The 141,942-nt window shown below is 52.1% G+C and overlaps 2 protein-coding genes, 1 long non-coding RNA gene and 1 pseudogene across 6 annotated transcripts in view; 1 reads left to right on the top strand and 3 right to left on the bottom strand.

The window, feature by feature from the left end:
- Positions 1-6,912: 6,912 nt before the first annotated feature.
- On the bottom strand, positions 6,913-19,997 carry FOXL3 (forkhead box L3). Of its 2 annotated transcripts, XM_019747509.3 has the most exons (4): positions 12,082-19,997; positions 8,756-11,280; positions 8,188-8,356; positions 6,913-7,941 (listed from the first exon to the last, which is right to left on the bottom strand). In XM_019747509.3, exons 2-4 carry the CDS (start codon positions 8,857-8,859, stop codon positions 7,552-7,554), a joined length of 663 nt encoding a protein of 220 aa, XP_019603068.2. In that variant the 5' UTR covers positions 8,860-11,280; positions 12,082-19,997; the 3' UTR covers positions 6,913-7,551. The 2 variants fall into 2 exon arrangements, with proteins under 2 accessions (XP_019603068.2, XP_074170182.1); XM_074314081.2 differs by having other exon boundaries at positions 8,756-19,997.
- Positions 19,998-20,383: 386 nt separating this feature from the next.
- On the bottom strand, positions 20,384-55,430 carry FAM20C (FAM20C golgi associated secretory pathway kinase). Of its 2 annotated transcripts, none has more exons than XM_019747478.3 (10): positions 54,826-55,430; positions 52,939-53,117; positions 43,213-43,291; positions 27,659-27,751; positions 26,667-26,782; positions 23,880-24,060; positions 23,201-23,310; positions 22,926-23,007; positions 21,978-22,037; positions 20,384-21,314 (listed from the first exon to the last, which is right to left on the bottom strand). In XM_019747478.3, the coding sequence occupies exons 1-10, from the start codon at positions 55,428-55,430 to the stop codon at positions 21,065-21,067; spliced, it is 1,755 nt and encodes a 584-aa protein (XP_019603037.3). In that variant the 3' UTR covers positions 20,384-21,064. The 2 variants fall into 2 exon arrangements, with proteins under 2 accessions (XP_019603037.3, XP_019603036.3); XM_019747477.3 differs by having other exon boundaries at positions 21,978-22,040.
- A 29,232-nt stretch (positions 55,431-84,662) lies between these two features.
- Positions 84,663-119,174, top strand: LOC141573118 (mitotic spindle assembly checkpoint protein MAD2A-like; annotated as a pseudogene).
- Positions 119,175-122,413: 3,239 nt separating this feature from the next.
- The window catches only part of LOC148758311 (uncharacterized), a 22,027-nt gene continuing 2,498 nt past the window's right edge, over positions 122,414-141,942 (bottom strand). The window contains exons 1-2 of one of the 2 annotated variants that reach the window (XR_016021421.1): positions 141,700-141,921; positions 122,414-122,495 (exon numbers count right to left, since the gene is read on the bottom strand). This is a non-coding gene — a long non-coding RNA (uncharacterized LOC148758311). Of the gene's footprint in view, positions 122,496-141,699; positions 141,922-141,942 lie in introns of those variants that run through there. The other variant, XR_016021420.1, reaches the window with a different exon arrangement.

The raw sequence follows: 141,942 nt of genomic DNA on the forward strand, positions 1-141,942 counted from the left end.
CTTTGATTTATGTGCCAGCCTTCCCACCAGGGCACAGTGGCTGCTCTGAGAACCATTCTAGCCATGTCGCCCCTGAGCCTCTCCTTGAGGCGGGGCTCACGGAGGAGACTCCCAGCCCCCCACCTGCCACTTGCCCGGGGAGATGGCTCACAAGTCCTGGGAGCTCATCAGTGCCACTGCATCGCACATACATTTCTTGGCACAGAAACGACTGGAAATGAAATTTGCGCTGAGGTGCTGTGGGGACAGAGCCAGGAGAGCAGTTTCCAGGCTCTCTGCCTCACGAGGAAAGGTACTGGCTCAGATAGTAGATGGCCATCAGCTGTGACTAGTTGGCCATCAGCTGTTACCGGTCAGCCATTAGCCACTGATATAACTGCCGTGGCTAAGCTGGCAACAGCAGAGTGTAGTTAGCAAGTGGGATCTGTTGGCAGAGAAACAGACAGTGGATTGCAGATCGTGTGGCTCCTGCTTCCTGTGTCTCCAGCCCAGCCGCCAGCGAGAATATAGAGGTATGACTCTCGTATCTATGGCTCCGTGGGTGTTCCTTTTTGGCCTCACCATGTCCTGCGTTCTTATGTGGGGAGCGGGAGCCGAGACCCCGCATGACAGGTACCGTGACACACCCCTGTGATTGCACAGCTGAAAGTGGGGGGCATACAGTCCCACAGACCCCGCACTCATGCGGCTGATCTGCCCTCCCACAGACACCTGTCATGTAGAGGGCGGGACACACGCTCACCTGCACAGGAACACAGCCCTAGAACCCACGCTCTGCACACCATGTGAGCACACGTACATGGGCACACACTCACACGTGTGTCTCCTTCCTCACATGCCCACTCACCCAGTGCTCAGAGAAGCACACATCCAACACACACGGCCCTGATCCCGGGGTCCAGGCAGGGCAGACAGGCCTTTGAATCGCACGGGTCGGGGCTGGTCCCCCCAGGGCCAGGGTCAAGGCAGAGTCAGTGCAGCAGTTGTTCAGGATGTGATCCCAGGGAGGGTGCTCTGTGCCCTGGGGCCCCTGAGAGCCTGGGTCACTCAGCTCAGAGGTGTGGCTGGAGGGGCAGGAGGCTCCCGCCCTGACTGGTGGAGAGAGGCCCTGCGTGGGGCCAGCACGGAGCCAGCAGCCAGGCACGTCCTCCCCAGTGTCTACAGGGACACCCAGGATGGCAGGGCTCAGTGCCTGGCCACTGCTGTGCCCAGACCAGCTCACCTCTGCCTGCAGGGGCTGAACTGCTTGTGGTTTGGGGTTTATTCGGTTGCTCTTGGATCATGTGATCCCCCCTGCACCAATTGCTGTGGCTAAGTGGGAGGGGTAATCTGACTGGGGAGATGAGGGTGTGTCAGGTGGCCAAGGTGGGAGGGGCTGTCTCCAAAAAACAGGGAGTGGGCAGACAAAGCCCACTGACCTCTTGGGTAGAACCAACACTTCTGAGGGTGCCTCACAGTAGCCTGTTACAAGTTTGGGGGCCTCCCCATGCTGCCTCCAGCATGGCCCCCTTCTTTCCTCCCTCCCCACCAGTGACGCCCTGCTTTCCATGCCATGACCAGGCAGGACCCCAGTCCTGGGGCCCTCAGTCAGCTTTTCCTGCTGAAGCGCACAGTTGTGGGTGGACAGCTCTAGGGGCCAGAAGAACGAGACCCCATGGCTGACCTTGGCTGACCTTGGAGAGCAGGCATAGGAACTGCAAGGTCCTGACCCAAGATAACCCAGAAGCATTGCCTGGGCCCAGAGGCATTGTAGCTGTCCCTGTCCTACAGACTGACATGAGGCCCATGGCCTCCGGGGCCATTCCTAACCCCAGGGGACGTGTGGCTGCTGATGGCAGTCAAGGAGCCTGAGAGGCTCTGGGTGCATTTCACAAACCCATCTCCTGTCTTGGCCTTGGTTTTCTCATCTGTAGAATGGGGCAAGCCCACCGGCCTTTTTCACGGAGCCAGTGTGAGGGCTGAGTATTCTTCCACAGTGATGTGGACAGTGTCTGTGGGGATTCCCCAGAGTGTTGGAGCTGATGGGGGCGGCTAGAGGCAGAGGGCAGGTCTCCCCAGGGCAGCCCTGCCAGGACAGGCTCTCAGGCAGGAAGACCACGTGTCCACGCTCAGCTGGGAGATAATTTCAGAGGTGCTGGGCTCCTTGGGCCTGGCCTGGCCCAGCCCAACCCTATGGAGAGGCGAGGCCAGATGCACACGGGATGCTCGAGGGCCTGCGCTGCCTGTCTGCTTCCTTCGTGCTGACAGGACACTCATCAGACAGGCTCCTGGCTGACATCTGGCCCAGTCAGTTAATCTAAACAGAAAACAGTGGGAAAAATTGTTCCCATCTTTTCAGAAACTGCAGGCACATGTGGACCCTCGTCATTGTGTCTGGAACGTCCTGCTCTGTGCATCCTAGGTTTCAAGGGAGGCAGGGTGTATCCAAGACACACCTACTGTACCCCTACTGTGTGCAGCGTCAGCTGCAGGCATGGATGTGGGGATGCCCCCAGGCCCTGGGGGGTTGGGGACAGCCTGGAGAGCTCCTGCCCACCCTGCATAGGTGTGTCCTGCCTCCTGGGACCCCAGGAGCCAGCGTGACATGTTCAAATGCTGACCCCACTGCAGCCACGTGGCCCTGGGCAATTCTCTGGGCTCAGCTTCCGCCTCTGTGTCATGAGAGATGACTGTCCCCATTAAAGGTTGGTGCTCTGTCACTGCCATTTCCAGGAGCGTGTACCCAGAGCTCCATGCTACCCACAGGCGCTGGGCGGCCTGGACACAGGAGGGTGTTTTGCTTGGAAGGCGGTGGGGGCGCATAGAGGGGTGTGGGGGTGTAGGGGTCACGGAAGGCGCTGGAGGCCCCCTGGGGCCCATGGGTGAGCATGCTGATCTGTGTGCACACAAACAGCTGACAGGTGACACGCTGTGGCTGTGGCATGGTGAGGGCCCAGTGACCCTCCCGGGGAAGGCGCAGGAGGGTCGCCATCTCATGGGCAGCCTCCTCGTGGTGCTGTCATCAGCTGGTGCCGGCATTCAACATGGACTGCAGAGGGAAGTTGCATAAAGTTCAAATGTTCCCACCCAATTTCCTTTTCTTTCTAAAAACGGCATAGCCGCGTGGCCTCTGTTTATTATGAATCTCATACCGCAAGTCTCAGTTGAGTGAACTCACATTTTATCTGGACGCTGGGCCTGAAGTCGCCTAGAGCTGGCAGAAATGTAATTGCACAAAAGCACACGAGGGCGGTTAATTTGTAAGGACAGCAGCGTGGCCTGGCAAGCTATGCCTTTGGTTCCAGTTCTGAGAAGCTGGTTTTTCCAGAACAGCAAAGCGGTGGACAAGGCCCATTTACCTAAGACACAGTTGGTATTTTTAACGGGGTGAAAATGTAATTTTTCAAATGTTTATGGATTGTTAATTTGGCAGAACACAAAATCAAATTACAGGTAACAGACTGCATTTGCACTTTCCATTTCCTGGTTCCTCATGAAGGAAGGAATTACTGTGAAGGCCATGAAGCCCTGATCCCCATGGGGGACGGGCAGCTGGCGGGGTCCTTGATGCTCAGGCATGGAATGGTGGCCATAGCTCGTGGGCAGAGGGGCCTTGGGGTCTGATTACCTCCAGGCTAGCAAGGCCCCTGGACTGGGGCAGACCTGCCTGCTCGGACAGCTCTGTGAGGCCTCTCTAAGCCCCCGTGTCCCCATCTGTGAAATGGAGCCATGTGGCTGCCCAGTCCCTGCTCACAGGGCTAGGGACCTGGCAGGAGACAGGGAGTGATACTGGAAAAACAGCCATGTTCCGATGTTGTGGTGGGGTGGGAGGCCTTGGGAGGAGAGCTGCAGCTCTGGGGAGATGACAGTGAGCAGCTCCGCAGCCCCACACTGCCCTCAGCACCTGTATGTGTGTCCTGGGTCCCTGAACTCAGTTTCACGAGCACAGGATGGGACAGGCCAGGGAGAAAGGCTTGGGGACAAGAGCAGGAGTGTGTAGTGTGTGTGCTCAAGTAAGTCAGCTGGTATGGAGGTCATATTAATCAAGGTAAAGTGCCCAGAACATGGGAGGTGATTGTTCTGCAAGAGTTCCACATATCAAGAAAGAAAGAAGAAAGAAAAGAAAGAAAGACACAAACGCAGGAGATGCATTTCAAAGGCTCAAGAGATGGGATGTCTGGGCCTGGACTTGGGGGCTGGGAGAGCAGCCTGGGGTCTTCTTGTGCCTTTCTCCCTTCCTGCACCTCCCCCTCCAGCCACGTCGGGCTTCCGGTCTATTCTGCAAACCCCCACCCAACTCCTTTCCACCACGGGGTTTCCACTTGCTGCCCCCACCACCTAAATGCCCTTTCCTTTGGCACAACTGCCCTTGCCCACCCTGGGAGGGCCCTGCCCTCACACACTTAGTTGTTGCCCCCACCCTGTTACCCCCAACTCAACACCCTGTGCAGGGCTGGCCTCCCAGCTGCATGGGGTGTGAAACTGCGTGTACTGAGTCACTGGGACACAGTCGGTGGCTCTGGTTCCTTATTGCGCCACAGCACAAAGGATGGGGCTCACGAATGTTTGTTGATTGAATGAACAAACAGCCCCCAGATCTGCTCAATACAGGGAGGAAGGAATTTGAAGAGAAATGAGGCCTTTTTATTTGCTGCCCTGGGTGGGGTGGGGGACGACCAGGGGCCAAGGACAGCAGCTTGGTGTAAAGGGAAGGGTCCATCTATGGGCACTGTCAGCCTCCCTGGGGAGACCCGCAGTCCAGGCAGGAGGGTGTCATCTGAGGCCGGTTTGCACTCCGAGCCTCCCAGGCTGCCATCCTGCGGCCCTCTCCCTGGCCTGTGGGGAGGCTGACTGTGGTGGGTGCCCCACCTCTCAAGGAGACTCAGGGTGGGTCCCTCGCTCCTGCAGCCTCCAGCTCTAGAAGACCCCTGATGCCGACAGCTCTGTAAGGAGGGGCCCCGCACAGTCTCAGGGTGGCTTGGGAGGAGGGTCCCCAGCCTGGACGCCGTCAAGCTGGGGAACTTTGCATGGTAGCAATTTGCACAAACTCCCCTAACTCCCGCCTCCAACTTTGTTAATGGAAACCTGGTGATCCATAACCGTGTGTGGCAGACATCTGCTCGGGGTAATGTGCTAATGTGCATATCGGTGATCAATCAGCAGATTTGCAAGGGAGGCATAAAGTATTTAATTATAATTACGCAGGGTGAGTCTGCGTGTGGTGGCGACATTTGAATAGGTCAGAGCCAGCTCTCACCCCGCTGTGTTGTTTGGTATTAAATGCCACTCACTCTGAGGGCTGGGAGCCCTTCTGAAGTCGCAGGATATCACACACAGGCAAATTGAAAATGTCCCTTCGCTTTTAAAAACATGATTGATATCCTTTGCAAAACAAATGTTACACCTTGTAGTGCACAGATCTCACCGCTGGTGCCACCCCTCTGTTCGCCGCAGCCCAGGGGGCGTCTGTGCAGGAGGACGTGCCAGTCAAAGCCTGGCTCCTGCCAAGGCCGCCCCCCTTGCCAAGACTGGGGCCCTTAGAGATTGTCTCTTTCGGGCAGAGGGTTTTTCTGCTCTCACTCAGGCTTCACTCACCAGAGTTAAATGCAGGAAAAGAGCAAGAACCCGAAAGACAAAATGAAAAATTTTATTTGCTCAGTTGGTAGCAGAAAAATATACCTTCAGAGACTCTGGGTGCCGTGTAGTTACATACAGTAGCACCTGCATCGTCTCTCCATCTAAAGTACATCTGGTATAGTTGAAAACACTGCTTCTAGCACAATCAACACAGGGATATAAATAGGAGGAATGCAGACAGATACTACATATGCCTACTGCGCGCACACACGTGCATCCTCCATTCTGAGCTGGGACAAACCACAGCACAAAGGAAGTGTTAGGAGCCCATCCCCTGAGCCACACGCCTGTACCCTGAGCCTGGGCCCGCTGTGCTGCAGAGCCCCATCTGCAGAATGGGGATGAGAGCCACACCAGCTACCAGGGCTGCTTTGCAGACAGCTAGCGTCCGGGCTCAGCACCAGGCCTGGTGGGCAGTGACCTTGGCAGAGGTCTGGCAGCTAGCTTTTGCAAAGGAGAGGTGTTCTCTGAGTTACCGGCATTTGTGCCGCTTTCAGGAGGGCCATTTGAGACACCGCTCCTCTCCTCCTGTGAGGTTGGCAAGGCCTGGCCAGGCTGCTGGCGCCGGCGGGCGGGGACTGGGCCCATCACCAACATTCTAAGGACCAGCCTTCTCCCTCTGCTCAAACAACTAAAGGAGCACGTGGAGTCTATTTACAGGTGAAGGAATGAAATGCCAAGCCTTCCGAATCAGTAGTGAAGCTCACTAAGCCAGCCTTTTGCATGATGGGTCTGGCACAGCGGCCTGCCTGCATTTTCTCCCAGCCCATCTTGCAGAGTTTCCAGGAAGCAAGACAGTCCCAGGCCAGACAGCAGCCTCCCTGAGTGCATTTTTGCTGTTTACAAAATTAGCCAATCATTGTCACCTAGTGAATCAGATTAGGTATAATCCATACTAATGTTCAAATTAAGTCATGGAAAGCAATTAACTCTGCCAAAATGGGCTGGTGAAAAATGATAAGATTGGTCAAATAGTTTCACTGTGCATAATTGTGTTTTTAAAATGCTGGTCTCTACACAGTAATTAAATAATTTACATTTCAAATGGACTGTACCACCTCCATTGTGCACTTCCTAATTGCACATCTCAGCAGAATGGCGTTTCTCTACCACCTGCTATGCAACGTCTGCTTTCTGGGGACACCAGCTGGCTGTGACCTGCCAGGACAGGGGCTTACCTCTCTCACAAGAATCAAGAAAAGTGAGCTTTGCCTCCAAGTTGTCCCAAATGTGGACCCCTCTTTCTCTCTCCGTCTTGCCCTCCCCTCCTCCTGCCCTTTCTTCTTTCCTCCCTCCTCTTTCTTTCCTTCTTTCCTTCCTTCCTTCATAAAAAAGTGCATGGGATTTCTTAAACGATCAATGTTCTGCCCACAATACAAGATGCATTTGTCACTTCCAATCACATCACCAACACAGAGACACAGTCAAAAATCTTGGGGCAACATTCAGGGGTCAGTTAGGCTGTGACTTCAGTGTTTGTACTTTCTTATTACTTTTATCTCTAAGGAGACGCTCACCAATGCCACACTGTCTGTCGTTCACCGTCAGCTTCCAGGATATGGCAGTCCGTGAAGCAAATTCTCAGAGACCGGTAAAGCAGTGTTACCTTGATTCTGAGTGAACGTGACACTGAAGCCGTGTTCGTATTCCTCGCGCAGGATTTCTAGAGCAAACCTTAAGTCAAACAGGAACCCAGTGAGTTTTCCTGCAAGGAAACATTTTTTTCTGAAAGGATGAAGCTCCAGCCCGACCACCAGCAGCCAGCGCGAGCTCAGCTCCTTTCCCTCCAGCCCAGGCTGTTCCCACATGGAGCGGGAGTCTGCACACGTTCAGAAGATGTGGGCAAAACCTCACTTCCTGGTTTGGCTGAAGTCACCCAGAAGACCCAGGCTGCTTGGGTGCCAGCCACCAGGGAGCTGACAGCCTCAGCCCCCCTCACATTGTCCAAAAGTGGAGATTCATTTGTTGGGCCTCCTGCGGGGGGTGGGGCGACCTGAGCTCAGGAAAGGGGTGGGGGCAGGAGAGGATGTAGTCTATGCTGAACTTGACCCCCTTGTGTGGCCCTTTCCCCGGGGCAGCGGGGCTGTGGGCAGGTGGCTGGCAGCGAAGCGCCGGGGACCCCTGGGCGTTGGCGGGCTCTGGCGGCCCCTGGGTCCCCTCGGCGCCGCTCTCACACGCCCCTCTCGGCCCTTCGCGCCTCGGGCCGCGCCGCCGGCGCCGGCGCCGGTAGTTGCCATTCTCGAAGAGGTCGAGCAGGGACTCGCAGCCGCAGGCGAACGTCCAGTAGCTGCCCTTGCCTTTCTCGTGGCCCTCGGTCCGAGGCACCTGTGCGAGCGACAGGGGCTCAGCGGGGCTGGCTGCCGGTGCGCCCGGCAGCATCTGGGCTCGCGTAGGACGTTGGGGGTGGCGTTGCTCACGCAGCAAGTGGAGGAAACCCAGTCTGAGAACCAACTTTCCAGCAGCTGCCGCCGTAAATCCCGCCCCCCCTCCGCCCAAATCAGGAATGACATGGCCCCGGTGTCACCAAGGCTGGGACACTCGGGCCGCTGGGGTGGGGGAGGGGTGCCTCACCTTGACGAAGCAGCTGTTGAGGGACAGGTTGTGGCGGATGGAGTTCTGCCAGGCGCGCTGGTTGGCGCGGTAATAGGGGAACTTGCCCATGATGAAGTCGTAGATGCCCGACAGGGTCACCCTGCCTGCGGGGCTCTGCTGAATGGCCATTGCGATCAGCGCGATGTAGCTGCAAACAGGGCGCGTCAGGCCACGCTGGGGGTGGGGGGGTGCCCACAGACAGGTGCAGTGACCCCCCCGGCCAGCCCTTCGCGAGCACAGGTTCCCTCCGGAGGTGCCTGGGGGTGTTGGACGTGGTGCGCGCAGGGGGAGTGACCCGCCGGAGTCCTCCCTCCCCACTGCATTCCAGATCCCAGAAGCTCGCCGTCAGCCGTGGAGTCCCCTCAGGGACGTTGAGAGGACCTTCTCTGGCTACCTCTAAACGCGTGGAGGACAGGGTCCCTTCTCTGAGCCCCAACCGAGAGAAGAAAGCCCTCCCTCTGCCCCAGGCAGGTCCTGGCTGCCCGAACTCCCTGCGGAGGAAGGTCGCTGTCCCCCGCGGCCCCCCGCCACCGATCCCCGAGGTCACCTGTACGCGGGCCGCGTGAGCCGCTTTTCCTCGTCGGAGCTGCCCGCCGGGTAGTCCGCGTCATAATTGAAGCAATTGTAAGGATACTGCGAGCTGTCAAACATCGTGGCACGCCCAGCGCCTGCGGGGACCTCTGCTGAGCTGCCACCTCCTCCGCGCCGCCCGCCGGCTCTGCAGGTCTGTACGGAGCTCCTCGCCCGCAGAGACCGGCAGCGTCTGTACTACGGGATACTCTACGCCCAAACTGGGAACCTGGGCTTCTGGGGTCCCTTCACCCGCCCCCACCCAGTTCTCTTGTATCCAATCCCTGCGCGGGGGAGGCCCCAGCCACCGTTAAAGCGGAGGAGGGGAGTGGCGCAGGGCTCTCGGTGACCCTCCGACAGGACGCAGGAGGCGGGAGGAGGCAGCTGCACGCTGGGTGGTCTAACGGGCGGGGACAGCCACCCGCTGCCTCCCCTCCCCGCTCCGTGCGCCTTGCTGCTGCGCGGGCCCCAGAGTACAGGGCAGAGCTCGCTGGGTCCCCGGAGCCAGGGCTAGAGGTCCTCGCCGGCTCCCTGAACTGGCAGACTTCTCCTGGGGGCTCCCAGGTCCGTGCTCCCTGGGCCCACCCGGAGATACTTAGATTCTTCCCATGCACGTAGGTCCCTGGAGTGGACGCAGGCTGCCAGAACCCAGCTGGAGCCAGGCCACAGATAGGACCCGGGCTTTCACCCCTCCGCTGCCAGGCTCAGCCCAGCCTCCTTCCGTCCCTGAGCAGGGGGGTCCAGGCAGGATGGGTGGGCCCAGCGGGTGTGGCCCGCCTGGGGCAGGGCTCCTCCAGAGACATAGGCCAACACTTCCTGCAGCGTCCTGTGTCCCCGCAGTGCTGTGTGTCACAACCCAGAAGTGTGCCTCCTCCAGGGGCCCCCAGGCCAGGCTCTGAGCCCAGAGGTGAGGCGTACTCTCTAACCAAGCTTGCACTGGCCTGGGCAGCCAAGCCACTGCTTCCCTGGGCCTCCTGGTGCCAAAGCTCCCATTCCTTGTATGGGGCAGTGTGTGTGTGTGGGGGGGAGGCGTGGCATGCAGAAGAGAAGGGACATTGGGAAATTTTAGGAAAAAGAAGGGTAAGTCCTTGGGTGGGGGGTGTTTCACAGTGGATGTGCCACCAAAACGTATTTCCATAAATAACCTGCAGAATTCTGATGGTATGCCATGTTTGTGAGTCTGTGTAAGGCCAGGAAGCCTGAATAGTCTTCTCCAGAAAATTCTCCCTTTACCTCTGAAATGACCTGTGCTCAGTCTAGCCAGTGGGTCCCAGGAGGGCCAGATGCCCACTGTCCTTGGTGAAGAATGGCACCAGGTCCCTCGGAAACAGCAGGTCAGCCGTGCAATCACCGCTCTGCCCTGGGGCTGGGGCTGTCCGGCTTCTGTTTGCCGCCTGAGGCCCACTCGAGTGCAAACATATCTGGAGGCTCCCTGTCATCCCCTCTGTCAGACGGCAAAATTAACAACACTGCAACGTAGGGACAAAATGATATGGCCCCTCTCACAGTTTTCTTAAAAAATAAACATACAACTACCAAAGCACCTGGCAATAGTACTCCTGGGAATTTATCCCAGGGAAGGTCACACACATACTCCTAGCAGCTTTGTTTGTCATCTCCCCAAGCTGGGGTCAGTCCAGATGTCCACCAGCAGAGAAATGGCTGAACAAGCTGTGCCCACCCACACCACGGGACACTACCCAGCAACTCAAAGGAACCAGCTGCAACTCAGTGACACAAGGTGAATCTCAGGCTGAGTGAAAAGAATCCAGTCTCCAAAGGTTACACACATAGGGTGCCATGTATACGCCACTCTTGGAATGACAAACTGACAAAGTGGAGAACAGGTCCACAGTTGTCAGGGGCTGGGAGGAGGGGGACAGGAGGGAAGTGGTCGTGGCTGTGAAAGGTGACACGAGAGGCCCTGAAACGCTCTGCGTCCACACAGCATGAGTGTCGACATCCTGGTCCTAGTGTCACACTAGGGTTTGGCCAGATGTTGTCATTGGGGAAACGGGGGAGAAGGTGCATGGGGTTTGCTTTATTTCTTACAGCTGCGTGGAACCTACACTTATCTTAAAAGTAAGTTTAATTAAAAAATCCTGTAGTGGTTTTGGAGCCCCTCCTTCCCTACCTCTTCATATTGTGGTTATGGAAGCTGAACCCCAAAATGCCAAAGCAGTGAGAATGAACTTCCGAGATGAGCAATAGGGGTGCAGAGTGAGGATTTGTGCCAAAGGAGAGAGTGCCGTCACCTCCCCATGGCTTGGGGTTTTGTTTGCAGAATTGCAATGCCCACACCCACTTACCTGCCAGCCCCTACTCTTCTCTCCTCTCCTCTCCTCTCTCTACTTCCTTCCATCAAGCTTCAGGTGAACTTTCCGAGAGCCTAGGTTCCGGGAGCCCCAGGGTCAGGCAGAAGCAGAAGAAGATGTGGCAGGACCTGGAGGAGCCCCAGGCCCAGCCCTGTCCCAGCCTGCACCAGTGAGCGCGTGCACTTGGCTTAAAGTAAGGACACGGAACCCTTGTCAGATATAAAGTGACAGCTGCTACTTCACTCCAGCCTTCCCAATCTGGGGGAATGCCTCCTGGGGCCAACCCAAACCCAACTTTGTGGGGAGGGGAATTTCAAGTTGGCATCGCCTGGAACCCCCATGTTCTCCATCTGACCTCTCCAGGTAAAGCCATCTCCCTGAGGCACAGGCTGTGCCTGGCACATTCTGCACTTTACACATCCCATTCACGCCAATCCAGTCTCTGAAGATGGTCCCTTCCCTTGTAAAGGCTGCACATGAGACCCTTAGGGGAACAGACGACACTCATGCCAGGCCCTACTCCACAGATGGTGGAGATCACAGCCCGACTTTGCAAGCAGTTCTAACTTAAGCTCTTTCATTACCAAAAGGCAGGGGCTAATGGAAAACACTGAAGTTAAAATAGAATGACACAGAAGCCATGCCTCCCTTCCTGGCTGCAGCCTGGGCTCCTTTGTTTGGGATGGGCATTGGCCCCTAATCCCATGATGCACTTTATAAGTCCCCCGCCTGGAGGAATCCTGCCACTTGTGCAAAGTTGGTAGACACATTCAATGGGATGGTAGTTCTGCTGGACTGTTTGTTGGGTGCAGGCCAGGGTGCCCTTCAGACAATGCCAGTGGGCCTGGTCCTTCACACCTGGGAGGCTTGGGGTCACCTGCCTGCTGCTTTCACACCCACCAATATGGAAGAGCAGTTTACTTGAGCTCAACAAAGACAGACGCCACCACAGAGGACACAAGGTCTCCAGAGCGACCTTTGCACTCACCTTCAGTTGGCCACTCATGAGCAGGAGACCAAACATCACCCAGTGTCTTGTTTGTGTCCACACGATGTCATGCACCACTGGGCTTCTGTCATGTGTGAACTCACGCAGCCCATCGCCCGCTGCAGCAAAGCCAGGTCCTCAGAGGCCCACAGCCGTGACTGGCAAAGCCGGCGTGTCAGGCAGGCCTTTCGCCTCTCTCAAAAAAGGGTCTGGAGGAAGTCGCCCTAAATCAGAGACAGTGATGACGTCTGAGGAGAGAAGCAGCCATAGAGGTTAGATTCTTATAAGGACAATGTGTTTCTTGTGTAATAAAAATGACTTATGAATTCACATTGATTTCTGTAATATTTCCTATTGCTGTGTGACCAACTGCCAGACTTAGTGGCTTAACCTACCGCCCACTTATTAGCTCACAGCTCTGTGGTCAGAAGGAGGAGGCACAGGACAGGGCACTCCCACCACCCTCACAGCAGAAAAAGTGGAAATCTGCACAATTACCACTTCTCTTGAGTCGGTCAGAGCTAAGGTTGCAGGGCAGGCACCTCCCAGGACAGTTGGTCAGAGGCTCGCCCCCACAGCCAGAGACTGGCACCACCTGGGCTCGCGAGCATACAGACCAGGAGGCGGGAGCAGGGGCTTTGCACAGCAGGCAGTTCCCAGACACCTCCCTGGACGTGCGGGAGAAAGCGGGGAGCAGGCGGTGGTCTGGGAGCCTGCCCACATGTCCGGCCTGGGGGCATTGCAGCAGCTGCAAATAAGCCACCCCCCTCCACTGTATGCAGAGGGTGTGGTAGGGGCTTCTGAAGCATTAAAGGAGAGAACCTTAAAAATGGACGGTGGAGAAAACAGCACAAGTTCTCCACTTATTTAATTGAATAGAAAACGAATGTCGGTTAGTTACAAAATCTTTCTAATGAATTTTGGTTTCTTGGATGTCTGAACCATTTACTTGACTACTTCTAAAAATAACTTATTGGGTCAATTCTCAGAGAAACCCAAAAAGGCAGAGTAAATACTGGGCCTGCGTCCTTCCATGAACACATTCAAATTACAACTAAATTATAGAACAACCAACCTTGAGAACCATCTGAAGCCAAACAGAAGTCCTATATCTAAAAATATAAAGATGCCACGTTGAGACTGGCAGGGGGGTGGAGACATGAAACGGGCCCACACCTGTGTGTGGTGGTTGAGAATCAGGAAAGATATCTCAGCCGCAGAGGTTCCCCCCTAGAAGAATGAGGGATCCCAGCCCCACACCGGCCTCCCCAGCTCAGAGCACTGGCGCCGGGAAGAGGAGCCCCCACAACATCTGACTGAAAAACAGTGGAGATTCGGGTGGGACGGAAGGCGGTGGGAAATCCAGCTGTCCTCTTAAAGGCCTGCCCGCGCACAGACTCAGTTGCTCGCACGCACTCACCTTGGGCTCCAGAGGAGGGATGGTGACCCGGGGGCTGTCAGAGACACATGGGAGCAGACTCAGGTGTGTGGCTGCGGGGTCAGGACTGGAGGACGGTCAGCATTTTCCCTTCTCCAGGGCAGCCCGCAGGCAGGCACCATTTTCTGTGTCGAGCCCGCCCCCTACGCTTACGGCCAAATTGGAATCTGATTGGCCTGGTGAGCTCTGGGGCTCTGCCCTGCTGACTCACTGGGACCCCATCCCACCCAATTCCCCCAGTGCCAGGGAGCAGCCAGCCCTGCCCACACTGCACTCTTTATGAAAACTATTGAAGTCTATGGGACCCAGGCAGGCAGCAACTGACCTCGGTGTGCTCTGAGCCTTTTGCTGAGTAGCTCCAAGCTCAGCACTGGCACCAAACCAGAATTTACATTACCTGGTGACCAAAGCTCTTCCTACTCTAGTGTCTCCCTGAGACCCTGCTTCACCTAACTCGCATACTGCACAAGGCTTTATCAGTCACTGAACCTTATGGGAGTGTCCTGGCTTTTTGTGGAGCTGCCCCAGGCTTGGTTCTGGTGGCAGACGTCCTCAGTGTGGCCTCTCCCACGCACCTCCACATTTGGCACAGGCGGTGAACAACTGCAGATCATTTTGTAGCTCCTACCAGATAGTCCCCAGCTAGTCACAGGCAGTGGGTGACCTGGGCCTGCACCAGAGCCCCTCCCAAGAGGCCCCAGAACAAGCATACCTGGAGGTTGGCTTCAGACCACGTCAGAGCACCACCTAATTAGCCCCACAAGCAGCACACACAAACGGTGGTCTCAACAGGCACCAGAGTCCATTGGGGCAAATCCCACTCAGTGGAGTAAATCCCCCCGCACAGCCGCCCATAAGCTGTGTACCTGGCCAAACCCCACAGCCAATCAGTCTGAGGGTCAATCTCATCCACTGATGTGCCAATAGCAACCAACGCTCAAGTATAACAGGAGGGACCACACAACCCGCTCAAGGGACACTCCTGGGGCACCTGGAGCAGGTGACCAGGGAGATTGTGCCAGGGCCCCATAGGGCACCTACTACATGAGGCCACCTGGCCAAGACTGAGAGACATAGCAGATCTACCTCATACATAGAAACAAACACAGAGAGGCAGCCAAAATGAGGAAACAAAGAAATATGTCCGAAATAAAAGAATAGAAAAAAACTCCAGAAAAAGCACTAAATGAAATAGAGGCAAGCAACCTACCAGAGGCAGAGTTCAAAACACTGGTTATAAGGATGCTCAAGGAACTTAGTGAGAACTTCAACAGAGAGATAGCAGCATAAAAATGGAGATAGAGACCATAAAAAAAAAAAAAAAAAAAAAAACTAGACAGAAGTGAAGAAAACAATAACTGAAATGAAGAATGCACTAGAAGGAACCATCCAGAGACTAGATGAAGCAGAGGATCGAATCAGCAACTTGGAAGACAAGGTAGCAGAAAACACCCAATCAGAACAACAAAAAGAAAAAAGAATCCAAAAAACTGAGGCTAGTTGAAGAGGCCTCTGGGACAACATGAAGCGTAATAACATTTGCATCTCAGGGTATCAGAAGGAGAAGAGAGAGAGCAAGGGATTGAGAATCTATTTGAAGAAATAATGACTGAAAACTTCCCTAACCTGGTGAAGGAAATAGATATTGAAGCCCAGGAAGCACAGAGAGTCCCAAACAGCATGAACCCAAACGGGCCGACACCAAGACACATTATAATTACAATGGCAAAGGCTAAAGACAAAGAGAATCCTAAAAGCAGCAAGAGAAAGGCAACTAGTAACTTATAAGGGAGCCCCCATAAGACTGTCAGCTGATTTCTCAACAGAAACTTTGCAGGCTGGAAGGGATTGGCAAGAAATAGTCAAAGTGATGCAAAGTAAGGACTTACAACCAAGACTACTTTACCTAGCAAAGCTATCATTTAGAACCAAGGGACAGATAAAGAGTGTCCCAAATAAGAAACAGCTAACAGAGTTAGAGGGACTTCTTTAAGATGGGGAAAAAACATCAAAATTATGAATAATAAAATGGCAATAGCTACATCTCTATCAACAGTTGCTTTCAATGTAAATGGATTAAATGCTCCACTCCAAAGACAATGAGAGAGCTGAATGGATAAGAAAACAGACCCTTACATATGCTGCCTACAAGAGACTCACTTCAGATTGAAAGGCACAAAGAGATGGAAAGTAAAGGGATACAAAAAGATATTAAATGAAAACGGAAATGAAAGAATAGAAAGATCTGGGATAGCAATACGTATACCAGATAAAATAGACTGTAAAACAAAGGCTATAACAAGAGGCAAAGAAGGACCCAGCAATCCCACTTCTCAGAAACCCAAAACGCTACTTCGAGGGGACATGTAAATGTATATGTTCATTGTAGCATTATTTACAATGGCCAAGATGTGGAGGCAGGCTGGGTGTCTGTTGATGGAAGAATGAAGAAAGAGGAGGTGGGACATATGTACAATGGAATATTGCTCGGCCATGGGAGGGAATGGGCTCTTGCCATCTGCAGCGGCACAGGTGGACCTGGAGGGTACTGTGCTGAGTGGAGTATGTCAGACAGAGAAAGACAGATGCAATGTGATTTCACTTTTATGTGGAATCTAAAGAACAAAATAAACAAAACAGAAACATAGTAATAGATACAGAGAACAATTTGATGGTTGCCAGATGGGAGGGAGGTTGAGGTGGGTGGAAAAAGAGGAAGGGATTAAGAAGTACAAATTGGTTGTTACACAGTAGTCATGGGGACGTAGGGTACAGCAAAAGGAATGTAGTTAATAATATTGTAATAACCATGTGTGGTGGCAGAGGGGTACTAGATTTATTGGGGTGATAGATGGGAGAGGACAGGGTGAAAAAGGTGAAGGCATTAAGAAGTATAAATTGGTAGTTACTATATAGTCATGGGGATATAAAGTAAAGCATAAGGGAATATAGTCAATAATATGGTGATAACTATGTATAGAGCCAGGTGGGTACTAGACTAGTCAGGGGGATCACATCTTAAATTACATGAATGTCTAACCACTATGCTGTGCACTGAAATTAATCTAAAATATTGTCAACTGTAACTGAAAAATTAAAAAGGAGGGGGTAAAGGTGAAGGGGACTAAGAGGTCCAAATTTCCAGGTATAGAACAAGTAAGTCATGGGGATGTGATGTACAGCATAGGGAAATATAGTCAATAATATTGCGATAGCATGGGACAGTGTCAGATGGTTGCTGGACTTATGGTGACCACTTCTGCAGGTATATAAATGTTGAATAACTATCGTGTACCCCTGAAACATAATATTGTATGTTAGCTATACAGTGGTAGCTTGGTTTTCAAATGTTCAGGAAGACCATTCAAGTTCTGAAACGTTTGAAAACTGAGGCACAGTTTCCCCATAGAAAGTAATGCAAAATGGATTAATCCATTCCAGACATTTAAAACCAATCCCTAAAACTGCAAATTTAGCATGAATTTTACTACCTAATGATACCATAGATCCATAAAATTTATGGCGTTAATAAACCGAAATGTTCGTCAACAGAGATATTCGAAAACCGAGGTACCACTGTATTTTAATAAAAATCTTTAAAAATAATAAATAAATAAAACATTAATTTTGGGCCTGGCAGTGAAAAGGAAGGCTCCTCTGATCTTTATCCAAAAATGTCCTTAAAAGACTACTAATACTGATAGCATCGGCAGCCAGCGGAGACAGCGGTGTTCTAAGATATTTTCACAGATACTGACTTCTGTACTTCTCAGCTCTGGTCGCCTCTGCCCTGGGGAGGCGGGTCTCGCTTTTCTCAGGCTCTCCTCTAGGTGGTGCATGGCGACCAGTCATGGGCAGTGTCCCCTGGTGCCGACGTCCCCAGAGCCCTCCCCAGGATAGCAGGGACTGCAGGCCCCTGTCTCAGTGTAGTTGGGGAACCTGCAAGCTGCAGTCCTGGGACATACAGGGGCTTAGGGTAGGGCTGGCTGACTGGAGCTCCCACAGCGACCTACGCGGGCTGCCCTTGACCGAGGTTGAGGCACTGCTGTGCGCCACACCACCACCCCCATTCCAGCAGCTGGCCCCCAGGGCCCCTCCCCTGCGCCTCTCCCCACGTGTCCCATTAAAGTCATGAGGCCAGGAGCTAGCCCCGTCCCTCTGAGATGGGATGGGCTCAGCTCCCAGTCCCCAGAAGGCACGGCTGCCAGGCTGGCAGTTCCACCAGCCCCCAAATGCCTTCCTTCCAAATGCCAGCTCTGAGACTAAGAAAGCCCCCTTTGTGCAAATGGGGACCCACTTCTCGTCCCCCTCCCCATACACAGCGGCTTTGGAACCCTGCTCTCCTGACAAAAGTCTCTTCCTTGTCCCCTAACCAGGCCGCCCTCCACCCCGCGCCACGTACCTTCTCTGCTTACCTGCTTCTGGTAAGGCCCCTTTTGGGTGGACAGTGATTTATGGAGGGGAGTTTTCCGTGGTGACTGCTGTGGGAGGGACAGGCTGAGTGTGAGTCTGCGCTGGGTGGCCGTTGGGGGCCACTTAGCTAAGGCATCACCCCCAGGAGGGTGGCCTGGGCTCCCCTACTTCTGGACCACCTGGGAGCCTGACAAGGGCGCCGAGGCCCCTCCACCTACATGGGCCTAGGTTTTGGGCAACTGGCTCCCAGGTGACTGAGAGGCAGGTACATTTGGGGAGCCACCAGAGAGGGCCAGGCAGCCCCACTGTCCACAAAGTGGTCTTTGCCACTCTTCTCTTCAGGACACAAGTGCGTGTCCTTTGTCCATCTCAGATTTCAGGATGGAGGCCGGGAAATGGGGGTGTGCCCACCCACCTGCATTCCCACAGCCCCTTCACACAGTTTGTCCCCTGGGGCCCACGGGGCAGGGATCACGCATGAGTCCCCACTTAGGAATTGACTTACCTGTTCATTAACTTACGTTATTCAGGAAGTGGCCTCTGTCCTCAGAGCCTCCCTGAGCTCCCGCCAGGGGCCACCCCCTCCTGCTTGCCTCTTGAGTCTTGCAGGCCAGATGATGGAGGGGTTCTGTTTTCATCTCTTCCTCAGCTGTGTTTGTAAAGCATGTTTGAAGTCTTACCCACACACGCTCTCCTAGGCCCCTCTGGCAAAATGTTGTCCTACTTGACAACTCTCATGGGAAATCACACTTTCCCCAGGAGGAATTTAATTGAAAACCCTTTTTCTTCATGTCGTTCCAGATCCGTTGGCCCAGTCTCATCCCCTCCCCACGCCCCTCTATGTCACGCGGTTTTACTGGAGCCCTGGGTGGGAAGGCTGGTCTGGGCTTGCTGGGTTTATGTTCGTGGCAACTGCAGTGTGGAGTGTGTCTCTTGACTTTGAAGATGGAAATATTTGATTGGATTCTGAAGACAGAAAGTGTGTGGGGGGGTCTGGTGTGACAGGACTCATCCAGAGGTTAGGCAAATAGGGGTCTCAAATGTTACTCACTCCGGGTTGAATTTAGGAAAGTCATTTCCCCAGTCCGGGCCTCGGTTTAGACAGCTGTAAAGTGGGCGCAATGTGATCGTGATTCCTACCCACACAGCAGTTGAGAGGAACAAAGAGCGCATGGCAGCCATGGGCCTTGAAAGCCGTGGGTGTGTGGTGGTACTGATCATGGCGTGGGGGCCTGGCTGGTCTCCACCTTGTCCGTCTCCCAGCTCACACGCTGACTGACTCCATCCCCCCCATCCAGACGCTTTAACTGCATTTTGAATTTGTATCAATTTGATACAAATGAACACAGTGTAAAAAGTCTTAAATAACACTACCCATAACATCATGAAAAAGGGTAGAACTTTGCTCCTTCCCACCGTGTCCCATTTCTGTAGCAAAAACCCAGGGAGGGGCTGGTGACTGAGGCCAGAGGGGAGCTGATGCGAGGTGTGCTGGTGGGTTAGTAACAAGCAAGCAGGTGACTCAGCTGGGCTGAGCCAGCACATGAGCGTCAGGCAGGAAGACGGGGTGGGGACAGGCTTTTGGGGGCCAGTGTGTCCCATCACCCCATTTACTTCCTTTGGAGACTCTCTGCAGCATGACGCGCATGACAGCTTGGCCGTGCTGGTCAGCCTGCCTTCCCTGAGCTCAGCCCGGGCGGCCTCGGGATCCAGGTGAGGGTTCAAACACAGGCTGTGCTGTTCCAGGAACCTAAACTTATTTGTGGGCAGAATGACTTACCTCCCGAGCCTCCATTTCCCTGTCTGTAACATGAGAGGACCGTGGAGCTGACCCAGCAGTTCAGCTCTAGACCAGAAATACTGCACAGGGACTGCTTTGCATGGAGAACGGGTGGGTGAGGACAGCCGAACAAGAGGTAGGGGCTGTGACTTCTGGAGCTCTCTGCCCCGGGGATGCTCATGCTTTGAGAACACTGGGGGACGGCCCATCACGGTGCCCTGCACCCAAACGCAGGAGATACTCTCGGTGACTGTGGGAATGAGCCTCCCAGGCTCTCTGAGGCAGGATTTTGGGCCTGGGGCCAGCGGGGGGGGGGGGGGGGGGGCACTTGGGAGCTCCTGGGCCAGCCTCGGCTCAGAGCAGCGCCTGTGCCTGCCCTTCCTGCAGCCACTGCTGTCTCGGCTCCAGCTTGGTAAACACGCGTGCCCACCTGATGCCACCCTCTGGAGCCGGCCTGTGGTTTGGGGATGTCACGCACTCCCAGAGTTGGCCACATCAGGAGCAGAAAGGCAGCAGGCCCCTCACCTTTGCAGAGAGCCCAGGCCTTACTGCAAGGCCCTCCTCTCAGCCCAGGTGCCCCCCCACCCTGGCACCTTGAAGGCTGGGGCCTCCACCATGCCCAGTGCCTGATTTTCTGAGGGTAGGCGGGCAGGCAGCTGAAGCCCCCAACACATGTTTGCTGTATCTTTATTGCACTTTATCACATTGCAAACTGTTCCACAAAAACGCAGCAAGGTTGAGCCTGCTGCCACAGCCGCACAGGACCCGCGTGAGGCATTTGCACCAGGTGTGCAGAGCGCAGGTTCAGCTACGGCCTCCGCCAACACCGGAAAGTCCCGGCGCTGCAGGGCGGGGTGCAGAGGCCGGAGAACCGGGGGCACAAGTGTCCGCCTGTGGGTGTGCGTGTCCATGAAGTGACTACCACCAGGGGCCTCCTGCAGCCTCTGCCGGGACGCTCGGGCCTGCGAGTGTGGCCCACGGAAGGGAGAAGAGTTTTTATTTGAAGTCAGGTCCAGAGCATGAGGACCTTCACGGCGACTTGCCGAGGGGCAGTGGCCTCCTTGTGTGAACTTGGTGGGTGGTCTGGGCTCTCTGCTTATATCGTCAAATCCGTGTGTAAATACAAAATCTAAGTAAAGGCTTCCCTTCCACACAAAAGGGTGGATCGCCTGCCGCCAGACTGCCTCTGTCCTGAGCACAGAGCGCCCCCTCCCCAGCCTCTTCTGGTCTTGAAAACGCGGCAGATGTGTCCTGTGGGACCCACCGCCAATGGGCCGCGTGTTCCCGAGGTCCCCAGCTCACAGCGCAGGCGCACGTGCCCCTCCGCAGCGCAGGCCAGCGGCTCGCGGTCACTACCTCTGGGTGGAGCCTCTGTGCTCAGCGTCCAGGTCGTCGTGCACGACGCTGTGCAGCCCGTCCTTCTCCACGCAGCCCCCCACGGCGCGCAGCACCACGCGCAGCCGCCGGTCCAGGGCGTCCAGGTGCGGCCGGTACAGCACGGGGGCCACCCGGTCCTTCCACAGGGACTCCGCCATCAGCAGGCTCAGCTTGTACTCCTCCCGGGCCAGGAGCTGCAGCCGCAGGTAGGTGGACTTCCTGACCCTGCGGGGTCACAGAGGGCAGGACATGCGGGAGGGGGAAGGGGCTCAGCTGCTGCAACCCAGGTGCGCGTGTGCAGGGATCAAGTGCCTCACTGGCTCTAAGCGAGGTGGTCCTGCTCCGGCCCCTGCCGCTCCAGGCACAGCACGGAGGGCAGCACCTTGCAGGACGGGTGGCCCTGTGAGACCCAGCGAGGCGCTCACCTGGGAGACAGACCTGAGCTGGGCTGTCTGAGCGGGGTGGACACTGAGATACCCACCTTGGGAAGCACAGGTGGTTTTGCCCCACAGCCTGTGCCTCCAGCTAAAAGGAGGAAAGGGTTTGGGAGCCCTGTGGAGGGTAGCAGAGTGGCACAGGGAGCAGAACTGTTGTCTGGGCCTTGCGTCTTCCACCTGTAGATGGGCTGTTAGGGTGACAAGGAGCTGAGTCCCTGGACGGGCTGTGGACTCCTGGAGCTGGAGCCTCAGGGAGCTGGCTGGGGTGTGACCCCTGAGCCGCTGTGAGCAGGGGCGGGGCTGTGGGTCCCACTGGGGCTTGGACGCCCTCCTATGGCTGAGGTGGGCACGGGAAGTTCTGCCTGACCTATGGCTGTGGCAGTTTCTCACATTTGGCAGGTGACAGGACCAGGGGCTCCTTGGAGGGTGGAGGAGGGGAGGGGGGACGTACCTGCAGCACTGCTGTAAAGGCACAAGAATGGAAAGCTCATCGTGCGAATATTTTCCAAACCTGCTGGAAGAAGAGCAGAACTGTCGAGCATGCGACACACAGGAGGACGGCCGAACACACAGGCCATGGCCCGGACGCTATGGGGGCAGCAGCACCGCGTGAACAGCACCTGTGGGGGTCCGGCTGGGCTGCGAGGGCTCTGGGGCTGGCAGTGTGGCCTAGCCCCTGCTCCCTAGCCCCAGAGGCAGGGCCTGGGATGAAGTGAGTGCCTGACAGCAGCCTGGTGTTCTGGCCACTGGACTGAACAGAAGCTCACAAATGCAGGGTGCTGGGCAGGCTGGGGGAGGACCCAGCCTGCAGGGGAGAGGGGTCAGCTGGGGTCAGCTGGGGTCAGCCGGCAGCAGCTTCTACAGCTGGAGTGCGTGACCTACACACTAAACCGTCCAGGTGCCCAGAGCTGATTTCTCTGAGGCCGCAGGGACTTGCAGCTTGAACCTTCTGGAATGGGGTACCCTACACGCATACACCCTACGCTATGCATTGGGCAGGTCAGGGCTGGCTGGTGGCCCCGGGCTCTCCTGGTGGGGCAGCATGGACCATTTGTCCCAGCGAGCTGGTCGCAGACGCCAGCGTGCGGGCAGAATGCCCCTGCCTGCTCCTTGCAGCCCTGCTCTCCTAGGCCAGCATCTTCTCCGGGCCTCAATTTCCCCAGGGCAACATGAGGATACAACAGGACCCAGGTTACTGTGAGAATCAGGTGGAATGATGTCACAGAGGCTTCCTGCCTCAGGAGCTCCATTTACCAGAACCCTGCAGCACACAGGACCTCTGAGGACGGCCACGTCCCTCCCCACAGAGAGCCTGCTCCTCCTGGTCTAGGCTGCACCACCGGAAGGCGGCACACGGCCAGCTTTTCGCTGTGTCTGGAAGGACAAGAGCAGGGCTTACCCTCTTCCGTTGTCTAAGTGGATAATAAACGTCTCGTTCCCAAACTTCTCAAAAGTCTCATAGTGATGGCGGTCCATGTTTCCTGTGGAGAGAAGCAAACCCGGCCGCAGCTGAATGTCTGTGTGGGGCTTGGAGGTGGTGTCCCTCCCAGCAGAGTCTGACCTTGAGCTGCAGTAACGGAGTAAAGGCAGGGACCTGGCCCTCCACACGTGGCCTGATGCCCAGAGCTCTGGGCAGATACCCCCCGTGCAGGCCCGGTAGCCCGCCAGACATACCCATGAGGAAATCGAAGATGGTCATGTCCATGATGTCCAGGATGCGTCGGCCACTGTCGTAGGGGGGCGTCTGCTTCACCTCCTCGCAGTAGTCAGGGTCCACCTCCCACCTGCAGGGAAGCGGTGTAAGAGGGCCCAATCCTTCTGGGGCTGCCCAGCTCTGTGCAGCGAGATTTGTGCACAGTAAGAAGGGCTGGGGAAAAGCTATCTCTATAGAACAAAGTGTCTGCAGATGGATGTGCACCAGCGGTGGGCCAAGGCTGCATTAACAGGAGTATGGGGTGGGGAGGTGAGACTGTCTGTGCCTTGTGGTGCCACCAGCCTGGATGCCAGGTGTTTAGAGGGTCACTGTTAAGAAACTGGGCGTGGACACGACACTCACAAGGTCTCAGTGTCTAGAAGAGTGGGATGTCTTTTGCACAAGGAACAAGGAGGGCTGGAGGGAGCAAACGCCCTGTACAAACTCTGAGGGGCTGTGTGCAGAGTCCAGCAGGCAGGGCAGCAGCACTGAGGCCACCCTCCCTAGTCATCTAATCATGGTGGAGTGGCCGCCTCACATGCCCGGGAAGGCAGGGCTGGGCTCGCCTCCCTTCTCTGCCACTGCTCACAGCTGTGGCCTGACAAGACCCCACGGAAGTCAGCATGAGGGAGAGGCCCTGGCCACCCGGCCCACGCTCACTCTGCCTTCTTGCGCTTGTGGTACGAGCGTCGCCAGGGGTTCCGCCACGTCTTCCTCTTGGCCAGCGACAGGTCTGGCAGGAAGGCCGCCAGCGAGCCCTCTATCTGGTCCGGCTTCCCACACAGGGCGTGCTCTGTGGAGCAGTAGTAGGAACACTCCCCGTAGAAGCAGACGTTGTTGGCTGAGGGCAGAGGGACACAGCTGCTTAGGGGGCCTCCCTGGCCGCCCCGTCCTGCCTCTGACAGGGCTCAGTGCACTGTCACACTCATCTCGGCAGACCACTCTGACCCCAAGGGACAGAAAGCAGAGGCCCAGAGAGGGGAGCGGACCTGCCCCAGGCCACACAGCTGTGCTGTTACAGTTGGATCTGAACCCACATTCTTTCTGCTCAAAATGAAGGGACAGGGGGTCTATGGACACTGCAGAGCCAGTGTCCAAAGGTTCCAAAAGGCATCTGTACTCTTTAAGAAAGGGAAGAGACAACCCACAGAGTGGGGCGATGTTTGCAAATCTTACATCTGATAAGGGTCTTGTGTTTATCACAAAGAACTCTTACGACTCCCGCAGCTGTGGCTCAGACGGGTGCCACAGTCCAGGAGGTTCAGTCACCCCACCCATCCTCCTGCCAGCTGCTGGCCCGGGCATGCCCCCCCATCCCCAGCTGGCACCCTGCTCTCCCACTAGCCGATTAGACTTTTCCCTTTTTTGATTGAGCCCAGCCACTCAGAGCCTGGAGGCAGAGGGGTGTGAGCTGTAGACTACAGTCTGCTGCTCCCCAGCAGAGCTCAGCCCCCATGGCAGTTTGGGCATCGATGGGCCTAGAAGTGCCAGCTATGCAGAAATGGTGCAAATGAGTCCAAACCTGCCGTTTTCCACACTGATAGCAAGCTGGCTCCCGCCACCCAGGGCTCGGAGAAAACCAGACGCTTCTGAGCCTCTCAGAAGGGCCTGGCTGGGGCGCAGGTTGTGGGAGCCAGCAGAGTTGGGTGGAGGCGGTGTGAGGCAGGAGCTGCCCAAGCTGAGCCCCAGCCCGGCCGCTCTGTGGACGCTGTCCAGCAGTGGGCCTTGGGTGCCAGCCGAGATCTCGGGGTTCCCAGAGCCGCACTGATAAAACTACACTCAGGCTGTGAAAGTAGACAGAAGCAGCAAGCAGGAGTGGACATCCAGCTGCCAGGACTGACGGGACTTCTCACAATGACGGCTCTACTTGGGCGTGAGAGATTTCGATGACACCCCAAATGCCGGCACGAGCACCACCGCTGTAGGACACGGGACATTGGGGGCCTGACAGTCCCCATGCTAAGGACAGAGACAGGTCTTGATTCATCTGCTTAGACTGATCACTGACTCCATCTTTTGTTTGTAAAAAGGCACCCACAGTCCTTTGCACCTCTGCAGTGCGGGGTTCTGGACACCAGTGGCTCTGCCCTGAGCCCATGTGGAGGCTGCCATCCACCCCAGGAGTCACACATGACTCTGGGGGAGGCCCCTCTGTGCCACAGAAAGCAAAACACAATGCTGCAATTTCCGATGGTTCCCCTTTCTTGAGATTTCACCCTGCGGTTCCCGCTCTTCATTTTGGCCGAGTTACCTAATAGCTCCCACACAGGTGAACAGAGGACAAAACACTCATCCGTCCATGGGACAGAAATGAGAAGAAAGACACTGTGGGTGCCGCCACAACATGGGTGGATCTCAAACTGATGCTGTCGAGTGAAGGAGACACACAGAAAAAGGACCCAGGAGACACGAGACAGGAGCAGCTCAGGGGTTGAGGGAACCCATGGGGATGGGGCTCACAGCCCCCGGCAGCTCTGCCTCCAGAAAACCCTTCAGACATGGGGATGAGGAAACCGGATGCCCCCAGGCCACCCCAGAATTACATGAGGAAGTAAGAGCCAGTGCGTGGCCCCCCCCAGAACGCTACGGGGCTATCACCACAGGTAAAAGGCACAGCACCCCTGGTCCCCACATGGCCGGACTTCCCTACAGGCATGTCCCACCCCATTCTGGCCCTGATGGCAGGAGCAGCAGTCTAGCCGAGGGGGTCTGAGACCTGCTGGCTCACATGGGGACCGAGTTCATTTGGGGTGAGGTGACATTGTGCAGCCAGAGTGGCCACAACCACGGTGTGTTCTCAGCAGTAACAGAGGCTTTCTGATCCCTCTCTGTCCGACCTGAGACAGAGAACCTTCCAGGCAGTTCTGAGGTGAGAGCCCCGGAAGTGAGGCCTGGACAGCAATATGGGGACTTGTGTGTGACGCAGAAGGACCATGTCAACGGCTAAACTGGGTGGGGGGCATATAGGATGAGGCGTTGTTTTCTTAGTGATCGAACCTTTGAAAATAAATCACTAGAAATGTTGCAATACAAATTGCAGAAAGAAATGAATAAGGGGGAGGCACACAGCCTGGGGGTGGCCCAGCCTGCACGCTGAGGGGCCAGCAGGGGACAGACGCCTCATCTGGCTGGACCGCCCAGAGAGGATTCCCGGAGAGCCTGGGAGGTTCCCAAAGTGATGCATTTTGCCTTTGAAAATCAACATGGCAGAAACAGCCTCTGTGCACACCCCAGGGACCAACTACGACGATGGCACGACTACTGGGGGCAGCCTCATAAAGTCAGGATGCGATGGACAGATGCCCCTCGACAGGGACAGGCACCTGGCATGTGGTCCAGAGGAAGCAGCGGGCTGAAGAGCAGTGCTGCCCACATCAGCTGTCTGAGGGACGGTGAGTACGCAGCTGTGTGCGGCCACAGCTGAGGGTGGCTTCCCGGCCCAGCTACCTGGAGAGATGAAGAAAGTCCGCCATAGCTTCTTGTCTCGGGTGACGTCCCGGATTTCCTTGGTCATGTTGATCATCCTGCCAGCCACGGGAGGGACCCGGCGGAAGTCCAGGATCCTGGTGGGAAGGGACGGGGGAGGGGTCTTCATCTCGTGCCCCTCGGGCTGGCTCCAGGGGGGCCGAGGGGACTTGCCTCTCTCGGCCTCCTGGGACCTGTGGCTCTGCCTGGTCTGTGGGACCAGGGTGCAGCCTGGACTCTGCATTCTAACCAGGCTCGGTGACACCGACGCTGTGTGCCCTGGGCCACATCGTGAGCTTGAGGCTCAGACCAAGGTCAGGCCAGGGGTCCGCAGTGCAGATGGGAAGGTTCCAGAGGGCCGAGGCGGAGTCTCCCCATCCTCTGGCCCCTTGGGGCTGACCCCAGTCAGGCCTTGAGCTGCCCATGGAGGGGGAGGGGTGTGAGGGGGCCTGGGGACACTGGCCGCCCACCCCACATGGCCACACGCTGGCCGTCTGTCCACCCCGAGCAGTGAGGGGCCATGCAGAGCCCTAAGAGCTTCTGGGTAGAGTTGCCCCAGACACAGGTGACCACGGTGGGGGGACAGTTTGTGAGACTCATGTCCCTCGGTCCCATTATGGCCTCAGAGAAATTTACACCTGCCATTACACCTGCAAAATTCACAGCCCTCAATACACAGCCCCTCTTTTCTTCCTCTTTTCTTCCCAAAGGTCCCCTGCCTCCCCTGGTCACCAGTCACTCAGCCATGTCCTGCCAGGTGCTCTCCTTGGTCCAGGCACACAGCAGGGCACGTCCGTCCGGGCTGTAACACCCAGGGCACGACCACCTCTTTCATGAGCATGGGCTGTGGCAAATCAGTGCTTACAGTGCTTCCGCTCCCATAGGCAGGGAGCAGTGAGGCTGAAGGGACGAGCTCGGTGCTCAGACCCAAGCAGCCCAGCCCCTGAGGGGAGCTACAGGTGGGACGGGCTCACCTGTCCAGGTGGAAGGCTGCAATCTCCGCATTGTGCCTCTCGTAGTCAGAGAAATAGAAGAAGTCAGGGGGTGTCTCCTGCTCTCTCGTTTGCCTAGAGAAAAAGGAACAAAACAGAGAGGGTTTATCACTGAGAAAACCTTCCAGTGGGAGGGCACCTGTGGATTGCACCAGCTCACCAGAGACCAAGCATTAAATTTCCAAGAATTTTGACAGCCGGTCATTAAAAATAGTTATCATTAAACATTATGTGAGCTTACACTAAAATAAGTTATATCTGAAAGTAGTAACTATGTAGATCTCATCACTTCCCAGGTACTTTACAACATGTCACTGTCTCTGCTCCAGCCTGCTGGCCTCCCTGGTGCCTGCAGGTGGTGGGGAACGCATCTCTCCCAACTCCATTTTCAGTGACCTCGTGGTGGGAGCTTGAAATCAGCCATGGAGGAGTTTTTGCAGCACAGAAATTGGAAACTACATAACAGACTTTTCCCCCACGACAGAGCCCGTTATTGAATACTAGTCAGCCCACCACCAGATCCAAGCCACCAGCCAAACAGACTGTGTGGAAAGGCTGATGGCAAAAGGCAGCCCCTTGCCTCTGAGCCCAGAGATTGGCAGCCTGTGGGCAGGGAACGCATCGATGAAGAAGACACGGAGCAGCGAGCTGGGGGCCAGGGTCACGGTAGACAAACTGTCCCTCAGCCAGCTCTCAGCCACCCATCAGCTCCCCGGACAGAGAGCATCCCCCTGGGGGCACGTGAGGGAGTGTGGAGGCTTTCCTGGGGCCATCTGTGTGCCACCAGGATATGCTGGTGTCCGGGACCACACACCCTGCCTCCTCCCTTCCCCGTGTCACTCACTCATGCTCACGAGCCAACACCCCCAGAGCAGGACTGTCAGAAGGGACCTGAGAGACGGGGAGGAGGCCTGGACCCATCACCTCTTCTCTGGCACAACCATGCAGAGGGGCCGGGAAAGAGCACTCAGTAGCCATGAAAAGGTAGGAGGAAGGAGTCTGGAAACTCAAGGAGAGACGAGTAACTTGCATGCATTGGTCACAAAGCACCTCCTGCCACCCAGCTGTGTCCTGCTCGCAGCCCAGCAGCAGGTGGGCAGCCAGGGTGTGGTCTCAGCTGGGGTCTGGAGGCAGGCCTCGGGCCCTGTGGCCTCCAGCCCAGACTTCTGCCTGGTTTGCACACTGAGGGCAGAGAGCCCAGTGGGCGGGGGCCCCAGGCAGGCAGGGAGGCAGAGGGAGCAGCTCTGAGGGTGGGTGAGCAAGGGGCTGACAACATGGCCACCCTCTAAAGCCACAGGGCGCTGGCCAGTCTCGGCCTCCCCACAGCCCTCCTCCATTTCCTTGGCCTCCTCTCCCAACCCGGAACTAGTGCAATCAGAAACCTCCGGCCGCCTCGCCAGCCCTACCCTCCTCACCTCACCTCTGCTGCTCAAGCATCACTGCAGCTCTCAGCAGCCCCAGCCCAGGCCCCTCCCGTCTCTGACGTGTCCCTGCTCCACACCACCCCCAAGAGCTGTCTCGGCCCCCAGGGTCCTTCCTGGCAGCTTGAGATGAAGGCTTCTCCCTTGAGGAGCCTGATACCTCAACACTGATCACTGTTTGCAGGGCCAGGGTGGGATCGCTGAGCCCAGCACCTGCTTTCGATCAGGTGTTTAATAAACACAAGAGGAATTGAGGAAGACGCACAGGGAAGGGGTATAAATCTATCTGTATCCTCCAGCTCTTTCCACTGTCATTTCTTCAATTTCCACCACCATCACCACCATCACCATCACCATCACCATCACCATCACCATCACCACCATCACCACCATCACCACCACCACCACCACCACCACCACCATCACCATCACCATCACCATCACCATCACCATCACCACCATCACCACCACCACCACCACCACCACCACCACCACCACCATCACCATCACCACCACCACCACCACCACCACCACCATCACCACCACCACCACCACCACCACCACCACCACCATCACCACCACCACCACCACCACCACCACCACCACCATCACCATCACCACCACCACCACCACCATCACCATCACCATCACCATCACCACCTCCACAGCCATTGTCTCTAATGCATATTAGCCTCTCATTGCCGTCCCCACCCGACGGCATGAGCTATGATGCTAAAAAGTGAGCATTTCTACCTGCCAGTGCTTTGGCCTTCGTTCCCTCTCCCTCGCCTCCGAGTAGGGCACATGCTTGGAATGCAGGTGGCTCCGAGCCTGTTGCTGTGCGGAGAGCTCAGCCACTTCCTGGAGGCGCTGTGGCCAGGTTCCAGAGCAGCTCCTGGTTCCCTCACATCTCCCGCCTCGGGGCCTTCCTCCACCCCGGGCTGTGCACAGAAAGAGGAAGCTCTGTCCCCAGCCCTGAGGCCCTGCAGGCTGTTTTGGCTTCCAGATGCCCCTTGCCCAGAATGGCCCCGGAAGTCCAGAGAAGTGGGGATGAAATGCGCTTTTGTCTGTGTCCCAGTGACTCTTCCTTCCTGAGGGCTTGACTTGCTCCGGGGGCTGCTGTGCTCCTCGGTCACGCCCCAGCTGTGCGGGTACTTGGGAGGTTTTAAGGCTCTTTAGCCTGGGAGCAATTGGGCACGGGCCCAGCTTAGCCTGTGCTGATGAGGTCCACTGGACTGAGCCGGGCACTCAGGAAACACCCCAAGGGGAGGTTGGAAGGTGGCCCCGGTGTGGGCCTGCCCAGCCCCACCCTCTACCATCTGGTTTGGACAGAATGTCATGAGTGGGAGCAGGGGTACGGGGCCCGTGGTGGGCAGACCTTGACCCTCGGTTTCCCCAGCTGTAACATGGGGATAATTTCTCAACATATCCATCCTCACAAGCTAATCAAACAGGGCTTTGGGGTGTACGGCTGACCCTGGCCCCTCCTGCCCTCTGAGCGGGTCCGTGCTCACACATGCGAGGGGAAAGGCCCAGGGCCAATGAGGGAGGCCCCTGAAGGAGGGCACACTGGCTCCCCACGGGTCTCCCATAAGGCTGGTGCAGAGTAAGTGCAAGCAGTGAAAACCTGCTGGCCCTGCAGCGCCAGGATGGAAGGAAAGGCCCAGGGCCCTGGCCCATCACCCCCCGCACGATCTGCTGAAGTGACAGCACCATGAACAGTCCCTACAAGCCAGGCCACGCCCCAGGAAAATTCAGGGGTCTTTGAGCTGCGTGTGTCCGCTGCAGGGGGCACGCCAGCTCTTCCCAGGGCCATGCTGCTAAGTAGGGGACAGCGTGGGGACGTGTGGCGTGCCAGGGGCCGCAGAGCTGGCTGGCACAGGGGACTTCTTTCCTCCCCCCAGGCCTGGAGGAGACGGGACATGCTCCCCTCCGAGGGCAGTCTCCCACCTTCCTGCTACTTCCAGTCACACTGCAGAACAGAAGGTGCTGTCGCAGACTCAGCCATTTGGGGAAAACACTTTGGAAAAATACTGAGCCCACTGGCCCAGGCAGGAGACTGGACTTGGCTGTACCTACTCACTTGGCAGCCTCTCTTTCCTCCAGGTGTCCTGGCTGAAGGTGTGCCCAGGTGTGGGAGGGCAGGGGAAGGGTGCAGCCCATCCCAGGCCGCGGCCTCTTCCTGAGGTGGGGCAGGGACGTTGGGAAGGAGTCGCTATGGGACCCTGGCGGAGCACCCAGAGCTTGTGCCGCCCTAACAAAATGGGGACGCTGTGGCCCAGGACCGCATTTCCCAGGACAGCATCCAGAAGCCAGGGTCGGGTCTAGATGACTGAGAGAGAGGGGCCAGGCGGCAGCCCCTCCCCTGGGACAAGCCAGACCCCTCCTCTCCAGCCAGGGGACCAGTGATGGGAGAAGCCTCCTGGTCTGGCCACGTCCTCTCGGATGATGGATGGATGGACACTGCCCCCACACTGGGGTTTGGGAACAAGGTCAGTGCCTGGAGCTTGGCCAGGTCAGAAGAAGCCCCACCTGGCACAGCAGGAAGCAGAGAAGGTGTAAGGGGGGGCTTTCCCTGTGAAACAGCAGCTGAGGAACTGGCCACAACCATGGTCAGTGACCCAGTGACCGGCTCAGTGAGAGATGGAGGGGATTAAAGAGGAAAGAAAAGGTGAAATTCAGAAGGGGAATCCTGAGGAAGGTTCCCACAGGAAGGCCCCAAAACTTCACACCTCTGCCTGGCTTACAGGGTCACCCTGAGCCCCACAGGCCACTCGAAAGCAGGACCTGGGTGGGGGGACCCAGGAGATGCCCAGCACCTGACACCCTGCTGAACCCTGGCAAGGGGCCATTCAGGACTGGTGCTCGCTCCCACTCCCTCCTGCCCAGTGACCACCCCAAACCCCGCCCTTCACAGGCACTGCCCTCCGTGACCCAGGAAACTCCGCTGCTGGTGGCTGCTCACCAGCGTGACAGTGACCACCAGGCTGGCCTCTCCCAGGGACTCTGAGCCACAGCCCCAGGGCCTGTGATACAGCTACATAAGTGGCAAGAGAAACTCTGCAGAAATGATTAGGTTGGGATCTTGAGAAGGGGAGGTTTTCCTGGCTTGTCTGGTGGCCCAGTGTCATCACGAGGGTCCAGAGGAGGCCACACTGAGTCCAGCTGCCTGGGCTGCAGCTTGTGTCCGTCGCTCCATCCCAGAGCCGCTGGGAGGGACACGGCCTGCAGCCACAACAGGGGTTGGATCTGCACAACTGTAAGAATATGTTTCTGTCCTTTAGCATGGAACTCGGGGTGATGTGTGCCGGCGGCAGCAGGGAGCTGGCAGAGTGTTTGGCAGCAATGCCGCACCAAGCACACGGGCAGTGAGCGGCCCTGGAAGGGTGTGCGTTGTGGTCTAGCTCCTCCAGAGCTGGCTGCACCAGGCCTGCAGAGCTTATTACACTCAGAAATGATGCAGAACATTTGGAGAGAAGGCACCTGTTTCCAAAGGAGCTGAAGAGAAGGCAGAGCCTCATGAGCCGGAGGCACCCTGGGCCGCACAGTTAACCCTTGGGAAGCCCCAAAGCTCAGACCCTGCTCCCATTTAGTGACAAGGAAGTCTGAGGTCGGCCGGCCGGGAGGAAGACGCATTTGCAGAAGCAGGAAAGGACAGATCCTGGGTTAGGGCTGTCTGTCTGACCCAAATCTGTGCTCCTCCCAGAGGGCCCATGGAAGGCAGATGCACCCCCTGGGGAGTCCCACAGCCTGTGTTTCCTCTGGAGCAGGTGCCCTCTGGGCACCGGAGCTGGACCCACGGAGCCGGAAGATTTGGCTACCAGCTCAGGTGTCTGGGCTCACGTGGGGACATGGGAAGGGCCAGAGGTCTGGCTGCAGGGACAATTGCTGCGTGTCCCCGAGGCGGGCCTGGCTCCTGCTGCAGGACCCTAACTTGAGACTGTCACTTCAACGGCAGGAAAGTCCCCACAGTGTCATTCCTGCAAGACGTGCACCCCGGCCCTCCCAAGTAGTGGTACCTTGGTTTTCAAATGTAATCCGTACCGGAAAACAATCTGAGTTCTGAAACGTTCGAAAACCGAGGCATGGTTCCCCCATAGAAAGGAATGCAAAATGGATTAATCCATTCTAGACTTTTGAAATCAACCCCTAAAACTGCAAATTTGGCATGAATTTTACCATCCAATGATACCATAGACCCATAAAATTTACAGCGTTCGTCAACCGAAATGTTCGTCAATGGAGACGTTCGAAAACTGAGGTACCACTGAACTTCGCTGTTACCAGACCTTCCCTCACCCCCATAACAACTGTCAGGACCACTCATCTCCTGCCTTTAGAAGCACAGCGCCTTCACAGCTCCCACTGTTACTATTAACACTCAACATTCTTTAATTTGTGGGAAAGCAGAAAACTTCTGCTTGAAAATAGAGGAAACTTCCTGCGTTAAAAACCAACATTTCCACGGCTCCTACTGTGAGTGAGAGCCCGCTAAGCAGTTTATGTGAATTCACTCCTGGATCCTCATGACACCCTGGGAAGTGTCCCCACGACGGACAGGGATATGGCTAGTCAGGGGTCTCAGCCTACTAACAGAGGGGCCCCGATTCAGGGCCATGTGCTCGGGTCTGAGGCTCTGCTTCAATGCATGGTGCCCCTGGGGGGCTGGCCATGTCCTCTCCACTGGACACCTAGGGAACCAGCTGGTGGAGAGGGGCCGACACTGATCCCACCCCCTCCAGGCTGACAGGGCACAGATCCACCTTCCGCTCCCTTTGAGAAGAGTGGCAGGTGGGCTGCCCAAGGTGACACCTCCAGGAGGAACAAATACCCTCTGACCAGCACCCGCATCCACTGCCCCACCAGGCCTGTGTGGACAGCACAGGGCTAAGCGTCCTCACACGGGCAAGCCATGTGTCTGCCTGGTTAGCGGGTCGCACGGCAGGACGGCCGAGCTGACACCAGTTGAATGTGGACGCAGGAGCCAGGGAGCAAAGCAGCAGCACACTGTCAGGTCAAAGTCAGCAGAAAGGGCAGCTGGCAATTCTCGGGGTGCAGGCTGTTTTGGGGTGTCCTCGTCACAGCTCAGCCCCCGAGAGCCCTGAGCACAGAAGGGAAATGGAGGCCCAGAGAGTGGTGGGCCTCACACAGCCCTTTGTGCGAGCAGACCGCCACCCCACACCCTGTGAGCCAGAGGCCACTCACGAGGAGCTGCCGGGAGGCAGCTGCAGGCAGCAGGGCACACACCCTTGCAGCCGGACGCACACGGCTGCGGTGCCCGCACACAGGCTGCAGGGCTCCCTCTCACTCTCTTCATCAGGTGGGTGAACTAAGCATGTCAGGGTTCTCCATGAGGCCCCCACCACCGACGACACAGTGTGGCCACCTGGTGACCTATTCTGGGAGCTTCTGCCTATGGGACCCCGTCCACCATGTCTCCAGCCCGACTGCCCAGCGTTCCACATATCACGGCTTCCTGCTGACCCGCCAGGGCACTGGCCCTGCCGTCCAGCGGGTTCCGGCCCCACAGCGGCCCTGCCCTGCCCTGTGCCTCATCTCGTCTCCTGCCATCTGCCTTATACTGTCACAGGCCCTTTGGATTTGCTGTCCCCTGGTCCAGAAACTCTGGCCCTGATCCTTCCATGTCACCGTCCTTGACCAGCTTTTCTAACAAGCTGATGTCGCAACTCACAGGTGGCGGCCAGGAACCCAGTGCACAAACCCAGCCATCGCCTGACTTGTAAGTCACGCTTTATTGGCTGGTGTCTGTGTGTCGCCTGTGGCTGCTCGCATGCTGATGGCAGAGTCGAGTAGTGACAGGGGATGTCTGGCCTGCACAGGTGAAACCGTCACCCATCTGGCCCTTCACAGAAGCTTGCTGACCCCTGTCTCAGCCATCACCTGCTTTCGTGCTCTTGGTGCTTCCCACTGTGAAGTGACGTATTGCTGGTCTCCGGCTCACGAGCTGTCTGCTGCTGCCTGAAGCAGGGCCTGGCACACAGCGGGTGCACAGTAAACACGTGAGGATGAAAGAAATCGATTTGCGCTTGCTGAGATCACCTGCCCCCACTGTTCTAGCAAAGGGCTCGGGGACCCCCAGGGTCCAGCAAAGAGCCCAGCTCTCTTGGAAGAGTCGCTCATTTTGTTAGCTGGGTGGGAAAACTAACTCAGAAGAGACTCTTAAACCACTTACGTTCAATGTAAAGAAAACCGATTTTCAAATGATTGAAACAAAACTAACTGTAAAGAAAGTCTGAGGTCTTTTCCATTTAAAAATAATTGCGATGATTTCGAGTTGATTTCAAAAGCAAAGGGGGAGAACTACTTCGAGCTTTAAGATCTGCTGTTTCCAACACCCTCCTGTCAGCTCCGCCAATTTCCACGGGTGTGACAAAGCAGTGGCATTAAAGAGAAAAAGTGCGGCTTCCCCAGAGCCCAAAGAAGACAGGGGCGTGTCTCCCTTCTGTATCTAAGCCCCCCTGGGTTTGTCATTTTATTTAGATGTAATAAAAAGATGAGGGTGTTACTGAGCTCCTAACCTGTAAACCATGGGTCAGACATTTAGCAGCAAGACCACTGCTGTGATGTTGTTTTTCCAGAAGGAAAAATAAACCAGACGCAGGGGCTAGGGCTCTCATCCCGCCCCTTCTCTCGGCTTGTATAAGGACGTCTTATGTCTGCAGAACTTCCTTCTGGGGCATAACAAACCACCAGACCTGGTCACACTGCTCTTGAAAGTTGATCACACAGACTTTCATTTTCCTCCCAGCACAAGGAAATTGAAGACCACATTTTCTTTCCCCGCCTTTTAACCTTCCCTCCCTTTCATGACAATTAGAATGACGGCCACACACTAGCAGGCAACCTAGAGACTGTAATAACCAGACAAAAGCACAGAAAGACTTTCTCGATACTGCTGTTTAGGAGAATGTTTTCGGAAAAAGTGACTTGCTTGCTTTGATTTTAAACAACGGGGATAATCTTTTCCAGAAGCCCCCAGGGAAACGTTTGCCACAGTCAGGGAGGGCGGCTGGGTGACAGGTCAGGGTGGGGGGAGGCCTGGGCCCTGCCCTAGCGAGTCCAGCAGGTGTGGGGCCCAAGACGCTAAGCGCTCCCTGTGTGGCCTCTGCAACGATCACAGAATTGCCAATAGTTTCCTTCCCTTTTATTGTTATGTGAAGGCATTTCCAGCTGCCAAAGAGGCACAGGGGAGACAGACGTACCTTCTGTGTCTGCCTGGTTAGTGCCCTTCTGGCTGCAGGTAAATCCACAGGGTGGGGAACTGGCAGAGGTGGCCTGGTGGACTCGGGCCGACGGGTGCAGGGCCAGCATGGCCGCCCGTGCTGCTCGCTGACGCCACGCAGCTCGGCACCTCTGTGCGTGGGTGGTGATTCCGGCCCTGAGCCTCTGGCCCCGTCTGTGAGTGGGCAGGTGCTAGGCAGACTGCCGTGCGTGTCAAGAACCCTCAGGATGTGTTCCCTGAGCCTGAGGGTGACGTTGCCACTGCAGTCCCTGCCGCTCAGGCCCTCTCAGGTGGGACGCACAGGATTCTCTGGGTGGGCAGTGCCAAGCCAGCCTTTTCTGCAGCTTTGGAGAGCCCAGCTGACGGAGGCAGAGCAAGCCACCGTGTATTCCACACTTGGACGTGGCGACACTTGGGTCCCAGGGAAAAGGTTTGCAGTGGGCCCTGGGGAGCGCAGTGGGATCGGTGCGGGAGAAAACCCTTCTCCAGGGATCCTTCTGGAAGGCCCACCCATGTTGTGCTTCAGGCAGCAGCCCCCTCTGCCCCAGATGCTTCTCCTGCCGTTGTCTCATCGAGCTCGTTAAAATCCAGCTGGTTCCTGGCGATGGTGGTACACGCAGTGGACAGTGGTCTTCTGACGCTGCCTCCAGGCAGGGAGCCAGGGGCCGCTCTGGGGTTCCCGCCGCCCGGCCTCAGATCCGCCCCTGGGCCACGGGCATCGTCCTGCTGCCGAGACACCGTGGGAGGCTCAGGAGACTCTCAAAAGCCTGTTATGGGTTTTGGTGCTTATTTGTTTTCGATTAATAAAGTCTATTTTTTTCTGACTATGAAACTAATCCATGAAATTGGAGGCAACCTGTGTCTTGCACTGGGAGCTTGTAAGGTAAACAGCCTCTAAGTGGTATCTGTTCAGACCCCGAGCCAGCCTCTCTCTCACAGGCAGGTCCCAGTTCTCCTTCCGTTCCCGCCCATCGCCACACCAGCCTGGGGAGCCTCCCCAGAAAACATTGGATCTCTGCACAGCCCCTGAAGTTGCCACACGGCCCCCAGGCACTGCACGGCCGTACCTCACGCATCCCCCACACCCGGGTACCAGCCCCCCGGGATGGCCCCGCCACGTGCTCCTCACCCACTGAGGCCCAGACGCAAAGATCCGGCCCCCACCCAGCCCACAACCAAGGCCGCCCCTTCTTCCCTCGCACCCCTGGTGTGACACTCGTTGTGCACTCAGGGAGCCCCTGAGAAAATGAGCCGACTGCTATTAAGCCTCGTGTATCAAAGGGCCCCTGAGGGTCACCTGTCAGGGGAGCCCAGTCACCCTGCCTCCGTAGGCCTGGCCCCCCGCTCTCCCTGAGCCCCTGATCTCAGACTTGGGCCCTGCAGGTAGACCTTGCTGGAATGTTTTCTTGACCTTCCCACCTGGGTTTCCCCGTCCGGGCCTCAGCATAAATGCTGCCCTCTGCACACGTGGTCCAGAGCGGGCTCTGCAGGTGGTGTCTGGGGGAGGGACCCAGGAACGCCCTGGTTCACGGATAGGCCCTGCCTGTCCCTAGGCCATCTCTGCCATGTCGCTCAGCTTGAGTCCTCTCCATGATTTACCCTCGGAAATGTCCGTGCTTACCTGTTTACCAGGTGGCACCTTCTGCGTCCTGTTCACTGCTCAATTCACCGCAGTCGACACTGGTGACTGAGCCAGGTGGGGGGGGGGACACAGCCGAGGGAGGGGCCTGACCACTAAGATCTCCAAGGGGACGGCTTTTCAGGGAGGCCCCGTCTCAGCCTGGGGCTGGTAGCTCTGAGCCCACATGGGCCCCTGGCTTTGGTGGAGCAGGTTAGGATCTGACTAAGGATCCTGGCCCGGTGGCCCCATGGGGGAGGGGGCGGAAGTGCCTGAAAGTCAGAGTGAGACCAGGAGTGGGCTTGGAGGCCAGCCCAAGCTGAGCGTGGCCACAAAAGGGCCCTTGTCCCCTTCTGGCCAGGCCCGGGCCTCTGCTGGCCCTACCCAGTGACTGGCTATTGGGCCATCTGTTTATCTTTGGGGCTGAGTGAGGGCACCAGTGGGGACAAAACATGAATTATTTATCGGAAGAACTCAAATACTTGGAGACTCCTAACCGCTTGGTCCCTGGTTCTCAAAACCCGTTCATTTGCCCAAGCCTCAGCGTGTGGGACATGAGCTAGAAGTGTTCCCGCCCCCAGGGAGAGCCCTCCTCCTTCTGCAGAGCCCAACTCCAGGTCTTCTCCCAAGGTCATCCACCCGGCCGACCTGAGCTGTCACCTGAGGGGCTGTGTCAGCTCCGCTGCCAGCACCCAGCACGGCGAACACAGACAGACAGGGCTCCAGCTCTCCAGCCTGTGCTGAAGGTCAGACCTGGCAGGTCACACTCAGTCGGGGGGCAGGGGGCTTGGGCTTCTGCACTGAGAAACGCTGTCCCCAAAAGCTTTCTGTAGCCACCTCTGTTTATGCATCTCAGCTGTGAGGAATTCCTGGGCCTCAAACAGCTGTTCACAGGTAGTTTCTGTAGGAGACACACACACACACACACACACAGAGCAGATGGCAGAGGACAGGCCCTGGGCATCATAGGACACAGAGCTGAGTTTCAGCCTCAGCTACTGGGCCAAGTCCTGGCCTGGCAGAGAGCAGGTAAACGAAGGCAGATGGGACCCGCTTGGCTGGGCCTTGCCCCATGCATTGTGAACACAGCTGAGCAGCAAACAGAAGACACATCCAAGTTTAAGGCCTTGTTACTACACACAGTGCTCAGAGCCGGCTGGGAAAAGGGGCTGGGACCGACTTCTCAGTGACGACGGCGACCACCTGGCCCAGCCTCACACCCGAGACTCTGGACTCAGCCCTGGCCTGCGGCCCACGCCCTGTTCACACTGCTCCTGATTTCCTCCTCCTCGAGACACAGTTGAGACCAACGGCCACATAACTGACTGTGCAAAGGGCCTGCCAGCTGCCCTGTGACCCTGTCCCTCCAGAGACTGTCAGGCCCTAATCAGCACGTGGAGGTGAGGAAGCAGTTTTCTTAGGGGTGACACACAACCCAGCACGGTGGCCTCAGAGACCTGAAGGAAAGGAGGGACAGAGAAGGGAGGTGCGGGGGGTGGCCCTCCCATGCCGACAGCAGCCAACACGTGTCAGCTGAGGCTGCAGACACAGCTGCCCCCCCCTCGGCCACGCCTGGTTCTTCCGGACCAAGGAGCCAAGAGCAGGACAGCAGGGGAGACTGCTGCCCACTGCGCAAGGGCACTGAGCACTTGCCTCCTGGGACTTCTCCAGGCCGTGTGTGCACAGCCCGGACACCACCTGTGAGCCAGGCCCTGTGCTCCCAGGGCTGCAGTGGTGCAGACACACTGCCGTCTGCCTGCCCTGGGCAACAGCAGAGCTGGGTCTGTCCCAGGGCTTGGTCAGTGTTGCTGGGGGGTGGCTAAACAAGTATTTCTGCTGGGAGGTGGCCACAGCCAGGGTTGTGGGCATGCCTGCAAGGGTCCTTTCCAAGAAGCAGATTGAAATTTGTTGGAAAGAGCCTCTACTCTCTGGTGTGTCCCACCGTCCAGTGTCCCGCGAGTGACCTAGTACCCTATCTGCTAAACCAATCCAATGGGGTTTAGACCTCAAGACCTCTTCCTACACTGCCCTTGCTGACAGATGGGTAAACTGAGTCCCAGCGAGGGGAAGGAGGTCTCACGAGAACGGCTCTGCCAGGCCTGCTGGCTCTGCAGACACACCGGTCCTTCCAAACTTCAGCCACACACATCATCTACACGCCATTTTCATTGAATACACACTTTTCAGTATTAAAACTAAATACCACACCAGAAGCACAAGCAGTAACAACAAATCAGACAAATTAACATCCTCAAAATTAAAAACTTGTGCCTCAAAGGACACGACACATGTGATAAGGGTCTTGTACCCGAAACATGTAAGAAACTCTTACAACCTATGGACCAAAAGACAACCCAGCTAAAAACGGCAAAAGACCTGAATAGACATTTCTCTGAAGAAGATACACGAATGGCCAACAGGGACATGAAAAGATGCCCCAGATAAATGCCAGTCAGGTCACAAGGAGACACCACCTCACACCCACAAATGGCTGTGATCAGAGGGGGCATCGTGAGAAGGGCTGGTGGAGATGGCCGGTGGGGTCCCAGAGTGGTGCCAGCACCGCGGAAACAGGCTGGCAGCCCCTCGAGCGGTCAGTTTAGTTACCAGATAACGTGCAGCTCCACTCTTAGGAACCCACCCCAGAGAAATGAAAACACACATTCACTCAAAAACTGGCCCATGAGTGTCCACAGCAGCAGGATGATACAGCCCACGTGGGACGAAGCCAGAGGCCCACTAAGTGAAAGGTATATGAGTAAGGGGGCCCGTCTCACACTGGGCTGCCATTCGGCCTTTAAGAAAAAGGAGTGCGGCTCCGACACCCGCGACTACATGGACGAGGACGTGATGCTGAGTGACAGAGGCTGGTTACATGGGACACGTGTTCTATGATCCTCTTGTTAGGAATTCCAGAAGACGTAAATCCATGGACAGGAAGTGCGTGAGCAGTTGTCGAGGCACAGAGGACGGCCAGAAGGAACTGGGGGCAGGGGTGGCAGCTGGTCAGCTGGCCCTCTAGTAACGCTGACAAGCTGCCCTAGGAACGTAACTCTCATTTCTGTCACTTAGCCTGTGGTGATCCTAGTTTCATTACACATCGTGTCACTTCAAGCTGTAGAATCTGTGGATGACGGTAAGTGAGGCCCTTCTGTGCAGAGCTTCAGGCAGAAGCGTCTACACTGACTGTGGTGATGGAAGCCCCTGAACTGCAAGCCCATGTGCACGACCTGTGTGACATGTGAGTTATGTCTTGATAAAGCTGTTGAAAAACCTTATCACTTTAACGCTGAAACAAAAACGTCCAGGGACTTACAGGCTACTGTGCTGTTATAGGTTTTCCAACCCCTATTAAAAATACGTAACCACCACACTGCAAACACTCACCCGCACACCACACAAAGGACCCCACGGGCCCTCTTCCAGACCCTCCCGGCTTTTCCTTTAAGATCTCGGAGGAAAAATACTACCATCAACTAACTCATGATATTCTACCAACAATTTACAAAGGTTATCAGTTCACAGAAGCGTGTTTTCTTAGAGAACTATTAATTGTGGATTTCAACTTTTTAATGCAACGGTTATAAACCACAGCTTTTTTCATATTCAAACCCCGGCTGTTGGGGGACAGGGAACAGGTCCTGGCCCCGGCCACTGGCCATCATCAGGAGAGCAGTGGCTGCTGCCCACGGGAACACGTCAACACCAGACTCAGAGTTTGGTCAGCAGGTGAGGAGCTGGGCGTCAGGAAATGCCTGGGCCCCACCCCAAGGAGCAGTGGGCGGACCAGGCCAGGAAGGGCAGGGACCCTGGCACCTGCCCTGCCCGGCTGGAGCCCCCTGCCCAGGAGTGCACTGTGTGCAGGGGCCACAGCCTCCGCTGACCTCCAGACGCCCACCACCTGGCTGACTCTGGCCATCTAGCTGGTAGGCCATGAACACGCCCTTTTCCTTTCCAGACCTCAGTTTCCCCAACTGCCTTGGGATTCTCAACCGTTTTATGGCTTCAACCTGGGCCTCAAACCTCCCCACTCAACCCAGTGTTCACACGGGCCTTTGCTGAGGGCAGGCACAAGCCCCGCCCCAGACTGTCCATCTGTGGCCTTGGTCTTCAGCTGCTGGTGAGGCAGGGCTGACATCCTGTCCGCTGAGAGGTCAGGGCAGAAGGGGGCCAATGTGAGCTGCCTGAGCTTCTCCCTGGAGTTCTGGAGCTTGGCTGTCAGGACCTGCCAGGCCACGGACAGGGCGCCTGTGTGCTCAGCTCCTCCTGGGACCGTGGAGGAGCTGGTGCCCATGCGGGGAGGGCGGCACCCTGACTTAGGGACTCCAGGCTTGGGTTCGACCTTGGGTGCTCTATACTACGACGCCAAGCCCCGGTTCTGCCTTCTTCACACGGCAGGATCAGCCAGTTCCTCTAACTGGTGGAGGCATTGAAGGACTAACAGGGCGTGTGACCCATCAGCACAGAGCCCAGCCAAGGCCATCGCAGCTCAGCACTGCTGCTGCCCACAGCTGGATGTCCTGACTCCTCAAGGTGACACGTGATCTCAGAAATTCACGCAGGGACCCTTCAGAGGAACAGGCCAGCCCGGGTCCTTGTCTGCACCACTGGAGGGGATGGGACAAGCCTCTTGGCCTCAGGGGACTCTCCCCAGCGGCTCTGAATACACTGGACATGCTTTTCCAGACTGGAGACGTCAGCCACTAACATGAGAGGCCATGCCTGAAGCATGTTTTCAGCCACTGTCTCTCAGTGGAAGGACCCTGGCCCACCTGTCACCTGTCATGACGCAGCATCCGAGTGTGAAGCCACCCCCTGCCCTCCACAGCTCCACATAGTTCGCATGGCCTGCCAAACCTAACAGATCTGTCCGCTAGCCTTTTACAGGGACTCTGTGACCTTGACGCATGCTGCACAAGCCAGGGTCACCTCCTTCAGAGGCATTTCAGTGTCCACACTCGGGGTGGGGCCCTTGTTTAAAATACTCACTCTCGCTAGGGTAGAAATGATCCAGCCGTTTAGCAGGAATGAGGGTGGGGAGGTGGTGAGGGGGAGAGACCTGTGCTGCCCACATTGCCAGGATGGGGAGAAAGCCGAGAGCGCTCACCCTTGGTTCACCCAAAAACACCACTGGGGAAGCATCGCCTTTCCCACCAGAAACAGTGGCTGCTGCAGCCCCTGCTCTAGCTCGGACCCCTTTCCGGGCACTTCTGTGCACCTCGCACCCCAGGCCCAGCCAGCACCCGGCACTTACTTCATGGGTTTGAACAGCGCCTGCCCGTAATTCTGGAACGTCATGATGAGCTTCAGCTGAGTGCCCCCCGACTTCATGGCTGCAGGGGAAAAGACACAGGGTCACCTGCTGACCTACCCCTCTGCAGGCAGCGAGGCTACCTCTGCACTTGCCCCCACCCCCCGACCTGGGCCCCTGGACATGGTCAGGGCCCCCTTCTGCCTGGGAGTTTGGGGTTTCCTACAAGGACACTGACACATGCCCTCCCCACATTCAGGTGTTGTGGCCGAACTGTCCCACTATCACCCATGAAGAAACTGGGTTCTAGAATGGCCAGGCGCGACCCTGCCAGCAATGCCACCTCCCCCAGGAGCTTCTTTCAGGTTCACAGAACACCCAGGACCTCTTGATGCCAAGGCTGTGGACACACTTTCACCACGTTCTATGGGTCACACACACACCTACTCTCACACCCACACCTACTCACACACCTCCACACACAGCACTGAGAGTCCCGTCTACATTTCGTGTCTCGAGGAAGCCTGAGCAGGGTTACTGTGAGGAGACCCTGAAGACCCATTGGCTGGAAGCTCCTCACATCCAAGGGGGCTCCCAGGGTCTCCACAGGTCGCCATGACAGGTGGGAGCCTTTGGAAGCCCTGCCCTGGCTTCCTATCAGCTGTGAAGCCTAAAGACTTTACGAAGGGACCTGCTCTCCCCTGACTGCGGATGGAAGGCACTCGGGGTTCCACGGGGGCAGCTTGGCTGTGGCAGCCCCAGGAGCTCAGCTGGCCAACCTGGCCCTATCCTCTGCAAGGGGTGGGCTCCAGGCCACCCAAGGCAGGCCATGCAACGGCTGGTCCAGTGTTCATGGAAGGCCTTCTGTGTCCATACCACTGGCCATGCTGATGTCATAGGAGTGACTGAGAAAAGCGAGGCACAGCGGCCCCCAGAGTCCATGCTCAACTGGGCAGGACACCAGTAAACCACAGGCACCATGATGATGTCAGGCTGTGGGGCACGAGCCACGGGCCAGGAGGGGACATTTCAGCTGCTGTCACAGAGAGGCGCTGGGAGGCAGGGGAAATGCATAGGCCTAGAAGGACAGAGCCGCATATCTGCAGCCCTGGGAGCACTCAGGGGTCCCACCCATCCAGGGGCCAGGACGCCTGGGTTCGTGTGCAGGTCTCAGCAGGTTCTCGCCAGCCAAGAAGGAGTGGTGGATGCTGGGCAGCACTGACTGGGACCTAGGTGGATGCTGCCCTCCCCCCACTTTCCGCTGCATAGGGGCCTGGCTCCAGGGGCGGAAGACGGGAGGTGGGGCAGCCGGTGGTGGTTTTGATGAGGACAGAGATGGCAAAAATGGAAAAATTCAAGAGAAATCTGGGAGTCTGAGGAAACATTTGGTGGAGTGGGTGTGGGTTGTGGAGGAGAGAGAAACCTAGAATGCCCCTTGAGTTTCAGCTGGAGTGGCTGGGTGATGCAGCAGGAACCAGCCTGGAGGTGAAGATCATGGCCCGAGAGCCTGCGGTGACTCGGGAGAGACCCTGTGCGGGCAGTGGCCTGAGGGTCTGTGCAGGCTGGGGTGTGGGTGCAAATGTGAGGACCATCCACACAGATGACCAAAGGCTGTGGATGGAGGAGGTCACATGGGGGCAGAGTGTGGTGAACGAGGGTCCAGGACCAAGTCCTGGGACATGAGAATATTTCAGGGTCAGGAAGGGGCTACTGGGGTCTGGGAAAGAGCCGAGGTGAGAAGGGTGGACATGATCGTGAAAGCAGACAGTGGATGAGGCAGCAGGGGGTGTCATACTGGAGGGAGCCACACTGCAGGGCTTTGTTGGGGGGCAGCCTTGAGGCCCGAGCAGAATGTGCTCAGCTCCCTGTGGCTGGGCACCCTCAGCACCCATTCCCTCTAATCTCGGTTTCCCTTCTATTAAAGGGGGCTCAAGATACTGCCCAGCCTCCTCCACAGGAGTGTGATAGGGGGTCAAGAGAAACTATTTGAGTTGGCAACACAGGGTTCCATTCACGGGTGACATGGGGATGACACCCACCTCCTAGGACACCACCACATCTACAGGGGCGCCAGCACGGGGCATATTCAAACGGCAGATTGTCACAAGGTGCAAAGAATGACCAGGAGGTCTGAGCTCCCTGCACGTTTTCACTGGCTCCCATGGCCTCTGTGGGCACCAAGGCCAGACACTGTGTCCATGCTCCCAGCCCGGCCACTTGACCCAATCCCTTCCTATGCAGCATCTGCCCCAGCCACTGGCGGGACAGCCTGGCTGGATCTGAAGGGGCCCTGAGTCACAGCCCCAAGATCAGTGCGGGACTTGGTGTGTCAGTGAAGCTCTCCCAGCCTGTGCCCCCTTAGGAAAACAAAGCCACCAACAACTGCCACCCCACTCGAAAACACTGGAAATCCTCAAGAGTGCCCGGGCCTGGGGGAGGATGGACACTGCACGATAATCTCATGAGACGGAGTTGTCAGCCCTCTTAGCAGTGCCAGGACTTCTAATGACATGCCAACTGCTCCTGTTCGATTCTTAGGCCGAGAGCCCATGAAGCTCCCTGAATGGCTCTCTTGTGAAAGGTGGTAAGCGGGTGAGTGAGTGTGAGTCGGGGCGCAGCAGTCCTCTCCTCAGAGAGAGCGGCCGAGGATTTTAACTCCCTTCCCCCTTATCTCTGCATTCTAAATTTCTACAACAAACAATTATTATGTTTTCAGTAAGATGGAGACAGCAGTGATTATTGAAAAAATTAATGGCATGATTAAGCCCCATTTGATGTCCCCAACACCCATTTAACAACTGGGGTCACTGGATTTAGTTATTCCTTCCTTGGCCAATGAGAGACAGTACAGCAGCTCTTTCCAGGGCTTATAATCCTGATTTTTCTTAATAACAACACAGTCTGCAAGTCTGGCCCCTTTAATCATTCTTATTCTGGAAGCAAGTCCCATCTGCACTGCTGCGCCCCTGGATTACCAGCTCCTTCCCAAAAGCAAATACGTCATTAGAAGTCAGGGCATCAGACTCTCCCAGCAACTGAGGAGTCCAGACACGCCAGCCTCCTGCGACCTGCCCTGGGCACCATCTTTCTCTTGTCTGGGGTCTGTGCCCTCCCACAGATGTCTGCCATGCTTCAGTCTCAGAAACACAGCTGGGATTCTGCTCTAAAAGTGGTGTAGTCTCCCTACAGAAACCCACACACCCACGCCTGACGTCCTGGCAAAGCCAAGGTGCTCGTCTGCGGTGGGGCCAGAGGCAGACGCGCCTGCAGGCTGAGGGCACAAAGTGAGGACACAGCACAGGCCTGAGAGGGATGGTGTAAGTTTGGGGTTTCTTCCTAAGACAGAGTGAGAGTCGTGACTCAGGACACCTTGCCCGGAGCTAAGGGGAGGTGTCATGAGAGCAGCGGCGCTCAGAGGAGGTGCCCACAGAGGCCCTGGGCGAGAGCCGCTGGATGTGCCCTCACCCGGATGAGTCTCCACGTGTCCCCGTGGACAGAGATCCAACAAAGCCCGGCCAACTGCAGCCCCAGGGAGGGACCCAACTGAGGGGTAAGCCCACCATGGGCAGGAAGCCAGGCTAAGGCCAGATTGTCTTGGCTACACGCAGCAGCCACGTCCCCGGGAGTCCCCTTCAGCCATCTGCTACCTTCTCCCCACACATCGTCGTCCAGTCAGCAGCATGTAGGGCACCCAGGCCGGCTCCCGCGACACCCAGCAGCACCACACCCTCCAGCGCCTCCTGTACAAGCGCTCCCTTCCACTGCCTATCTGCCCAGCCCACCTCCCGCCGGAGGGTCCCACCGTACGGACTGTATGTCCCCGAAGGCCCTCCCCCCAGCTCTGTGTCAATGTGCACTATTAATTAACACTGATTAATGGTCATTGAGAACATGCATCGTTTCTACATGTTAACATACATGAATAGGTCACCATAGTGTGTTATGGGATAAAGCTCTTAGCCCACAGGCACTGCTCACCAACTTTCCCCAGGACCAAGCACAGGATGAAAACCACTGAATGTGTCCCTCAGGAGAACCCCACAGATGACGCCACTCCCTAGGAATCCCCCCAAGGAAAGGGCAAGTGAAACCAAGAACCAAGGAGAAAGATGTGAAGCCTGGGCTGGAGCCCCAACACCCCGTGCCCGGCTGGGGACAAGGCGCGGGAGACACAGGACCCTGTGATGTGCCCCTGGCTCATCCTGTGCCACCTCGATCCCTTTCGGGACAAGACCTGAGTCCTGCACACTGGGCACAGCCACCACTCAGCCCTTTCTTTCCTGTGGAAACCAGAGCCAGCACCACCGGTCCCCTCATTCCGAATGAGAACCCTCAACTGTACTTTAATGGGCCACCGCCTCACTTTCAAATGCACTGATCCCATTTCCTGGAGCTCTGTGGACCACACACACACGTCCACGCGGGAGGCGCTGCCAGGCCTCCAATGGGAGTCTCTGACGTCACCACCATTGGCCAAGGTCATGTCAATGTGAAGCAAGACTGTCCTTAGGGGTCACAGGTGTTTTCACAGCCACTGCCTTGGTTTAAGGGTCCGAGGAAGTGAGGGCCTCGCCCAAGGATGGCTCAGATTTGGAGAGTGTGACACCAGGAGCATTTAGGTCACGTGTTCTTCCTCACCCTGCCTTCCTCACCCCTCGGGGAGAGGAGGTTGACAGTGTCCCACACTCCTGGGTGGCCATGCAGGGCATCTTATACTGTCCTTGGGCACTGAGGGCCTGGGCTCATGGAGAGGGCTGGGGCGTGTCCACTCACACGTCGGTGATGACACCTGGGGCTGGCATTGAGGGGACAAGAACCATGGGTTTCTGCTCCCACTTGAGGGACTGGAAGAGGCTGAGTGACCGCTGCCTGTGCTCTGGGCCTCGGGAGGTGTCCGCCTCAGCTGTGCACATTCCGTGCACCGCACAGCACCCTGGGTGTTTGGGCCGTGACTGCAGCCAGCCTGGACTGCTGTCGGTACTGTGCTTTCCCTAGAGACAGCTCACTTTCATTTTGAAAATTATATTTACTCAAAAGGGAAATGACCACACTGCCATGGTGGAAACCAGTCCTAGACTTGGAAGGAACACAACTGGAAGACACACGTGCTGGGTTCTGGGGTCGCAGCTGCCGTCTGCCCAGTGGAGAGGTGCGGGCGGGGTGATGCTGGGTTAGCACCTAGAGCAGGGGTGTCCAAACTGCGGCCCATGGGCCAACTGCGGCCCACATTCCATTGTTAATTGGCCCGCAGAAAATTCCAAAAACTTATTTAGTTTACTTAAATAAATCAGGTGAGGCAATACGTACTTCACCTTGAGTGAGTGGCCCGGCTGTTTGTGTATTTTACCGCATATGGCCCTTGGTGAAAAACGTTGAAAAATGTTTGGACACCCTGCACTAGAGGCTGGGAGGAGAGCTGGGGAGGGCTCAGCTATTTGCGGCCCCCTGCCGCGCCCTCACAGTCATGCTCTGGGATGGTCTATGGCCCCTGCAGCACTGGGCCTCCATGTCTGTCAGGCGAACTGGGCATTTTCAGCTCTCCTTCTCCATGCCCGAGCCAGGTCCCGAAGACCGGGATCCGAGGCGGAAGGGGGAGCTGGGGCCTTTCTGGCCGGAACTGCCTTCCTGAGGAGCCCTCCTCTGACTAGAGCCAGCGGCCCCCAGGAACCCAGGGCAGCGGCCGAGCGCAGCCCCTGCGGCAGCCTTTGCTCCTGGGCGCCAGCCAGTCGTGGATCCCAGCCAGGCCAATCCGTGCCCAGGACTCCTGTCCTCCTGAGTTGTTCTCTGCTGTGCAGGCCCCGACCGGCTTTGTCCCTGCCCTGTGCACTGCCGGCCGGACGTAGCCCATCCTCAGGCCAGTGTGGCTCCTTCTGTCCAAGTACGGACTCGGTCACTCAACCGTTTATTCTTTGCGTCCATAACTGTGCCTGATGGTGACGTAATTGTCATCCCTGAGCAGACGTGCTGCATGCCTGATTTCCTGCTGAACAGAGGAGGTGACGGCTCAAGCCTTTTCAGGGGGAAAGTGTTCCAAGTGGCAGGAGCCACTGTGAGCACTCTGCTGGCTTCACGCGCGGTTCTAAGCTGGGCACTTAGCAGAATTGTCCTGAGAGAGACCTGTGGGGACCTTGCAGGCATCACGCTCCGTTACGTTTCCAGCTCCGTTCAATAATGAGACAAGCAAGTCAAAGGTAGAAGTGGCCAGCCGTGGTCAGCCGGCTGAGGAGGCAGAGAGGTGCCAGCGCAGCGTCCCTCTCGGAGGCCTCAGTTTCCCTATTTGTAGAATGGCCGTCAGAAGGTGGGTTGGATTTCCAGCTCTTTAAATTTTGAATCTTTCTTACGCTACCACCATGGGTCACTGTGACTTCCATGTCTTTCTTTTTTTTCCACTTCGTGCTCTAAAGGATGGTGGTGAAACCTGAATCCTGAGGCAACCTCTGGGCTCCCCTGAAGGGGCTGCCGTCCAGGCTTCCCCAGGGTCCGCCAGGTCACAGCAATGCCAGGGGCAGTGGCAGGGGCCCAGCCAACAGCAGCATACAGCTCCTATCTAGGGACCCCAGTCTCCAAACCTGCCCAGCTGGACCTGCTAAGCCAAGGGCCATAGCCAGGGACTGTCTCTCACAGCTGGGTTTTCAACCAAACGTCCAGCTGGATGTGGGGGCAGCGACCTGCCAGAAAGTGTGCGCTCAGTGGAGGGCACCAGGGGACTGCTGCTTGGCCCTGGGCCAGCTCCTCTCCTGCCCCCTGCAGACCTTGGCCTGGACACCTGAGCAGCGTGTGGGCAGCACTCTGCTCACAGGTGAGGGGCCTTCCCACAACTGTGACCTTACTTGGGTGCATTTAGGCCCGAGGCAGCAGGGAGACGGGGCCAAGTGTGGGCTGCAGCCCTTCTCCAGGAGCCAGCCTGGCTGCACCGGCCACCCCCGGCACAGAGGCTCTGCCCTCACAGGGCTGCTTGCAGCTCTTTGTCTATTTACCCAGGAATCCTCTCAACACCCCCTGAAGGACGTCTCTGGGGTTCATGTCCATCCTCAAAATCTCCGGGGGGCAGAAGCATTCAGGGATTTCGAAAACTTCAGATGACAAAAGGCTCTGGTGCCTGTATAGGGAACATACGTCACGTGTCACCCTGAACAGCCTGGGGCACGGCCCTGTAATTAAACTCACTCCAGTATCCTCAGGATGTGTGTACATTTACTCCAAGGGAGAAAAACGACGGTGCATGAAGAGCCTCACTGATTTAGGGTTTGTCCCATGTACGTTCAGGTTGAGTCAGGTTTGCTGTCAAATGAGTTACATTTGGATTTCAGAGACTATAGAGTCCAGGTTATAACCATCCGTGTGTTCCCGTGAGCAGCCCGAAGCCAGAGGGGTTAATGCATTTGCCCAAAGTCACTTTGCCTTGTGACTGGTGGGACCAGGCTCTCACCAGGCCTGCTGTTCTGCTAGGGGGGTGGGGGTGGGGGCAGCACCTGGACCCATCAGTCAACCTTCTAGCACTTTTGGACACCTGCAGAATGATGGTGAATGACCAGTCTGGCTCTGACGGACCCTCCGCCCCAAGGAACAGACTGGGTTAGGGGTGAGTGAGGTCAGATCAGACAACCCATAGGAGACACATGGGCACCCGAGGTCACACCAAGAGAAGGCTGGGGTGGCTGGATCCCAAGCCACCGGCTTTGTCCACCACACAGCGACGCCAAGCAGCTTAGGCACCACTGCCCAGGACCCTTGAAACAAAGGGAGTGAAGTGCCCCAAGGCCAGGCCCCTGCAGAGGATGCCAGGAACGGCAAAACGCCTGGGAGCCTGGGAGGCCCATCCTCCCTGCAGCTGCTCCCTGAGCTCCTGAGCTCTGCCCTCTGCATACAGCAATGTCCTGAGAACTGCCTGGTCCGCTTCTGGATCCTTGCAGCCCTCCCTCTACCCTAGACCCTGCATTTGCACTCAAGGGAGTGGCCGTGGAAGCCCACCCTGCAAAGCACAACAACATTTCCCAAGCGTGCTCACATCCACCATCTTATTAGAGTCAGATGCAACGTTCTCCAGCATGAGCCCACTAGACAGATGGGAAAACTGAGGCAGAGAGCAGTGCACACGGGCAGCAGCAGGCTCTTTAACAGAAATGCTGCACTTCCCTAAAACCCTTCTAGTTTTAAACTGCTGTTCTCGTGTTTTTTTTCCCGGATAGCCCCGCCCTCCCGTGGAAGGCGCTGTGATGAAAGCCTACAGTTCACTTAAGAACAGTCTGTGCCTCCCCTTACAGAGGGCCCTCCTCGTTCCTCCTTCCAGAGGTCCTCTCTTCTCTAAACGCTCCTAGACTTTATATGTGTGGTACCTACACCTGGTCAGTGTGCGTCTTTCCTGTCCCCTTGGACTCAGGTCAGGAGGCAGCAGAGTCCAGAGGCTGGACTCACCCCCAAGTGCCCACCACCCAGAAAAAGGGTGTCATGCCGGAGGTGCCAGGAAAGCCCGCTGAGCAGACTCAGTGCACCGGATGTTTCTCTAGCAGCCTCAGCTGTTCGCAGGAGTGACAGGGACACCAGCTGGGGCTGTCTACCAGACAATTCTGTCATTCACATGGCTGCTTCCCAGCACAGCCTGAAGCCCTGGGCTGAGGGACAGGATGGAGGCTGAGCTTCCCGTGGGGGCTGGGGGGAGCACTGGGCTTGGGGAGGTGCTCACATCCCTTCTGGACAGCAAGCAAGTAGGGGAGACCACCAGCTTGCTTTGGCCAGTCCCCTTCCCCGAGGGTAGACAGTCACGTGCTCGGAGAAGCTGCAAGTCCATCTTTCCATGCTAGCTGAGTGCCCAGCACACAGCTGAAGCCGGGCAGAGAGAGCCAAAAACCTCCGGAGAACTCTGCAAAGTCCCTGCCAGTGTCACAGGTCACATGTATGTCCCCTCTGTGAGCACATGGACAGTACCCAGGTGAGCTTTCAGCATCAGGGCTGCTTACCAGATACCAAGAAGAAAGTGGCTGGAACTGCCTGCTCTGAGACATAGCGTGGGGACCTGCACTCATGTGTCCCCCACACCTGCCACCACTGTCCTTCCACCCCCGCCGGCCAAGTGCCCTTGCAAAGCCCCTGGGGACTGTTCCCACCCCAGGGCCTCAGCCCATTCCCCTTGCTTCTCCAAGCGACCAGTGACTGACAGGGACCTTCACGAACTCTTGCCCACAGGCCCGAGTGCTGACATGTTCCCCTGAAACTAGTGCCTGGAGCCCTTTCTTGTCCGATGCAGCGGGTCCCAAAGGACCCCCAAAGGCACTGCCTCGGGATGCCAGCTGCATGGCCTCCACCCTGATCACCCTCCTCCATACGATCTCACAAGAGCCCCTGGCTGAGCCTGGATGCTGGTCCAGCACAAGAAGACTCAATGCTCCACTGTGTCTCCCGTCACACCGAGGGTGGGGGCCACGGCCCTCAGGGCTGTTCCTTCCTTACCCATGTGGGGGGCATCTGTGACCTAGGAAGTGCTGTGCCCCTGCTCAGGTGGGAAGGCAGCATGCAATAGGAGGGGCTGTGTGGCATGGCCATGCCCTCACTCATCTGGGGACAGCAGAAGGCGGCCCTTGGGGGTTCCTGCCCTCAAAGCCTTCAGGTGCCTCAGTGTGGACAGCGGGGGGCGTAGATCTCCCAGGCAGTGATGCTTGGCAAGGCGAACGCTTCTGGGCTTGCCAGGCCCAGCAGGCCGACCCCACAGAAAGGCACAGCGAGGGCACCTACCGACACTGGTTATCTTCTGCGCGCCGAGGTCACACAGCAGCGCTTCGACCGCTGGGCTGCGCCTGGAGTACAGCTCGTACCGGTTAATGCCCAAGTGGAACTTGAGCCAGTTGGGATAGGCGTCCACGGCCGCCTCCCCGGTGGGTAAAAACGCTTCGTCCTCAGGACCTCCGGGTGGCCTGTGGAAGTGAGAATGACCCAGAGTCAGCAGAGAGCAGAGCGCCAGGTTGCAGGCCGCGGGCGCCAAGGTGTTAACTCTGGATCCAAATGAACGCAGACTTATTCAGTGGTGTCCGGCTCCAGCAGGATGCTGCACAGTCCACACTTTTCCTGGGGTTGTGTTCCACCAACTAATAACATACCTGGAGGCCATAATGCTTACTTACCCCCAAGCCGCCCAGACAGCTATAACTAAAGCAGGACCAAACCCAGGACGTCAGCACCAGGCCCCACCGTGTCTGTCCTGGGGCCACCAAAACAGCCTGACAAGCATGATGTCAGCTTGGGGTGCAAGAGGCTGTCGGCCCTTCCCAGGGGCAGAAGAAAGAACTCATCTTTGACCACAGACTGTGTGCAAGTCACAGACACGCCCAGTCTCTCAGAAACTCTCCCTGGGAACTGCTTTGGTTCTAACCACCTGGGGTAGGAATGATGCAAGAGGCTAAATTTAATTTTAATGAGATCAGTCTTGGGTGGGGAGAGAGGAAGGAGGCAGGCACTCACTTCAGCCAAGGCCCAAAGAGAGGGCCTGCCATCCACCAGGCTGCCCTTCTAGCTTGAGTCAGGGGCCAGCCTTGGGAGAGCAGACCTGTTTGCTGCTGCACTGGAGGGAAAAGTGGATTTGTCTTAGCGCTAATTCACCTGCAAGTGAGGCCTTTCGGCCCCAACTCCTGTCCCCCAGTGGACACGACAGCTGGCTCCATCACTGGCCACTGGCTGTCCTACGATGAGCCACAGGTGCAGGCCACTGCTCCAATTCTCAAGTTTCTGAGCATTTCCTCGAACCTGGCCAGCAGACAAAGCCCATAGTCCACCAAACCAACCCCTTGGTGTGTTCAGACAGAAAACACTGGGCCTGATCAAATTTCACAGGAGAAAGGATTTTCTAAAATGTTTTGGAAACCTGGCCTTTCCCCTGGTGGCTTGGGTAACCTTTTGCAGGCAGTTATTTATTCTGGCCCTGCTGCTAGTTAATATTTCACTACTCTAGGTTGCAGCATCTGTTTATTTTGATCTTGGTGGCTGAGGAGGACCTTGGGGGAAGGGTTTAAATCAGTACAGTTTCAAGAGATGCTCCAGGGGGATGTGTCTCCCCATAGATGAGGCCGGCACCCCCTTGCAGCTGGCACTGTTCCAAGGCTGGCTGCAGTCCACACACTGGCTGGGAGAGCACCGTCCTTAGGCTCTCAGGGCCCCTCTGCTAATACTGTTCTCAGTGACTGGATCACTGGGCCGGTCCAGACCTTCTGACGTGTCCACCAGGGCAATGCCGCCACGTGTCTGACCGCTTGGCAGCCAGCAGCTCCCCAGGCCAAGGGTAGGGGCCCTGCCACCTCCTTCATTCATTGCCTGATGTCACCCAAGCCAGTGGCCAGGGCCATGCAGGCCAGCTCTGCTTTCCTGTACCTGCGGCACTGACCCTCCCCCGCTCTGCCTTCAGGCCGGTGGCAGCCGGTAACAGCTCCCAAGCCCGCAGCCCTTCTCAAGGGGGCAGTCAATCATCTGGAGACAAAGAGCCGCGGCCCTTCCCAGGGGCCCTGGGCCTCTTACACAATGCCTTGGATGTGGAAGGGACACACTGGTCCGCTTTGATCCTCAGAGGGCGCGTGGCTGCCCTAGGGGTCGGGCCTGCCGGGCACCCACCGGAGGGGACCCCACTCCACTCACCAGTTGGGGCTCTCCGCCGCCGCTTTGGGGTTGAATCTGATGTCGCTGTTCACATTGAAGAGGACGTCGTCTTCCGTCAGCGGAGGCACCGCGACCTGGTACAGTGGGTGTTCGAACAGCCTGGCCAAGAGGGAGCTGTCTCCGCTGGTGCCTGGGGGCGGCACCGACCGACGGGGGCCGGGGTCTCGGAGCAGCGGCCGGTGCGCTGGGTCACGAGGTCTCGGGGCGCCAGGATCCGGGCCCCGCAACGCACCCTCGGCCGGCTCGGCTGCAGGCGGCAGCTTCTCCAGCGAGTGGGACGTGAGGTTGGAGGAAGGGTCGGAGCTGAAGTCCTGCAAGATGCGAAGCGTGTGTTTGTTGGGCCAGCCCGAGTCTCCCGCGGCGGCGGAAGCGGGGGCCGGAGGCTCCCCGGGGCGGCCCGGCGCCTTGGCCCAGCCTGGGGCCACCGCCTCGGCCGCGGGCTGCGCGCAGGAGCAGCCAGGCTCCCCCGAGGGGCGAGCCGCGCGCCGTCCCAGCTTCGGCAGCAGGTCCAGCATGATGTGCAGCGCGCAGGCCGCCAGGAACACCGCCAGGATGAGCGCACGAAACCTGCGCAGCGGGATCATCCTCGCGGCCGACGCCTCCGGAGCGTGCTCCGCGCGTGCCCCTCTAGTGTCGGCTGGGCACGAACGCGGTGCTGCGGCTCGGGTCAAGGTCCATCTGGCGTCGGACGGCTACCAGCTCCGGGGCTGTCCCCGGGCCCGCACCACGTGTAAGGCGCCCACCGCCAAAGCGCCCGCTTGCCGAGCCATCTCGGGGCCGTTCCTTCTCGTCTCTCCCGAGCGGCCGCGTCCTCAGCGGCCGGGCCCAGCGGCCCTTATCCGCGGAGCTGGGGCCGCAGCCGGATGAGGGCCTGCTCACGCAGTGGCCGGCTCTGGTCTCTGGGGCCCGGGCCGCGCTCATCAGGCGCACAGGGGCCCAACGTTGCGGCCCATTCCGGCCAGGGCGCGGCGGGCTGGGGATGGTGGTGATGACCGCACGTTGCAATCCGATCCGCGGCTCCGTGGGCCGCGCTAGGCGCCGGGCTGGCCCGGCGGAGAAGGGGCGGCTCCTTGGGGCAGGGCTCGGCTCTCTCAGGCTGCGGCCCGGAGGCGGGGACCTGGAGGAGAACGAGGGCGCAGGGCCGCGGGGTCTGAGCCCAGGGCGAGCGCGGGGGGGTGGGGGTGGGGGGCACACGGAGCGGCAGGCGAGATCCCTGGCAGGTGCAGCAGCGTCCCCAGAGCGCAGGGTCCGCACGGCCGAGCCTCTCGGTGCCCTGCGCCCCGGGTGGGCAGATATCCGAGCACGGCGGAGCCGCCCCCCGCGTCAGCGCCCGCAGATTGGCGGAGCCGCAGCCCCGCGAGTCACTGCCGGGCCCCAGCCGACTCCGCTCCCTTTCTCTTTTCTCCTCCCCTCGGCCGCGCCCCGCGATGCCTCTGCAGCTCCGGGCCCGCTAAGGAGAGGGCGCCTTCTTCCGTGGTTTGCCGAGAGAAAACGGAGACACCCGAGAGAGGAAGGTTGGAGGGCGCGGGGTCCCGCATGCCCAGCTCGTGCAGCAGGAGATGAGCGCCGCGCCGCTGCGGGCACTGTGGATGGGCCCTCCCGCCAGGCCGCTGCGCCCAGGACTTCTGCCTGCCAGCCTGGGGCCGGCTGCCACCAGCTGCAGCCTCTCGGCTCCTCCCGAGGGCCAGAACCCAGGCCAAGTCCCTCCCCAGAGCCGCTGGGCGTCTGCACCGCCAGACGGCGACCTTGTGCCCCAAGCCCCCGGCTTGGGCTTGGGCGGGCCCCCAGGCGCCCTGGCCGAAGAACGGGGGTGGGGGTGGGGACGCCGTCATAGAGAATGAGAAGAGTGCTGTATGTGACCCAAATCCGGAGGGGACGTTAGGACAGCGCGAGGCTCCTGCACCCAGCTGGAGCCCCACTCACTTCACCCGGAGGGGGCCACTCCGGTGCCTTAACTCTGGCGGTGCTAGCATCCGGAGCAAGGATTCGCTGGGCACTGAGAGGAGAGGTCCTGTGTGTTTGGGAGGCGGCACCTCCTCACTGTGCGGGGCAGAGTGTGTGTGTCTGTGTGATTTGCCTCCCAGATGCACAGGATGGCCCACCCACACCCAGGGGCACCTACAATGGGGCCTCTTCTGGGCACACACAGCTTCTGGGACCCCCAGGCCCCAATAGGGAATATGAGTATGAATGTCAGGCCGAAGTCGTAGTTAGGGAGGTGAGTGAACCAGGCCAGGGAAGACGTCACAGACTCATCCAGCTCCAAGCACACAGACTCTCCTCCCCCACCCAGAAATGAGAAGAATCTCCCCAACGACAGCCTCTCCAGCAGGACAGAGAGGAGGGCAGCCTCTGCTGGGCCCAGGGTGGGGGCGTCCTTCTGTCACTGTGCCATGGGGGCGGCTCCCCGCCCTCTGCAGACCTCAGCTCTCTCTCCCGTGCATTCAGGGTGCATGGTCCCTGTGACTCACCATTGAGTCTGGTGCCTGGCCCAGTGCCTCACACTGAGCAGGACCCCACTACATACCTGCAAAGTAAAGGGGTGCCCGACCACCTGGCCAGTGTCTCTGCGGCCTTTGGAAACAAGTGTGAGGACTGGTCTCAGCCTTCCTGGAGACATAGCCATAGATCCGGGGCGGCAAGAAGAGGAAGGTGGAGTTGACCCACCCAGGAGATGGAACACTTGGGAGACTTGTCCTTGGAGTTGGAGCTGCCTCCCTCGCCATCCCCTCACAGGGACGGCACCATTTTTGTGCAGAGAAGGTGACTTTGGACAGGATTACCCAGGGGGGCCCAGGAAATGATGTGTGCACTGAGATGGAGGTTGAGAAGCAGCCCCCTGCCCCATCTGGGGGAGGTGGAGCAAGGAGTTGCCATGTGGCAGGAAGGAGCTTAGGTCTGTGGTCTCCCAGCCCAGCGAGCGTCTCCCGCAGCCTGCAAGCCCCACCAGTCCTCCCACGCTCAGCGTCCTCGGGGTGGGTGTGTGGTGGGCTGGCCCCACGAGCCGTGGACGTCAGGTGTGGGGCCTCCCCACAGCTTATTTCACGCCCCACCCCCCACCTCCTATGTTACTTGGACTCTTGTTCACCGCTGGACGGCTCCCTCTCCTGGTTCTGGGTTCATCTCAACTGTCACCTTAGAAAAGCATTGTGTCACTAAGCAGATAATTTTGAAGTGCCCCCGACTATTGATTTTCCTAGCAGTACCCATTGCTATCTGAAATACCAACTTCTGTCCTGATTTACTGTTTGTCTCCCCCAAAATGCATGTGATCCATTAATTCAGGAGCCTCAGATGCCTTGTGCACAGTTTTGCCCTGGGGGCCTGCAGAGCAGGTGCTCAAAGAAGGGACGACAAACAACCATCCAATGTGCGGTCAGGTGTCAACAGACTAAGGTGACACATGTGAAAAAAGCCTTTGAAGACAGAGCACATGCCACAGGAGGGACAGTATGAAAAGCTGGACTGGATCTTCCCGCCTAGTTCTTATAATTTGCCTGAGGAGTAGTTTGATTTGGTTCAATTGATTCATCCATGGAAATCACAAAAAGCAAACATATACACAGACCCACACAGAGACATATCCATAGACATAGCTATACATAGAGAGAGGCGCGCACACACATATACACATGCAGACACACACATGTAGACACATAGACACACATGCAGAGACACACACATGCACATACATAAGTAGACGCGCACACAAGGCCCCACCTCAACGTCTGGGCCAGGCCAGTCCAGGTCAGGTCACTGCTCCGGGAATGGTTTGGGCTTTTTCCTCCCACAAGATGGCACTCCAATAAGCCAATGTCTAATGTGTCAAGTGGTGACTGGAATTACATGGAAAACGAGGTACAGCACAGAGGGAACCCCACACTCTGGGTGATCAGGGAAGGCAGCGGAGAAAGCGACATTAGAATAGAAGCTTGCTCGTGAGGGAATAGGAACTCGGAGGTCTGTGGGGTGGTGTTCTGGGCAGCAGAACTGGAAATGCCTCTGCTCGGGGGCAGGGTCTGGAAGAGCTGGTATATGGGGGGGGCCTTGAGGTTGGAGTTGAGTTGGGGGAGGAAAGGGGCTGGGGAACATTCCAGAAAGGTCCAGGACTCCTCCGGGGCAGGAGAAAGGGGAGCAGCACAGGCCACAGACACCCCAGCCTGCCTCCACCACTGCACCCCCCACCCCGGCCCGATTGGTCCAGCCAGAGCGTCCAGCCTGGAGCAGAGGAGGGGCCAGAGGGACCTGCCCACCAGCTCAGGCCCTGGTGCCCCCACCTTTCTTATTCTGCGATGTTTTCCTGAGGGTTACTCATCCAAGGCCCCTCTGGGGAAACTCCTGGGCTGTTGACCACAGGCCAGCCCTGGTCACAGGCTATTCTGGGAGCTGAGGGTGGGGGTAGCTGGGCTGGCGGGGGAGGGCTGTGCTGTGGGAGGCGGGAAGGAGGAGGGGGTCATGTTCCTGACTGGGCACCCACTGTGTGCCCAGGTGTCACGGGGTGTGTGGCTTTAACCCTTGTCTGGTAGAACAGAGAGCATGGAGATTCCCTGCCTGCATGGGACTTGGCTAGCACGGGGCTGATGGGCTAGCGGGATTTACACGGGAAGGGGGGCACACTAGCAGGAGAGATAGCTCCATAGGGAGGGGACATAAGTGTCACCAGTGTCCTCTGGGCCCGTGTCAGGTACTTGAGTGGGGCCTGCAGGGAGAGGGGAGGCATCCTATGGATGAATGTGGCCTCCATCAGCCACCAGCACTGACCATCTGGCATGTCCAGCTGCCCCTCGCTGGAACTCTGGCACTGTTTCCCCAGCTACATATCCACAGCCTTCGGGGCCTTCAGAAAACAGCTCCTTTGTTCTAATTTTAAATCACAGATCAAGAAACTCAAAAGTAAGCAAATAAACAGCCTTGACTTCATTTTCTACATTTTGTATCATTCAAATATCGGATTTATACTCTTTCCTATCATACATGCAATGACCACCCAAACTGACCATCTATCGACCAGAAGGAAAAATGTGAAGAATTCTGAAGGCAGGTAGGCAACTGTCTGATCACTGAGACCAATGCAGCTTCAGAAACAGAAGCCATGCTTTGAAGCCACTTCTACCTGGAAATCAACACCACCAATACAAACACTTTTATATAATTTGGGGATTGTGAAGGAAACCCAAAGGGAGGTTACAGACTATTCAAAAATGAACGCAAATGAGAACAGCACGTATTAAAACCTGTGTGACTCTACCAGCGAGGTTCACAGAGGAAACCTGGAGTGATGACAGCACTTCTGAGAAAATGATAGTGACTAGAAATAAGTGAACTAAGCTTTCCGTTCCAGAAACTGGAAACAGAACAATAAAATAAGCCCAAATAAAGAAGGAATGAATTCATACAGAACCAACCAAAACAAACACAACAGAAAATAAACAATGGTTGGCTAATAAAACGAAGACATTTCTCTGAAAAGACCAATAAGAGTCAACATATTGCAAAATATGATTAAGGAGAGAAAAGAGAAGATAGAGTAAGCATGTGGGAGAAGATACGACTGCAAATGGGACAGGCATGGAAGTCCCAGAAAAGACTGTACCTACCACTCTGTCATAGTTGATGATGCAAAAGAAATAGGTGTTTTTAAAGAAAAATTAAAATGACCAAAATTGACTTAAGAAGTACTAGAAAATAAAGCTAGACCAATCATCACAGGAGAAATTGAAAACCGGTCAAATATTTATCCCTAAAAGCAGAAGTTGGGCCAGTTTGGCCAGACAGCTGCATCAGACAGTCAGGGAACAGATACTTTGTACGTTAAGGAAATTGCTCCAAACAGAGAGAAAAGATGGAGATTTCTGTACCCTGAGGTCGGCCCCAGATGAGGCCATGTCTCTTGGAAGCAGAGACGACTTCACTTTATCTACTTCGCAGACGGAGGAAAGAATCATCTGATTCTTCAATAGCTGCTGAACAACCCTTGTAAAATTCAACACTCATTCCTGTTAGGAAGTCGTAGCAAATCCCCACTAGTGGGAAATTGCCTTTCTCTGACAAAGGGCACCCACAGAGAGTTGCCAGTGACATCATTCTGTCTTTCCCTGGGTATAGCAGAAAAATTTTAGAAGGTGGCAATCTGTAAAATCAAAAGGCATTCACCAAACATTATTTTAAGCGTGAATGTAATCTGTAGGTTTGGTGATTAGAGGTGAAAATGTGAATATTAGACAAATAAGATTTGGTATTTAGAGGCCAATGCAAGATTCAAGTGAGAGAATAAATTCCAGTAAAACGTCTTTTCCAGAACCCTCAAATTTCTGGATCTGGTTCAAAACACTGATGCTGATAAACCACACAGGTGGGGGATGTGAGTTTACCCCTGACGGAACAGTGGTGCTGTGAGGACACGGGGACCCCCTGCAGTTTCGGGTAACACTGCCTGTCTTGAGAACTCCATCTCCTGTGGTTGTCAGCAACACGCCCCAGGTGAGTCCTGCTCAGGTCCTCTCCCGCCCCCACTTTCTGCCCACTGCTCTCTGTCCTCTACAGACCCAGGCTGTGCCCTAGTGGATGTGGCCAGAGGGGTCTCCTGACTGCCCTTGCCAGAGAGGATGTCCACCCTCATTCTCAACATTACCATCGAAACAGACAGGTACAGGACAGGGCTGAGCCCTCCCTCCCAACGACCTGGAGGTCACCAGGGTGCCCCTGTGTGTGGATGTGTCCAATGGCACAGGACGCAGTACTGACACTTGTTACCCAGAGGAACAGGGTCCTGTGGCCCCGAGTGTCATGCACGTTCTCAACATGGGGGGTGTGGGGAGCTGCTGGGGAGGAGGAAACAACTTGGGTGTAAGTTTCCAGCACACAGATAAGTCCTGGGAACAGCGGCCTCAAACACTATATTGGAAAGTATGCTTTGAGGTCATTATTCAGAACTTCACAGGCCATTTCCTGGCTGAGCCCCAGGACAGCGGACAAGGCACCATAGTGTTTTATGAATGACAGATGGCTTTTGTCACACGTCTCATTGATTGTGGCACTGGGGCTATGGTGGGGCCCGGCCGAAGTGGGCACCTGGGTGCTGCCTGTGGGCAGAGCCTGCAGGTCAGCCGTGAGGACAGACCCCAGCGTGATGCTTGACGCAGTGTCGCCGACTCTGCAGCAAGGACAGCCTGGTGCCCCCAGGACCAGGCACAGCTCTGACGCATGCCAGTCTCACAGGGCTGGCTGAGCCCCAGTGGTCGGCTGCAGGGCCTGCAAGGGGGCTTCGATCCTTCCTCCCCCCTCACTCATCAGTCATCTGTGTGGACATCCTTGGCCCAACCCCATTCTCTTTATCGGGACACGAACAACCGCAATGTTCCAGTTTGTCTGAGTGCTAATATCCCAAGTCCTCCTGTGTGAGAGACACCAGGGCCTTTGCAAATGCAAAATATTCTTCATCTTCAAGAGATGCTGGGACTGGCAGCCGCCAGATGGTGGGGTCCCACCACTGCCCCAGAGCCCCAGCCCTGCCCTACACTGCCTGACACACAGCCTCCTAAGCGTGCTGAGGCAACCTGGCCTTCTCAGTCCCTTTGCAGGGGGACGGGTACAGCTCGGGAGCTGGGGGGTGAGAGGTCATTCTTGGCACACACACACTGGCCCAGCACAGGCAGTGCAAGCCCCTGGAGCGCCGGGGACCAGCTCCCCACAGCATTGCCAGACGAAGACCACCCAAAAAAAAGACCAGGCAAGGCTATTAGGCCTGAAGTACCTTTCCAGATTTCCAAAAAGCAAACAACAACTCCCAGAGAAATTTGTAGGCCAAGGATAAATTAGCTAAGGACAAAGGTAGCACGATGACCATTTATCATCCCGAGCCAGAGAGGACACTGGGAACCCTGTCCTGTCCTCGTGATTCAAGGTCAGAAGCTGCCGCTTTCCCTCATTATTTCTATTTTTAAAATTGCATTGGGGCCTCTTGCAAAAATAGCAGGAGGTGAGGACATTTCAAGCTCTCACATGCCCCTTTGTCAGAAAACCACAGGGACGCAGGAACAGCCAGCCAGGATGTGGGCGACAAGGAGGCACAGCTCACCCCTCGGTCATCGCACGAGGGGGTAGACTGCGGACAGCCAGGGCAGGCACAGGCCCAAGGTCATTTAGGGAGGCCCCACAGCCATGGGCGCTGGTCCCTCTGAAACGGCAGGCTGCAGCGAGCCCGGGCCGTGCAAGCAGAGCAGCGATAGCAGGTTCCACGCCCTGTGTTCTGAGTGCAGGGGAGGTAGCTTCCCGCGCAGCCTGAGAGCTGGGAAGCTGGAGACGCTCACGTGCGTCACAGGAGACTAAGACGAGCCCCTCTGGGCGGTAGCTGAGGGACGAGGACGGCACCGGGACTTTCTTTTGTATACACGTGTGAGTGTGTATGTGTGCATGGACATGACCAGGGAGCTGCAATGTTCTCAGGTCCCAGTGTGCAGACCAAGGCCCACAGATTTAAGCCAGGGCCAAGTAACCAAGAGAAAATGACAGCTGAGATTCACTCCTGGTCTGGCGGACCCCAAAGAGCCCTCAGTCACAGTGCCGGAGATGGGGCTGTCATGTGGGTCTTGGAGTGGGAGGGGGGCCTGTTTGGAATGCACCCTCTGCAGGCCTACGGCAAGGGCAGGCAAGCTAGCACCCAGCCCCGCCCAGCCCGTCTTGGCTTCTCCGAGGGCTACACCTGCTGCTGGAAGTCAGAGCCCCAGGCCTGGAGATGGTGCTGCTACTTAGAGAAAGGGGCCAGAGAGCTCTCGTCCTCACTCAGATACCCAGCCCTGCCACCCACAGGCAGCCTGAGCAACCTGTCCAAATGGTCCTTCCTGGAATCTTGACATCCTTTCACGGACCAACACTCCTGTTTAACTGTCATCCTTTGTGGGGCCTAGAGCCCTTTCTCCCACAGCAGAGCCTAGAGCCTTCCCAGGCAAACCTTGCAGTTCTGCTCGTTGTTTTTATGAAGTCCTTGTTCCCAGGAGTGGGCAGCCCAGCATGGCTGACGGGCGGACTCCTGCTGGGACCAGCAGTGGACAGTGATGCGTGTAGGTTCTGGACCACAGAATCTAGAGATGCAGGCACAGGCTCCAACTGAAAGTTTCCGTCACTTTGGTTGTCACGTGGCTCGTAGTCAAAGATCACGAAGTATGTCAGTCATGTCCTGTAAAGCACTGATGGCTTAAACAATACAATGGTCATGAGCACAGCGTCTGCCTTTTGCTTTAAAGGTCACATCAGTGATGCTCTATTGGGAGACGTTTTGCAGAATCTGCTTCCTCAAGCCGATAGGACACCCTGCTGCCCTGACGAAGACACCAGACAAGATGACGTCAGAAACGGCATTCATCAGACGAAGGAAAGCCTCTGTGGCCGGCACAAGCACGGATGGATCAGCCTGGCCCATGACTCCCCACGCTGAGCCCCATCCGCGGCTGAGCCTCAGTCCCTGAGGAAAAGCCACCAGGGAGTTCGGGCTTCAGTGCTAGCTCACCGATCTCCTGGCCTGGCTCCCTGCCAGCAAACGGCTGCGATGTCGGCACCGCAAAACTCGGTGTTCAACGCTTGACTCTGCCACACGTCAAGTGGGTGGACCCTCTTTTGGTTCAGTGACACTGCCCCCAACGTGGGGACCTACCTCAGACAGCACTGACAGCAGGCCTGGGAGCACGGCCCTGATGAGCCTCTCACCTGTCTTGTCAACAGGCATTTTTCAGTCCTTCCTAGTTCTCCAGTTTCTCACATCCCTTCTCCATACTCTCATCATGACGCAGAATGAATTTCCTCAGTGGCTGTGGGTCTTTGGTGTCTTGACACGTGGGCCTCTCCATTGAGCAACTCACAACAGGAGAGCTTCCTGAGAGACGGAGGGAGGGAGGGAAAGAAGGAGGGAGAGAGGCAGAGAGACACAGAGAGAGTGGCCACAGTCTTTATTACATAATCTCTGAGGAACAACTAGATCAGGGCTAAAGAGGGAGAGCAGGGCTGAGGAGGGAGAGCAGGGGTGTGGAGGCCACCAGCCCCTAGGAGTTTCCTATAAGTTTTTATCGTGAGTAAAGAAACAAATGTCAATAATGTTAACATTCTCCCAAAATGATGATGGAGAAACTAATTACTAAGAACAAAATGTTTGAAGATAACGATGTTTTGTACTTATAAATATTTCTACCTTTTAATCAATTGGGATTAGAAGAGCCAATGCCTTGAGCTGTGTCTGATGACAAGGGCCTTCCTCCCACTGTCCTGGCCATTCCTGAATCAGGGCTGGTGGCCAGAAACACTCAGGGGGCTCATTTCACAGCTCGTTAGTGGGCATTTCTCACACCCATTACTGCTTTTTGGCATGAACGAGACGGCACTGCCAACAGTGCTGGAATTAGCAAAGGTCAGAGCAACCATTAGTGGCATCTGAACACGTTAATGGAAGTGCATGTCCCTGTGTCAGGGGCCCATGTCCTCCTCCTGGTAATGGTGTGGGTGCTATTGAAAGTGCTGGAACCCACACAATGAGAAAATTGCAGCCCTAGCCGGAGGCATCTGAGGGTGGCCTAATGCACTGGTGTCCCCCCCCTACCTGGCCTGGGTCCCTCTGGGGAGGGAGGGGTGGCCAGAGCAGCGAGATGGGACAGGTCCACCTGTGCTCTCAGGGCATCAGGACAGAGGCAGTGTTTTTATCAACAAGCCTGCATGTAAAGATTCCATAAGCAGGGCCTTTCCCTAAGGCTGGGGCCACTAAGTACGTTATCCCTTTGAAATAATCCTCTTGAGTTTTAACATTGAGTGTTTCAGATTCAATGATTTTATACTCTACACTTTTTTAAAAATACAAGGCCCTGTAAATAAAAGTGAATAAACCATAACAGCAGAGCCGCTGTGGGAGCTGCAGGGGTAGGGGACCCAGAATCCCCCACTAGGTCCCTCACCCCCAAGCTTGATGTCACCAAGGACAGCCCTACAACAGCTCTGCAGGGTCTGAGGGGCCCTAGCAGAGCGTCTGGACCTTTAGTTTGGGAACACGCAACCCCCCTAAATAGACTGATTTGAGAGGCCAGAGGATCTGGCCATTACAAAAAGGATTGAGCTGCTTGAGAGACCAAATACAACAATGGACACTCCTTGGATGACCAGGAGCTCCCACTCACAACCTCTGCTGCCACCGGCCCAGACGGTTGGGACTTGATCAATGGCTGCAAAAATTAGAAGGGTCCTGGATTGCTGATGCCATCACTTTCAACTCAGGACCAAGCGGAGAAAGCCAGCATGCCCCTCTAATCGATGGCACGGGATGCCCGCATCCAGGCAGCTGCCACACGTCCCACCCACAGACTCCATCGGACATGTCGGGAGCCCCTATCACCACGATGTTCTCCCACTGAGTCTCTGCCAAACACAAGTGACGGTGGCCCACCCCGTGGCGTACCAAGCTGCGAATAAGCGGCCTCGTCTTCATTTATTGCCACTTGCTCCAAATGCTCGGTCACAAAGTATGATGAATGTGTACATCAGATGTGAGCAGACTCAGGGAAGGACGCTCAGTTAGGGAGCAAGGAAGTCAAGTCCCTCTGCTTGTTTTGTCCTTTCTGTTGTACATCCTGAGGTTCATTTGGGAGGTGGCTATGATAGAACTAGGAACAAGAGAACCACGCTGCCACTGCCCTCGGGGAGGCTGGAATAACACGTGCTACTGATTAGACTGAAAGTCCACCTCGAGGGGGAACAGTTGCGGACACGTCAGGGAGCTCATGTTTTCAATTGTAAGATATTGTCGTGAGCAACCAAACAAAAATGGAGATGTTTCCTGCCAGGCGCTTCTCAGGAGGCTGCCCGGTGGTTGTGGGGCCTCCTGCTGAGCCCACCCTACATTCATCCAACCTGACAATTCTCCCAGCACCCTACAGCCCTGTCTCCTGGTGGCCTGGGCTCCCCCTCAGCCTGCACAAAGGCCCTGGTCTCCAGGGTGGGCCGTGAGCAGGGGTCCGAGTGTGCCCTGAGGGCTCCACTTGGGACGCTCTGAGACTGGCAGGAGTGGGTGGCTTTACTCCGTCTTGATTGCTCCACCAAGAAGTGGCCAAGATGGGGAGAGGCAACTAAAGGAAAGTTTGAGGGGACAACTTAGGAGAAGAAAAAGGAAGGCCCGTGAAGGCTGCCCAGGGTGTCACATGTGTGGTCCTACCCAGGGCTGCCCTGCTGGGGGCAGAGAACAGAATCTCACCTTGGCGTGTGTGCCAGGCACAGGAGATGGATGGCCACGTCTAGGGGAGGCAGTTGTATAAAACAGGGGCCTTATCGAAGACCCCCTTCCTCTCAGGAGATGCCCTTATCCAATGAGTAAGCACAGGATCCCTCCCCAGTGCGGCACAGCCCCTGCAGGAAGGGGATAGGAGTCCCTCTTCCTTCTCAGCCCTTCCCTTCCCCCAGGACCACAGTCTCAGGTCAGAATTCTGCCAGGTGGTCAGGGCTGGACCTCCTGGGCTGACTCTCTAACAACATGTTTATAATTAATCTCCTACTAGTGATTGTCCCAATCCTCTTAGCCGTAGCATTCCTCACCCTCATCGAACGAACACTGCTAGGCTACATGCAATTCCGTAAAGGACCAAACGTTGTAGGTCCCTACAGACTCCTTCAGCCAATCGCTGACGCCATCAAATTGTTCACCAAACAACCTCTGCGTCCCCTAACATGATCAATTTCCATGTTCATTATCGCACCAGTCCTAGCCCTCTCCCTAGCCCTAAGGATATGAGCCCCCTACCCACACCACACCCAGTAATCAACATAAACCTAGGCGTCCTATTTATACTGGCCATATCAAGCCTGGCCGTGTCCTCCATCCTATGATCAGGCTGAGCCTCAAACTCCAAATAGGCACTAATTGGAGCCCTACGGGCAGTAGCACAAACCATCTCCTACGAGGTAACCCTTGCGATCATCCTACTCTCCGTACTGTTAAGCGGATCCTTCTCACTACCAACCCTACGCACCACACAAGAACACACATGACTAATCTTCCCATCATCATTGACCACCAGCTACAATGTGATTTCTCTCCACCCTAGCAGAAACCAACCAAGCCCCATTCGACCTAACAGAAGATAAATCCAAACTTGTTTCTGGATTCAATGTAGAATATGCCGGAGGCCCATTTGCCCTCTTCTTTCTAGCGGAATATGCCAACATTATTATAATAAACACTGTTACAACCACCTTCTTCCTAGGGGCATTCCACAACCCACTCCTACCAGAACTATACACCGCCAACTTTGTACTCAAATCCTTACTTCTCACTGTCTCCTTTCTATGAATCTGAGCATCCTATCCATGCTTCCGATACGATCAACTAATTTATCTCCTATGAGAAAACTTCTTACCCCTAACCCTAGCCCTATGCATGTGACACGTAAGAATACCCATCATTATAGCCGGTATTCCTCCACAAACGTACGAAATATGTCTGATAAAAGAGTTACTTTGATAGAGTAAATTATAGGGGTTCAAGCCCCTTATTTCTAGAATTACAGGAATTGAACCTGCTCCTAAGACTTCAAAAATCTCCGTGCTACCACATTACACCACATTCTACAGTAAGGTCAGCTAAGAAAGCTATCAGGCCCATACGCCGAAAATGTTGGTTCACACCCTTCTCGTACTAATAAACCCACTCATCTTCACTACAATTTCATTTACCATCATCCTAGGAACCCTGATCGTAATGACAAGCTCACATTGACTACGTGTCTGAATCGGCTTCGAAACGAATATGCTATTATTCCTAGAATGATAAATCGGTTTCATCCTCATGCACGGAAGCCTCCACCAAGTATTTTTTCACACAAGCAACCGCCTCCATGCTGCTCATGCTAGCCACCATTATCAACCTCCTACACGCTTGCCAATGAACTGTCACAAACATCCTGAGCCCAGCAGCCTCGACTGTCATAACCCTAGCCCTCACCATAAAACTCGGCCTATCACCATTCCACTCCTGAGTCCCCGAAGTCACACAAGGCATCCCCCTGTCATCAGGCCTCATTCTTCTCACATGACAAAAACCAGCCCCCTTGTCAATCCTGTATCAAATCTCACACTCAATCAACCTGGACATCCTACCTGCCATGTCTATATTGTCCATTCTAATTGGAGGCTGAGGAGGACTCAACCAAACCCAATTACAAAAAATGCTGGTGTCCTCTTCAGTCGCCCACATAGGCTGAATGACAGCTATCATAGTCTACAGGCCCACGATAGCGCTACTTACCCTAATTCTATGTATCCCATATTTGTGAAGAACCAGGACACCCACGTGTGCACCGCACGTGCTCATCCCTTTGGGAGCAGTGTGGGGGGCGTGGCCCCTGACTCCGCCCCAAGGCAGCCAGGCCCTTGCTGGTCCCTCCCACAGCCAAGCTCAGGAGCAAAGCCCTGCGTGTGCTCAGCTGTGCTCAGCTTTGGTGAGCAGTGCGTGTGCCCACAGGGGAGCCCTTTGTCATTTCAGAAAAGCCTCCCGCTAAGTCCCAGGCTTTGAAACTCAGGGTACCAACATTACTGCTCTCAATAATAGCCACTCCATGGCCAATTTATCATTTTTGGCAGAATGGCCCATGTCTGCCACCAACCTCAGTTTTGGATGTTGTGCTTTTGTATTTTATTCTCTGAGATGAGCAGGGTCTTCCAGGAGCAACCTGAGGCCTGTCCCCACCTCCTGAGATGCAAAATCAGGACAGGCCCTTGGTCGCTCATGGCCCCAGACTTGCCTCCCCAGCGCACAGACAACCTGTCACCTGAGCCCTGTGAGCAATGTGTTTTCTCCCTCAATCGGTTTGGCCAAGATTTCAAAATTTTAAAGATGAAAGGTGCACCTCTCTGGCTTTTTCCGGGAAGATACCCTTTCACAGCACCTTTGGCAGCACAAGGGGGAAGCTTCAGGCTGTACATGATGAGGCCACCTGCTCAGCGCCGGCCCTGGGGTCACAGCAGGCAGGCAGCCTCTGCAGTCTCCAGTATCCGAAGCCTGGCAGGGTTTACAGCAAACCTGTGTAGGTTCACAGCAATGGAATGACCATCGCAGTCTCCAGTGAAATGACAGCTGCCTGCCTTACCCGTGGTGGCTGACAGGGCAATGGGTGGCACCATTTTAAAGTGATGGGCAAATTGAATCCCAGCCCGTCTACGTATTTAATTCAGTGATTCTATTTTTTTTTTTTTTGCAATCGAGGTTCCAAAACTTTGTACCAAAGCCTTCATTACTTCTCGGCGCAAACTGCTGTGTCTCATTGCTGGACCAGCTAGGCCACCTTCCTCCCAGGAATACTGGACACACCTTTGTCCTCAGAGGCTACTGTCCAACTGACTTTGTGCTGAGAAACCCCAGCCCTGACACCGGGGCCGGTCGGTGACCAGTCTCTGGGCACCTTCTTTGGTAATGGGGGAGTGGGGGGACTGGGGCGTCCTTGTAAGGGGGCATTTGATGGGGCTCTGAGTTTGGTAAATGCCCTTTGTCTCCAGGGAAGAGCCTGTCTTAGGTGTGACCTGACTACGCTCTTGGACCTCCAGGCCCAGAGCCCTCCTTCTTAGTCTAGGGTTGTTGAGCCCTGTGTTACATAATCAGGAGGCACAGTTCCATAGAGGCTCAGAGGACGCTTGCAGACAGGAGCAAGCTGCGGCCCCCAGGCGGCCCCCTGGGATGGCCAGGTGAGGGGCCGTCTGGGCCCCAAGCCAATGCCAGCTGGACGAGAGCTGCTGCTGACTGAGCTCCCGTCTGGGTGCGCCCACAGAGTGGGTTCTGTGCAGCATGGCTCTGCTGCCACACTCACTGTGCACTGTCCCTCCTGACCTTCCTTCAAGGTAAGTGCTAGCTTCTTGTGCGGTTGGCCAACCAAAACGGTGGCTGAAAAAAATGCCCTTGAAAATGCTTCCATCAGGAAACATTCAGACACTTTAAATATACACTTTAGATCGAGTTTAATGAACCCTCTGTTGCCTTTGATAACTATGATTTCTTTATCTTCCGTAAACAAGCACCAGGGGCTTTTTACCTTTATTTCGCAGAATAAAAGGTTGCTCAGTGAACCAGCCCCCAGCAGCTGCCCAGTGCAACCTCTCGCACGGGCTGAGGGAAGGGCAGTGACACCCTTGCAAGCACTCAGACACCCACCCACAATCCCAGCAGGGACAGAAAACCCACTGGAGGAGCCATTAGAATGAAAACCAGGAGTGACTGTGACAGCTCAGAGGGAGCATTCCTGAGTTTGCTCTGGGACCACCTGTTTGGGCCTCTGTGTCTAGGAGCAGCCAGTGCCATGCAGATCTGTGAATATGACACAGGACACATGCACCAGGGGTCCGGAGGGCTCCAGGGGCCGTGCCAGGCATGCCCTCAGTCTTAGGAATGCCAGCTGCGTCCTGTACACGTACGCACTGCTGCTGAGGTCCCTGTGCCGATTACAGCTGTGGTTTTTCTCTGAAGCTTTGGAAGCACTCTGCTGAGGGAACTGCCGCTTCTCCCCCTGGGACCTGGGTGATCTGCTGGCCTGTGGTCCCTCTGGATGTGTGACTGGTCTCGGGTAAGCACACGACCCCAGGGCCCTGCAGAACATCTCCAGGCTGATGTGAACTTGCGTTTGGGGAGCAGAGACGCAGCCCTGTTTTTCGAAGGTGATGCCAGCCCGGAGCTGGTGTGGAACTGGTGTCACTGCCATGTGCTGAGGAACTGCTTGAGAGCAAACAACACGGAGGGAAGAGTTCTGGAAACGGACGGAGGGAGGGGGCGTCAGTGACACTGTCTTGGTCTCTAGCTCCATCTCTGATACAATCCTGAGCCAAAAAAAGTTATTATTTTTCTTTTGTCTGATTTAGTATGGCTTTGACTTCTATTACTTGAAACCAAAAGAATCTTTAGCTCTATACCACGTAAGAGAGATGTTACTCCAGTTCCACGTCAGAAACTTGAGGCTTAGATGATTCAATGCACTGAATGTGTGTCCCCCCAAAATTCATATGGTGAACTCCTTCGGTGTTGGAGAGCTTTTGGAAACTTCTTTGGCAGCAAGGCAGTGGCCCGATGTGAAGGCCGGAGCTCCACCAGCCACTTTGGAAGGGAGAAGGGAAACCACAAGCAACTAGACAGCAGCATTCCTGGTCGCCAGCAACCGACTGGGATTTCATGTGAGCTGGGAAGACCAACCTCCGTGCTTCTTTACATGACAAAAAAGGCACTTCTGTCTTGTATTAGCCACTGGTATTTTGGGTTTCTGCTTATGCAGCTGAACCTGATCATAGGGAATAGCAAACGACACAGGCCACATCTGTGACTGTCCCAAGGCAGTGTCTCCTGCTGTATGACCCCACACAGAGCCTTCTTGAGCACCCTGTCATGTCCCAATTCTCATGGCGGCCCTCCTTCCCCAGGCTGCTCAGAGGAATCGCTGACCACTCTGACCCTGTCAGTGTGCTATTCCGTCGCACCTGTCTTTGATTCTGGCTCAATGCCCCTGACTTTGTCCACTTCTCACTCACAACTGTCCCCCACCCACCCACTTAACTTCAAGCCTACCTTTCTGATCTTGTCAGACATAGAAAAATCAATTGAGTAACCTGTGCTCACCAGGTACGACCTCCTGGACCATGCCCTCCCATCACAACCCTTGGGGCCACTTGTCATGCTGAAATGTGAACAGAAACAGAGCTGGGCAGGCAGAAGTCCTCTGAGAAGCCTGGAAGATGGACACGGGCAGCTGCCACCTGCCCCGGGTCCGGTCTGTGGAAGGTCTTCCTGCTTGTTTTCTCCTCAGTTGTGCCTCCTGGCGGCCCTCAGCCGTGAGTGTTATCATCCCCCCTTTGGAGACAAAGGTCTTCCCAATCCTACAGCTGTGCTCTCAACCACTGCTCTGTGTGTAAACCACTGTAGAGCCCAGGACAAGGCGCCTCTAACTTCTGTGTCCTCTGAGAGAGCGTGTCACCTGCTCCCAAGGCCCTGAGCTCAAAATGGGGTTTCTGAGCCTGGAGCATATGTGTGGGAGCCCTGGCCCACCCTGGTCACCTGCACTTGGTTCCCAAACATGAAGCCACATCATCAGTGCCCAAGACAGACACGTCCTGTATCGAAGGCAGGTCCAGAACATTCCATTGCACTGGCAGTGGGACGTGAAGGAAACAAAAATGAAAGGGCACTGAGAAAATCCATGTTCTCAGACTAACATTTGCTGGAAAACGGCCAGGCAATCTTTCTAGACCTTTTGTGTCTCAACAATAAGCAGCTGGTTTATGAACCATTAAGTTGACTGTGTTCATTGATGATATTTTTGGTTTTTGTTGAAATTCATAAGCTGGTCCATCTTTCATAATAATCCAACAATGGGTCATCCATCATGTTTACAGCTTCGGAAAAAGAAGGCAGCAAATGTCACGTCCTGTAATGTCTCCAGTAATGTTTTATTTTTCTTTAATTATGCCCTGGAAACAACAGCCAGTCCAGAGGCAGCAAGGCATTGGATGTGTCCTGGAGGCAGTTTTCCAGCAAAGAAACAATGGAAATAATCCCCTCCAGCTGCCCCTATGACACAGAAGCTGGCTACATTTGAGCACATGGGAGGGCTCCTTGTGCAGATATCAGAAAGATCAGCAGTTATAAACTTTAGGAAATAAAAGGTATTAGTATACATATTTTAAAAGTTAGATGTGGCATGATTTTAAAGGTAAAAGCCGCATAGAAGAGAATTTGGCCCTCCCACTGGGAATGGTTCCTTTCCCTTGGCTCAGGGAAACACTGGAGGTGCCATCCTGGCTCTTAGCACACTATTCACACAGACATTGTGGTTATAGGAGAAAAGGCCTATCTTGTCAGCTTCACCATAAAAAGATAACTACCTGCTAGGAGATGAAACGGGGAGGGAGAGGCAGAGGGACCCAGGGCACTGTCCTCCTGGGTTGCACAGCATCCGAGATGGACAAGAAACGGGTATACACATTAAAGTTACGAAGTTGTGAATGAAAGTTACAAAGGCCACCTACAGACCAGCTTCCCTGCCTGGGCCCCGTGGGGAGCAGTGACCACAGCTGACTTCTCTTCTCACGGCAGGAACCAGCAGTGACATGCTGTTGCATGTGCTGGGCTGTCTTGTTTTCAGCTGCCCTCTGCCCTGGGCCACCCCTCTCTATGGTGAGTCTCCTCTCCTCTCTTCTGATTTGCCAAAGCCCCTCTTAGGATGCAGCGCTCTAAAACAGCTTGTCTTTATAAAACCCATTTATCCCAAAGCTCTTAGGCAGTGTTATAAATATTGGTTTAAAGCATTAGAGGATCACTGGTAATATAGAAACTATTTCCTGAAGAAATTTCACCTGAAAATACACCAGTTTCTCCTCTCACCTTACTCAAGTGGAACGCGTCAGAGGAAACTCTGGACCCTTCATCCAGGTAAAGGGCATTTCTTACACCTCTTGTACGTCATTCCCAGGAATCACTCAAGAATTAATGGTGGGGTGGGGGGAAATCTGTGACAATAGAAGGGAGTTGACTATAAAGAAATGTGGATATAAACATGACTTCCCAGGTAGGGAAGACGTTTTATGCATAAGTAATTCAGATCAACCAGAACCAAAGGTGTGCTGACAACGAGGGAACTTGGGACCAAGCCGTCTCAGGTGGATGTTGCTGCTGACGGACTTTGAAAAGACCATGCTGAAGGATTCTGTGAGCTGATTCAGTTACGTCTGTCATGAATCCCTCGACCTCTGAAAGCCTTCGGCTCCTCAGAATTGAGTTAGGGGCCCTGGAAGTAGCTGCAGAGGCAATTCAGTGGCCTGGGTCTTCCTGCCCAGGTATGTGATTTAACTCCTTAGTTACCAGCGCTAGACAGATCGCCTTAGTGCCACATGCACTACATTTCCTTTTCCATTTGCACCAGTGAAATTACACAATGGCGTTGTTCAAGATCCCAGAATTATAATTAATTCTAAGTAGCCAATGAAATCTTAGTACAGTAAAATATTGATTAGCCACAACTGAAATAGCCAGAACTGCCATGCTGCATTCCATTGTTAAAAGAGGCAGATTGAGCCCAACTATAAAACCAAATTATAATACAAATGGCAGGCAACACTGTGGGATTGGTATGTTACCTGCGTTGGTCTAACATCACCCTTACCTGTAATGCAGAACACGTTCAAATTTGCCCATGGAGACCCCGCTTTGGCTGGCTGGTCCCTTTGCCCCTCCCCACCTTGGGCTGCCAGGTCCTCACCTCTTCCTCCTGGAGGTCCTCCTTCCCAGCCTGCGTTTCAGCTTGGGCCAGGCCTGCTCATTCTCATTGTGAACACTGGGCAGTAGGCCTGGCCCTGATTCCTGGACCTTTGTGTCTATTGTTCATGGACACACCACTCCTGCCTATGGAAAGACATTCCTCCCGCACACCATACCACAGCCTCACAAATCTCAAGCAGCACAACTGGTGTCAGGCTTGGGTGTCTCAGGAGGTGTAAGGAGAGATGAGTGGGTGGAGTGTGTGAGAGCACAGGGGCGCTTCCAAGGTGGGCAAAGCCTGAACAGGAGCGGTATGTGCAGCGCCACCAGCCCAGCTCCCGCCCGGAGGGGAGAGGAGGCAGCACTCAGCCCCACGCAGCACGGAGCCTGTTTGGTCGTGGTCCCTTCTCTCCCTGACTGTGCAGCTAAGCTCGGCTCCAGGTGGACTCTCCGCCACACGTTCTCCCCTCCCCAGCCCTGCCTCTCCTACCCACTGTCAGGAGTGACTCACCAAGCACTCCCGGGCATGGAAGGGGAGCTACCCTGTGGAGGCCACGCTCTCAGGGACGGGAGAAGAGCACCGGAAGCCCAGGACCGCCACTGACCCCGCTTATTCTGAGAAGGCAACGCACACTTGGCCCTGCTGCTGGCGCCCAGGCCGCTTCCCCGGCTCACAGGGGAGATGACCCCTGAAGTCCCTTGTGGTGCTAAGTGCATCAGTGACTGTCCAGCCGGGGCCACCAGTCCCGGCACTGCGGGGCCGGGGCCCGTTCCCCGGGGCTCCTTATGCCACACCGTCCCCGGATCCCGCGCTGCCCCGACTGTGCCCACCAAGGCAGGCTGGACACTGCCGGACACGTGGCTGGGCGCTCGGACTCTTGCCGGCCCAGACTCTCGCGGAGAGACGACCTCCCCGCAAAGCAAAACAGAGCATCACTAAGGCGGCGGGGACCTTCGCCAGCCTCGGACCCTTAGAGCGCGGATGAACCTCGGGTGGCCACTGGCACCGAGGGACCAGGGGGCCACTCAAGTTCTGACCGAGCCTCAGTGCAGACGAGAAAGAGCATTAGTATGTACTTAGAACAGAATTCCAATGATGACTTTGTCAGAGAAACACCTTCCGCTAAGAGTGAAAAACGACAAGCACTCCGCGCCCGCGGGCGAGGTGACCCGCGCTAGACGCTTAATCCCCGCCCGAGACGCGCCCGCAGCCGCACAAGCGCCGCGAGCCCCGCCCAGCAGGGGGCGTGGCCGGCCCTGCGCACGCGCACAGCGGGGCTGCCGAGGCTCGAGGGCGCGGGAGAGGCGGCCGCTGGGCGCTCAGGCGGGGGCTCCGCGGGAGGGAGCGGGTCGGGCGGGGCCGGGCGAGCTGCGGGGCGGCCCTTGGCCTGGGCGCGCGGCCTGGACGCCCAGGGCCCGGCGGTCCGCGGGCGGCGCGTCTCGCACATCCCCGGGGGCGTCTTTCCGCGGCTGCTTCCCGCCGGCCCCGCTGTGCGGCTGCCGCCGGCAGAAGCCTCCGCGGGCGCCGCCCCGCCCCTCGCGCGGCCTTGACGCGCAGGCCCGTGACGCCATCAGCAGGCGACAGGCGACTGGAAGCCGCCCCGCCCCCCGCCCCGCCCCGCCCCGCCCCCTGCGACGCCCCTCGGCTCCCCGCCCCGCCGCCGTGAACGCGGCGTCCTACGTGCCCCCCGAGCCTGCGGGGCGCAGGGCTGCGCAGGGTTTTCTGGGGCGCTCGTCGCTCGCGCCGGCGCCTCTGACTGCCGGTGTCCCCCCCTCGGACGGAGGCCGCGGAAGTCTCGTCGCTGTCACTCGTTTCCTCCCGCACAGACGGGAACGCGGAATAAGATCACGCACCTGCGTCCTGTGGCCCAGAGTCGAGAACGCGTTTTTAGACCCATCTCACGATGCCTTTAGAAAGGACACCCTTCCTCGGCACGTTCACTTGTGCTCAGTGTCACGTACGAGTTTGTGTCCTGTGATATGACTTGATGTTAGTTAATACTCCTTGAAAGCATCTCGGTCGGGAAAAGTGCGCCCTGAATAGACATGAACAGCACAGTGTATGTTCTGATATCTTCCGACTGAGAACTGCATTAGGGACTGAAGTAATGTCTTAATAATTATATCCATTATTAATCCATGTACATTTACAAAGCCTGTGTAGGTCTTGGCAACTCTGATTACCTGCCCTCCCCCCGTGAAAAGTCGGTATTATATACACACGAATCTGACAATTTTTATTGCTTTCCTTCTCTGTTTTTCTCTCAGAAATAATTGCGGTTTTCCAGTAGTGGCAGATAAGCCAGTAAGTATGTGAATGACTAGTTTTAAAGTGATAAAGTCGTACTATTTATTGCAGTTATGTTTATAAATAAAATTACCAAGTAATAGAAATCAGTGTCAGAGACAAAACCTATGGACAAAGGTCACGTGTACTGTGTGTGTGTGTGAGAGACAGAGAGACACGGCATGGAGTGTGAGCTGGGGGGTTGGGAGGGGGACAGGAAGCCAGGCCCAGGTTTGTGGGGAGTGACTTGAGCTCCGTCTCATGGAGGAACTCTGAAGACACTAGGCCACAGCTCACAGGTGTCCCTGTTTGGAGGCCAGGTGGTTCAGGTGTTTATACCCGGTCTATCGCTGATTAAGGGCTGTAAATCCCCAATTTCAGTCCTCCAGGAGCTCAGGGATAGGGGGTTATGGCCAGAAGGCAGCCCATTTGTCAAATATTCATAAGCTGGGTGTTGGGAGCGAAAGACCTGGCAGTCGGCTGCATAAAAATGGTAGATGGATGCAAGGAACTGTGGGCCAAACACTGAAAGCATCTGCGACAGTTAGGATCCAAAGAGACCACAGAACTGACAAAGGCCAGAAATAGTTCTCTCCCAGAATAAGTGAAGGCTCTTGGCAGAATCCCCTCCCATCACATAGCAGTGAGGTCAGCACCTAGACCAGAAGCAAAAGCTCTTTAACCCACCATCACCTCCCCATCCCCCAGACTGCATTCACCCTGGTGTCAGCCACCAGCAAGCTAGGCAGGGATGTGCAGAAGTGTTTTTTCTCATTTAGACACCACAAAATCTCACACTTTCCCTGGGTACTGTTAACAGATAAGTAGAACCTGCTTTGGCCTAAGACCAGTGGCTGCTTAGAGGGTCTTCACCAGTGAAAAGGGACCAACCCTTCCTCTCCACCTGCAAAAGTGTCAAGATGCAGGGATTCCACGTGGCCTCCCTGAAGACCTCCAGCCACCATCCTGCTCTTTTCTGTATAATCTGTATGCCACTCACAAAAAAATTCTAAGGCATCACTTTGCATTTATTCTCCTGTCTTCCCTGTGTCACCCCCCCATACACACCTTCCTTTTCCTCTCATTCCTGCTTCCCTGAGATTGCAGCATCACACCCACCCCAATATATTAGGCTGAGTTTTCTAGAAGACCTTGGCCAGGACACCAGGTCACCTCATGCAGAGTCCAGGCCACACTCAGAACTGAAAGTTATCTGTGAGCAGAAAAGTGGGGTAAAGACAGTCTCTTCAGTAAGTGTTGTTGGGAAAAATTGGCAGATATATGCAAAAAATATGACACTAGACCACTTTTCTTACACCATATACAAGAAGAAACTCAAAATGGATTAAAGACTTAAACCTAAAGACCATAAAACTTGTAGAAGAAAACATAGACAGTAAACTGTCCGACACTGCTCTTAGCAGTATCTTTTTGGATATGTCTCTCCTCGGGCAAGGGATACAAAAGGAAAAATAAACTACGTGAAACTAAAAAGTTTCTGCACAGCAAAGGAAACCACCAACAAAACAGAGAGAGCCTGCTGAATGGGAGTAGATATTCACCAATGATATGTCTGATACGGGGTTAATATCCAAATTACATAAGGAACTCCTAAAACCTCACACCAAAAAAAAGATGTCCAATGTCAGTAATCATCAGAGAAGTGCAAACCAAAACCTCAATGAGATGTCACTTAACAGCTGTCAGAATGGCCGTCATCAATAAATCAACAAACTGTTGGTGAGGACATGGAGAAAAGGGAGCCCTCGTGTACTTGTTGGTGGGATTTCAAATTGGTGCAGCCACTATGGAAATCAGTATGGAGGGTCCTCAAAACATTAAACATAGAACTACCTTATGATCCGCAATGCCACTCCTGGGTATCTATGCAAAGAAAACAAAAACACTAATTTTGGGAGGCTGGATGTCTCAGTTGGTTAGAGCGTGAGCTCTGAACAACAGAGTTGCCGGTTCAATTCCCGAATGCGATGATCAGCTGCGCCCCCTGCAACTAAAGATTGAAAACAGCAACTGGACTTGGAACTGAGCTGCGCCCTCTACAACTAGATTGAAGGACAAAGACTTGGAGCTGATGGGCCCTAGAGAAGTACTGTTCCCCAATAAAATTAACAAAACAAAACAAAATAAAACACTAATTGAAAAGATACATGCACCCTCATGTTTATTGCATCATTATTTACAACAGCCAAGACATGGAAACACGTGCCCATAGATAGTTGATTGGGTAAAGAAGAGGTGGTACATTTATACAATGGAATATTACTCAGCCATAAAAAGAAGGAAATCTTGCCATTTGTGACAACATGGATGGAGCTAGAGCGTATTATGCTCAGTGAAATAAGTCAGACAAAGAAAAACAAATACCATATGATCTAATTTATATGTGAAATCTAAAATATAAAATGTGTAAACAACAGAAACAGATTCATAGAACAAGCTGATGGTTGCCAGATTAGGGGGTGGGGAGAGGGGTTGGGGATGGCAATAAAAAAGGAAAACCAACAAACCAAAAGCAGCAAGCTGTGTCTGCTGAGAATGATCAGTACCCATGGTGACTGTCCCCTTCCCACATCAGCCTGTCCCCATTGTGCCTGCGAGTCTTCCCTTCTCCTTCCCATGGTCGGTGTTTGTGTCACCCAGCATCTCAAAGCGCCCGTATTCACATATCCCTGAATGTGGCCTCCTACCTCAGAATGGGACTCAAAGGAGAAAGTGGAAAGGGTTCTTATGTCTGACCTGACAGTTAAAATAGTGCAGTAGGAAAACTGACAACGCAATGGGACCATACAGCCAACACTGACATGAAGTGTTTACTACCCTTAGTGAGGAAAGAGCTTTAGTAGACAGACATCTGAACAGACAACAAAATGGACCAAAGTACTACGACAGGTGCGTCCCGAATGAGGAAATGCTAAGAACCACTTACCATGAGGAGAAAACATTCAGCCAAACAAGCATCAAATACATGTGAATTAAAACCAGTCTCTTCTGCCATCAGAGGGACAGAGATCAGAGGTGTCATAATATCCCCTGGGGGGGGGGGAAGGGACACAAAGGACATTCTGCCTGCACCAAAGACTTCAAGACACTGTCACCTGTGTGGAACTGGGACCCTTGGTCTGGCAGAGCCACGCAGGCAAACATCACCCTTCATCCAGAATCAGAGGAAAGCATCTCCAGTCCTTGTTCTGGCCTTCCAAGGAAACCGCGGGGGTGGGGGTTGCCTCATGCACTTCTTGAGCTGCCTCCCTCTTTCCTCAGTGCCCTCTTCTTCCAGCTGCTCGGGGGACTAAGTGGGTTCAGGATCTGGCTCAGTCTTCACTGTTTAGAGGTAACCTCTTCAACTCCTCCCCATTCTCCAGTACACCAGCACCTAGTTTGTCAAGACAAGGGGCCCTAGATCCCAACCCTTCTGGGCGGTGTGAGTGATGGGGGCCATGAGTCAGAGGCTAGGTCAGACTGCAGACGTTTGCGCAAAATCAACATGTCTGAATGTTTAACTGCATGTGTTCGCTCTCTATTCTTCCTTTCACCCTAATTTCAAGTCTGTGGCTTTTGCAATTCTGTTTCAAGGATTTTGGTGTATTGCAAATCAGAATTACCCTGAAGTTAATAGGTAAGCCAGACCCTTATAAGAGAAAAGGCTGGGGGGTGGGATGCAGGGAGAGTGCTTTTGAGAAGCTCTGGTGTAAAAATACATCCAGAACCGCCATTTCTTTACCACCTCCCCAGGGTAATTAATGTATATCTTGGGGGAGAGGCTTCAGGCTATGCCAATATCCTGTTTTTCCTCAGTGTTTTTTTTCCCAGTTGTCAGAAACAATTGTTCTGGTGATGTTTGCTGAATGACGATGTTCTAGGTCCCTCATTCCTGTACATTTATTAATAAGAATTTTCCGTAGGGAATCACCGTTCCTTGTCCACGCTTATGTTTTTATTTGAATATTTATTTACATCACTGTGGACCCAGGCATCTCACTTAGTGGGTGAGGTCATCCAATACTGTCATTTTTCGTTTCCTTCTCAAATCATTCTGCCTTTGGCCTCTGGGAGCCCTTTCAGACTCCCTGATATTTACTCCGTGAAACCCTTAAAGCCACCCTTCTTTCCAGACACCCTGTGGGCAAGGTGATGGGTGTGTGGGCTCAGTTTCCACAAGGACTTCTGGTCCCTGGAGAGGTGATTTCCTGCATAAACACTGCAATCGAGACAAACACTGCTCATCACAATAGCGGTACTAGTTACCGTTTATTATCAGGCCGTGTACCCAGCACTTTGTGCACATTTCCTTATTAAATCCTCAGGATAAACCCCAGGTCTCAGCTTCACTATGCTCATTTCACATGGGAAGAAACGGCGTCTATGAGCTGTAAGATTAGTTAGGTTCACTTGGCTTCAGGAGACAAGGTCCAGGCACCTTTACAGGGACCAGCAGCGGCTCCAGCGAGAGCAGCGCTTTGCATATGTGCTCCCTCTATGTGGCACTGAATTCCTGCACAGCTGGAGCAGCTGACAACTAGGGCCTTACTATGGATGCCTTGGCTCTCGTCAGCACCCCAAGCCCAGGGGACGCACGGGAGCTAAAAATAACCACACGCTTTCCGTTTTACACAGAAAAGAGGAAATGCGCAGTGTATTTCATAGCATTTACTATTTTGGAAAACCTGAATTTTTTCCATGTGAATTCTTAACATGCCTTTGGAGGTGTCCTTGGAGAAAAAGACACAATGAGGATTTCACCGAGGGTCCCTCCATGTCGCAATCCAGATCTTTAGGAAACACCTCCTGGAGATAAGACATGGGTATAGAGAGAAGGAAACCCTTTGCCCAACACACATAGCCAAGGGACGCACTCACAAGAAGCCGCCCAGAGGAAAACCAGCTCTGAAGGTGCCGGTAACTCGCAGCCCAGGCTGGAGGAAAGAGGGACTTGACCAGGGTGTCTGCGTGGCTATTCGCTGTGCAAGCAGAGGCATGTTGTCCCCCAGACTGTAGAGTGCCGGGCTCTGTGGGCCTGAGCCGTTAGCAAGAGACCGTAGTGAGACCCCCACTGCCGGGCAGTCTTCTGAGGACAAGGGGGGCTCTGTGCTGGGCTTGTGAGTGACGCTTCCGAGACACACAGTGGGCAGGGTCTCAGTGCTTTTCAGGGTGCCCCTTGAGAGACAGCCAGGGCTAGTGGTGCTCAGAGCTGTTCCCCGCCCTTCCCTCTCACTGAAATAGTGGATAGTTAAAAATATATAAAGAACAAACAAACAAAGAGCCGTGCCCACAGCACACAGGAAGCTGGGAGCTCAGTGAGCAATCACGGAGACCACAGTGGTATTTCCGGTGAGCAAAGGGCAGGCTTGTGGTGGGAGTGGGAGCCACGAGAGGCGGAGGCAGAGCTCGCTCTCTCCTCACTCTGGTAACCTCAGAGGGCTGGGCTGGAACGCTGTTGGGGTCGGGGTGCTCTCTTGAGGCCACCAGGCCAGCTATTCCTGTCAGGCCCTCTCCTGCTGGGTGCACCTGGGCCTGGCAACACGCCGGCACTTGCAGACATGACCACAGCTGTGTGGGATGTAGAGCCAGGGGCAGGAAGGACACGGGAAGTCAGAGGCAGAGGAAGGGTGACAACACAAATGTATGAAATGGGTGCATTTTCTATAGAAAGCCAGTAGCAATGTGAGAAATGTAATAGGAAAACTCAGACCTGGTCCCAGTAGTAAGAGGCGAGGAGCAAACTCATGTAGAAAGGCAGAGGCTGAGTGTGGGAAAAGCTCACGCTGTCACTGAGCTTAGAAAACAGTCTGCATGAGGAAGACACTGAACAACAAAGACTGACCCTCCCAGACTTTACAGGTGTGAGTCGAAGCTAGATCATATCTGGACCTTTCAAAACCTGCTAATGTGATTCAAAAGCTTATCTGGAAGAATAAGTGAACATGAAAAACCAGAAGCATTTTAAGAGTACAAACCAAGGGCAGAGATTCTTTATCAGACAGTGAACCGTGGCACGAAGCTACAATCACTGAAAAGCATGCACAGCTGCAGGAAGCATCATCCATATCAATGGAAAAGCTCAGGTCACTCCAGAAAAAAATCAGTATTTATGTAATAATTTTGTGTTCATGTAATAATTTACTAAATGCTAATAGTATTGTCAGTAATCAAGAAAGGTTTATTCAATCAGTGATATGGGATCAAGAATAAACTATAGACAATAAAATTAGATCTTCCCATATGCCCCTAGAATGTGATAAACTCCAGGTGGATTTAATTGCAAAATAAAACGACAAAAGAACAAGAAGACAAAACTAAACAGGACAACGTTCATTGGCTCTAAGGTAAAAATGACATTTTTAGAAAATATGTTAAGAAAGCACATATGATAGATTTGAATTGACATCGAAATTATAATGTAAGACAGCAGCAAAAATAGCAATAGAAAATAAAGTAGGAAGGCAGTTATCAAAAATTATATAGACATACTCCCCTTAAGCATATTTTCTTAGAAATAAAAATTATTATATCAATTGAAAAAGGGCAAAAGACATGAGAAGACAAACACAAAAAGATGCTGGTCAATAAACACAAAAACCTGTTTAGTGTCATTATTGATCAAAGAGAGCAAACAGGAAATTGTCACTGAGTTTTGAAAAGGATTCTGTGCAGTGCTGATACCGAGGCAATTTCACCTTCTTTGGTGAAACGTACACGTTTTCTTCAGGCTCCCTCTTCCTAGTGCGTTCCCTTTCTAAAAAACTCAGGCCTGACCTCAGAGGTGGCGGAGCAAGGCAGTGTCTGCATGGTGGTGGTGGTTGGAAGTGGGGCCTGAGCAGGACCAGGAGGGGCAGCGTGGGGTCAGAGGTCAGAGCTGCCGGGTGAGGCAGCTCTAGTGCTCAGTGGCTATGAACACAGCCGGTGCCAAAGGATTGGCCAAAGCACCCCTGTCGCTGAATGACACCAGGATTTTTGGAGCAGCAGCTCATTTCAGTGCTGGCTCAGGGGGTGGGGAGCGTGCAGGACAGTAAAACCTTGTGAGTCACAGAACTAGCCAAAGTAGGACAACCTGAGCACATGATAAGTAGAAGGACTGACAGACTAGATGGAATAGCAACCGTGCACTCACACTGACACGAAGGAATACAGGAGCTCAACGCTCGATCAGAAACAGTGCATTTAAATAGACTCACAGCCCTGAGTAACTGCATGGGAAATAGGGCGGAAGCCTGGCAGACACAAGCAAGCTCCATCGGGTGATGAAAAGGGACTTAACCCCTAATGGGACAAACTGCCAGTGATGGCTATGATGAGGACATGGAGCCTCTGCGACACTCCTGCCAGAGACGCATCCAGACGTGAGGGCATCAGACACACCCAGAGGAGGGACGCTCCGCGAACTAACTGAGCCCAAACTTGCCACTGTACCCAGGTCATGAGAGTCCAGACCAGACCAAGAGCAATGCCTGGATGCAGAGCAGGACACGCGGAGGCCAGGCAGGCTGGGCGCATGATTCTAAACTGGATCCTGTCGCTCTAACGGGCAATATCGGGAAGGAGCTGAACAGTGAGACAGCGGCGCAGGGGAACAGGGCCCGCCCCACGTGGCTGGCAGGCTCCTGATTGGATTTGGATGGTTGTACTGTCCTAATACAGGAGTGTCCTGGTTCATAGGAAACATTTCAGGGTTATGAGACTTCCATCCAGCAACTTATTTTCAAAGCAGTCAGAAAAAACCTTGCACTACAATTGTAAGTTCTCTAAGGTTTGAGATTGACACACACATTCACTCTCACGGCCTTTGAATTAAACACATATACTATGGATCGCGGCTTAAATCCAAGAGTTTTCTTAAAAACTTTGCCTAGAAGCTATAGGTGAACTATTTGTGGCCTTGGAGTAGAGATTTCTTAAATACAGTAAAAAAGCTCTAACTACAAGAGACTGATAAATTTGAGCACATTAAAAAAACCTGTGCATCAAAATCACCATAAAGAAAGTAAGAGAGAAGTTAAAAATGGGTAGCTATTCACCAAGGACACAACTGAGCATGAGCATCAGGAATATGTGAAAAATTCCTCTAAATCAATAAGGATGGGAAAGACCATACAGGAAACTGGAAGAAGATGTGGTGTTTCACACACGAAGAAACAGACACGAAGCCATGGGTGTGAGCTGCGTCAGGCAGTGGACAAGACCACAGGGAAATGCCACCTGATGCCCTTCCCTGCCAGCCTCACAGGCCCTCCCAGCAGGCTGCGCACCCAGCAGAGGGCTCTGCAAGTGTCCACCCAGCGCAGGCCGGTGAGGGCTGCTCAGGGCTGAGACCCTGGGACCCGCCTCCGCACACGCGGCTCCTCCTGTGTCCCTGACTGCCCTTCCCAGGAACCGGTCCAGCCAGAGACAGCAAGTGAGTGAGTCAGGGCTGTGGGTTTGAGTTGTGGGGGCCTGTGCTCCCCAACTGTGGGGGTGGGCAGGGGGCAGGAGGAAGTGGCTCTGAGTCAGAGGCCCCGTGGGTTCGTTTTCCAGGACAGTGACCTCGCCGTGGCCCTGACAGAGGGCCAGACAGAGAAGTGCGTGGGCTGTGGCTTCTGACTGTCCGGTGAGCCAGGAGACACAGACGGATAGGCAGACACTCACAGATATACACAGACTGACACACCCAGAGAGACGCACACACCCTTGGGCAGGGGCAGTGGCTGTCCCCAGAACCAGGGCCAGAGCAGTGCCTGCAGGCTCCCTGAGCAGCCCCAGACAGATAGCCAGACACTGCCCCCTGCCCTCCCTCCAGGTCCCCCTCCTGCAGAAAAGCCACAGTCAGGCTCCTGCTACAGACTCTGAGCAGTGGACAGGGAGGGGTCCGTGAGCCAACGCTCCAGGGGGACTCTGAGCTGCAGCCACATGGCATGGGAGAGGGGTAGCACAGCCTGAGGGACCGGCCTTGCTCAGAAAGCAGGGGACTGAGAGATCCTGCCTCAGGCAAGTCTTCAGGTGGACAGAGGGCCCCACAGGCTGACAGGGGTCGGGCTCTGGGAGGCCCTAGACGCTGAGTTGACCTTGCCAGCCTAGAGCGTCCCCACAGCAGAACACCTAATTGTGGGGGCTGGCAAAGAATGAGGCCCGTTCTGTCCACTCATGTGTTTCACTTCCTGTATATTTGGGGGAATAACTGGTTTTGTTTACATCTTTTATCCCCCAAGATATCAAGTGCTGGCCCATCCCCTGAGGTTTTTGTGGGCTGAGTCCAGTTACGCTGTCCCAGCCAAGGTGGAGAACCCAGAGCGGCCCAGGAACAGTGCTCCTCAGGTGCTCCTTGCTCCCTGGGGCTCTGGGGCTCCGTGGGACAGGGCTCCACTGGTTGCCTCCATGGCGTCCTGCCTTGTGTGCCTGAAAGAAGGGCGGCGGGGGTCTGGGCTCAGGGCTGGGCCATTCCCCCCGACCTGAGGGTTCAAAGGGCAGGTGGGGGCCCATTCTGAGCCAAGCCAGGTGCAGGGCCCTGGAGCTTCCCCAGTGTCCACAGGTGTGTATGCAAGGTCAGAGCTGGTGGCTCAGGTGCAGGAGAAGCAGCTGCTGAGCTGACCAGCCACGTGTCCAATCTGAGGCTGCTGGAGTCAGGAGCCCAGACCACCATCCCCTCATGGGATGAGCTGGGACAGTTGTTGGAGCTGCAAGCCTCAGGCCAAGGGCCCAGCCTCTGGACCAGGCACCACGGCCAGGTGGCTCCCAGAGAAGCTGTGGCTGGGCCATCTGAGCCCCTGGGCATGAGGAACACAGACCCACCCCTTTCAGCTCTGGGCAAGAGAGGAACCTGCTCAGGCCCACAGCCCACCGCAGCAGGGATGCTCAGGCTGAGAGAGACCAGCCCTTCTCATCAGGAACAAGGTGGGGACACCCAATTCCATGGACATGCAACAGAGCAAATAAGAAAGCAGAATGAGAAAGTAGCTTGTGGCTTGAAACAAAAGCAATGGCTTGTTGATTGACTTGTGTCAGACACGGTGTGAGCTCCAGGTAAAGGGGGCAGGACCCCATGCTTGAGATTCTGATCCAGCTCCCTCCACCCCCCAGCCAGGCTCGCCTCTCTGCCCTTCCCAACTTCCTAGCAGGCGGGCTGGGCTCCGTGGGAAATGAGTGAATCTCCAAGGGATCACTTCCTGGATTTTGATGTAAGAGGCCAGCAGCACAAAATCAGAGAGAAGGATCTGGGAGAAAACATGCTGAGCCAGAGCCAGGCTGGTCTGGAGGCCCTTGTGTGGCCTGTACCAGGGTTGGCCGGCTGGGCAGTCCTTCCTGCAGGTAAGGAGGGCTGCCAGGTGCCGAGGACGTGTGTTCACCCAGATAGTGCCCGATTCCCCAACGGGCTCAGCCCACAGGACACCATGACATACGCACACTGTCTCTCTCACTCTCTCCACTGGCAGCTCTGTGGGTGCAGGGGTCCATGCTGAGCATGGGCATCCCTCACTCATGGTCCCACGGGTCACACCGTGTGCTGTGAGCTCTGTCACCCCAATTTCTCTTTCCATCTGCATCTGGTGCTCTTGGCCCTGTGCCCCGAGCACAAGATGGGGGAGGAAGTGGCTGTGCGTGGCCTCAGGAGCCTGCTGTGGCAGCTCAGACAGGAGCCCCCTCCATGGGCCTGGAGCCTGAATCTCGGGAAGACAGTCCTTCCTGTGCCCTCACCCTGTTCCTCCAAGAGCTGGGAGGAAGAACGGTGACACCAAGAATAGAAAGTGGACATTTATCACTGTGTATTTGACTCTAAGCAGTGTCGTCTTGAATTGAGAGATTCTGCTGGGCTGGTGTTGGTGTTGTCCCAACAGGGTGGTGCCATCAGGAGACCCCACCTGGGTGTGCATGGCTCTCGGCCTCTGGGCTTGACCACGTGAAGGGATTCCGTGGCCTCCCAGGGATTTCAGGCTTGCTCAAGGCTCATTGTGCAGCTCTGTCTGAATGGGGTCACCTGCCTGCTGCCACGCTGTGAGGAGGGCCAAGGAATGACCACAGAACAGCAATGGGGGACCCCCGAAAAGCCCCCTGCCCAATGCCAGATACAAGTACCTGGCTCTGACAGCGGGGGGCCCTCCTTCCTTTCACCTTGGGAATGTGGTCTCTTTGCTGAGTAAAAGCTGAGGAATGCAGGAGCAGGTGGGGAGGGGCCTCCCTGCCCAGAAGGCTCTCCCTTGTCCCTGCTTGGCTAACACCTGCTATTGTCAGGTTTCCTCAAGGAGGATGACCCTGGCCCCTTGCGACAATATAAATTACACCCCATTATTCTTTTCCTGCCAGCACCTCATTAAAATTTCTCATTGTGCATTTTCCATGTTGCCAAGGAATCCCCGGGGACAGCACAGCCCTGCCTGTCACATGGTCAGTGACCGGCTGAGTGAGTGAAGAAGAGTACGCACACAGGGAGGCAGGAAGCAGTGGGGAAAACGCCTCCAAAATGAACACTAACAGTGACCTCTCCACCTTGTGACTTGGGGAGACAGAGAAGTCATGATGTCATGATGCCAGCATGAACTTGACCATCTGGACTCAGGGCACTGGAAACAGCCGTGAAAGGTCACTAACGCCATCTAGGGGCCCCCCCCACTGCAGTGCTGAGCAACAAGACCCCAGTGTGGACCCGGCAGTCAGAACCAGTTCCTGTCGGGAGAGTCACGGTGCCGAGGGGCCGGGCAGGGGAGGGGCAGCTGCACGTCCACTCTGATTTGCTCAATTACAGGCCTTTTACAGAAGCACAGAAATAACGAGCTCAATTTTAAAGACCTCATTTCCTGCACGAGGCTGGACAGCAGGGCACCTGCACGTCTCAGCTGGACCAGGCTCGGTGGCCCGTCCTGCATCCTCCTCCCCTCCCGTGAGCGTGAAGTCCTTGCTACCTGGTCTGGCTCCAGTTCAGCCGGGACGTCCTGTGGTGTCAGGTGGCTCCCCCCTGGGCGTTGCCCACAGCAGTCCCCTGGGACACTCTGAGGTAACAGGAGGTGACGGCTGCTGACCAGCAGGAGGCTCACTGTCCACTGCTCCTCTCTCAGCCTTGTCAATGGGGCCTATTTGCCCTGGGCAGTGCCCAGCCCCAGGTCTGGGTGACCAGGGACACACAATACTGGTGGCAAAACAAGGTCATGAGCTCCTGCTGGGAGCAGGCAGGTCATCTGGGCAGAGCTGGGCCTTTGTGGAGGCAGCCTGGGCAGTGTTAGGACAGACCAGGTGGCCTGGATGGCCAGCCCCGCCCTCCCCGCCAGGAGGCTCCGTGAGCCCTGAGCCAGGAGCACCCACCTGTGTGAGCAAGCACACGTGTCCCCAGGTGTGTGCAGGACTGTGAGTGGGTGGCATGGCATGTATGGCTGTGTGTGAGTGTGCCGCTCACGTGTGCCGTGGGAAACCATAGTGTCGGCGTCGGGCTTCTGATGCCAGGCTGACCACGCAGCCTCGTTTCCCAGTGGTCATCTACGCCGCAGGGACGGCGACCGCTGCCTTGGTTCTCCTAGGCCCCGGGGAGGAGCGGTGCCCACCGTATGCAAGGCCACATGGCCCCACCGAGGCCTTACCATCACGTCAGGACAGACATCACCCACCACGGAGCAGCCCCCCAAGGTCACGTCGAAGGTGGCGCCAGGGGCTGACACCGCGGGCCTGCACCTCCTGTCACTCCCCCAGCCTTCCTCCGGTCAGCTGTACAGCCCCCAGGGCCCACCCAGCGGCTGACTCTCCGGACGGCACAGCACCCCAGGGCTTGAGAGCCAGAGGCTGCTGCACCCACACACCAGCCTCACGTGCCGCCACCTCTGCACCTCCTGTCTTCACCCCCACGTCCCCGTTGGGCTCAGGTGCCCACTTCTCCTAGCCAGCATTTTCTCTTTTTCTCCTCCTGTCAAGCTTTGCTACATGTGCATGCAAAATTAAGTCCAAAACGATTCCAGTTACTCCCAACCCTGAGACAAGTTTTAAAATAGCGACTGGATTAACATCCCACTTCCCAGGACCCTGGCGGTTCTTAATGCATTTACCATTTGCAAATTTGCTAACACAAATCCCACAGGGAAAAGGAAACTGCTGATCTGCTGCCCCGTGCAAGTGTTTCTTCTGATGGGTTGGCTTCCCTTTACACGGCTCCAAATGAAGTCTGCACAGACTCCTGCTTGTTCCCGCCCCTTTTGTTAAAATTGGGCGAACCGCTGTGACTTTTAGTGATCAGGACCAAACTTAGAAATATAAATTACCACGGTGGGAAACAAGATGCTGTCTGACGTAAAGGATGGGGGACGGGGGCCACCTCGTCAGTGACGCATCAATTGGGACAAAGAGCCGTTCAGGGAGACCTGGGCACCACAGGATTCCAGCCACTTCCTGCCAGTCCACTCTTCCCAACAGGAAGTGCAGGCCACACCTCAGTGCCCCACTGAGCTCTTCAATGAAAGCTGGCATTTGTTTCTTCCACTGTGACTTGCCTCTCTTGCCTGGCTTCCCAAACCCCTTTGTCTCCTCTCCGTGGTCATCTCTGTCTGGTACTCACTGTTGACATTAGAGCCCCAGATGCAGTTTGAAACAAGATGGACAAGCACATGGCATGTAGCCTTCTCCTGCAGCCTGTTCAGGTGGAGCTGGCAGGAGACACAGGCACAGTGGGAGCTGACGGGACACATGCCCAGGGAGGGCCCATGAGAGTCCCAGGGGCAGCCTCGGGGCCTGTGTCTGTGCAAATGCTCAGCCAGGGGGCTGCCAGGAAGGCCTCCTGGGCAGCTGGTTGGAGGACGGAGCTGAGGAAGTGAGATAAAGGTGTGGTGGAGAGGGACGTGCGGGTGGGAGGGGGCATGGGGACGGGGCATAGCTGCGAGGTCCAGGACCCCAGAGACAGGTCGTTGTGTGAGCCGGTGGGGCCTCTCCATGCAGGCCTCAGACCAGCACGTCCAGCTCCTCCGTCCAGCTCGCCTGCTCTGGGCATCTGCCTGCTGCCATCTCCTTCAGTGACATGTAGTCCCAGCAGGACAGGAGCCCCAGGAAGACCACCTGAAACAGGTTCCTCGTACTCTTGGGAGAGGACCGCACCCGCTCACCCCGGGAGTGTGTCTACCTGCACACATCTGCTCCTTGCGTTTCCTTCCGTAAGGCTCTCTGGGAAACTCTGGCTTATATGTTCACCGCTCTTGTGATATAAAGGAGGAAGACTGTTTTGTTGTCCTTTATCAGAGAGAGAGAATGCTGTTTCAGGTGGTTACCAGCTTGGACAGAGACGGGCTGATTCCAGCCCGGCCACCCCACCAGTGGCCTGCAGAGCCTGGCTGGAGTAAGGCACCCCCCCACGCCACGCCACCCCCAACAACGTGTCCTGGTGGATTCGGAAGGCCCATCGCCAGGGTGCATGATGTGGGGAGGACCCATCGTCCCGGGCCGTGGACACCCAGTCTCGGGAGTGTTCAGGTAGCACCGTCGTGCCTCAGACTCTCATGATACCTGTCCTTTTCTGATTCTTTTCTGGTGCCACCTTAGATTACTTCTCTCTTGGTCTACATTTTAATCCCTTTGGGACAGAGACCCAGTGTCCCCACTTGGATATTAACCCCGATCCCTTCATCATGTTCAGTACTGGTGGGTCCCACTGTGTGAGTCCTGGAGGGCACGGAACGTCTGTTCATATTCATGCAGTGACCTGAGCCACATCCATGGTGGGCCCTGCGAGGCTGGGTCCCAGAGTCCACATCAAAGGTGGGTCAGGCCTGGTGAGTCTTGTCAGCTCCAGAATCCCGTGCTTTCTGTCTGCTCAAGGGGGTGATGGCACCGCCTCATGAGGCTGGGTGGGGGGCAGGGCAGGTTATCTTGTATTAATGGATAGAAAGTATATGGAGCAAAGAGTCATAGTGAGTACTCAAAAGATGGTACCAAATAAGTGTTATCGATTTGGGTTCTTGAACAAAGCCTCGACGTGGGCAGGTCCTTGCTCTGTGTTCTGTGCCAGCGTGCCCACCATGCATGCATCTGTGAGCCTCAGGGTGCTTCAGAGGTGAGCCAGCAGCCTGCACAGGAGGAGAAGGAAGCCCGGGACAAGCCGACTGCAGCCCTGCCTTCCTCCCCTGGAGGCTGTCAGCGGGCAGGCCCATGGGGGCAGGAGCAGCCTGGTGAGGGCGCCACTGGCAGCTCCAGCTGTGCACATCGCAGGCAGGACAACACACCTGTCCTCAGGCTGTGGGAAACATGACATCTTAGGAAGGTCGTCTCTACTGGGTGATCTCACTGGATTAGGGACCCTCTGCTCCCAACAGGCCACAGGTGACATGGCCCTCCTAGGATCTGTGATAGGCGTTTATGCACTTGCTTGCCTGTAGGGAGATGGGTGTGTATAGAAACTGTAAGGTGTGTGAGCGTAAGTGCAGGGTGTGCAAGCACACAAACATTCCTTGGGGCCTGCTGTCCCCACCGAGGTGGGGGGCAGTGTCCTGGGCTGCCGTTTTGACCGTTAGCTGCACCCCCAGGGCCTGGAACAAAACCCGGCAGCCTCTCAAACCATCCTTTCTGATGGATGTACGATGGTTATACTAACACTAAGCTTCCCAGCAGAAGCCTTTCTCCCCGCTGCTGCCTCTGAGTCTCCATTTCTGTCCGGTTTCTGGCCATATTTTGCTTAAAAAGCAGCCCTTAGGAGTTTGGAAAGCTTGAGGTGCCAGTGACTGCGTCAGATTGCTGCTGGTATGAGTAGTGACAAGAAGGATGGCAGGACGTTGGGAGGTGAGGGGCTGAGCTGTGGTCAGCTGTCCAGCTCCACCAGCTTGGCCTGGGCATGTGCAGTCTTCCCAGAATCGCTGCCTGACACACGGCCTCCCGAGTGGGGACAGGCAGGGTGAGAGGAGAGGGCTTCCTGCGCCCTCTTGTAAGTACAGGAAGGCAGCTGTTCCAGAAGTGTCTGTCCATCCACAGTGCCCCTTGACTTCTGGCTGGGCAGCGTGCTAGCCCTGGACCGTCACCCCACCCCTCTGGCCACACATGCAGGGCCAGCCCCCACGGTGTGAGGAGCACCACAGCCGAGCTCCTGGAGGGACAGTTCGCCCACAAATCAGACACTCTGCTTGTCCCTGTGGGGGTGGCTGAGGGCGAGGTGACGAGCTCCTTGTCACTGGCAGTGTTCCAGCCAAGAGGTGGGAGGTCCGTGCTACGGAGAACAACATGGTGGACAGTGACCCAAACCTGGGTTCAGACCCCAGCTCACCACTCAGTTGCAGAACCATGAGAAACCATTCGCTCTGTCCCACTCTCACTGTCCTCCTTTGTTTACGGGGGTCGCTGTTTAATCTCCCTGCAGGGAAGTCACAGGGTTATGAGAGGCCTTTACTCAGTGCCCAAGGCAGAACCAGCTCATGGTAAGCTCCCCACCTACCCTCCCTGGGAAGTCACGGCCCTTGTTCTCAATGCTGCATAATTGTCATTAGTTCTACGGCGCCACTGAGGGCAGACACTTCCCCCGAGATGCTGACACCATGCCACAGGCTTCGGCATGCCCCTCACTGTGTCCTTGACCGCCATCCCTCCCTTTGCCCCTCAGTCATGTGATCCAGCCACACTGCCCTCCCTGCTGCTCCTGAAGTTCCGCAGCCACTTCCTACCTCAGGGCCTTTGCATGTGCTGTCCCTTTGGCTGACTGCTCTTTCCCCAGATCTGCACACAGCTGGCTCCTCCCCATCAATCACGTGAGCCTTCCTCAAACAGCCTGAGCCCGACCACCCTAAGTAGACGGCGGAAGCCCCTCCTGTACCCCACCTCCCAATAGGCCCTCTCACCACCCTCACCTGCTTTACAATCTTTGCCACATTTATCATCTTAAGTTAATTTGCTTATCTCTGCCCCCCACTACAACACGTCTGCCCCCCACTATAACACATCTGCCCCCCACTATAACACGTCTGCCCCCCACTATAACGAGGCAGGAAGGCCACCACTGAGTCTCTGTTTCTGGAGCAGCGCTAAGAACACGGCAGGTGCTCAGTAAACAAGTGCTGGGCCGGCTGCGTGAATGAACCAATTGTTATTGTCTTCACATCACCTCTGTGTCTTCCTCAGGAACACCCCTGGCCAGCCTGTCCTTGCACATTTAGTGTCAGCTCTGTCCTCTGTGGTGTGGGTTCAGGTGACTGCAGGGTACCTTTCGGAGTCTCAGTGAGGGCCCTGTGGTGCTATCAGAAACGCGACACCCAGGCGAAAGCCTGCTTTCTCCTGTACAAGCGTCATCTTAAACTCAGAGATGCAGCTCCTGGAGGGCCTGCCCCCCAAACCTGGGCAGAACCCGCCGTCTGCTCTCTCCAGAAAAGTCTGGCTCTCCCGTGCTGAGGAACGTGCTGCCACCTCTCCCTCCCTGAGAAATCCAGGGGCAGTAGAATTGTACCAGCTGTCACTTGGAGTCCAACTGAGCCCAGTGATGAGCGATGAGTGGGCCTTTAAAGAGCGGTATTGCTGTGGGCACTCGTTTGCACGGTGAGCGCGCAGCCCAAGGGCCCATGTGCTGAGACAGCGCCCGCTGCCGGCTGCACCCTCGCAGTGCATTCAGAATTGCAACGCTTGAAATCGGGGTCTCCACACGTCCTTCCCTGGAGAAAAATAGCCTCTCCACAGCGCGTGGCCAAGCTGTGGCAATGTGCACAAGACATCACTGTGATGGGGGGGCACACAGGAGAACGTGCACTGCCCAGAGCCCCTTCCCTGAGCAGGTGTGTGCAGGTGCCCAGGAACACACCTCTCCTCACCTGGAGTGGGGCCTGGAGCAGTGTGGAATTCAGGGGACTCCCCCCCCAGACGGGAAGCTGCAACCCATGCAAAGAATGCTGACAACAGGCGCTGAATGTTGTAATCCCTGCTCCCAAACAATGCCTAACAGAGCAAGCAGCACTTGGACGCCTGTCAGGGAAGGCAGGGTCCTGGGAAGGGTGCTGATGCCATCCGAGCGCTTAGTGGCTGTCACCTACTTGTCTTGGGCAGTGGCTGTTACAACACGCCTGCCTCGGTCTTCTCACAGAACCGGAGAGGACAGCTCTGGCCACGGCCTCTGCTGAGCACGGCCGCCCTGTCCAGTGTGTGCTGTTGGGTCCCATGCTCATCAGCTCCAGACAGACTCGTGTTCGTTCTCGCCTCCTGAGGGCCGCGCGTGGGGCCGAGCACCCCCCTCCGTGTCCATCCTCACTGCAGCTCTAACAAGTCACCACACACTCAGGGGCGGAAAATAACACCAGTTATGCTCCTGCAGGGCCAGCCAGCCAGTCCCCAGCGAGTCTCCCCGGGCTCAGGTCCAGGTGCCAGCACGTCCCTGTGGAGGGTAGGAGAGCCTCTTCCCGCCTCTGAGGGCTGCTCATGCCCCCCCTTCAAAGCCACTGGGTGGCCTGCTCCCTGCCTCTGTTGCCACATCGTCACCTTCTCTTCTGTCCCAACCTCGCTGCACTCTTTCAAGGACCTGCCCAGATAACCAGGGAGTGTCCCCATGCCCAGGTACCTGGCGTCATCATATCTTCAAATGCCTCTTCATGTAAAGTTACAGTCACAGGTTCTTGGGGTTCAGGACACGGGCATCTTTGGGGGCCCGATTCAGCCCGTACACCCACATCCTGGTGAGAGCCCACCTGAGGAGTATTTTTTCCTCCATGGACACAGGCTGCAGCCTGAGCCCAATGTGACAGAGCCTGCAGCAGCCCCTCTCCCGATGTCCCCAAAAGAGACTGGCTCCCACTCTTGAGACAGACCTTCTCATGAGTGTATTTACACAGTGGCCAGTGTGGCTGCAGCCCAGCCCTGACCCCAAGGAGTCAGGAAGCAAGAGGCTTTCTATAGCTGTCGCCCAAGACCCTGCTTGTTGCCCCTTCCTGCCAGGGAGACTGCCACGTCTCTGCCCAACTTTGGGACAGGCTTGACACTCTGCGATCGGGGAGCTGGCACTTGGAAGTTCTGCCCTGCTACACATGACGAGCCACAAAGGAGCCATCCCGGGGCATTTAGCTAGTCACCTGAGGGACAGGCCGACTGCCCGACCAGGCAGCAGGGAGCTGGATGGGTGCCGTGTGTGACGGAAACGCAGAATGAGCCCTGCCCCTCGCATGGCTGCGGGCACTTTTCTTGTTGAAAAGTTAGGCACCTCGGCCAGCTCTCCTGAACAGCCAGACTTAACGAGGGTCTGGATTCTTCACGCACAGAGTTGTCATAGGAAGACTCTGGGAAGGTAGCTTTAAACTGCCCGTCAAGTCGCGGTCTCCAGGACTTGGCCGAGAGTCTGTGCGTTCCACCAGCTCCCCTGGGACTGGACTTTACACACTTTTCAGTGAAAGCTGTATGTGTTTAGGGTGCACACGAGGGTGGATGCACACACGTGAGAGGAGAAGACAGTCCCGCTAAGCGACACATCACCTCCTCACACGCTGACACCATTTTCTGTGATGAGAACACCTGACATTCACTCTGAGGCACTTCCCAGGACACAGCAGAGCCGTTCACTGCAGTCAGGACGCTGCATATCAGCTGCGAGGCTTCTGGGCCCACAAGACTGCGACGTTGTAGCCTTCATGCAACAAGGCCTCAGCCCGCCCCCAGCCACCATCTCTCTGCCTCTATGAATTCGAGTGTTTTAAGATGACACACGTAAGCGACGCCATGCAGCATCTGCCCTTCTCTGTCTGACTTACGCCACGGAGCCCAGCAGCACCGCTGGGTCCGTCCACCTTGCAGTGAATGGCAGGATTTCCTTCCTCTTTATGGCCGAACATTCCATGGGACACGAGGCTGCCCAGGCCCCATCCAAAGGTCACTTTGTCCTGTTTTAACACCCAAAGGCACCAGGTGTCAGACCTGCCAGGCGTCCCCCTGGCTGCATTTTAAAGGGGCTCCATCTGCTGCTTTTCACACGGGGAGCATCAGCACGCCTGGCTTGGAGCCCCGAGGAGCCCGGGGCCCAGACCTGCCCCTCAGGGGCTGCAGCACACACTGCGGGAGCTGGGCCGGCTCTGCACTTGTGACCTCAGAAACACGCGAGTGCACGTGGGTCACACAGGCACGAAAAGTCACCGGCATGCTTTAATGTGGGCCATCTAAGGCCAAGGCCCTCACTATCGGAACCCTGGGAAACTGCCTGTTTCAGACCCCAGCAGGGATGACCCCGGGCTCCCCTGCTCACTGCCCCCAGGAGACAGGGTCCAAGCAGGCCTCAGACTCTCCATCAGGGACCGTGGGGGTCGGCGGAGACAGAGGGGCAAGGAAGGCACCGCTTGCTGTGCTGCAGCTGTGTCACCTCACCGGGACAGACACACAGTGTCCGTCTGCCCTGTCCTGACCAGCTCGCAGGCCCTGCCCCTGCACAGCAGGCCCTCCCCTCACTGTGCCGGGGAGACAAGCAGGCACAGTGTCTCCAGCTGCCGGAGGAGACTGGGAAGCCAAGACTGCCCCCTTGTGGACAGCTGAGGGCTTACGTGTCCTGGCCGGGTCACTCTCACAGAACAGGTACCTTTCTGGAGGTGCTCAAAACACAACTCACTGCCACAAACTATGTTGCTGCTTTGCCAAGACCTAGTAGGCAGCTCTCACCAGCAGCTCTTATGGAGAGAAAACCCTACTTCACCACTTCACACACCTCCAGAGAAGGGAGGGAGGAACAATATTTTAAAAAGGAGAAAATGCCTGGTAAGCCCCTGTGGCCTTTCCCAGAGTGTACGTGACTCTCCACATGTCTGGCTTCTCCCAGCAGCATGGTCTGGGGGCAGGTACCTGGCCTGACCCCCAGTAGCATCTCAGGGCCTGGCCGGCCCTGGTTGGTTGCAGGCTCCCTGGGCCGGCCTGTGTCTGGGCTGGGAAGACCAGGAAACACGGAATGGCACCCGGCACTGATCCTCACGGAAGAGCCATGCTTCAGCTTCACTGGGCTTCTCCGTGCAGCCGTGTGCCAGGCCTGGCTCACCCTATCTGTCCCCACGCCTCACATGTCACACAGAGGCTTGTGGGCTGTGGCCCAAGGCTGAGCTCCAGAGTTGGGCCGTCCTGGAAAAGCCAAGGGTCCGGCTGATGCTCTCTGTGGTCTTGGGCAGGACTCAGTTTCCCCAAATTTATGTTAAGGGGTGATGCTTATTTTCAATTACCCTAAAAACAGATATGGACTCAAGGGTTTTTGTGCAGTAATCATTTGAGAGGTGACATCAGGAAGCAGGAAGGAGAGAGCAGGGAAGTGAGACAGGAAGCAAGTAAAGTGAGGTCACGAAGTGTCCCTGAGGCCACTATGAGGCAGAGGCATCCATCCCTGGGGAGTGGGGCTTCCCCCCCGCCCCCAGCAGAGATAATCCAGGGCTCTCCCAATTGTTTGTTCATCTAGCAGGCATTTACCCAGTGCCAAGCTGTGCACGGTCTCACCAAGGACAGACAAAGCAACTGAGAGATGTCCCGTTCTGAGTCCTAGCCAGGGCCTAATTCTGACTTCCAGAACTTTCCTCTGGGATTGAACACGTGGTGTCGGTGGATCTCGACATCCTTCAGGTGAGTGGACACGTAGCTGCAGAGCTGGGTGACCCCCAGCAGAGCCACACGGCTGCTGTGCACTGCTGAGCTCATTCGTTTGTCTCCTGGTTGTCTATGAGCACCTACTCTAAGCCAGACACTGTTCTAGGCCCTGGGGACACAGTGGCCCGAGGACAAACCCCTGCCCTCAGGAGCTTGCACTCCAGTCGAGACAGACAGTATACCCATAAGCAAATGAGCAAAGACCTGAAGAGACGAAAGAACACACACAGATGGCAGTAAGCACGTGAGAAGGTGCCCCACGTCACGTCACCAGGGAGATGCAAACTGAAATGACACCTCTACACGCCCGCCAGCCCAGCCACACCCCAGCATACTGACGTCACCAAGTGCTGGCAGGACGTGTGTCAGCAGGGACTCTCAGTCACTGCTGGTGGGGACACAAATGGCACAGCCACTTTGGGTGACAGTCTGGCGATTTCTCCAAAACTGAAACACTCTTATCATACGACCCAGCAGTCGGGCTCAATAATAATTTGCCCAAAGGAGCTGAAAACACATGTTCACACAAAACCTGCTCACGGATGTTTACAGCAGCTTTTTTCGTAACTGCCAAAACTTGGACACTACTGAGATGTTTTCAATGGGTGATGGATAAGCAAACTGGTCCAGCTAGACGATGGACTATTATAAGTGATAAAGAGAAATTCAGTGAAAAGACACAGAGGAAACTTAAATGCATATTACTAAGTGAAAGAAGCCCATCTGAGAAGGCTACATACTGTGTGAATCCAAGTACGTGACGTTCTGGAAAAGGCAAAACTGCGTGGACAGTACAAGATCTGGGGTTGCAGGGTGGGAGGGGGAGGGGTGAACGCAGGAGAACAGAGCATTTTTAGTGCCGTGAAAACTTTCCACCGAAGTATCGTATACTGACAGGAAAGTGCTCAGTGGATTTTCATTCTCATGTCAGTAAACATCACATAACCATGTTTGGGTGCTGACACGTGGCTTGCAAAGGTTACAGGGTGTTCCATTATTTCTGTGGTCAGTGCCATGCTGCTGGATACTCAGTCTGTAAAGCTATTCCAAATAACAGTAACATTCCTAAAAACACGCTCAGGAGTGTTCAGGAGGAAGACGCCATCTTAGTAGATATCAAATTCCTTCTCCTGATTTTGTTTCTCTTTTCTAAACAGAGGGTCGGTTGTTGGGCTGTTTTCATTCTGAAAGTATACACGTTCCAGACGTGGAAGAGAGCCCTCCTGCCTGCCTCTCAGGGAACGTGTAATTATGGAGGCGTCTGGCTCCAGCAAACAGGCATTCTCCTCCCTCTGACTCAGACACAAGATATTCCAGGCCCAGAGAGGACCTGCCCCTCATAGGCACCGACCTTGGGAGATTAAATGTCACCTTGTGCGTAGGGTTGCGGCATCCCTGAAGTCAAACATTTTGGCTAACATGAGTTAGGCACAGCCAGGCGCTCAGGTATGTGTCCATGACCAGGTGACACCCATGCAACTCAGCCAGACAGCCAGGAAGCCTAAGGAGCCAGACCACGTCCAGACCACCAGAGTGTGGGCACAGCTTTGCACACCGGTGCACCCACCAGGCACGGGTTCATTTCTACCTGTTCTCTTCTGCACTCTGTTCTGAAAAGTTCTGCCGCAGGATGGCTGGAACACAGAAAACGGACATGCAGCCTACAGCCCCGGTGGCACCAGGGACTTCCCGGGTCTCTTGTCCATGTGCTTGGCAGCCACGACTCAGCTGGTGCCCTTGTCACCCTCCCAGGAGCGAGGCTACAGGCAGACCTTGAAATCTACACACCAGCTCCTCACAGTTTGTGAGGGGGTGACACTGGCAACCAGGCCTTCTAACACGGTCCTATCTGACCTAACGGTGTCTCCTCACGGGCAACAGTTGTTCATAGCGGAAATAGGGCATGATGTTGGCTAATTCAGCCTCATTGGCGTTCATAAGATCAAATTAGACCTGATCATATTACATTAGATGACATCAAATCAAATTAGGCATCTTTGAAAATCTGAGCTGACATTGAAGGCTGCCCCCACAAATAAACTTTCAGAAAATGAGCCATAGCTATGGAGCAGCTACTCAAAGCCTGATGGCTTATAGCCGAGACCCTCTTATAAACTCTTTTCCCATGGCTCGTGTCACATCTCTTGCCACGTGGTGATCGACCCCGGGCTGGCCTCACATCCATGACCTGCGGGTGTTTTCAGCACACACAGATGGGCCCCTGGCATGGAGCTGGAATGAAGAGCTCGGCATCTGAACCCAGACGTGATCTCTAAGGGGATCCCGCCTGCAGAGCACAGAGCCTTAGGTGTGTGTCACAGGAGTGGGAGCTGTCCGCGGTACTGAAGCGACCCCAGGCGTCCCCCTACCCTACCTCCTCCTGCCACAAAGGTCTGGACAGTCCAATACAGGCACACCTCGTTTTGCTGAGCTGCACAGACATCATGTCTTTACAAACTGAAGGTTGGTGGCACTCCTGTGCCAGCTTTACAACAGGCTCAGGTGACAATTCACATTTTTTAGCAATAAAGTATTCTTTAATGAAGGTTGTGCGTTTTTTGACATACTGCTATCACACACTTAATAGACTACAGTATAGTATAAATATAACTTAATGCACTGGGAAACCAAAAAGTTCATGTGACTCGCTTTATTCAGTGTATTGCAGTGGTCTGGACCTGAACAGCAATATCTCTGAGGCATCACAACGCAATAATCCTTCACACACACTAGAAAGGCTATAATAAAAAATAAATAAATAAAAATAACAAACCTCGGCAACAATGTAGAGAAACCGGAACGCTTAAACATCGCTTGTGGAAATGTCAAATGATGCAGCCTATCTATATAACAGTTCAGCATTTCTTCAAAAAGGAAGAAAATATTACCACATGGCTCAACAAGTACTCCCAGATACATATTCCAAGGAACTGAAAATAGGTATTCAAACGGAAACTTGTACACAAATATCCATAGCAGCATCTTCACAATAGCCCAAAGGTAGAAACAATTCAAATGTGCATCAATGAAAGGAGAAAGACAATGTGATAAATCCATAAACTGCAATATTATTTTGCCAGATAAAGGAATAAATTAAATGGTACAGCCACTGTGGAAAATGGTAGGGCAGTTCCTCAAAACTTACAGATAGAATTAATGTATAATCCAGCAATTCCACTTCAGGGTATATACCCAAAAGATTTGAAATTAGGGACGCAAACAGATTATGTGTACACCCGTATTCGTAGTGGATTCACACTAGCCGAAAGGTGGCAGCCACCCAAGTGTTTATAGATGAACGGATGGACAAAATGTGCTATATGCGAGGGGACTATTATTCAGCCTTAATATCTAAGGAAATTCTGGCGTGTGTTACCACATGGCTGAATGTGGAAGTCATTCTGCTAAGTGAGAAAAGACAGCTACAGAAGGACAAACATTTGATTCCACTCATATAAGCTATGTACCAAAATCTAATTCAAAGACAGAAAGTAGAATGTGGTTGCCAGGGTTTGTGTGGAAATGGGAATGTGGAGTTATTGCTTTATGGATACAGTTTTAATTGAGGAAAATGAAATTCTGAAGGTGGATGATGCTGGTGGTATTTGAACAACGATGTAAATGCAGTTAATGCCATAGAAATTTATACTTCAAATGATTTAAACAGTAAATGTTGGGCTGCATATAATTACAATGAAAAATAAGTGAAGTACTGCTACCTGTGAGAACACAGATGGACAATGAAAACATCTTAAGTGAAAGAAGCTGGGCATGAAAGGCATCCAAGATAGGATTCATTTCTGAAGTTTAAATACAAATTTATGAAAATCAGGGAAAGCCTCAGTAACAGTTCCAGGAAAATAGAGTCACATCAGAATGGAAAGAGACATTTTCACACAGTTGGGACGGGTGGTGAAAGTCGAAGTGGGGCCATGGATTGGATTGTAATGTGGAAGCCATAATCATTTCCACACTTGTGGGTCATGTGGTGATTCCCGGGGAAAGCACACCTGCTTTGGATGAAACTCACTGGAGAACTGTGTGCGAAATGTCGGAAAGCGATGACAGCTGCAGAATCTGAGTGCAGAGAAAGAGTATCCATAGTGCTACTGAAAGTTTTCCAGACTTTTGAAATTACTGGAAAGTAAACTACTTGAAACAACCATGTCAGGGCCACACCAGAGAAACAGAATGCATCCAAGACCTACACAGACCCAGTTCACCCAAGGGGGTGAAGCTAATCGCCCTTGTTAACTAGAGGCAACGAGGGAGAATATATTAGTAGCCACTGTGCCTTGGGTACGTGACCTGGGACGTGGAAGACATAGTGGGCTTCTTAATTTCGGTTTTCCACATCACTCGACCCCAAAAGTCTATAGCGACCAAAGCAGGATGGTATTGGCATAAAACCAAACACATAGATCAATAGAACACAACGGAGCTTAAAGTTGAACCCACATAAATGACGCTGGGAACATTGGACAGCTGTTCGCAAAACAACAGCACTGAACACTGTCTGACACCACAGAGAAAAACCAGCGATTTCCCCCACTATGTCCTTCCTCTGCGGGGTCCTCTTGTGGCCGACAAACCTCCCCTCCCCCACAGGTCAGCAGAGTTCGCGCACAGGAAGGTTCTCCCTACCTCCCCTCTTTGTCCGCGCCTCCCGGGGAGACACTGAGGTGAAGCATGCACAGAAGGACGTCCCTTGTTGTCCCCGAAGCAGCAGGTCCTCCAGGATACACCAAGTTCCCCTCACAACAGACGCCAGCACAGGATGCCAGAGACATCACGGCGGCTCTCGCCCCAGCTCCCGCGTGAGACTCGGGACCCTGGCTCTCATGAAGACTGGCTGGCCTCTGTCTCACGAGGCTGGCCCTGGCTCTCATGCCAGAGGCATACCCCGTGCTCACTTAGTTCTCTGAAAAAGTGGTACCACAAGAAGTGATCACTTCAATTGGGCCCGGAGGAAACGTGCATGGGAAACCGGTTTGGAGAAAGTACTCACATGTGTACTCACCTGTGTTCAGATGAGAGACGACACCCGAGCTGGACCATGGTGCCCCGACCAGCGGGGCATTCAACAGGGACCGAAGAGAGACACCCTGAAAAGAGAAAATAGGAGGCGCGAAGAAATGGAGGCAAGACAAAGTTCTGATCAAGCCTCAAATTTTTTATTGCAGCTACAAGATTATATGGGTTAGGGTAAACTGGGCGGGGAGTGAATGAGGAAGTAGAGAGCGGAATGAGGAAGGGGCTTTACTTATCAGAGACGTGACCTTTTAAGGGCAAACTGACTGTTCCAGGAATTAGGTCATGTGCTGCCAGATAGCATAGTTTCTCTGAGTCAGGCTCCTACACCATGGACCCCAGATCCAGACCTCTAAATGGACCATTGCCCCACATAGCCAGACACCAGGGCCTGAGCAGGACCCCCTACCAGGGACCCTGGACCCTAATCTCCAACCCTGACCCTGACTTCTGACCCCCTGCCTCCAACCCGACAGCTGTAAACCCCTGAACCCTTAAACATTTAACATCCCTGAACATGAACTATTACTATGAAGAACACGATGAGATCAAATGCTTAGGAAGAGAAAAGGATGCCATCAAGAGACAGAGTAGATGTTAGATGAACGAGGCTGCTGCTGGTGTAACCCCGTATGTTACAGTGTCTGGAAGTTCTTACAGTGCTGTTCTCTAGACAGCAACCGAAAAACCCCACTGCTCAGCAGGAACCTTGAATGAGTTGTCATTTTGGTCTAGGTTCTCCAAAGGCCCAGAGAAAAAGAGTGACGTTTCTTCTGGTCCGGATATTCTGTGAGCTGAGAGCTCACACTGGTGTCTGCTCTGTGAAATACACAAGCGGTTGTGTCAGTTTTATGCTGTAGGACAGCGGTCAAAACTGCAGAATCCTGAAACTAAAAGCATTAAAATTCAGATGCCCCTTCTCTACCTTTTGACTTAAAGCTGTAGATGAGCCACGTTTTATGTTAAGTGTGTAACTAAAATGTTATGAAAAACTTTCCCCTTTCTTAAGAGTATCTCAGTTATCACTGAGGTGAAACCACCATTTCAATGCCCACACTAAGTACACATCAGTTGCCAAGAAAACATAGGAAAAGCAGACTTTGTGCTCACAGATATTAACATTAAAAGTTTAACACTTTCCAAGTCCAAAAAGAATAAACGACCCATGCTCCCTGCTCCCTGCATGGGGTTCATCAGTGACAGTTTCCATGGGAGTCACAGAAAGACCACAGAGCATTTTACAATGCACACGCATTGGGTCCTGTTTGCCCCCTGTGCACTGAGTTGTGTGTGGGATACTGGCAGCAGTGACTGGAACTTATTTACTATAACGAAAGGACGAGGCAGTGTTACTGCATATGGGGCCTGGGTCTGCAAACATCCCATCATGCATTCCTCCCACTGCATGCCTCTGTTGTAAGGGTGAGACTCAGGGAATCAATACCACAGGTAGACCTAGCTACTGTGCAGTGTGAGTCACAGCACAGGTCGCTATCTAGCCACCTGTGATTAAACCTAGTTACTGATCCATCCTGATACTCAGCTGTTTTCTCTTTGTTTCTCCCCTCAATGATTAACTGTTTGTTCCCTTTCTCAAGTAAACGCATACCGCATACCTCGTTAACTAACATCCTAACCTGGGAAAGAGTAATTTCTTAATCCTCAGACACCCGGACACTGGAATCCAATTTACAACTTCTTGCAGTTTTTCACTGGTGATGCATTTGAGTCCCAGGCCACTAAGGCTAAGTCCGAGTTTGGAGTCCGGACATAACATCGTCGTCAAACAGACCAGACCCCAGGAAGGATGTCAGCCCTCAAACCTGCCTGACCCACTCCTCCTTTCCTACATAAGAAAAAGCTAAGCTGAAGTTAGGTGCAGCTGTCCACCCTCAGACACTGGACTCTGCCCCGGCGACTCCCCCTCCCCACCCGTGTTTCTCTCCCTCCTACCAGAGGCAGCCCTCATTGTTGGACACTGCCCTGGCCATTCTCTCTCTGCCCTAACTGTCATAAAAACTTCCTTTGTGGAGTCTGTGAATGCTTTCACCTTTTGTAAATTCCACGCCACGACACCTATCTGTCCACATGGCCAACTTTGGAAATATGTGTATTTTTACAACATGTACATTCTCAGTTATCCTGTCTTGTTTAGGTTGTACGTGTCATTACATCTGATATTCCTGTAACTACAGTGCAATGAAAAAGATTTCTGTACAATATCCCGTGAAAAAACTACCTTGCTGAGTGGGATGACTTATATCTCACATTAGTGGGCATTCATTCAATTTATAGGACCTTTCAAACAAGTACACGTTTACTAAAGTAAGGTGCATAAAGGCCCAACTAGCATAAAAATAAGGATAAAGTTGAAATCAATACATTAACCATGAACCTGATCATTTATTCCTGTCAAGTATTATGAACTGTATATAATTGCGGCTGTTGTACTTTTAGACGACCGGCATGTGTGAATTCCCCATGCGTGTAGGTTAAAATTTGATTTTACCTTGTTAATCTGATTCTTAATTTGATGATTAGCTCAGCTAGAAGAAGTTGTTCTTATAGGCAGAGAGAACAGTGCCTCAGGGAGAGAGGGGAGGAAAGGAAGGAAGATGTGAGGTGAAACAAAGAAAAGAGATGAGATCACTCCTCACAAATGCTACAGCTACAGCTAATTGTAATGGGTTGTAACACTATTAGCATTGCAGGCTGGGAAAAATCTCCACCCCTGTGTCCTCAGGACAGTTCCCACAAGGAAATCCCTGTCCCAGTTCCTGAGGGGAGGGAGTGGTCAGCAGAGACCCACCCTGGGAACGCCCTGGAAATGCCCTGGGCTAACCTGTGACTCCACTCCTGATTGTTTCGCACCCTCATTCAAATATAATCCAAAATTTTCTGTTTCAGCACAGTCGCTCTCCTCCTGAGCCTGTGCACTCCTGAATTTTGAAAATATAGTTTCTTTGTAAAAATAAATCCTCGGCCTGCTTGCCTGTGTTCATGAGGCGTTGTTCCTACATCCTGGAATGCCTTCCTGTGATGACTCTGACCTGCTCTCCAATAACGCACTTACTAGGTTAGAGCAAAAGAAATAATAGGTAAGCCCCCACAGTATTGGGGGAGCCTGCGAGGAGAATTACTGGCCGGGGCACTGCTGGTTCCTGGCAACCGCTGCAGGTGGCAAGGACGTCTGCCGGCAGAGGTAAGCGGTGTTTTTGTTCACCCTGTGAGCCTTTCTGGTGTATTTCTGAAGGGCTTGAGAGAATTTAGAAGTGCGGTGTGTCCTTTTCCCCTCCTCTACATGTGCACTTGCAGGAAAATGTGAATCTAGCTTCTCGGGAGCAGCGCCTCACAGGTCTTCTTTATTGAAACTTCTCTCCCAGAGATGGTCATTTTTTGTGTCTCTATGTCTCTTGTGTCGTTTGTCCTGACAAGGAAATATCACAGTGACAGAAAGCCTTTGGCTTCCTTGGTTAAGCTGTGGCTTTTTGGTTTGAGTAGCTATTAAAATCCTACCGTCAGTGGCCAGAGTATGAATCCTTTGAATTGGAAAAACTTCTATATCGGAAAATGTGTTAGAGAACTCTCATAACAAAGCTGTTTTTTTGGAACCTAGAGAAAGACCACATGTTTAATACAAACAGATACAAGGAAATTTAAGTATTCTGAAGCTTTTGAATTAGTTCTTCAGCTTCTTGTGTCTTAATAAATGCTAATATCGACATTAGATTTTAAAAATGCAGAAGGGAAAATCAAGAGATGTGCAAATGTTAAAAATCTTTATGGAGATTTAAGATTTTGAGAACCGGTATGTTGAAACCGGCTTTAAAGGATTTAATAACCAATCAGAAACTTGACAAAAATGGAAGCTGATTTTTTCAGTCTGATAGAAATGAGAAAGTCTCAGCATCTGCCCCGGGCCCTCTGCTGAGTAGATCTGAAATGGAAACACAGCCCACAACTGCCCCAGGCCCACTGAGGTAAATAAAATAAAAACTTCAAAAGGGGCAGTTGTAACAATACAAGCCTCCCTCGTCCAGCCTGGCTCCCCTTTTCCTGTCTCCTTAAAGACTGTGAAGCACAAATAAAACCCTGAGCACAATTCCCTTAGCAGAAGACAGGAAGACTCCATGCAGGAGCCTCACAAAACTTTACCTGCCACGTATGTTCAGCTTTTCCTGAATTACCTGTAAATCTCCCATTTTTACATCTAAAGCCTAAGAGCCAACTGCCACCCTTGTCTAAAATGTCATATTTACCTGATTTCTCCTCTGTCTTTGGAAATTAATTTTTTGTGTGAATTCTAGGTGCTCATGTATTACAATTCCTGGTCTCTGTCAGCAGTTGGGCAGAAGTTAGAAGGGGTGCGAGGCTTCTGTCTCTTTTCTGAATTTAGATCGGCAGAAAAAATATCTGTGCAGCAACTTCTTGCACCTAGAGACTCTAGGGTTTTCTTTATTCTTTCCTCCCAGAGATGTTCTTTGTTTCCTGTGTCTGTGTCTTGCGTGTCTTTTGCCCTAAGAAGGAACTACCATAGGGACAAAACACAGGCACAGGCTCCTGTAAGCCTGTCGTTGGAGCTGGCCCCACAGGCTGGGGAGTTAAGCGGTTCTCTCCAGACTTTGCTGTGGGTCCCTCTCTAAAAATCTCTTATAAGTTTTTCTTTCCTTCTTGTTCTGAGTCCCGGGAGCTTGGCTTTGTGACCCAGGAAGCTAATCCTCTCTGGTCCCCACCATCGGCCAGGTGCACTTACTCCACTGAGCCTGGTGGCCAGTGGGAGAAGCTGGGGTTCCCAGTGCGCCTCTGCCTGGCTGTGCCAGCTCCCAGGGGAGTGTGTCCTGAGGGGCCTCTGCCCATAAGGGCATCTGTCTCCCAGCCTTCCTTACCCGTTAGTGCTGGACAGATCCCGGTCCAGTAGCATCTGCTGGGGACCACGATTTAGTGGGTTTGGGGCTGGAGGTGCCTCACATTTTGTGGGAGAACTGAGACACCCTGTCCATCCCACCATCCCTACTGCCTGTGTGACGAAGGTCTGTGCTTTCTCTCATTGTCTTTGTTTACCATCTGCATTCTCTGCACTCCGTATATAGGGGCCTCTGGCTTCCTGGCCTCACCCTGAAAAACTTTTTGTATAAAACTAGAAACTTTTGGTATAAAGCTAAATGCTTTCTCACATCACACCTTTTGGTCAGGTACTTCAACTGAGAATACAGGTAGGGAGTGATTGAAATATGAAACACCACAAAATAAGTCTGAATACTCAGACTCTTTGCTTATGTTTTAAAGTATCTGATAATACATAGATAATATTGACCAGGAACCCATGTATGCAAGCTCTACTGGCCCATGTGGGCCCATTTTGGTCCCGGTTTTGGACTCAGAACTGTGTTAGAATCACTCTCCCGTTTAATTACCTGCGCATGGAGATATTGTTTCTGCCTTTTCTGTAAAATGGGACCAGTAGGTGAGCTGAGGCCTGTGAAGGGCCTGTAACAGGATTTATGTCAAAGAGAATGTAGTCCCAGGGGCCTGGATTCTCATTTTAAGGCTGGTGGGCAGGGAAATGCTCTCTGCTGCCATCTCGTGTGCATATGGGGAATAACACTGGGTTGCAGGTGATCATGAAAAGTTACTCTCTGCTGCCATCTCGTGTACATATGGGGAATAACACCTGGTTGCAGGTAACCATGAAAAGTTATTCTCTGCTGCCATCTCGTGTGCATATGGGGAATAACACCTGGTTGCAGGTGACCATGAAAAGTTATTCTCTGCTGCCATCTCGTGTGCATTTTGGGAGTAACACCTGAGTGGAGGTCAAGATAAGCTCTTCTTTCCAAAGGCTTCTGAGCCAATGTGTCACACCCAGGGCTGTGCCCTGGAAGCTGCCCGCTGGAATGTGGGGTCCTGGAGGTGAAACCCGGCGCATGGCTTGGCACACCTGAATTAACTACCTTCTCACCTGGCTCTTACCTATGCTGCCTTGTTCGAAGTTCGAGTTTGAGTTCGGGTCCGAGTTCGAGTTCGGGTTCGAGTTCGGGTTTGGGTTCGGGTTCGGGTTCGAGTTCGGGTTCGGGTTCGAGTTCGAGTTCAGGTTCGCGTTCGAGTTCGGGTTCGAGTTCGGATTAGAGTTCGGGTTCGAGTTCGGGTTCGAGTTTGAGTTCGAGTTCGGGTTCGAGTTCGAGTTTGAGTTCGGGTTCGAGTTCGGGTTCGAGTTCGGGTTCGAGGTCGAGGTCGAGTTCGGGTTCGAGTTCGAGTTCGAGTTCGCGTTCGAGTTCGCGTTCGAGTTCGGGTTCGAGTTCGAGTTCGAGTTCGAGTTCGAGTTCGGTTCGAGTTTGGTTCGAGTTCGAGTTCGGGTTCGAGTTCGAGTTTGGGTTCGAGTTCGGGTTCAAGTTTGGTTCGAGTTCGAGATCGAGTTCGAGTTCGGTTCGAGTTTGGTTCGAGTTCGAGTTCGGGTTCGAGTTCGAGTTTGGGTTCGAGTTCGGGTTCGAGTTTGGTTCGAGTTCGAGTTCGAGTTCGAGTTTGGTTCGAGTTCGAGTTCGGGTTCGAGTTCGAGTTTGGTTCGAGTTTGGTTCGAGTTCGAGTTCGGGTTCGAGTTTGGTTCGAGTTCGAGTTTGGGTTCGAGTTCGGGTTCGAGTTTGGTTCGAGTTCGAGTTCGAGTTCGAGTTTGGTTCGAGTTTGGTTCGAGTTCGAGTTCGAGTTTGGTTCGAGTTTGCTTCGAGTTCGAGTTCGGGTTCGAGTTCGAGTTCGGGTTCGAGTTTGGTTCGAGTTTGGTTCGAGTTCGAGTTCGGGTTCGAGTTTGGGTTCGAGTTTGGTTCGAGTTCGAGTTCGAGTTCGAGTTTGGTTCGAGTTTGGTTCGAGTTCGAGTTCGGGTTCGAGTTTGGTTCGAGTTCGAGTTTGAGTTCGAGTTCGGGTTCGAGTTTGGTTCGAGTTCGAGTTCGAGTTTGAGTTTGGTTCGAGTTCGGGTTCGAGTTCGAGTTTGGTTCGAGTTTGGTTCGAGTTCGAGTTCGGGTTCGAGTTTGGGTTCGAGTTTGGTTCGAGTTTGGTTCGAGTTTGGTTCGAGTTCGAGTTCGGGTTCGAGTTCGAGTTTGGTTCGAGTTTGGTTCGAGTTCGAGTTCGGGTTCGAGTTTGGGTTCGAGTTTGGTTCGATTTTGAGTTCGAGTTTGGTTCGAGTTTGGTTCGAGTTCGAGTTCGGGTTCGAGTTCGAGTTTGGTTCGAGTTTGGTTCGAGTTCGAGTTCGGGTTCGAGTTTGGGTTCGAGTTTGGTTCGAGTTCGAGTTCGAGTTTGGTTCGAGTTTGGTTCGAGTTCGAGTTTGGTACGAGTTTGGTTCGAGTTCGAGTTCGGGTTCGAGTTTGGGTTCAAGTTTGGTTCGAGTTCGAGTTCGAGTTTGGTTCGAGTTTGGTTCGAGTTCGAGTTCGGGTTCGAGTTCGAGTTTGGTTCGAGTTTGGTTCGAGTTCGAGTTCGGGTTCGAGTTTGGGTTCAAGTTTGGTTCGAGTTCGAGTTCGAGTTTGGTTCGAGTTTGGTTCGAGTTCGAGTTCGGGTTCGAGTTCGAGTTTGGTTCGAGTTTGGTTCGAGTTCGAGTTCGGGTTCGAGTTTGGGTTCGAGTTTGGTTCGAGTTCGAGTTCGAGTTCGAGTTCGGGTTCGAGTTTGGTTCGAGTTCGAGTTCGAGTTCGAGTTCGGGTTCGAGTTCGGGTTCGAGTTCGGGTTCGAGTTCGGGTTCGAGTTCGAGTTCGAGTTCGAGTTTGGTTCGAGTTTGGTTCGAGTTCGAGTTCGAGTTCGAGTTCGGGTTCGGGTTCGAGTTCGAGTTCGAGTTCGAGTTCGGTTCGAGTTTGGTTCGAGTTCGAGTTCGGGTTCGAGTTCGAGTTTGGGTTCGAGTTCGGGTTCGAGTTTGGTTCGAGTTCGAGTTCGAGTTCGAGTTCGGTTCGAGTTTGGTTCGAGTTCGAGTTCGGGTTCGAGTTCGAGTTTGGGTTCGAGTTCGGGTTCGAGTTTGGTTCGAGTTCGAGTTCGAGTTTGGTTCGAGTTCGAGTTCGGGTTCGAGTTCGAGTTTGGTTCGAGTTTGGTTCGAGTTCGAGTTCGGGTTCGAGTTTGGTTCGAGTTCGAGTTTGGGTTCGAGTTCGGGTTCGAGTTTGGTTCGAGTTCGAGTTCGAGTTCGAGTTTGGTTCGAGTTTGGTTCGAGTTCGAGTTCGAGTTTGGTTCGAGTTTGGTTCGAGTTCGAGTTCGGGTTCGAGTTCGAGTTCGGGTTCGAGTTTGGTTCGAGTTTGGTTCGAGTTCAAGTTCGGGTTCGAGTTTGGGTTCGAGTTTGGTTCGAGTTCGAGTTCGAGTTCGAGATTGGTTCGAGGTTGGTTCGAGTTCGAGTTCGGGTTCGAGTTTGGTTCGAGTTCGAGTTTGGGTTCGAGTTCGGGTTCGAGTTTGGTTCGAGTTCGAGTTCGAGTTCGAGTTTGGTTCGAGTTCGGGTTCGAGTTCGAGTTTGGTTCGAGTTTGGTTCGAGTTCGAGTTCGGGTTCGAGTTTGGGTTCGAGTTTGGTTCGAGTTTGGTTCGAGTTCGAGTTCGGGTTCGAGTTCGAGTTTGGTTCGAGTTTGGTTCGAGTTCGAGTTCGGGTTCGAGTTTGGGTTCGAGTTTGGTTCGAGTTTGAGTTCGAGTTTGGTTCGAGTTTGGTTCGAGTTCGAGTTCGGGTTCGAGTTCGAGTTTGGTTCGAGTTTGGTTCGAGTTCGAGTTCGGGTTTGAGTTTGGGTTCGAGTTTGGTTCGAGTTCGAGTTCGAGTTTGGTTCGAGTTTGGTTCGAGTTCGAGTTTGGTTCGAGTTTGGTTCGAGTTCGAGTTCGGGTTCGAGTTTGGGTTCAAGTTTGGTTCGAGTTCGAGTTCGAGTTCGGGTTCGAGTTTGGTTCGAGTTCGAGTTCGGGTTCGAGTTCGAGTTTGGTTCGAGTTTGGCTCGAGTTCGAGTTCGGGTTCGAGTTTGGGTTCAAGTTTGGTTCGAGTTCGAGTTCGAGTTTGGTTCGAGTTTGGTTCGAGTTCGAGTTCGGGTTCGAGTTCGAGTTTGGGTTCAAGTTTGGTTCGAGTTCGAGTTCGAGTTCGAGTTCGGGTTCGAGTTTGGTTCGAGTTCGAGTTCGAGTTTGGTTCGAGTTCGAGTTCGGGTTCGAGTTCGGGTTCGAGTTCGGGTTCGAGTTCGGGTTCGAGTTCGAGTTCGAGTTCGAGTTTGGTTCGAGTTCGAGTTCGAGTTCGAGTTTGGTTCGAGTTCGAGTTCGAGTTCGAGTTTGGTTCGAGTTTGGTTCGAGTTCGAGTTCGAGTTCGAGTTTGGTTCGAGTTCGAGTTCGGGTTCGAGTTCGGGTTCGAGTTCGAGTTCGGGTTCGAGTTTGGTTCGAGTTCGAGTTCGAGTTCGAGTTTGGTTCGAGTTCGGGTTCGAGTTCGAGTTCGAGTTCGAGTTCGAGTTTGGTTCGAGTTTGGTTCGAGTTCGAGTTCGAGTTCGGGTTTGAGTTTGGTTCGAGTTCGGGTTCGAGTTCTAGTTCCGGTTAGAGTTCGAGGGTTCCAGACAAAAGACTCTGAAACAGCCTTTGACCCTCCCTCTTTCCTGCCTAAGAGATTCAAATAGAAGACCTGGTTTAGGAGGGGAACTTGGGGTAAACTCCTTAGCATAAGGAGGGAAGACGCCCAGTATAGCCTGTTGACCACCCTTCCCCTGTGTACCATTATTTTCTAGGTGGCCTAACAATTTACCTTCCATGAGTGTGCCAGTCTTCCTAAATTACCTGCAAAGCACCCAATCTTACCTCGCTGCCTTTGGAATTTTTACATGTATGGGAATTCCCCATGTGCATATATAAAAATTCGATTTTATCTTAATCTGATTCTATTAATTTTATGATTAGTTGAGCTAGAAGAAGTTATCACCATAGGCAGAGAGCACAAGGTCACAAGGAGAAAGGGGGAAGAAAGGAAGATGTGAGGGGAAACAAAGAAAACAGAAATGCAATCATTCCGAAGAAAAGGTTCAGCTGCAGCTAATTGTGAGGGATTATAACCTATCAGAATTCCAGGCAGGGAAAATTCCCAAGACAAGGTGCAGCTACAGGTAATTGTGATGGATCACAATAGTATTAGCATTGCAAGCAGGAAAAATCTCTACCTCTTGTGTCCCCGTGACAGTTCCTACAAGGAATCCCTCCTCCCGGTGGGAAGGAGGCATCAAGAAAGACACGCCCTGGGAACGCCCTGAAAACACTCAGAGATCACCTCCCTGGAATATTTCGCGCCCTCGTTCAAACATAATCCTAAATTTTCTTTGTTCGGTGCAGTCCCACTCCTTCTGGTCCAGTGCACTCCTGAATTTTGGGAATATATTTTCTCTCGTTTAGTAAATCCTTGGCCTGCTTGCCTTTTTTCATGAGGTATTGTTCCTACATCCTGGAATGCCTTTCTGCGATGATACAAGGGGCTGATCTCAGCTAAGACATAAGATGAGAGCAAAAGAATTTTTTTTAAGCCCTCACAGTTTTTGGGAGCCTGCCAGAATTATTGGGGCACTGCTAGCTCCTGGAAACCGCTGCCCCTGAGAGCACAAGGATGTCTGCCCGCAGAGGTAAGCAGTGTTTTTGTTCACCATGTCAGTCTTCCCGGTGTATTTATGGGGTTTGGGAGAATGTAGAAGTGCCTCATGTCCTTTTCCTCTCTTCTACAAGTAGATTGGCAGGGAAACATGTTTGTGAAGCTAGCTTCTCGGGAGTAGCGACTCACAGCTTTTCTTTATTGATTCTTTCCTTTTAGAAGTGATCATTTTTTTCTGTGTCTATGTCTCTTATGCCGTTTGTCATAAAAAGAAAATACCACAGGGACAGAAAGCCTTTGGCTTCCTCGGTTAAGATGTAAAAAGGCTTATGGGTTTGAGTATCTATTAAAATCCTATAATCAGTGGCCAGACTGTGGCTACTTTGAATTGAAAAAACTGCTAATTTTGAAAATGTGTTAAGAAAACTCTCATGACAAACAGCTGTTTTATTGGAACCTAGAGAAAGACCACACGTTTAATACAAACGAATTCAAGGAAATTTAACTTTTGAATTAGTTCTTCAGCTTGTTGGGTCTTAAAAATGCTAATATCAACATTAGGTTTAAAAAAGGCAGAAGGGAAAATTAAGAGATGTGCAAATTTTTAAAAACTGTATGGTGATCTAAGAGTATGAGAATTGCTATGTTGGAACAGGTTTTAAAGATTCTAATACCTGATCAGAAACTTGACAAAAATGGAAGCTGTATTTTTCAGTCTGATAGAAAGTAGGGTCTCAGCATCTCCCCCAGGTCCTCTCCCAAGCAGATCAGAAATGTAAACGCAGCCCACAATTGCCAGAGGCCACATAGCTAAACAAAGGAAAAGAAATTGCAAAAGGGGCAGTTTTAACAACACAAGCCTTCCTGTCCAGCCTGGCTCCCCTTTTCCTGCCTCCTGAAAGACTGTGAAGCACAAATGAAAACCTGAGCCCAGTACCCTTAGCAGCAGACAGGAAGACTCCATGCAGGAGCCTCACAAAACTTGACGGGCCACGTGTGTTCATCTTTTCCTGAATTACCTGTGAATCTCCCATTTGTATATCTAAAATCTAAGAGCCCATTCCCACCCTTGTCTAAAATGTCATATTTACCTGATTTCTCCCGTCTTTGGAAATTTCATGCTTGTGTGAATTCCAGGTGTGCATGTATTACAATTCCTGGCCTCTGTCTGCAGTTGGGTAGAAGTTAGAAGGGGTGCGAATCCTTTCTTTTCTGAATAAGATTTGCAGGAAAATATTTTTGAAGCAACTTCTTGTACCTAGAGACTCCAGAGTTTTCTTAATTCTTTTCTCCTAGAGATGTTCGTTTCTTCATGTGTCTGTGTCTTGCGTGTCCTTTGTCCTAAGAAGGAACTACCATAGGGACAGAACACGGGCACAGCCTCCCATAAGCCTGTCGTTGGAGACAGCCCCACAGGCTGTGAAGTTAAGCGGTTCTCTCCAGACCGGCGTCTGCGGAAACAAACTTTGCTGTGTGGGTCCCTGTCTACAAACCGCATGAGGTTTTTCTTTCCTTCTGCTGTGTCCCGGGAGCTTGGGTTTGTGACCGAGGAAGGTGATCCTCTCTGGTTCCCACCATCCGCCATGTGCACTTACTGCATTGCACGTGGTGCCCAGTGGGGTAAGATCGGGTTCCCAGTGCACCTCTGCCTGGCTGTGCCAGCTCCCAGGGGAGTGTGTCCAGAGGGGCCTCTGCCCATAAGGGGCATCTGTACCCCCAGCTTTCTAGATCCCGGTCCACAAATTAGTGGGTTTGAGGCTGGAGGTGCCTCACATTTTGTGGGATACTTGAGACACCCTGTCCACCCCACCATCCCGACCGCTTGGGTGACAAAGGTCTGTGCTATCTCTGTCTTTGGGGGTGACCCTTTGGCTCTGGGAGGGCTGCATCCTCTGCACTTTGTGTGGAGGGGCCTCTGGCTTCCTGGCCTGAGCTGTAAGGAGGCTGGTTGGTGTGTCTCACTATTTAGACCTCACTGTCCTTGTACAGACGATGTATCCCGGAATGGGAATAACGTCTACATTTAATTGTGTTATAGAGCTCTCGTGACAACCAGCTGTTTTCTTGGTAAACCATCTCGTGCGTTCTCTACAGTTATTACTAATTCTGTTAATTTGTAATGTCAGTGTGAAACCAGTTTGTGTTTGTGGTAAGATGTTTTGTAGCTCTGGATGGTGTTACTAGTTTGTAGTATCTGATCGGGTAGAATACATTAAATGCTTATATAAATTAAACAGAATACAAAGTAACCCATAGGCTTTTCAGGATCAAATGATCTGGTGAAATATTTGATATTAAAGCTGGTTTTAGTTTGGTTTTATCACATAGTCATGTCTTTGAAAGTTATTAACGTAAAATATGTATATATTTAAGTGGGTTTATAAAAATAAGTTTGTCATCTGTGTTACAAAATGTGTCAAGAAAACAGCTTCGGTAATAAGTGATTTTGAAATCTCATTTTTAACTAATATATAAAATAGATACAATGACAATAAAAGATATTTAGGTAAACTTTTTAGCAATAATTATATTGTATATATACATTGAAAAGGTTTTTTACCAGTCTTTGGTAAGTTGAATCTTTGAAGTTTTGTTATCTAAATTAATGATGGATATGTATTGAATGTCTAGACTATTTCCAAATAGAAAATAATTAAACAGTACTGAAGATAGATTTATCAATTTTTGCTATTTATTGTAGATGAACTAAATATATTGGTGTATTAGTAAAGACGTCTTCTGCCACATTAAAATTTTTGTATGTGCTATGGGGAATATTATTTCTAGAAATTATTAAATATGTTCATAATTGCATCCATGTCAAGAATCCTGGTATTGCTGCACAATTGCTTACTTTTCACTGCTGATTAAGATGGTCATTCGGATTGTTTAGGCCTCTGCTACTGTGAACAGTGCAGCTGTGGATTTATGTATCAGTTTATCAGTTTTTGTTTGAACAGCTCTTAAATTTTTTTTGGGGGGGTCTATTTCTGTAAGTGGATTTGTTGAAACACGTGGGAATCTTTTATGGGGAGGACATGCCAAACTGTAGTACCCCAAGGCCACACCATTTTACATTTTCAGAAGGAATGTTTAAGGGTTCTAATTTCTCGACATTGGTGCTGCCATTTGTGTTAGTTTTCTCCATTATGGCCATTCTGGTGCATGTGAAGGGGGATCACACTGTGGCTTTAATTTGCATTTGCATCAGGACCGAGGATGTGGGACATCTTCGTGTGCCTGTTGACCATGTGTGTGTCTAATGTGGAGAAGGTTCTATTCAGGTCATTTACAAATTTTAGTTGTCTTTTTGTTCATGAGTTTTAAAAATTCTTTACTCGGATAACAGACTCTTGTCAGGTATATAATATTTTTCCATTTGATTTGCTGCCTCCACTTTCTGGATCGCTCCTTTTGATACACACATGTTTTTAATTTGGAGGATGTCCAATTTACCTATTTGTTGCTGCTGCTTGTATGTGTTATCAAGTCTAAGAAAACATTGCTAATCGAAGGTCACAGAAATGTATCTCCATGTTTTTTCGAGAATTTATACTTTTACCTCCTATATTTAAGCCCTTCATCTATTTCCAGTTAATTTTTGTATGTGGTGTGAGGTTAGAGTCCAGTTTCATTTCTCTTCATGTGTATGGCCAGCTGTGTAGCACATTTGTGGGAAATACCCTTCTTTACACAATTTAATGTTGTCTGCCCTTTATCAAAAATCAATGGATTTTGACCCTTGAACAACAACAAAAAAACCAATGGATTTTAAATCTTTACTTGTACTGTATGTAAGAGATACACAATTAAAATAGTTTATGTTTGGAAAAAAGATCACTGGACTTAGATGACGGGGAGCTGCCGTTAGCCCTGCCATCACCCTGTGAGTGGGCTCGCCCGTCTGTGGATCTGGCAATGGTCCTGCTTGTCTCCCGGGAGTGAGGCACCACCCTGCCCGAGCACTGAAATCGTGGCTGAGTTCTTATTTGACATCAACAACATGTTATATCAGCGTGGCCTGTATCCACTTGAAAACTTGACTCTAGTGCAGAAATGTGGGCTCACTTTGACTTTAACTCAGAGCTCATGAAATACCTAAATAACGTGGGACAACTAAAAGTTGGATTATACAAGAGTTCAGTTAAGAAAGTAGTGGCAGTCCTCTCACATATTGAAAGGGTCCTTGAAAGACGGTAATTTGATACTGTGACAAGACTGCCAGAGATGACAGTACACTCAGAGAAAAGGCTCAGAAAGCTCTCCAAGATGAAATCCTTTCTGTGATCAGACAGATCACAGCTACAGTGATATTCCTGTCATTGTCGGAAGTTTCTTGTTCCTTTGACCTCCTGATTTATACAAATATTAGGTTGTGACTGAAAAATGGGAAGAGACAGGACCACAGTTGATCACCAATTGTGAGCAAGTCTGTCTTCCTGCCTCACTACCACAATCCACAGAGTAAATAGCATGGTGGCCCACAGAATCCCTGCTAATGACTGTAGATGAGAAGAGAACAATAACGTAATCCTCAAATGTGCTTCTCCTGAAACCACGTCAACTGTAGTTTACATATTTTATTGCTTAACTGTTATGCAGGGGAGAACTTAACATACTTTCCTGGACCATGAATGATTTTTCCCTTTTTTGGGGGTATCAGTTTGACTTCCAGTGCTGTTGACACAATTTTTTGCAGTGTTCAAAAAAGGGACCCAGCATATTATTTGTCTCGTAATGTCAATTCCTTGAAGGTGGTAACTGTAGTTAGAAAAACTTTTGGTATAAAGCTAAATGCCTTCTCAGATCATACCTGTTTGTCAAGTAGCTTGACTCGGAATACAGGTAGGGAGTTATTTAAATATGAAACACAACAAAAGAAGTCTGAACACTCAGAATCTTTGTTCATGTCCTAAAATATCTGGTGATACATAAATAACAAAATATTGCTATCATGTCCTTTTGCCATTTATTTCATTTGTATAGTAACCATACTGAAAAAATCTCCAATTGGGTTGTAATTTATATCAGTTACACTTACAAAACTAATATTTCTACTGCTTAAATTCTGGTAATAGGGCACTCTTAAAAATATCTTTCTCTAGGGGTGGCTGGTTAGCTCAGCTCACTAGATTAGGTTATTAAGGTTATCTGCAGATTTTCCAGAATAGAATAACCAAGATTGCACCCAATGCTATAAGGACTATTTGGATCACTCTGTTTGTCCAGGACCCTGTGTGTGTGTGCAAGCTATTCTGGCCCACGCTGGTAATTTCAACCTCGGTTCGGACTCAGAACTGCGTTAGAATCAGTCTTCATTTTAAATACCTGTGAAAGGGAGATAATAATTGTCTCTGCCTCAATTGGAAAATAGGAGTAGTAGGTGAGATGGGACCTGTGAGGGCCTAAAACAGATTTATCTCAAAGAGAATGTAGTCCCAGGGGCCTGGATTCTCATTTTAAGGCTAGTGGGCAGGGAAATGCTCTCTGCTGCCATCTGGTGTGCATTTTGGAATTAACACCCTGTGCAGGTCACCGGGAAAAGTTCTCTGCTGCCATCTCCTGTGCATCTTGGGAATAACAGCTGAGTGGAGGTCAGGATAAGCTCTTCTTTCCAAAGGCTTCTGAGCCAAGGTGTCAGACCCAGGGCTGTGCCCCAGGTGCAGTCATCTGTGCCCTGGGAGTTGCCCGCTGGGATGTGGAGTCCTGGAGGTGAAACCAAGCACAGGGCTTGGCACACCTGAATTAACTGCCTTCCTACCTGTCTCTTACCTATGCTGCCTTAGGCCACCCTCCCCTCTTGGCTCCCGAGCATCCCCAGGGCCGCTTTTGAATTAACAGTGCGCCTAGGCAGCCTCTGTAAGTCACCACATCTGGGAGCAGAGGGGTGCAAACCAAAGGTTTATTTTGCTTGTAAAAGAGGCAGCCCAGGAGGACCAGACCAAAAGGAACCCAGGTCTGAGAGCTGAAAGGTTGGGTATGGAAAGACCACAGGGAGGCCAAACGAGTTCCGGGCTCGTGCTGCCTGCACTGCTCAGCCATTAGACCTACTAGGAGCTGGGTCATAGAATAAGTGTTTATTATCAGAGCACCGGTGGTCTGAGAAGGCAGCCGGTTAACACCTCCAAAAACTGCCGTAACATTCTCAGACCAGCCTGGGATATTTAAGGGGAAACCTCTGCGTTCTTCCAGAGGCCACCTGATAGTTCCAGGGGTCTGCATGGAGCCTTCCTTCTTGCGATGTTGTTCTCCAATGTGGTCACCAACCAGGGGCAGTGATGAGAGTAACCTGGAAGGAATGCTAGGCCATAAAAGATTGTGATCAGTAAGTACAGGGACACAAGTTTCAGGGTAATTATGTAAAGCAGGGAACCGGGCATCCTAAGCTCAGGAATTGGGGCAGGACATTTCAAGCCCAAACCGCAGGGAGGGGGGATCGGTCAATTGTTAAGCTCTAGAGCAGGGAGAGGCGAGGCCTATTTCATGGTGGTTCCAACCGGGCCCGGGTTTAAATTTCCCCATCTTATGTTCATTTTATTTATATAAAATCAGTAAGGTTAGATTAGAAACAAATAACTATATTATAAAGACAATTTTTAAATCCAGGGATACGGGTGACAAGGTCTCTTGCTACTTCCTGCTGAGAGGGCGTAGTCCTTGCCTCCGGCTAACAGAGAGTTCTCTGCTGTTCAGTTCTAGCGGGGAGGGGACTACAGAGGAAAGGTCCTCTGGTTATTACGTGGCTACTGGCCTGGCTTGTCATCCTCAGGAGGGATGATGGCCGTGCCTGGCAGATGGCCATCTGGAGATGAAACTGCTGTGTTTCAGACGACACAAACCTGTCTGTTTGAAGAGGAGCTGAAGGTCTTCAGCCGGCTCACAGGACAGGAGTGACCGTCTTCCTTCTGGGGGCGTCCTGTGGAGACTGAAATGAAACAGGTTTGATTCAAGGGAAGTGGACCCAGCCACTGACTCCCTGAAGCTCAACAACAGCTGTGGGGCTTGGGACAACTGCAAAGGGTCCCTTTCATTTCTGAGCTAACTGATCTGTTAGAGACTCCTCCCCTTCCAGGCTTTCAGTGGTATTTGGCCTCCTGGCTTTCTGGGGCTACAATATGTAGAGGGGTTGGCCTGGGGGAGGTACTGGTCCCCAATATTTCCTAAGCGTCTGCTGAACCTCTCCCAAGTTAACACAGGACATAAAAGAATTGAGGTCACAATCTAAAGCAACGGGCAGGCCTAGAGGTCTGCTCAGAAAACTTCCAGAGCCCTTTTTAAGTCTGATTCGTTCATTTTATATTTTCTCTCAGGTATAGACCATTGGTAAGGAACAGGCTGAGTAAAATGAGCCCAAGTCTAGGGGCTGTTTTTATCTTTATAACCAAGCAGATTTTAGAGGAAGAAATGGGTCTAGAGTGAGCAGTCAAGACAGAGTAAATGGCTCCCATATCAACCAGGGAATTAACAGGCTTACCTGCCACGTCAAGGGTCACCCGCATTTCCTCCTCTGTGATGAGCATGAGCTGTTTCTTCTTGGGAGCCACTTCTTTAGGTTCCTCAGTCAATTACAGCCATTTGCAGGGAAGGAGTTGGTCCCTGCTCCCTTCAGAACAGGGGACGATCCCTCCTCCAGTGCCCTTCAGTTTGCACAGTGGGCATGGCTGCTTTGCAGGATTCTAGCACGCCTTACCCCAGTGGCCTGGGCTTCCACGTCCAAAGCAGGCTCCTTTTCCTTTCTGGGGCTGCCTGGGTGGCCCTGAGGTGGCCCTGGCCTTGGTCTGTCTATTAACTGCAGCCAAAAATGTGGCCTGCCTCTGGCCTCATCTACAGTGTCATTGTTCCTTTCTTTTCTCCTTTTCCCTGTCGTGGTTGTTAAAGACAAATAAACAAATCCCCTGTCCTTCTTTTAGGATCTGAGCCTGTATCAGGAATGTAACAGTGGACCAGAACCATTGTATTACCTTGCCAGGTTAGGAAAACAAGCTTCCTTATATTGGTCTATATCTGACACCGAGGAGAACACGTGAACTCCAGCAGTCCTGAAATACACAAGTTTGCATAACTATTAGCAAAAGTCAGTTCTTAGATTTAATTTTCCTGAGTAATTGAAGATCTAATTAAGACAATATAAACATAGAAAATTATTTTGATGATACAGAAAATCTTCGCTTTTCAGACAGAAAACTTTCCTATAATATCAGTAGCAGACCACTAGTCTAACAAACTTTGTTTTATTTAGCAGAGAGAGAAAACTTAACTAATTTTGTACTGTCTTACTTTTGATACTTAAATTTATTTAAGTCACATTTAGTTTAACCATATATAAAATGTCTTCAAGATTTTTCTTCACAAACCTTCTATAATTTTCCCAGTCCCTCTAGGTTTGTGTCCTCTCACTTATTCAGAAATAATCATACTTAGGACAAACTCCTTTCTTTTCCTTCAAAAATATATTTTTATACCTTATGCATTTTTTTTTGAAACATACATCATTTCCTTACATATTAATGAAAATCCATAACCTTCAGAGCCTTAATTTTTACTGACAACTAAAAGCAAGTATTCAACATTTCCATTAGCAAATCCATAAACACATTTTGCAACCTTTAGAAGTATAGGTTTTTGTTAGCAATATATCTACCAATTTTTAAAAATTATATTTTAAAGGAAATTAAAAAACACATTTACTGACATCGTAAGTTAGCTTTCAGATATCCTGTGACAAGAAACCAAAAAATAGGTGAACTCAGACTCATCCGATAATTAATATTTCAGCATTTTGTTATTTTGAAATACCTAGATATTCAGTACTTTTTATCATTTAACACAAGTTAGTAAAACTGAAATCTTTTTATTTATAGGTGTTTTTTTTCTGTTTGTTCTGTTTTTTTTTTCAGTTGAGGAATATTGGAGAACAGTGTTTTTTTTCAAGACCCATCGCCAGAAGTCAAGTCATTTTCAATGTAGTTGTGGAGGGCGCAGCTCAGCTCCAGGTCAAGTCACTGCTTTCAATCCAGTTGTGGAGGACGCAGCTCACTGGCCCACGGGGGAATCAAACCAGCGACTTTGTTGCTATGAGCACTGCGCTCCAACCACTGAGCCAACCAGTCGCCTAAAACTGAAATCTTAAGTTACCAACAGATGCTGAGAAACCTCGTCCAAGCATGCACACTCTATTACTACTGAAAAGTTTTATCTGTTAACATTTTATTAGTTCTTAAGTTTAGGAGATTTCAAAGGTAATTATTACCCAAGTTATTTTTGGACAAATTTTGTGAATGAGATAACATGAATTTATTTTTGTAAACCCAGGCAAAAGATACCATATTTAATGTTAACCTAAAAAAAAAAAAAAAATATCTAACTAAAAGTTAAACTAGTCTTATTATCAAATATTTTAGTATCAAGTACTCTAGTTAGTTTTTAGTATTTAAATTTATAAGTGCTTAATCTTTTTTTTTTAAGCCAATCAATTACAAACTGGCAATACATCTGTAGGCAAAAACATTATATATAAAACGTACAAACACACATATCACAGATAACATACATATGAACAGAATCATTAACAATTGCAGAGAGGTCCTAAGATCTTACAGTTACCCTTAAAATTTCAAAGATGCTGGAACAAAGGGTGGGAGGTCTGGCTTGAGAATTAGCCACTTGGTTTTAAAAGTGTCTTTTTTTGCTTCCCTTACCTCAGCCTCAGCATTCCTGTTCATGAGTGGATTAGGAGATGGGTGGAGTCCCCTTTTTGCTGAACTATCAGTTTAGTTCCATTCTTTTCAGAGTCTATCATAAAGGCATACATAAGAAATTTCACCCTGTTTCTCAGATCTCTAACAGAAGAATTCCAATTGCAAAACAGTGTAATTTAATGAACTATCAAGCAACCAGCATTCTCCAGAATCTAATGTATACATTGGCCAAACATCACTGTAATAGAACATTAATTTCTTTTTGGTCAATGGCTTATAGCTGTACTTTTGCGAATGTCCTAATATTTTACGCAATGGGCTCCCAGCTGGGATTGAAACCTTACATCCCATGTTTGAGCTTGAACAAATACAGCTACACTTGATATACACTCACACACACACACACACACACACACACACACACAGATCCAAGTATTTCCTGAATCAGACAGACAAAAACCAGAAAAACTAACTTTGGATCCGAATACCAAAACCGAAACCTGGCCAGGCACCAAATTGGGATGCGACAGCGTCTTAATCCATATACATGGTCCGTTGACCATCAGACAATCAGCTAGTGAGCGAATACGGAAAACCAAGTGTGGCCCTAAGGCCACCCAATGCCCAAAGACTGAAACCGAGCATGGTGGCTTTCACAGTGCCGACCACAGGCGTGCTTCCAAGACCAGAGGAAGCCTGCAACCAGAGCCCCTTACTGGTGGGGTATTACGCCTTGCTGGATGTTGCAACCTCACCTATTGACGCCAGTGTGTCAGTATGACCCCTAGATGGCCCTCAAAGAGGAGCCCCAGATGTTGAGTGTAAAGTCCTCTGTCTGCGCATGCCAGAGCCACCCCGATTTCCAAACCAGAAATTAGAGGCAGGAAACAGAGCCAACGCTTATTCTATCCCAAATGTGCAGAAAAGGCGTCCATGACGGGCAGGCCCTGGCACAAACCCCACCTCCACGAGCAAAATATCTCGGCAGAGGTCGGTCCTGCACCAAGGAATCTGCCCAGTCCCAGGCAGCCCCCGAGACCCTCTGCAAGCCGAGACTTACCGGAGGAGCCCCGAGGCCGTCCCATCTGGGTGGCCAGAAACTGAAACCAGAGGCAAACGAGTCCGGGGCTCGTGCTGCCTGCATCGCTCAGCCAATAGACCGACACAGGAGTTGGGTCATAGAATAAGCATTTATTATCAGAGCACCGGTGGCCTGAGAAGGCAGCGGGTTAACACCTCCAAAAACTGCCATGACATTCTCAGACCAGCCTGGGATATTTATGGGGAAATCTGGGCATTCCTCCAGAAGCTGTGATGGTTCCGGGGGTCTGCATGGAGGCTTCCCTTTGGCGACGTGGCTCTCCAATGTGTTCACCATCCAGGAGCAGTGACTGGAAAGAATGCTGGGCCTTAAATATTGTAATCGGCGAGCACAGGGCACTGTGACTAGTAAGCAAGCGTAAGTTTCAGGGTAATTATCTAAAGCATGTAACTGGGACAGAGGGATCTCCTAAGCTCAGGAACGGGACATTCCAAGCCCAAACCTCCGGGAGGGGGTTGGTCATCTGTTAAGCTCTAGGACAGGGAGAGGTGAGGCCTCTTTTGTGGTGTCCCAATCTGGGCATGTTTCAGAGAGACTACAGAGAGGCCTGCAGGGTCCAGACTGCAGCCCCCTGGGACAGCTGGGGAAGCAGGGGGCCTAAAGGCACACAAGGAAGACCTGGGAAAACAGTGCAGAGTCAGCCAAGGACACCCCGAGAGATCCCACATCCACAGGCCACACACTCAGTCGGCAACTGTGGGCTGGCAGCAGCTCAGCACCCCACACCCTACACCGTGCTTCTATTTCTGTCCCCGTCTGACCTTCTCCTTTGGTCTCTGTCAGCACCTCTTTGACTAGGTTAAAGATATTCATGAAACATCTGCTCTATCACACCCCCCTGCAGTGACACTATGAAGCCCCTAAGGAACCTTATCTCATCCCTAGCTCCGGATGCCTTATTTACCATTTCTATCTGCCCACCTTTCCTGTACCTGGGGTCTCTGACTCTCTCCTGTGTGTGGTGTTCCCCTATGTATGTATTAAATCTGCTTATTTTCCCTTGCTTATCTGTCTTATGTCTATGTGATTATCAGAGCCGCCAAAAGGAACTTGATGGTAGAGGAAAGTTTCTTCCTCCTTCACATAAGCAAGTAATCAGATAGTTAACAAAGGGTGAGATTTGGGAGTAGATTTATATCACTGCATCATAAAATAAGATTCAACAATTACTTTATAAACTAACTTATTAGTGATACATGTTAGCTAGCATCCCTAGGTAGACAGGGAGGCCCCTGGTGGAATAAAGAAAAGACAGCCATATCCTAAAACTCCAGGTTTTGAAATCACTCCTTTGCTCCAGGACGTAATATAACAAGGCCTTTAGATTAATCATAAAATTCTTTTTGGCCTGACAAACGCAACAGATCTGATACATAAAAGTGGATTACTTTCCTAATTCCTTTAGGATGGGCAAGCAGCACAAACATGGTAGAGAAATTAGATTAGAAGGCATTAGAAGGCGCCAGTTCCCTTCTTCAAACAGCTCCCCTTCCCCAAACAGGCAAGGGAAGATATAAAAGTAAGGGCTTTTGCCTCCGTCACGGGGCCACCCCCATTCGGGACCCCCTCCTGCTCGGGAGCTCTGACTCTTTGCTTGCAATAAACTATCCTCTTTTTAAAACTCTCTACCTCTCCTGGGTCCGTGTTTCCATTCTTGGGTCTCACGAGACACGATCCCGGCCTACACCCAGAAACTGCCGGCAGATCCAACATCATCTACATTAATTGGGGAATCACAGGAAAATATTCCTCCATCATTAGGACTGAGTGATTAGATCAATGAAATACAGAACAATTTACCAATTTAACTTCTAGATGTGAAACTTTCATAAAGTTTCAAAGGTGGGTAAGAAGAGGACTCAAACTTGCCTTTGGGACCATTGATTTAAAGCTGGTTGTTAAGAAACAAGACTCAGAAAGAACCTTTGACCCCCCCCCCCCCCCATTTCTTGCCTAAGAGATTCAGATGGAAAGACCTGGTTTAGGAAGGGAAACTTGGCGTGAACTCCTTAGTATAAGGCGGGAAGACACCCAGTGGATACTGCTGACCACCCTTCCCCCGTATCCCATTATTTTCTGAGTTGCAACAATTTACCTTCCATGAGTGTGCCACTCTTCCTAAATTACCTGCAAAGCACCCAATCTTGACAAGTATGTGAATTCCTCATGCACATATATTAAAATTTGATGTATGTCATTAATCTCATTTTGTTCATTTGATGATTAGCTCAGCTAGAAGAAGTTGTTACCATAGGCAGAGCGAACAGTGCCTCAGGGAGAGAGGGGAGGAAAGGAATGAAGATGTGAGGCAAAACAAGGAAAAGAGAGATGAGATTATTCCTAAGAAATGGTGCAGCTACAGCTAATTGGAGTGGGTTAAAACACTATTAGCATTCCTGGCAGGGGAGGCAGGCTGTGGTGGGATCCCAGGGTTTGGCCTGTGCACTGGGGCTGAAGGGGCCTTGGGGACTCCACTCCAGGTGCAGCATCTGCAGGGGGAGCTGAACACCAGGCTCCTGGGGCAGCTTTGCTGGAACAGGCTCCCCCCTGCACGGCTGTGGTAGCTGGACCTGTCCGGTGGGTTGGGGTACAGTCCCTCAGCTTTTCCCTGGCATAAGGGGTGTCATCCAAGGCTGGGGCCACTCTCAGGTCCAGAGTGCTGGCCTGGTGTGGGAACTTCAGTCTCGTGGGGGCCTAAAGGCATATATGGAAGACCTGGGAAAACAGTGCAGAGGCAGCCAAGGACACCCCGAGAGATCCCAAACCCACAGGTCACGCACACAGCGACCTTGGGCTGGTAGCAGCTCAGCACCCCACACCCAACATTCTTTCTCTATTTCTGCCCCTGTCGGACCTCCTTTAGTGTCTGTCAACATCTGTCTGTCTGACTAGGTTCAAGATATTTATGAAACATTTCCTCTTGTCACCCCTCTGCAGTGACACTTTCAAGCCCCCAAGGGACCTTACTTCATTCCTAGCTTGGCATGTCATAGCTACATAGGTTCCCTTTCTAATTCCCTACCAACCTTGTATGTGGGGTCTCTCACTCTCTCCTGTGTGCGGGGTTCCCATGTGTATGTATTAAAGCGGCTTATTTTTCTCTTGGCTAATCTGTCTCATGTCTGTTTGATTATTAGAGCAGCCAGGAGAAACCTTGAGGGTAGAAGACAGTTTGTTCCTTCCCTCCACCTGAGCAAGTCACCTAAGCAGGGTAGTTAATGAAAGGTGAAATTTGGGATTGTATCAACATCACTGCCTCATGAAATAAGATCCAACAATTTAACTAACTTATTCTCCGGATTGAATGATTAGATCAATGAAATATGGAACAATCTACCAACTTAACTTCTGGATGTGGAACTTGTATTAAAGTTACAAAGGTGGGAAAGAAGAGGATGAAAAGTTTTATCTTTGTGCACACTGACTTTAAGCTCCTTGTTAGGGAACAAAAGACTCTGAAACAGCCTTTGACCCTCCCTCTTTCCTGCCTAAGAGATTCAGATGGAAAAACCTGGTTTAGGGAGGGACCCTTGGCATAAACTCCTTAGCATAAGGCGGGAAGACGCCCAGTGGAGCCTGCTGACCACCCTTCCCCCATTCCCATTATTGTCAGGGTTGCCTACCAACAATTTACCTCCTGAGAGTGTGCCACTCTCCCTCAATTACCTGCCAAGCACCCAATCTGACCTCGCTGCCTTTGGAATTTTTAGACGTATGTGAATTCCCCATGCGCATATGTTAAAATTCTATTTTACGTTAATCTGATTCTATTAATTTTATGATTAGCTCAGCTAGAAAAACTTATTACCATAGGCAGAGAGCACAGGGCCACGGGAGATGGGGGAGGAAAGGAAGGAAGATGTGAGAGGAAACAAAGAAAACAGAAATGCAATGCAATCATTCGTAAGAGAAAGTGCAGCTACAGCTAATTGTGATGCATTATAACACTATCAGAATTCCAGGCAGGGAAAAATTCCTAAGAAATGCTACAGCTACAGCTAATTGTAATTGGCCATAACAGTATTAGCATTACAGGCGGGAAAATTCTCCACCCCTTTCACAGTTCCTATGAGGGAATCCCTCCTCCGGGTGGGAAGGAGGCATCAACAAAGACAGGCCCTGGGAACGTCCTAGAAACGCCCATAGATCACCTGTGACTCCACCCTTGAATATTTCCCGCCCTCATTCAGATATAATCCTAACTTTTCTTTGTCCCGGTGCAGTCACTCTCCTCGTGGTCTTGTGCACTCCTGCATATTGGGAACATATTTTGTTTCTTTTATTAAACCCTTGGCCTGCTTTCCTTTGCTCATGATGCATTGTTCCTACGTCCTGGAATGCCTTCCTGTGGTGATAGATACAAGGACCTGATCTCCTCTAACACACAAGATGAGAGCAAAAGAATTGTTTTAAGCCCCACAGTATTGGGGAGCCTGGGAGGAGAATTACTGGCTGGATTACAGCACCTGGAAACCGCTGCAGCTGGGAGCTCATGGACATCTCATCTGCAGGCAGAGGTAAGCGATGTTTTTGTTCACCCTGTCATCTTTCCTGGTCTATTTCTGTGGGGTTGGGGAGAATTTAGAAGTGCTGCGTGTCCGTTTTCTCTTTTCTACATGTAGATTGGCAAGAAAAAATGTTTGTGAAGCTGGCTTCTCGGGAGTAGCGACTCAGGTTTTCTTTATTGATCCTTTCCTCTCAGAAGTGGTCATTTTTTTCTGTGCCTGTGTCTTGTGCCGTTTGTAATCGAAAGAAAATACCAAGGGGAGAGGGGGGTGGTAGATGAGGGTAAAGGGGATCAAATATATGGTGATGGAAGGAGAACTGACTCTGGGTGGTGAACACACAATGTGATTTATAAATGATGTAACACAGAATTGTACACCTGAAACCTATGTAACTGTACTGAAAATTGTCACTCCTATAAACTCTAATTAAAAAAAAAAAAAAAAGAAAGAAAATACCACAGGGACAGAAAGCCTTTGGCTTCCTTGGTTAAGTTAGTAAAAGGGCTTTTTGGTTTGAGGAGCTATTAAAATCCTATCATCAATGGTCATACCACATTTGCTTTGAATTTGAAAAACTTCAAATTTTGAAACTGCGTTGGAGAATTTTCATGGCAAACAGCTATTTTATTGGAACCTAGAGGAAGACCACATGTTTAATACAAATGAATTCAAGGAGATTTAACTTTTGAATTAGTTCTTCAGCTTGTGTCTTAAAAATGCTAATGTCAACATTAGGTTTAAAAAAAGCAGAAGGGAAAAATCAAGAGATGTGCAAATTTTTAAAAACTGTATTTCGATCTAATATTACGAGAATTGGTATGTTGGAACAAGTTTTAAGGAATGTAATAACTGATCAGGAACTTGACCAAAATTGAGGCGGCTTTTTCAGTCTGATACAAATTAGAGTCTCAGCATCTCCCCCAGGTCCTCTGCCGAGCAGATCAGAAATGTAAACACAGCCCACAACTGAGGCCAGAGAGCTGAGCCAAGGAAAATAAATTGCAAAAGGGGCATTTTTAACAATACAAGCCTCCCTCTTCCAGCCTGACTCCCCTTTTCCTGCCTCCTTAAAGACTGTGAAGCACACATAAACCCTGAGCACAATCCCCTTAGCAGTAGACAGGAAGAGTCCATGCAGGAGCCTCACGAAATGTACCTGCCACGTGTGTTCAGCTTTTCCTGAATTACCTGTAAATCTCCCATTTTTACATCTGAAATCTAAGAGTCCACTCCCACCCTTGTCTAAATGTCATATTTACTTGATTTCTCCTCGCTGTATTTGGAAATTTCATGGTGATGTGAATTCTAGGTGCGCATGTATCATAATTCCTGGTCTCTGTCTGTGGGGTTGGGTAGAAGTTAGAAGGGGTGCGAGGCTTTTGTCTCTTTTCTGAATTTAGATCGTCAGAAAAAAATACTTGTGCAGCTAACTTCTTGCACCTAGAGACTCTATATTCTTTCCTCCCAGAGGTGTTCGTTTTTTCTCATATCTGTGTCTTGCATGTCGTTTGTCCTAAGAAGTCACTACCATGGGGACGGAACACAGGCACAGGCTCCCGTAAGCCTGTCGTTGGAGCCGGCCCCACAGGCTGGGGAGTTAAGCGGTTCTGTCCAGACCGGCGTCCCCACCATCGGCCAGGTGCACTTACTCCGTTGCACCTGGTGGCCAGTGAGATAAGCTGGGGTTCCCAGTGGGCCTCTGCCTGGCTGTGCCAGCTCCCAGGGGAGTGTGTCCTGAGGGGCCTCTGCCCATAAGGGGCATCTGTCCCCCCAGCCTTCCTTACCTGTTAGAGCTGGACACATCCCAGTCTAGTAGCACCTCCCGGAAACCACGATTTAGTGGGATTGGGGCTGGAGGTGCCTCCCATTTTGTGGGAGACCGGAGACACCCTGTCCACATCTCCATCCTGACCTCCTGGGTGACGAAGGTCTGTACTTTCTCTGACTGTCTTTGGGGGTGACCCTTTGGCTCTGGGAGGGCTGCTTCCTCTGCACTCTGTGTGGAGGGGCCTCTGGCTTCCTGGCCGGAGCTGTAAGGAGGCTGGTTGGTTGTCTCACTATTTAGTCCTCACTGTCCTTGTACAGACGATGGATCCCGGAATGGTAAAAACTTCTACATTGAAATTGTGTTACAGAGTTCTTGTGACAACCAGCTGTTTTCTTGGTGAACCATCTTGTGCGTTCTCTAAAGTTATTACTAATTCTGTTAATTTGTGATCCCTGTGTGAAACCAGTTTGTGTGTGGTAAGATGTTTTGTATCTGTGGATGGTGTTACTAGTGTAATATTTGATCGGTTTGAAGAAATTAAATGCTTACATAAATTAAGAAATAAAATACAAACTGACCCAAATGCTTTTCAGGATCAGATGACGTGGTGAAATATTTGATATTAAAGCTGGTTTTAGTTTGTGTTTATCACATAGTCATATCTGTGAAAGTCAGTAACATAAAATATTTATATTTTAACTGTGTTTCTGAAAATAAGTTTGTTATCTGTGTTACAAAATGTGTCAAGAAAATAGCTTCGGTAATAATTGATTTTGACATCTAAAATTTTCAACTAATATGTGAGATAGATACAATGAAAATAAAAAATATGTAAACTTTTCAGCGATAATTATATTCTACATAAGCACTGAAAAGGTTTTGGTAATTTGAAACTTAACAGTTTTGCTATCTAAATTAATGATGGATATGCATTTAACGTCTGGACTATTTCCAAATAGGATAAAATAATGAAACACTGATTACTGAAAATAGATTTATCAACTTTTTGGTATTTATTGTAGAGGAACTAAATATATTGGTGTATTACTAAATATGTCTTCTGGTATATTAAATTTTTTGTGTGTTATGGGGATACATGTTTCTAGAAATTATTAATATGTCCATAATTATATCAATGTAAGGAATCCTGGTATAGCTACACAATTATTTACTTAGTTTTCACTGCTGATTAAGATGGACATTGGATTGTTTAGGCCTCTGCTGTTGTGAACAGCGCTGCCGTGGATTCATGTATCAGTGTTTGTTTGAACATCTGTTTTCAATTTTGGGGGGTCTACTTCTAGAAGTGGACTTGTACCACATGGGAATTTTTTTACGGGTTAGAAATTCCCAACTATAGTACACTCAGGCCACCATTTTACATGTTCAGAAGGAATATTTAAGTGTTCTAATTTCTCCACATTGTTGCTGCCATTTGTTTTATTTTTCTCAATTATAGCCATTCTGTTTCACGTGAAGGGGTTTCACATTGTGGTTTTAATTTGTATTTTCATCATGACTAATGATGTTTAACATTTTAGTGTGCCTGTTGACCATTTGTGTGTCTAATATGGAGAAGGTGCTATTCAGGTCATTTAAAAATTAAACTCCTATTTCCCCAAGTTGCTCACACACTGAAGTGCCGCAAACTTAGAAGAGCATGAACCGGCAGAGGAGCCCCTGTGACATTGGGAGGGTGACTCCTCAGTATCTTCACCATTCCCTTTTCTACCAATCATATGTTGAAAAGACTTATTTAGTCATTCAAACATTAAGTAATTTGGGTAAATCTATATACACAATTCTAAGTGTTCTGCAATAAAAGCTTATGTTTGTACACCTCTCCCCATTTCCCAAAGCCCTTTCTGTATGTACTACTCTGTTTGATTTTTGATTACGGATTCAATCTCCTTATTTGTTACAGGTCTATTCAGATTTTCTATTTGTTTGTGATTTAGTGTTGGTAGGTGTTGTGTTCCTTGAAATTTAACCAAGACCGTTACTACATTTTTAAGAAATTTCACATACATCAAGATTATTTCCCACTGCATAAATATTCTGTGTACACGTGATTGTAAATGGTTGCGTATATGCCATCTCACGTATATGTCGTATTTATAGACTTCCTCCCGTTACATCTAGGTTGACTTCAACTGTTTCTCTGCAATGAATATGCTAACACTGTCCACACATTTAATATCAGTTCCTCAGATTGCACTCTTAGCTGTAGAGTTTCTGCATAACTGGGTCTGTAAGCATTTTTTCCTGCTCTGACCACGTTTTTCTGAGATGATGCCTGGAAGGAGGTTAGACTCAAAGTTTGAGTTACCAGTTGAGCAATAAGAATAATGTATGCAGACAATTTTCTCAGTATGTTTCTATTCCAGTTCCACTATCCAGTACACTATCTGCTCAATAGATGGAAAACTATGAGTATAAATATTAGTCTTGTCTAATATCAATAAGTCTCAAGTAAAACTTTATTTAAAAAAGTTTTACCATTATTTTTAATATGTTCACTCATGTGAGTTCTAAGTGTCATCATCAGAACTATTAATGGCACCTATTCCAGAGGCCTAATGCTGGAGTTCCCTCTCTCAGAACTCCTGCAGTCTCACATGAAGAAGTGACAATTAGAAAAGGAGCCACTCTGGGCTAAGTAACTAAAAATATTTTTTCCCCCCGTGACTGACAAGAGACCAGGCTGGTGATCAGAGGAGGGGTTGGACTTTGGGCCCAACCAGGCCCCCCCCACCCCCCGTAGTATACTTCCTTTGGAAATAATTAGGTCAACCCAGGAGCTTGTTCTCTCTCACATATAACATACATGAGTTCCCACGAGTTCCAATGAGACTACTGGCTATTCTGGTTGTCAGAAGGCCTGGATTCTAGTCCTTCTCTCCCTGAGTATGGGATGGGATTTAATTCACAGAGACTAAGGTCTCAAGAGCCATGTGGCACAACCCTGCTGCTGTTCTGTGGTCATCAGTGTTTGGTGGTGGCTTGTGTGTGTGCCAATCCTTGGTTGAGTTCATTCAGCCACTGCATGTGCAGACTCAGCACCAGCCCCTCTGGGCCCACTGGCACCCAAGATGCTTTTCTGGGAGCAAAATCTGACCCAGACCTAAGGCAGCCTCCTGCTGAAAGTTGCTGTGTTGCGGTTACAGGACTAGCACTGAGCCCCAAGTGTGAGAGGTCAGCATGTCTCAGAGTTGGCCTTACTTGGCACAAGTCATAGGTGTGGCTTTTGGAAATACTGGCATTTTGGAAACACCTCCCCTTACACTGTTAACATTCCTGGGCTGATCCACCGCCTTGTGAGCCCCTGGTTTCCCAGTTGCTTTGGTTACAGTAAAAGCAGCAGTCATTCTGGGCTTCAGGTCAGGCCTTTTCCTAATCCACCGAACCTTACTTCCACCATTAGCTGGGCTTTCTGGGTAATACAAAAACATGAGACACTTAGATAAATGTAACAAAATGAGGATGGTCTGTACACTGAGAAGTATAAAATTTCTCCCTTATAACTCATAAGTTATGTAGTAAGACAAACCAAAAAAAAAAAAAAAAAAAAAAAAAAACCACAATAAAAATATGTTACCAGATGCTTCACTTAAAAGAATACATAGGACTGACTGTCCATTAAACCCATGTAAAGAGGCTCAGCATTCATTAGTCACTATGGAAATGCAAATGAAAAGATAAGGAGCTAGTACTTCACAGCCAGTAACAGAACTAAGATAAAAAAATGTAATAATTGATGAGTACTGGAGCGAATAGAAACCTCATCCTTGGTGAGGGGATTATGAAATAGTGCAGCCTCTATGGAAAACAGTTTGGCATGTCTTTAAAATGCTAACCGTACAGTTATATGATTCATCAAGTCCATTTATCGAATTGAAGCCCTATGTACATGTAAAGAACAGATGTCACGTATAATAATTCACAGCTTGTGACTGGATAAACAAATCGGGGTATAGCCACATAATGGAATTCTACTCAGCAATAAAATGTGACAAACTAATGACCATTAAACTGCATGGTTAAATGTGAAAAGCATTCTAAGTAAAAGAAGTGAGACACACAAGAGTACACACTGTGACTCCCGTATATGCCATTCTAAAACAGATAATGTCTAATGGCAACAGATAAGTCCCTGGTTGTCTGCGGCTGGGGGTGGGAGAGCAACGGACTGCAAACAGGACCACCATGGAACCACTGGGAGCGATCTGTCTGTTGATGGTGGTGGTTCCGTGACTATTCATTTGCTAAACACTTTAAATGGACCCAGTTTGCTCTCTGTAAATTGTACCCTCAGTAAAGCCGATTTTAAGAAATACTCAGAAAAACAGGGATTTTGGGGAAACAAATCTTCAGCTCCAAGTGAATGCTCACAACAAGTTGTACTCATCATTGCTTATTTCAAAAACTACAGACACCTGACTGTGAGGTGCCCCGTCTGCTGAGCCCTTTACTGCGTTATTTCTATCTATAACCGTACGAGGAACATAATATTCTCCCCCCCTCTAGTTAAGTGAACTAGAGTTTGGCATTTTTAAGTAATATGCCCAAATTCACATAGCTAGTAATGGCGAAGCTTCAATTAAAAAATAACTGGCTAGTGTGTGGCTGGTCTCAATACTACAATGCCTGGCACATGGCATAGCATCTTATAAAATCAGCTATTCTAACTGAAAAAGTAAATATGCCCTACCATCGTTATTCTCTTGGGAGAATAATAATTCTCTCTGAAAAATCACTCAGAGCTCCCTCGAACACTGTCCCGTCTCCCTCTGTCATTGTGTTGATGTAATAACTTAGAACGCAACGGCTACTAAGTAGAAATTAGAATTTGAAGGGAAGGAAGTAATTATGTTTTAAACGTCATGTGGCATGTGAGTTACACGCACCATCTCATTTAAATTTCACGGTAAATCTGTTCATACGTATGAACTTCCACTTCATAAGCTCAAAGTGACCCGGGCCAGGTTGCACAATAAGAAATAGAGGGGCCAGGGTTCACACCCAGATCACTTTGGCTCCATAATCTAGAGGCTGCACTATTTTCTGAAACTCCTTGCTGCCTCCACATCTGGCTAAGGATCTTGGCGGTTTACTAAGAGGAATAGAAAAGCCCCGAGGAATTAAAAAACCCCAGCATCACAGTGTCCAAAGCTATAGGCACATGGGGGGTCAAAGTATCTTCTTAACATTCATCCCTTCATTAAGCATACACTGATGAAAACGGTGGCATTGGTTTTCTTGTTACACGGCAGGAAGGGAAAGAAATTGATTTAGTTAACTTCGTCCTTAGCCGAGTTCGAAACTAACTATGTTGCTAGTGTCTCAGCAGCTGTACAGGAATCAAGTAAAAACAAAGTAATGGTGTATAAAACCAGCTATTGGTTGTAGTTGGCAAGTTACTCCAAGAATGAGATGAATTTAAGAGATGGATGGCAAGGGAATAGAGATTCCACAGATTTTGGGCTTCAAACAGTTTGAAAGACCAACCGCTTTTGGTTACGTCCATCAGCAATTACAGTTTAGATATTTTCAGTGACAAAGTTCACTCAATCACACAGTCCTATGGAAAAAGATTCGATTTAGGGTGTATCACCTTATAAATAAATGAATTCTATCCTGACTGTCTGTTAAGCATTGAATTGTGTCCTCCCAAAACTCACGCTCGGAAGTTATATCCCCCAGGCCCAGAATGCGGCCTTTTTTGGAGAAAGGGTCTTTACAGAGGTCATCAAGGTAAAGTGAGGTCATCAGATCACCAATCCAATACCTCTGTTGTCCTTATTTTTTTTTAAAAAGGGGAAATGTGGACACAGACACACATAGAGTAAAGATGATGTGAAGACACAGAAGACAGGTCTACAAGTGAAGGAGACAGGTTATAACACATCCTTCGCTCACAGCCCTCAGAAGGAACCAATGCTACCAACACCCTGATTATGGGCATATAGTCTCCAGAACTGTGACACAATACATTTTTTTTTTAAGTCCACACTATGTGGTACTTGTTACAGCAGGCCTAGGAAACTAAGGCACTGCTTTATTTAACATTGCAGCTACACCACTGGCACTGTCAATCCTCTTTAGTTGGTTATTTCCAGTTTTTCCAGAGTACTTGTTACCTTTTAAAAAAATCAATATTTATATCATTTATTATGTGTTTCCCGCCTCAATGAATTTATCACAAGGAATATTAGTTACCGATGTATGTTCTGTGCCTAATAATCGTGGCAGGCTCATACCAGGCATTCGAGAAATATTTCTCAAGTGCTGAATGAATCAATGACGACGTCAACCTTCATCCAGTGAATCACAAATGGGCAGGTGTCATACATTTATCATCAACCAATAAGTAAAGACAGAGTCATCTTTTAGCAAAGAGGAAGGGGAGAGGATAGTCCTTGGATAATGAAGACACCGTGCTTGGCACATGGAGATACATCCTAACAGACAAATCACAATATACACAAAGGGTGGTATATGTGGAAGTGGGTAATCAGAGTCTAAAATATCATGCAAGACCAAAGGAATTAAAATAACTGAGACCACTTTGAAGAAGAATAAGAAGTGTTTTGACCTACTACTTGTCACGGCTCACCGTAATGCTGTAAGAACGAGACAGTGATGTATTGGCCTAGCGTAATTCACCAGGATTTGGCAAACAATAGATCATAGTCCACATCTGTCCTGCTGTCTACTATATTTCTCCCCCAATGTGTTATTATGAAAAATTTCACACATACAGAAAAGACGAAAGAATTTTACAGTTATCACTGATAATCCCAGATTTAACATATTTGTTGGATTTCCACCGATTATTTGCATTATTTCCCTTGATTTGCAAAAACTATAGTCAGTAAAACTATTGCCACTCATTATGCATCAAGCAAATGGTACTAGAGTTGATTAATCAGTAGCTATGTTATTATTCTTCATGACCACATTCACAGTTTTAAGAAATGTGACATTTCACTTCAGAATGTCCTTAATGGAGCGTTAAAAAATAATTTTATAAGATCTCAAGTTTTGATTACCTGTCTTATAATATCTATGTAACAAATATTCTACAATTTGTATTTAAATTGTCCCCAGAAAGAGCACTTGTGTGATCATAAGATTTGGAAGCTCAACTTTGCATGAAGGAAAATTCATGCAAAATAAATAACAGCGTTTCTTGGCAATATAAAACTGAGCTTCAAATGAAAAACAGAATTTTGGAAAAGTTGTATCTGCCACTGTGAACGTCACAGCTTCCAAGTACTTAAGACTGACGATAGTGAATATGATTATTGATGTAACATGAAATGTGTTCACATTCGTGAGATCTGCATAGGTCATCGAACCCATAGTTTTTTGAAATAACCAGTGCATGATGTTACAAAATCATGCACGAAACTACGATTTAAAGTGCACGTTAGACCAATGGATTGTAATATAATACAGCAAAAAAAGTGCCTGTGTAAAAAAAATACAGACCGTCGCCCAAGACTGGAATGGGGAGGGCCTGTAGGGGGAGCTCTCACTGCTACATGGATGACAAAGCCCTACAGGAAGAGCCCCTTGGTTATCACAGCTCTCCAAACTCCTAGAAAAGAATCTCTGCTTTTCTGCTGGGGACTGGCAGCACGGCTGTCCATGGCTGCATGTCCTGGGTGGGAATTCTGCCTTTTCCCCCAAATGAACGTTTTTTTTTTGGTTGTTGAAGGAATATCTAGTTGACTTTTTGTTTGAGGTCAACATCTGTATAATCTCAGACTGTACATTGCTACTAAATGATCCCTTGTTCAGTTTTTACTGTCTAAGAGCAATATCCACAGTTACTGGATAAGCATATTAAACTACCTGTCCTTTTTCAACTACATACTTGGGCGTGTCCATATTTCCTTAATGCATTTCCACAAGTACAAGATGTAGATTGAATGCAGAAGATACCATGAGACTCCAGCTAGTTTCTATTAAGCCTGGCATTTAAAAGATTGTCTTCTAGGGCAATGGAAATGTTGTAAATCTTGATGAGATGACTGTTGAAAAACTATCAAATTACTCAAAATCTTTGAGGTTAAAAAATTGCTCTCTTTTTAGGAGAGTTAGTGAAGTATAATATCTATATTCCATACAATTCATCATTTTAAAGTGTATCATTGTGTCACTTTCAGCATAATCGTTCCCATTTAATTATGGATGATACATTTACAGACCCCCAATGGATGCCTGAAACCTCAGATAGCACTGAACCATACATATATATTCACTTAAAGGAAGAACTTTATGGCTTTTCTTTGGTGTGTCAGAATTGCCAGCATCACTATTGTTGTACTTTGGAGCCACAATTAAGTAAAACGAGGGTCACTGGAACAAAAGCACTGCAGTACCGCTGCAGTCCACCTGATAACCCAGGTGACTAATACACAGGGAAAATATATAGCGTGTGTACGCTGGAGAAAGGCATGATTTACATCCTGGGTGAAAAAGTACGTAATGTTACTGGATGTCATCATGCTTCTCAGAACACTGCATTTTAAAACTTAAAATTTTTTTTAGTGGAATTTTCCATGTAATAATTTTGGACCAAAGTTGACCACGGAAAGTGAGAAAACATGGATCAAGGGGACCCCGGTAGTCACACAGTTGTGCAAATCTCACCACTGTGAAATTCCAGAACATTATCATCACTCCAAAATGAAACCCTGTCGCCATTCACAGTGACTCCATTCCTTCCCCTATCCCCTAGGTACCATTACTCTACTTTGTATTTTTAGGAGTGTACTTAATCTGGACATCTGTATAAACCCATATAAAGAGAAGCATTCTATCGGTGGCCTTTTCTATCTGGCCGTCATTTAGCGTTCTGTCAAGGTTGTTTTGCGTTGGTCTGAGCTGGTCTGTCACGATGCTATTGCCTATGGATGCCTGGGGTCCTTGTCACTTGTCGTGAGCCGCTGTAGATATTTCCCTGACCTGAAGCAATGTGGCCGGACCCGCCCTTGTTATTATTATGATTGTAAGAATGACCTCAGCAACAACTATCAGGAAACTATGAGGGGGGGAAAAAACAAGGTTTATAATTTACGGCCCGTGGAAGGTCTGACTGTCCCTGGCCACACGGTAAGGTCCTGGGTATAGAGGGAGTGCACGTGCAGACCTGCGTTTCTGCCTTTGTAGGGGCAGATGTTGGGAGTACCTTGGGTTTCAGAGATTCACTCTTTATTGGGTCACTCTAGCAGGCAGAAATTTAGGTCAACTTGGGCTTTTTTAAAGGGGAAGTTTATGGGTGAGGCAGCCTGGCTCTCTCTGTGACTGTGTACCTGCGCAAGTATATTTTAGATGGATGGTTTAAAGTTGGTGTCTCAGCAACCAAAAGCTTAATGCTCAACAGTTACATTACAGTAAAACAAAACTAAACTAATTTTCAGGCACTTAAACCACAAAAGTTCATCTCTGTAGTTAGGGTATTTATCAGTTTATTTTTTTATGGCTGACAATAGACTTGAACACACCCTTCCCCATAGAAGACACCAATGGGCAAAAACCACACTCAAACAGATGTTAAACATTATTACTCGTGTAAATGAAAACTGAAATCACAATACGATACCCCTTTCACACGCAGTAGAATGGCTATGCTTTTGAAATCACTGGAAAGTAATAATTCTAAACAACCACGTCAACACCACACCGAAATAGTGGAAAAGACATCCCAGTTTATTACACAGCACAAGCCCTACGCAGACCCAGTTCTCCAAAAGAGGTGAAGCTAACTGCCCTTGGCGTAAGAGTCACTGTGGGGAGACCGTATTAGCGCCTTGGGTAACGTGGATGATCTGGGCTTTGGGAGACAGCAAGATTTCTAATTCCAGTTTTCCATATTTCTATTCCAAAAACCACCTATATTAACCAAAACAGGGTGGTATTGGCATAAAATCAAACACGGAGATCAGTGGAGCAGAATCCAGCCAAATTTGAAGCAGCAGAAACGACACTGGGAATATGGGACAGCTGTATGCAAAACAACAGCACTGAACGCTATTTTACGCCACAAATAAAAACCAACAATTTTCACTACTATGTCTTTTCAGTGCTGGGCCCTCTAGTGGCCAACACTGGCCAACACACCTCCCGCGAACCGCAGAGTCGGCATAGTCTCCTTACCTTTGGCTCTCGTTCGTGCCTCCCGGGGAGACAGAGAGGTAAAGCAGGTACAGAAGGAAATCCCACGTGGTGTCCCAGCCGGAGAGCGTCCAGGATAGATACAGTGAAAAAACCAGTTCCCTCACAGAAGATACCACTGCAGGACACGAAAGGCATCATGGCGTCTGTCACGGCAGAGGCCTCTCTTCTGATTCTCTAGCGGCCCCAGCTCTGGTGTGACCCTCTGCTCTCATGAGATGCCCA

The sequence above is a fragment of the Rhinolophus sinicus genome, chromosome 5 (assembly GCF_057876585.1).
Source record: "Rhinolophus sinicus isolate RSI-liver-muscle chromosome 5, RSI-T2T, whole genome shotgun sequence".
Classification (NCBI taxonomy): Eukaryota; Metazoa; Chordata; class Mammalia; order Chiroptera; family Rhinolophidae; genus Rhinolophus; species Rhinolophus sinicus.

Excerpts from the sequence above, each read along its gene's own strand:
- FOXL3 (XM_019747509.3), bottom strand. The coding sequence starts at position 8,859 with ATGTTTGACAGCTCGCAGTATCCTTACAATTGCTTCAATTATGACGCG. Across the intron at positions 8,357-8,755 it reads CTCACGCGGCCCGCGTACAG|CTACATCGCGCTGATCGCAA; the intron begins GTGACCTCGGGG and ends CCCTGTTTGCAG. Across the intron at positions 7,942-8,187 it reads TCAACAGCTGCTTCGTCAAG|GTGCCTCGGACCGAGGGCCA; the intron begins GTGAGGCACCCC and ends TCGCTCGCACAG.
- FAM20C (XM_019747477.3), bottom strand. The coding sequence starts at position 55,430 with ATGATCCCGCTGCGCAGGTTTCGTGCGCTCATCCTGGCGGTGTTCCTG. Across the intron at positions 53,118-54,825 it reads GCGGCGGAGAGCCCCAACTG|GCCACCCGGAGGTCCTGAGG; the intron begins GTGAGTGGAGTG and ends TCACTTCCACAG. Across the intron at positions 27,752-43,212 it reads GCGCTGTTCAAACCCATGAA|GCAAACGAGAGAGCAGGAGA; the intron begins GTAAGTGCCGGG and ends CTTTTTCTCTAG.